The sequence below is a fragment of the Haliotis asinina genome, chromosome 4 (assembly GCF_037392515.1).
Source record: "Haliotis asinina isolate JCU_RB_2024 chromosome 4, JCU_Hal_asi_v2, whole genome shotgun sequence".
NCBI lineage: Eukaryota > Metazoa > Mollusca > Gastropoda > Lepetellida > Haliotidae > Haliotis > Haliotis asinina.
In genome coordinates, this window is record NC_090283.1 from 5,777,165 (window position 1) to 5,895,985 (window position 118,821).

Below are 118,821 nucleotides of genomic sequence, written 5' to 3' on the forward strand. Positions count from 1 at the left end.
TCATTTACATCAGGAGGGAGACACGATGAAAAGCTCTCCAGACTATTATTCTCACTTTTTTTAAATGATGTAGAATCGTTTCTTTGTAGTAAAGGTTGCTCAGGAATTAACTTAGAAAGAGTAGATATAAACCGTATAACAAGCATTAGTTCATACTTCTCTTACATGCAGACGATGCTGTCCTCGTAAGTGGCACCCCAAGCGATCTGCAACTGCCCCTAAATACTTCCTATGACTATTGTACTCAGTGAAAGTTGAAAGTTAATCTCTCTGAAATCAAAATAGTTGTCCTTGGGAGTTGTCCCTCTAAAACCTCAAAGAATAAATATTATGTTACATATAGGGGTAAGCTCAATGAAACCGCTGATAGGTATACTTATCTTGGTACCAAGCTCCACCGCATTGGAATCTTTGTAACAGCAAATAAGAGTTTAGTGGAAAATGCAACGAAATCAAAGTTTTCGCCCTTGTGAAAAGCTCGTAATCTGAATCTACCTGTAGAAATATAGCGAGGTTTTCAATATTTTCCATGTAAATGTGAAACTCTTCTCCAACAGCGGATGATGTACACCCAAAATTATTTCTCTGGATGGCCGAATCTGTTTACAACTAAACGGATATTTTCAATTAAGAAAACAAAACATTTGAAAACCTCGCTATATTTCTAAATGTCTTGTTAGATATAATGAAATTGTAACGAATAGTGATATTAATAATCTTATACCGGCCACATTGATTGTATATGTATGTAAAATTGTATATCATATTCTCATGTGCAACCGAACTCACCCACCCACGTACCCTCAGTCCACACTAGAAACAGTTCAAATCTTTTTCGTTGAGCAAAGGGTGGCAGTAAGTAAAGGGTGTTGTTTTGCGCCAGTCAGAGCATGTTACGTTCCTCAGACGACAGTAATACCCAGCACATAATAAGGCAGGTACCTACAGTACGACGTTCCTTCCCCTTATTTTCTTCATAACACATTGCCTATTTCTTTCAGATTCGGGATAATCATGTCATGATGCTTTAATACATAGGCAGCGCAAGCACCCACGCTCTGCTATCTATTAGTATACTGACAAAGTAATATTTTAACTAATCCTCCCTGTTACCTGTCCCTTTGGCAGTCCACGAGTCCTCTCTCTCCAGTCATGCCTGACTGCACCGAACACTAAATTATCCCTGAAATCCAACCCATGTCCTGAGCGCCGCCCACTAGGACATCTATAACTGGTAAGTGGGTAATGCTTCACTCGCTCTACCCGTCTAACCACATTCACAGCTGAAGGAGACCGTGTACAGTGTGTCGGGCGACAGGGACAAATTCTACTTCCTTGTCTATCTGAGAAACCGTTACAGTCGTGTATGGGGGACACACGTGGATACCGTCCAGGATGAAGCAAGGGTGGATCCAGATCTCCCTACTCCTGACGCTGTGTCACATCTGTTTGACTCAAGGTAACCATGTTTGAACCGGTTCAGTGCCCAGCTACATAAACTGCCGATCAGGGAAAGTATACCATGAAAACTGAATATGGCCCCTAATACATCAACACATTTCACGGCCCATCGTTGTTGTAACCACACATTGTTTAGTGGGTCGCGTATGGAAGTGTTTAGGAATGTCGCGTATGGAAGTGTTTAGGAATGTCGCGTATGGAAGTGTTTAGGAATGTCGCGTATGGAAGTGTTTAGGAATGTCACGTATGATTCATGACATCACCATCTTGTTGGTTGTTGAAATCTTAGTCACCTTTAAACACAAATATTTTGGTATTTTTGTGCTTTCTACCAATCTGAGATCGATATTCGATGACCTCCATCTTCTTTCTCTGCCAGTCTGACGCTGCTACTCTAGGGTTTCTCGTTTTCGTATTTTTCCTGCCTATATGACGTCACTATTCCAGGATTCCACGTTTTCTTATTTCTCCTACCAGTATGAGATCACTATTCCAGGAATTCTGGTTTGGTACCAATACAGAACGTACACATAGTCTTCTCACATGGAACCACGATATTCAGATTGCAATCTGTTATCTCAGAACGTTCTGGGGACAGGCCTTGATCTTGCACTGTTGTATGAATAGTTGACCGTTTTCCTGTCATCACATTGGTCATCACAGGTGTATCAGTGATACGATGTTAAGGATGTCGATGTTTAGGGATGTGATTTTAAGGATATACATATATCAGTAACGTGGTGTTCAGGATGAGCATCTATCAGTAACGCGATGTATAGGATGTGCATGTACCAATAACGTGATGTTTAAGATGTGCATGTATCAGCGATGTGATGGTTAGGATGTGCATGTATCAGTGATGTGATGGTTAGGATGTGCATGTATCAGTGATGTGATGGTTATGATGTGCATGTATCAGTGATGTGATGGTTAGGATGTGCATGTATCAGTGATGTGATGGTTAGGATGTGCATGTATCAGTGATGTGATGGTTAGGATGTGCATGTGTCAGTGATGTGATGTATAGGATGTGTATGTATCAGTGATGTGATGGCAATGATGTGCATGTATCAGTGATGTGATGGTTAGGATGTGCATGTATCAGTGATGTGATGGTTAGGATGTGTATATATCAGTGATGTGATGGTTAGGATGTGCATGTATCAGTGATGTGATGGTTAGGATGTGCATGTATCAGTGATGTGATGGTTAGGATGTGTATGTATCAGTGATGTGATGGCAATGATGTGCATGTATCAGTGATGTGATGGTTATGATGTGCATGTATCAGTGATGTGATGGTTATGATGTGCATGTATCAGTGATGTGATGTTTAGGATGTGTATGTATCAGTGATGTGATGGTTAGGATGTGTATATATCAGTGATGTGATGGTTAGGATGTGCATGTATCAGTGATGTGATGGTTAGGATGTGTATGTATCAGTGATGTGATGGTTAGGATGTGCATGTATCAGTGATGTGATGGTTAGGATGTGCATGTGTCAGTGATGTGATGTATAGGATGTGTATGTATCAGTGATGTGATGGCAATGATGTGCATGTATCAGTGATGTGATGGTTAGGATGTGCATGTATCAGTGATGTGATGGTTAGGATGTGTATATATCAGTGATGTGATGGTTAGGATGTGCATGTATCAGTGATGTGATGGTTAGGATGTGTATGTATCAGTGATGTGATGGTTAGGATGTGTATGTATCAGTGATGTGATGGTTAGGATGTGTATATATCAGTGATGTGATGGCTATGATGTGCATGTATCAGTGATGTGATGGTTAGGATGTGCATGTATCAGTAATGTGATGGTTAAGATGTGCATGTATCAGTGATGTGATGGTTATGATGTGTATGTATCAGTGATGTGATGGTTAGGATGTGTATGTATCAGTGATGTGATGGTTAGGATGTTCACGTATCAGTGATGTGATGGTTTGGATGTGCATGTATCAGTGATGTGATGGCTATGATGTGCACGTATCAGTGATGTGATGGTTAGGATGTGTATGTATCTGTGATGTGATGGTTAGGTTGTGCATGTATCAGTGATGTGATGTATAGGATGTGTATGTATCAGTGATGTGATGGCAATGATGTGCATGTATCAGTGATGTGATGGTTAGGATGTGCATGTATCAGTCATGTGATGGTTAGGATGTGCATGTATCAGTGATGTGATGGCAATGATGTGCATGTATCAGTGATGTGATGGTTAGGATGTGTATGTATCAGTGATGTGATGGTTATGATGTGCATGTATCAGTGATGTGATGGTTAGGATGTGTATGTATCAGTGATGTGATGGTTAGGATGTGTATGTATCAGTGATGTGATGGTTAGGATGTGTATATATCAGTGATGTGATGGTTAGGATCGCATGTATCAGTGATGTGATGGTTAGGATGTGCATGTATCAGTGATGTGATGGTTAGGATGTGCATGTATCAGTGATGTGATGGTTATGATGTGCATGTATCAGTGATGGCAATGATGTGCATGTATCAGTCATGTGATGGCAATGATGTGCATGTATCAGTGATGTGACGGTTAGGATGTGCATGTATCAGTGATGTGATGGTTAGGATGTGCATGTATCAGTGATGTGATGGTTAGGATGTGCATGTATCAGTGATGTGATGGTTATGATGTGCATGTATCAGTGATGTGATGGTTAGGATGTGCATGTATCAGTGATGTGATGGTTAGGATGTGTATGTATCAGTGATGTGATGGTTAGGATGTGCATGTATCAGCGATGTGATGTTTAGGATGTGCATGTATCAGTGATGTGACGGTTATGATGTGCATGTATCAGTGATGTGATGGTTAGGATGTGTATGTATCAGTGATGTGATGGTTAGGATGTGCATGTATCAGTGATGTGATGGTTATGATGTGCATGTATCAGTGATGTGATGGTTAGGATGTGCATGTATCAGTGATGTGATGGTTAGGATGTGCATGTATCAGTGATGTGATGGTTAGGATGTGCATGTATCAGTGATGTGATGGTTAGGATGTGCATGTATCAGTGATGTGATGGTTAGGATGTGCATGTATCAGTGATGTGATGGTTAGGATGTGTATGTATCAGTGATGTGATGGTTAGGATGTGTATGTATCAGTGATGTGATGGTTAGGATGTGCACGTATCAGTGATGTGATGGTTAGGATGTGCATGTATCAGTGATGTGATGGCTATGATGTGCACGTATCAGTGATGTGATGGTTAGGATGTGTATGTATCAGTGATGTGATGGTTATGATGTGCATGTATCAGTGATGTGATGGTTATGATGTGCATGTATCAGTGATGTGATGGTTAGGATGTGTATGTATCAGTGATGTGATGGTTAGGATGTGCATGTATCAGTGATGTGATGGTTAGGATGTACATGTATCAGTGATGTGATGGTTAGGATGTGTATGTATCAGTGATGTGATGGTTAGGATGTTCATGTATCAGTGATGTGATGGTTGGGATGTGTATGTATCAGTGATGTGATGGCAATGATGTGCATGTATCAGTGATGTGATGGCAATGATGTGCATATATCAGTGATGTGATGGTTAGGATGTGTATATATCAGTGATGTGATGGTTATGATGTGCATGTATCAGTGATGTGATGGTTAGGATGTGCATGTATCAGTGATGTGATGGTTAGGATGTGTATGTATCAGTGATGTGATGGTTAGGATGTGCATGTATCAGTGATGTGATGGTTAGGATGTGTATGTATCAGTGATGTGATGGTTGGGATGTGCATGTATCAGTGATGTGATGGTTAGGATATGCATGTATCAGTGATGTGATGGTTAGGATGTGTATGTATCAGTGATGTGATGGTTAGGATGTTCATGTATCAGTGATGTGATGGTTAGGATGTGTATGTATCAGTGATGTGATGGCAATGATGTGCATGTATCAGTGATGTGATGGCAATGATGTGCATGTATCAGTGATGTGATGGCAATGATGTGCATGTATCAGTGATGTGATGGCAATGATGTGCATGTATCAGTGATGTGATGGTTAGGATGTGTATATATCAGTGATGTGATGGTTATGATGTGCATGTATCAGTGATGTGATGGTTAGGATGTACATGTATCAGTGATGTGATGGTTAGGATGTGTATGTATCAGTGATGTGATGGTTAGGATGTTCATGTATCAGTGATGTGATGGTTAGGATGTGCATGTATCAGTGATGTGATGGTTAGGATGTGTATGTATCAGTGATGTGATGGCAATGATGTGCATGTATCAGTGATGTGATGGTTAGGATGTGTATATATCAGTGATATGATGGTTATGATGTGCATGTATCAGTGATGTGATGGTTAGGATGTGCATGTATCAGTGATGTGATGGTTAGGATGTGCATGTATCAGTGATGTGATGGTTAGGATGTGCATGTATCAGTGATGTGATGGTTAGGATGTGCATGTATCAGTGATGTGATGGTTATGATGTTCATGTATCAGTGATGTGATGGTTATGATGTGCATGTATCAGTGATGTGATGGTTAGGATGTGGATGTATCAGTGATGTGATGGTTATGATGTGCATGTATCAGTGATGTGATGGTAATGATGTGCATGTATCAGTGATGTGATGGTTAGGATGTGCATGTATCAGTGATGTGATGGTTAGGATGTGTATATATCAGTGATGTGATGGTTATGATGTGCATGTATCAGTGATGTGATGGTTAGGATGTGCATGTATCAGTGATGTGATGGTTAGGATGTGTATGTATCAGTGATGTGATGGTTAGGATGTGTATGTATCAGTGATGTGATGGTTAGGATGTGCACGTATCGGTGATGTGATGGTTAGGATGTGCATGTATCAGTGATGTGATGGCTATGATGTGCACGTATCAGTGATGTGATGGTTAGGATGTGTACGTATCAGTGATGTGATGGTTAGGATGTGCATGTATCAGTGATGTGATGGTTAGGATGTGTATGTATCAGTGATGTGATGGTTAGGATGTGCATGTATCAGTGATGTGATGGTTAGGATGTGCATGTATCAGTGATGTGATGGTTAGGATGTGTATGTATCAGTGATGTGATGGTTAGGATGTGCATGTATCAGTGATGTGATGGTTATGATGTGCATGTATCAGTGATGTGATGGTTAGGATGTGTATGTATCAGTGATGTGATGGTTAGGATGTTCATTTATCAGTGATGTGATGGTTAGGATGTGCATGTATCAGTGATGTGATGGTTAGGATGTGTATGTATCAGTGATGTGATGGTTAGGATGTGCATGTATCAGTGATGTGATGGCTATGATGTGCATGTATCAGTGATGTGATGGTTAGGATGTGTATGTATCAGTGATGTGATGGTTAGGATGTGCATGTATCAGTGACTTGATGTGTAGGATGTTCACGTATCAGTGATGTGATGTTTAGGATGTTTAGGTTTGACAAAACTGCAACAAATATAAATTCCTTGTAACTCCATACATGTGAATGCATCAAAGATGAGAATAAACACTGCAATATGTCATCGCATTCAGATGTAATATATTCAGTTTGTCTAAATTCCAAAATTTCCGAAATTGGGTAGTACGAGTACATGAACATGTCAACGTAATAGATATACATTTTCCTCGACCATACAGTCCACTACCAAACTCATCTGCATCCACTGCCCACAGCTCGTGTTGTTCCGTTCCAGACAACAAAGACCATGAATTACTATACTGTTATATCTTTGGTCTTTTCGAAGTTGATAACAATACATTTTCACAATCAGTGAACTATTTACAATTACGTGCAATTCATACTGGAAATTATTAACATATGTTCAGATATTTATATATAGAAACAAGTCCATAGCGGCGTCTAATTGGCGCTCCTGTACCAAAGCTACAAATAGGATCATGAATGAGGCTTGTCATGAGCTGTAGCAGGATACTCAGCGATTATTACAGAATAATGATTCCAGCTCGGGGTAAACAAGGGCACAGCGTTTAGTGTGTTGTGTTGGGAGGATGAACTGACTGATGAGCTCTGATCCAGGTCGTCATACACTGTAGCATACGTGATCGCTCTAGCGGCACGGTGGAACCACCCTCCATTGACAACAAAACATCTCTGTGTACGACAATACCCACTCTCAAGACTTTCAATACAGTCGATCCACCACGCCCTGACATGACTGGTGGGATGCTTACTGGCGTGAGTCGCCCCTGCCTGTTTATTGCGTGCCTCCACCCATTGTGTTGGACTGGTACTTGGGTTCGTGTGTAATGGTGGTCTCTTTCTGCAATAGTACAGCTGTGTGCCGACGGTCTGTAAAACAACACAGGTTGTTGGGGGCAGGTGTAGACCGGAAACACCACGAGGGGATCAACACAGGTTGTTGGGGGCGGTTGTACACTGGAAACACTACGAGGGGATCAACGCAGGTTGTTGGGAGGAATGTGTAGACTAGAATCACTGTGTGGGGATCAACACAGGTTGTTGGGGGCAATTGTAGACTGGAAACACCACGAGGGGATCAACACAGGTTGTTGTGGGCAGTTCCAGACTGGAATCACTACGAGGGGATCAACACAGGTTGTTGTGGGCAGTTCCAGGCTGGAATCACCACGAGGGGATCAACACAGGTTGTTGTGGGCAGTTCCAGGCTGCAATCACCACGTGGGGATCAACACAGGTTTTTGGGGGCGGTTGTAGACTGGAAACACTACGAGGGGATCAACACAGGTTGTTGGGAGGAATGTGTAGACTAGAATCACTGTGTGGGGATCAACACAGGTTGTTGGGGGCAACTGTAGACTGGAAACACCACGAGGGGATCAACACAGGCTGTTGTGGGCAGTTCCAGACTGGAATCACTACGAGGGGATCAACACAGGTTGATGGGAGCAATTGTAGATTGGAATAACTACTAGGGGATAAAGCCAGGTTTTGGGGGACCACTTTTAAATGTTGTTGGTGACTGGATGTAAACTGGCGTTTCCAGGGGGTCTCGGTAATGTTGCATTGTGTTTACACGAATGACTTAGTTTGTGACAGCTGGGATTACCTTCAGGTTTGTTTTTCTCGGGTTTACAAGACTGTCTCATGAAACGCGGTGAGCAACAATAGGCCTTCAGGTGACGCATGTTATCCTGATATGTATGTTTACCTGCAGTGGGACACGATCTCACCTGTTTTCACAATAGATCTGGTATATATTATGTTGTGAGTTAGCGTCTTCCTGCTTATACCGTTTTGTTGTCTTCAAATGTCTTTGCATGAATTGTGCTGTCTAAGTTCTGTCGGGATAATAGGCACAATTAATATCTACTGACACATATTCAACACAGCTTCAGGTATCTCATGCCTTCTCTTGTTACTTCGTCTGTCGTATATTGAACAGGTGCATTAATTCTGCCCTGTCTCTTCTCACTGTTGGGTCGTAAAATCCAGCCGCTGGTTTCTCGGTGTCTCGGATGGTAGTTGAGAAGAACCATTGCCATGTAGAGAGCACGAATTGTTGCAATGTCACACGATATAACGGTCGCCCGATGGAGCTAATAAGAACACAGTAAGGTGAGACAGCAATATAACAAGACAGGGCGACCACATGAGATGACATGACGGTAAGGACACAAGACAGGGCGACTACATGAGATGACATGACGGTAAGGACACAAGACAGGGCGACTACGTGAGATGACGTGACGGTAACGACACAAGACAGGGCGACTACATGAGATGACGTGACGGTAAGGACACAAGACAGGGAGACAACATGAGATGACATGACGGTAAGGACACAAGACAGGGAGACAACGTGAGATGACCAGACGGTAACGACACAAGACAGGGCGACTACATGAGATGACGTGACGGTAAGGACACTTGACAGGGCGACTAGGTGAGATGACGTGACGGTAACGACACAAGACAGGGCGACTACATGAGATGACGTGACGGTAAGGACACAAGAGAGTGCGACTACATGAGATGACGTGACGGTAAGGAGAAAAGACAGGACGACCACATGAGATGACATGACGGTAACGACACAAGACAGGGCGACCACATGAGATGACGTGACGGCAACGACACAAGACAGGGCGACTACGTGAGATGACGTGACGGTAACGACACAAGACAGGGCGACTACATGAGATGACATGAGGGTAAGGATACAAGACAGGGTGACCGCATGAGATGACGTGACGGTAAGGACACAAGACAGGGCGACTACATGAGATGACGTGACGGTAAGGACACAAGACAGGGCGACTACATGAGATGACGTGACGGTAACGACACAAGACAGGGCGACTACATGAGATGACATGACGGTATAGACACAAGACAGGTCGACTACTAGAGATGACGTGACGGTAACGACACAAGACAGGGCGACCACATGAGATGACGTGACAGTAAGGACAGAAGACAGGGAGACTACATGAGATGACGTGACGGTAACGACACAAGACAGGGCGACTACATGAGATGACGTGACGGTAAGGACACAAGACAGGGCGACTACATGAGATGACGTGACGGTTTCTCGGTGTCTCGGATGGTAGTTGAGAAGAACCATTGCCATGTAGAGAGCACGAATTGTTGCAATGTCACACGATATAACGGTCGCCCGATGGAGCTAATAAGAACACAATAAGGTGAGACAGCAATATAACAATAGCGCGACAGGTCGACAGCATGAGATGACGTGACGGTAACGACACAAGACAGGGAGACAACGTGAGATGACGTGACGGTAACGACACAAGACAGGGCGACTACATGAGATGACGTGACGGTAACGACACAAGACAGGGAGACTACATGAGATGACGTGACGGTAAGGACACAAGACAGGTCGACTACATGAGATGACGTGACGGTAACGACAGAGGATAGAGCGTCAACACGAGATGGCGTGGTGTTATCAACGCAAGAAAGGGCGACAACAATTCGATTTAATGACGATGTCGTAACAGCATGATATGGTTGTTACGCGACATAGCATTAATATATGGTGATACAATCACATGACATTTAGTAAATGGTGATAACATGACTTGGAAATATTAGTGTATAGCGTTAACATGACGTGGCGATTAGTGTATGGTGGTGACATTATATGACTGGAACGGGGCATGCACTATCAGTCTTGCTTCATCTTACTTAGTGCTAAAATACAATTATATAACATGCCTGTCTTTATCGTAATATATTTCAAAGCACATGTACTTGAATGTGAAAAAAGAAGCAGTCATTTTGTCATCCTGTGATAGTCAAGGCTGTTGTACAGGACACAATGAGTGTCTTAACAGATCAGGATTCCATCACGATTCCCCCGACTTCCTCTTCACGTAAGTCCCTGGCGTGTCGTGACATTATTTATCGAGCCAAATAGTTTTCAGTATTTTAATACATCTTTCAAGTTTTTAAATGGGAATATTTTTAGTTGAGTGTAGTATTAAACCGTTTAAAGGTGTACTCAGACACAACGATAGAGGGATCGGCACTTCTGACACTATCCTCTTACGGGAATTCGGCCTTGGGAGGAGTGAGTGAGTGAGTGAGTTTAGTTTTGTGTCGGTTTTAGCAATATCCAGCACTACGCCACAAATGGGCTTCACACATTGTGGGGAATCGAACCCAGGTATTCGGCATGACATCCGGGAAAACCAACCACTTTGCCGGCATCTACATTGTGTCTTACCTACGGTGGCTTAGCGTTCGATCGTAACACCGAAACTCGTGGTTCCATATGCATTCTCCACATGTATATGTTAATTTACATTTCCCGACCCACACAGGTTGTTGGAAAATTGCTAACGGCGGCATAAACCCATACTCACCACTGCATGACTCACAGTGATATCTTGAAGGGGATTATTCTACTTGTATCATCACAAACCGACCTTAGCAGATGGCCACAAAAATACTATATGCTTGGCTGAATATTTCTAATAAAGATTATGTTAACCATGAAACGATATATTAGCAAAAAGACGTCAGCAGACGTGCATCACTCAAAGCTTCCAATTACCGAAGAAAGTTGCCCTTCTGATATGTACATAAGAGAGAGGCGCAGTTGCACCAGTCCTCTTATTCTTTGTTTACTTCACGATGTGGGTTTCATGGAACGATACCTCTTCAAGGAGGGGTCCGTATATGGTTGCATTAAGTTGTCCTACAAAAGGTAAAGCTTTCCCCCCTCACCCCCACCTCACCCCCACCCCGTCACCACCACCCCTTCCCAGATCCACTGTCGCAGGTTCACTCACATAAATGGCACGTTCCCTGTACAGTGAGCATTATCCGTATGTATAGAGTTACAGGGGGTGTATAATACACATGCCACTTCAGTAAGTTTATCTATCAGAGTGTTTGTATAGTGTAAACACATCCATGTAGTTCAGTGATTATTAGCATCATGCAGATCACTACATGTACAAGGGAGCATTGGGGGTAGTCTTGCAGCTACCACGTTCGTTCGTGGCGCCACAGACCGGTGTTCTAGACATAGGAACAATGTGTGAAGATCATGTATGATGGCCCCCATAGTGTTGCTGAAAATGGAGTATACCACACTAACTCACTCACTCACTCACTCAGCATGCACACCCATGTAACCACAAACCCCATTCATATGTGTCGTAGAAAGGACTCACATGTTCGGGTTGTTCTGTGCGGCGGCTTTGACGATGCAGTCACCGTATCCCAACTGCGCATGTCGATACTCATGAAGTCATTCAGTGACGTCATTCACTATTGCAATCAGTCATCAAGTGGCACGAATCTGAGAACGACAGAACAAAACAATATAACACTAAATTTATAACTGTAGTGACTACAACAACAAAGGTTAAATCTGGTTCGCCCATCTGAAAGAATGCAACAGTCGTTTCCCATTGTTGTATTTTCCATCTCTAACCTATCGAAACTGAATGTAAAAATCGAAGGTTATATTCCAGCGCCGTGTTATCGGAAGGCAAAACTATGACCTTACTTGAATACAATCGAGTTATTTCATTGTACGTCCTCGCGTTTAATTTTTTTAACGACAGAGTGGGTAAGATGCTGTATAAACAATCCTGCATGGACAAGATGTTACGCGTGTGCAGAAGTAATACAGGCAACTATTCAAAGCATCTAGCTCTTAGCCTTTCACGGCGAGTTCACGTCCTGTTTGCGACGAGATATTGTTTTAGTGATTAGACCAAACGTTTCTCCGCGCGACCGTGACGCGAACACAGAGCGCGACTACATATCAGGGCCACCATCCATAGACCTGCCGTAACTCTCTACAGTTTATTATATGCTAACGTTGCAGTAGCGGTATGAACGTTTTGTGGATTGGGCGCTGGCTAGCTATTCTCGGAACGTTCGTAGACCTACAGACTTCTCAAACCCATTTTAAGACACTGGCTACGATGCAAGTTAAGAATTCTTATTGCTACGAACGTTTCGAGAATACGGGCCCTAGTCGTATAGTGCGCCACCATGTGTGCAGAGTAACGTCCAGACAAAATATTACATTGTGCATCTGTCCAAGGAGTATCGGCATTAACAATGATCGTCTCTAGATCGTGAGATCTACAGTAACACCATTCAGTATTGAATGAACCTTGCAACAACTTAACCCAAACAACGCATGAGTGCAGGTATATAATGATACACTTGAAAGCAACATGGCAGAGACCATCGTTGTAGGGATGTACTTTCAGGTGGGTGAGGAACCGTGACGCGAACTGTGGCTTAAGGCATGTATACCTGTTAATTTCAGCCTACTTGGGCAGTTGTGATCAACGGCTGAATATAGAGTTAAACTGACATTATCAGTGACTATTTTATATCATATCGACATGATCAATGTCTGTTTTATGTCATATGTGACATAATAAAACAATTTTATATCATATTTACATTATCAGTGTTTTGTGTCATATTGACATTATCAGTTACCGTTTTATGTCATATTGACATTATCAATGACTGTTATTTTTCATACTGACTTTAGCAATGACTGTTTTAGGTCATATTTAGATAAGTAATGACTGTTTTATGTCCTATCGACATTTTCAAATACTTTTTTTATTATTACGTCCCACTGACGTCATTAGTGTTTTATGAATGTTGTATGTGGGGTTGTACTTTCTTAGCTAAGTTCATGACAAGCACTTTTGTTTTGCTAAGAACATTTGGAATTCGAATATATACACTCAACCACCCAATCGTCTGCATACAAAATCAGCCTCCTAACCCACTCAGCCACCACGGCTTCCACAAAAGAGTCGGACAACTTGTAGTATAGGCTGTGTATCATTTTACGAATATGAGATTCAAAATCCTCGTATTCCTGCTTGTTTCCTCAGTTGTATGAGTTGTACCGGTCTTCGCGCACATGATATTTTTTTCTTAACACTACATCATTTTTCTTAACCTTCAGGTTTAGACAACAATACCCTCTTTTGGTGTGGCGGTAACAGATTTTGGTACTTAAGGAACACTCTCGGCTGGCTCTCTGGAGATACATCTGCCAGTTACCAAGAGGTGTCTTTCGGAAACACTGATCTGGCGTCCGTATCCTTCCTGCACAGAAACAACTATCTGCTGTTCGGCGAGAAGGGTGCCGGTACAATCTTCTTGTATACGGACAGGCCCAATGTCGTAGCTACGTACGCCCACGTCGGGACGTCAGAAGCAATCGGAGAACTTGCCGTTGACTGGGTGAACTTCAACGTATACTGGTGCGACAGTGTCTATTCGTGGATTGGCTTACAGGCTCTACCACGTGATCTGAGCAAGATATCCTTCAATGACAAGCAGAGGATTATTGTCGAGAAGTCCCTTGAGATGCCGTCTGGTATCGCGGTGTCCCCCCACCACAGGTAGGTTCGCTACTACATTCAGGAAAACTGTTCTTGTTCAGGAAAACCGTTCTTTTTCTTATTTGTTTGTTGCCCTCAACATTGTTCCAGCTGTATATAAACTGTAATTCACCGAGTCGATGTGAGTGATCTAGATACCTATATTATGAACACCGATCCACTCTACGTGGGCACAACATACTGCACTTATTTTAATCCCAGGCACTAAACGCGCGATCCATTAAACCGTATTTCACGACGCCTCGACAGTTCGGAATCTGTGGGGTGTACTGTATTCCCGATGAGGTAAACATTCTGACGTATTGAGTAAGATGATCTGTAGTAATGATTTACCTCTTCTTAATATATTGTCGGTATCTGTGTTGACAGAAAAGAAATTATACTTTACAAAAACGAAAAAAGACTTCTTAGATTAGAAACTAATTCAGTCAACCAGGTCCTATGTAAGTGTTGGGCGTGGTGCCCAGTAAGGAGGAAAAGGAAGCAATAACTTGGTGCGCCTAGTGACTGCAGGAGTGTATGTTCCCCAGGGAGTCGAGATTGATAATTAGATGTGCCGTTGAGATTGACATCCAAAAATCGAGGCTAAAATATCAACGCCTTTAGCGTGCACCGTGCCAGGTTATGTGTGCTGTATAAATATCTAATAATAAATATAAATAAAACATATTGACGATGGAATAGACTCATCCTGGACAATTTGCACATATATGTGTATCGTTTTGGGGAACTCGATACTCATACCCAGATTGTGAATATTAATACGATATAAGATGCAGATTTACTTCTTCCACTACGATATACAACACAAAAATGGACAGACCCATGTTCTCAATAGACCACACACATGTAAGGGCTTCAGGAAGATGTCACGCATAACAAGTGTGACCATTTTACATCGTGCTATCTTGGTAAAAGTACGAGTTCAAGAGTGGGATTCTAGCCCTCTCTCAGCATCAGGCACCTAATACCCAGCACTCTCGGTGAGCAATGATCGCAATGACATTTATATACAATTTGATCATGATTTGTTTTTGTTTTGTGCTGAAAAAACCACAGAAGCCAAACCAAACCAAACAAACAAAAGCAAAAACATATTTTACATCACCAATGCACATTAAAAATATTTTCCCATTCATTTAACTTCAACAGATATATTTTCTGGACTGACCATGGGAGCAAGCCCCGGATAGAACGAGCGAGCTTACAGGGCAGACAGAGACGGCCGCTCATCTGGACTGGGCTGCAGCGTCCGATGGCGATCACTGTCGACCCACAAACCAGTACGTTGTTCTGGATCGACCAGGCACGTGCCACCTTGGAGACCTGCAACTTTGAGGGTGAAGGTCGTCGAGTGATTTTACAAAATGTTGGCTACAGACTGACGAGTGTGGCTGTATTCCAGGTACGACATTGTCTGAGTAACATATCAACCCCGGACAAAAATGTCAATCGACTGTTTACCCAAACAAACTCCAACATTACACAGAATTACCAGCCAGTTCTAAAAAAAATGAGTGAATCCTCCCTAAGCCGGATTTATAAAGTCCAGAATTCCTTCCTATGTGATAGCTACAACTGGTGAAGTCTTTGTACTGACAACCACAAATAGTGGACTTTTATTCAACTAGTATTGCGATTAAATAGTTAGGGTTATATTCAACCAATACTGCGACTAAACAAGGTACTTACAGTCCGAATTGACGGGGATCCGCTAAAGAAACGAGTAAAATGTAAGTGTGTCATGGGTGCTAAGCAAAGGTGAATACAGTGGGGTAGTTCCGCTTTGTTTAATGCTAGATAATATTTGATCCTGGACCAGGCACACCAGTGATTGATGTCATGAGCAACTGCTCTTGCTTTCTGATACCGTGATAGCAGATCCTGCAATTCACTTTGCCGGATCCACATGGTCACCTCGGCAACTAAGACAGACGGTATCCATCCGTCAATATCCATCGCTTAGGCGACCTGTAGAGGTGTAAAGTGTTGTGAAATTATAGATGGAGGGAAAACAGAAGTACGAAAGATTTTGGATGTATCACTGTGAGTCGTTTGACTAGTTTGGATACATCACGGCCTGTTAGTTGATTATCTCCCATATAGCTCAGCCTGTGTGTTGCATATTTTCTGGATAATTTAGACGCTTAACAGTTGATTATATCGGATACATCACCGCGTGTTAGTTTTCTTTTTCGGATATATTACAGGCCTAACAGTTGCTTGTTTCGGATATATTACAAGTCTAATTGTTGATTATTTCGGATATATCACAACGTGTCAGTTTTCTTTTCCAGATACATTACAGGTATGATTATTGCTTATTTCAGATATATAACAAATATATAATAGTTGATTATTTCGTATGTATCATATGATGTAGGGTGTTTATAACGGATACATCACGGCCCGTGGGGTGCATATAAAATATATCACTGCCTGTCAATGGTTTTATTCGGGTATTTCACTACATGTCAGTTGCTTATTTTGGATAATATTGTCACCTGATTGTTTTGAAGACTTTACAGGTCAGTAACTTAATGGTTTCGCATATATCAGTAGCTATATCTTGCGGTGTTTTTATTTTGCTATATTAAGTCGTCGAAATCCACGAGCAAGCCAAAAGAAGCGTTGGAGTAGGGATTCGATAACATGATCAGGGGTTTGTTGTAACCTGTTTTAAAGGGACGTAACCCGAAGACAACAGATGTCTAACGCTAAAACTGTAGGATGGAATCGGGCGAATCTCGGCTCCATCTCTCTCCGATTGAGTTGTCTGATACACGAACACATATCACATCTGTTTCAGGACCATCTCGTGTTTACAGAGGCAAAGGGTAAATCCATCAATATGGTGAACAAAGACTCGGGAGTGACGTCAGCTCGCATGTTGAACTTCACCACAGAACCCGTTGGCGTCGCCGTGTTTTCGGCGTCCTTGCAGCCCTTTACACAAAGTAAGTCATAGCATTTTCGTACTCTACCATGCAGAGTTTATTCGAAAACTCGAACACTGCCACTGGAACCAGGTGATCCAGGTGGGCCAACATCCTCGTTTATTGTTTTCTTGTACATTGAGGCAGGAGTGACGTCACTATAACCTCTGCCCCCAATTCAAATGACGGATTGTTTCGATGTTAGATTTGACTCTTAAATGTTAAATTTAACATGGCCATATCAAATAGGTTACAGTCTAGTATTTGTCAGAAAAGAATCGAGACAAAATCTATTTCGGAGTCTTTGCAATGCTGGTGTGGACTTAAACGTTTTTTGGGGGTTTTTTTTCGTACTGAAAAAGATACTTAATGATGCCTTACTTGTTCCGACATTTATGTTGTTGAAAGTAACAGCACGTCCTGATCCAGGCCTTACTATTTATTGCCTTTTAAACAACGCTTAGGATTCATTTAATGGTATCATGAACGCCATTTAAATAGTTTTGAAATTAGTTTTAGATCTCACAAATTCTGTATGATTTTATTATTTACTATCTACAAATGGATTTTGTGATAAATACGTTTTTCAAACAAGCCACAAATGATAAGCAACCAGTAAACAATTTTGTCTCTTATCTCTCTCACACATTTTAGACAACTTTCCATATATTTTTATGAATTTCGTCTCAGAGTGTCTTATAATATATTCCATGTAATTGTACCTTTTTGTAAGCCAAATACGACATTTGGTTGACATAACACACACTAAGGATAAACAAAGTGATGAACATTTGCAAAGGAGTATTTGATTTCACATGGCTATTATTGCAAGTGACTTAAAGATATCAAGAAACGGGTTATAAAGATCAACTGTACCGTAAGATAATTATGAACGAATTTCTGATCTTAAATAGTCTAACTTTGCAATATGACAAACGCCATCTTTGAAATATGACTTTGCACAATGCAAAATAAAGGTAATATCCCATATTCATTTAATGATATCATAAAATATCTGATTGAAATAATTTTGATATCATAAAGTCGATTTTGTGATGGAAAATCAGTTTATGATATTAGTTACATGAGGGATTAGGCCTTATTTGCTTGAACTGCAACATCACTGCGGAAGGTGACTTGTGATGACATTGCCACATATGAAGACTGTAATTGTCGCTGGTGCTTAAACAGCTACCCCGCCTTAGTCACATACATGGGAAGTCATCCTTGGCTGTGTTGGTCGTGACATGACACAGCTAGTATTCAGTTCGGCGTAGCAAGTGTCATTCATCCAAATCAATGACTCTCTGTGTTACAGGCGCCTGTGACAGTCGAGGATGCAGCCACATCTGCGTTGATGAACCGAGTGGCGCCATCTGTCTCTGTGAAGGGGGCTTCACTCTAGCCGCAGATCAGAAGACGTGCACAGGTCAGGTTTATCTCTAAAACCTGAAGAGGTTTGAAAACTCTTTCAGCTGTGGGTGTGGCCGGGTGCCTGAGTGGAGTTGGGTGGGGTGATGGGAGGATGCAGTGCTGTGTAGGGTGCTGCATAGTGGCCTTGTGGATGTGTATGTTCTGGTGCTGCGGGGTTGCCGGACTGAGTTGGGTTCGGCGTAGAGGGATAAGGTGGGTTGGATTGGGATGGGTTGGGATGCTGCGAGGTGCGCAAAACTACGGGTAAGCAAATCACTGTGGGAATTGGTCGTGGTGCTGCCGGGCATGAGGTGGCGTGGTTGATTAGGGTGTGACTGAGCGTGGCGTGGCGGAATGGGGTGGGTTCTGAAGCTGGCGGGGTTGAGATGGGTCGTGAGAGGTTTACCGAACCACGAGTGAGCAATTCACAATAACCACCTCTAGTTCACTGGCGTGTAAACTGATATATATAGCAGATTGCATTCTTAGTGTCAGGTATTTCAACATATGGTACAAATGGTGCAATAACATTACAGTATCAAACTGCAGGTTTCTAGTTACTCCAACTCCCCAAAATATGCGTGACATAGGAGTTCTTGATAGCCTAGCAGCCAGCTGATTGACGTAATTAGGTTATAATGACATGCATCATGAGACGTTGCGAAGACGATCCGCCGATCCAGCAAGTCGCCACTTATGACTACGACAAGAACACGTTGTTGATGAGATTTTCACAGGGAAACTATTTGACTGAATATTTTGAAGGATCGTGTAGTAGACGGCTGACGGCATTCTGCAAAACATTTCATATTTATCCGGTATATATGTTCTTGCAGCAACTACATCCACGGAACTGTGGAAGGGCATCATCTACTCCAACCACAGCGACATCTGCTCCATCCCCGTCACCACCATCAACAGCCATCCGTACGTTGAGGCGGAGGTCACGTGTTTTGCTTCCGGCGCCAACATAACCTCCATTGCTCCAGATGTCCAATCGTCTGCAATTTACTATTCCTCGGGAAACTCTGTTATGAAAAAGATCATTGGTGGATCGGTTTCCATAGTCACAACAACTACCAATGAGGTCACAGGTAACGAATCGCCTAGATGTGTAAAATTTAATGTGTTCATCCTGCAAGATGATATGCTGGCCATGTCTTCTAGCCCTGGCACGCCGATGAAGCCATGAGTAAAGAGGTCAGGTTTTCCTGGAATCATGATGAGATTCATAATTCTTTGTTTACAAGAACAGTCAGATGTTCTCTGAATTAGGTATTTACTTGTTATTGTAAGGGGAAAGGGCAACTATCGAAGGAGGCTGTGTCTAATACGAATATAAAATGACATTTAGTCAGGAAAAATATATATTTTATTTTAGTGTTTTCATTAAGAGATGATATATTCTCTTAAAACAGCATTTTGTATTATGTTTCTTTTTGTCTTTACACACAGGTAATAATGAATGTTTGAGAGCACATCACAACTTGCACTTTCTTATGACTATAGTTGTTTGTACAGTAATCGCTCTTGAAAGGTGACTGGTATATCTTTCATATGTACGATTTTAAAACAAACAAAAACAAACAAACAAAAACCCCACTAGAAACAAATATAAACAACCCTGTGATGCAAGATGATTGCAAAAAATTAGTTGTTGTACAGTGGTGTATCAACCTTCTTGAAAGCTGTCAAAAATCAAGAATCAATACCCCATGCACGTATATCCCATGTTTTTTTTGTTTAGGAGTGGCGATAAAAACAAGTGGTGGTGCTGTCATAAGATGTATGTCTTAAAGACAGTGTTTATTTAGTTGTACTTCCTTTCCAAATTGAAAGTTCAGGCTCCTCTTCTTATCTGTAAGAGTATATGAAGAATTATATCACCATCAGGTTTAGTGCTGGACTACGCTACGAACACTGTCATTTGGTCGGAACGGAGCGAAGGCACCCTTATGGCCATTAGCACAACTGCCAACTTAAGGCCAAGGACGTTATTTCAAGGATTGGTCTCACCTGCAGATATCGCACTCAACTCTAAAGAACGGTAGGTAAAACTGCCTCTGAGGTTTCAGATTGACGCCCTTTCGTTGCAGCAAACTCTAGAGTCTGGCAGAGGCCATGTCAGAAGTCATAAAAAATGTCCTCCATGCATGTTCTGCCGTGTCTTGGCCACACAGATAATAGTTAACTCAGCTTGTTTGAGTCAGCATTTTATAGTGGATCAATGCTTGATGAAGGGTTCGTGTTCATCAGAATGATTTGTGCCAGCACAAGGTCCTAGTAGTTGATACCATCTACGACTGTTTGATGAAGTCTTGTCTCATGTCCATCAGAATGATTTAAGCCAGCACAAGGTCCTAGTAGTTGATACCATCTACGACTGTTTGATGAAGTCTTGTCTCATGTCCATCAGAATGATTTGTGCCAGCACAAGGTCCTAGTAGTTGATACCATCTACGACTGTTTGATGAAGTCTTGTCTCATGTCCATCAGAATGATTTGTGCCAGCACAAGGTCCTAGTAGTTGATACCATCTACGACTGTTTGATGAAGTCTTGTCTTATGTTCATCAGAATGATTTGAGCCAGCACAAGGTCCTAGTAGTTGATACCATCTACGACTGTTTGATGAAGTCTTGTCTCATGTCCATCAGAATGATTTGAGCCAGCACAAGGTCCTAGTAGTTGATACCATCTACGACTGTTTGATGAAGTCTTGTCTCATGTCCATCAGAATGATTTGTGCCAGCACAAGGTCCTAGTAGTTGATACCATCTACGACTGTTTGATGAAGTCTTGTCTCATGTCCATCGGAATGATTTGAGCCAGCACAAGGTCCTAGTAGTTGATACCATCTACGACTGTTTGATGAAGTCTTGTCTCATGTCCATCAGAATGATTTGAGCCAGCACAAGGTCCTAGTAGTTGATACCATCTACGACTGTTTGATGAAGTCTTGTCTCATGTCCATCAGAATGATTTGAGCCAGCACAAGGTCCTAGTAGTTGATACCATCTACGACTGTTTGATGAAGTCTTGTCTCATGTCCATCAGAATGATTTGTGCCAGCACAAGGTCCTAGTAGTTGATACCATCTACGACTGTTTGATGAAGTCTTGTCTTATGTTCATCAGAATGATTTGAGCCAGCACAAGGTCCTAGTAGTTGATACCATCTACGACTGTTTGATGAAGTCTTGTCTCATGTCCATCAGAATGATTTGAGCCAGCACAAGGTCCTAGTAGTTGATACCATCTACGACTGTTTGATGAAGTCTTGTCTCATGTCCATCAGAATGATTTGTGCCAGCACAAGGTCCTAGTAGTTGATACCATCTACGACTGTTTGATGAAGTCTTGTCTCATGTCCATCAGAATGATTTGAGCCAGCACAAGGTCCTAGTAGTTGATACCATCTACGACTGTTTGATGAAGTCTTGTCTCATGTTCATCAGAATGATTTGAGCCAGCACAAGGTCCTAGTAGTTGATACCATCTACGACTGTTTGATGAAGTCTTGTCTCATGTCCATCAGAATGATTTGTGCCAGCACAAGGTCCTAGTAGTTGATACCATCTACGACTGTTTGATGAAGTCTTGTCTCATGTCCATCAGAATGATTTGTGCCAGCACAAGGTCCTAGTAGTTGATACCATCTACGACTGTTTGATGAAGTCTTGTCTCATGTCCATCAGAATGATTTGAGCCAGCACAAGGTCCTAGTAGTTGATACCATCTACGACTGTTTGATGAAGTCTTGTCTCATGTCCATCAGAATGATTTGAGCCAGCACAAGGTCCTAGTAGTTGATACCATCTACGACTGTTTGATGAAGTCTTGTCTCATGTCCATCAGAATGATTTGAGCCAGCACAAGGTCCTAGTAGTTGATACCATCTACGACTGTTTGATGAAGTCTTGTCTCATGTCCATCAGAATGATTTGAGCCAGCACAAGGTCCTAGTAGTTGATACCATCTACGACTGTTTGATGAAGTCTTGTCTTATGTTCATCAGATTGATTTGAGCCAGCACAAGGTCCTAGTAGTTGATACCATCTACGACTGTTTGATGAAGTCTTGTCTCATGTCCATCAGAATGATTTGTGCCAGCACAAGGTCCTAGTAGTTGATACCATCTACGACTGTTTGATGAAGTCTTGTCTCATGTCCATCAGAATGATTTGAGCCAGCGCAAGGTCCTAGTAGTTGATACCATCTACGACTGTTTGATGAAGTCTTGTCTTATGTTCATCAGAATGATTTGAGCCAGCACAAGGTCCTAGTAGTTGATACCATCTACGACTGTTTGATGACGTCTTGTCTTATGTTCATCAGAATGATTTGAGCCAGCACAAGGTCCTAGTAGTTGATACCATCTACGACTGTTTGATGAAGTCTTGTCTCATGTCCATCAGAATGATTTGAGCCAGCACAAGGTCCTAATAGTTGATACCATCTACGACTGTTTGATGAAGTCTTGTCTCATGTCCATCAGAATGATTTGTGCCAGCACAAGGTCCTAGTAGTTGATACCATCTACGACTGTTTGATGAAGTCTTGTCTCATGTCCATCAGAATGATTTGAGCCAGCACAAGGTCCTAGTAGTTGATACCATCTACGACTGTTTGATGAAGTCTTGTCTCATGTCCATCAGAATGATTTGTGCCAGCACAAGGTCCTAGTAGTTGATACCATCTACGACTGTTTGATGAAGTCTTGTCTTATGTTCATCAGAATGATTTGAGCCAGCACAAGGTCCTAATAGTTGATACCATCTACGACTGTTTGATGAAGTCTTGTCTCATGTCCATCAGAATGATTTGTGCCAGCACAAGGTCCTAGTAGTTGATACCATCTACGACTGTTTGATGAAGTCTTGTCTCATGTCCATCAGAATGATTTGAGCCAGCACAAGGTCCTAGTAGTTGATACCATCTACGACTGTTTGATGAAGTCTTGTCTTATGTTCATCAGAATGATTTGAGCCAGCACAAGGTCCTAGTAGTTGATACCATCTACGACTGTTTGATGAAGTCTTGTCTTATGTTCATCAGAATGATTTGAGCCAGCACAAGGTCCTAGTAGTTGATACCATCTACGACTGTTTGATGAAGTCTTGTCTCATGTCCATCAGAATGATTTGAGCCAGCACAAGGTCCTAGTAGTTGATACCATCTACGACTGTTTGATGAAGTCTTGTCTCATGTCCATCAGAATGATTTGAGCCAGCATAAGGTCCTAGTAGTTGATACCATCTACGACTGTTTGATGAAGTCTTGTCTCATGTCCATCAGAATGATTTGAGCCAGCACAAGGTCCTAGTAGTTGATACCATCTACGACTGTTTGATGAAGTCTTGTCTCATGTCCATCAGAATGATTTGTGCCAGCACAAGGTCCTAGTAGTTGATACCATCTACGACTGTTTGATGAAGTCTTGTCTCATGTCCATCAGAATGATTTGAGCCAGCACAAGGTCCTAGTAGTTGATACCATCTACGACTGTTTGATGAAGTCTTGTCTCATGTCCATCAGAATGATTTGTGCCAGCACAAGGTCCTAGTAGTTGATACCATCTACGACTGTTTGATGAAGTCTTGTCTTATGTTCATCAGAATGATTTGAGCCAGCACAAGGTCCTAATAGTTGATACCATCTACGACTGTTTGATGAAGTCTTGTCTCATGTCCATCAGAATGATTTGTGCCAGCACAAGGTCCTAGTAGTTGATACCATCTACGACTGTTTGATGAAGTCTTGTCTCATGTCCATCAGAATGATTTGAGCCAGCACAAGGTCCTAGTAGTTGATACCATCTACGACTGTTTGATGAAGTCTTGTCTTATGTTCATCAGAATGATTTGAGCCAGCACAAGGTCCTAGTAGTTGATACCATCTACGACTGTTTGATGAAGTCTTGTCTTATGTTCATCAGAATGATTTGAGCCAGCACAAGGTCCTAGTAGTTGATACCATCTACGACTGTTTGATGAAGTCTTGTCTCATGTCCATCAGAATGATTTGAGCCAGCACAAGGTCCTAGTAGTTGATACCATCTACGACTGTTTGATGAAGTCTTGTCTCATGTCCATCAGAATGATTTGAGCCAGCATAAGGTCCTAGTAGTTGATACCATCTACGACTGTTTGATGAAGTCTTGTCTCATGTCCATCAGAATGATTTGAGCCAGCACAAGGTCCTAGTAGTTGATACCATCTACGACTGTTTGATGAAGTCTTGTCTCATGTCCATCAGAATGATTTGTGCCAGCACAAGGTCCTAGTAGTTGATACCATCTACGACTGTTTGATGAAGTCTTGTCTCATGTCCATCAGAATGATTTGAGCCAGCACAAGGTCCTAGTAGTTGATACCATCTACGACTGTTTGATGAAGTCTTGTCTTATGTTCATCAGATTGATTTGAGCCAGCACAAGGTCCTAGTAGTTGATACCATCTACGACTGTTTGATGAAGTCTTGTCTTATGTTCATCAGAATGATTTGAGCCAGCACAAGGTCCTAGTAGTTGATACCATCTACGACTGTTTGATGAAGTCTTGTCTCATGTCCATCAGAATGATTTGAGCCAGCACAAGGTCCTAGTAGTTGATACCATCTACGAATGTTTGATGAAGTCTTGTCTCATGTCCATCAGAATGATTTGAGCCAGCATAAGGTCCTAGTAGTTGATACCATCTACGACTGTTTGATGAAGTCTTGTCTCATGTCCATCAGAATGATTTGAGCCAGCACAAGGTCCTAGTAGTTGATACCATCTACGACTGTTTGATGAAGTCTTGTCTCATGTCCATCAGAATGATTTGTGCCAGCACAAGGTCCTAGTAGTTGATACCATCTACGACTGTTTGATGAAGTCTTGTCTCATGTCCATCAGAATGATTTGAGCCAGCACAAGGTCCTAGTAGTTGATACCATCTACGACTGTTTGATGAAGTCTTGTCTCATGTCCATCAGAATGATTTGAGCCAGCACAAGGTCCTAGTAGTTGATACCATCTACGACTGTTTGATGAAGTCTTGTCTTATGTTCATCAGAATGATTTGTGCCAGCACAAGGTCCTAGTAGTTGATACCATCTACGACTGTTTGATGAAGTCTTGTCTTATGTTCATCAGAATGATTTGAGCCAGCACAAGGTCCTAGTAGTTGATACCATCTACGACTGTTTGATGAAGTCTTGTCTCATGTCCATCAGAATGATTTGAGCCAGCACAAGGTCCTAGTAGTTGATACCATCTACGACTGTTTGATGAAGTCTTGTCTCATGTCCATCAGAATGATTTGTGCCAGCACAAGGTCCTAGTAGTTGATACCATCTACGACTGTTTGATGAAGTCTTGTCTCATGTCCATCAGAATGATTTGAGCCAGCACCAGCTCCTAGCAGTAAATAGCTGTCTCCGACTTTTTGATGAAGTCTTGTCCATAGGCATGTTTTGTTTCAGCATTCTCTACTGGATTTCCTCCTCTGTTCCCGGCCGGATAATGAAAGGAGACGTGAACGGAGGTGTGCCATCCGAGATGGTCGGGGACCTCCGCAAGCAGCCAGTCAGGATTACGTTTGACCGTCATATGAACAGGTTCGTTCATCGGGGTGGAGAGCAGATCTTAAAACGTTCTCTTTTGTGTATTACACTTTAGTTTATCGGTGGGGATTAGGCAGTCTGCTGTTTAAACGTTTGCTCTTCACGCCGGCAACACGAGTTTGAACTGGCAAATGGTGAACATATTTGTGGTATCCTCTGAAGTAGTGTTGGAATAAAACTAAACGCAGCGTAACCCACACATGCGCACACGGCCGAAAATACTATCGCAAAACTATTGTCAAACCTGTCAAAAGTCGCCTTCTAACAACTTAGCAGGCAGGCCTTCACACGTGTTACTATGACACTATCTGTTTCTCTCCGCTGTTCTGATGGTCAACTCTGTGTTCCTCTAGACTGTACTGGACAGAGTCCGGCCAGGTGGGGACAATCAGTGCAGACGGGAGCGGGAAGCGGACATATCCGTCAAACACTATACAACAGTACACCGGGGTGGCGGTGTTCAAGGTAAGTCTCTGACAGTACTACCTGAATATCCCACCATTGAAGGTACAAGTTAAGTTACTATCTTCATGCAACCTCTTCATATGAACGAAGGGCAACTCAGAAAGCGTTGTTGCTTAGGAATTGTGCTTCTAAACTGTATCATTTGATAATAACAGAATACTACTTCGTTCGATTCGCTAATTGTTTGCAACTTCAAAGTGAAGAAACCAACATACTTTTTACACAAACTTTTCACATTTGTTTTTAATGAAAACTTGACTTGATTATTTTCCTTTATTCCTCACATGTAATTTAAAACAGGGTAATTAGAACCAAACAGTTGCTTTACTAATGAAAGATAATGACAACTGATCATACATTGTCATATAAATTGATGTGAAATGAAATTCAACACATTTGAATGCAATTTGTGTGAAGACCTTGTTAATAAACAAATTACCCCCTATCGAGTACGAGATCTCTGTGATGCTGTATTGCATGACCTTGTTAGTTATATGACCTTGTGGGTTTGCATGACAATGTGTGTTACGTGACCTTGTGTGTTACATGTCCTTGTGAGTTACATGACCTTGTGTTACATGACCTCGTGCGTTACATGACCCTGTGTGTTCCTTGAACTTGTGTGTTACGTGTCCTTGTGTTACATGGCCCGGCATGTTATATGTCCTTGTGTGTTTCTTGACCTTGTGTGTTATGTGACAATGTGAGTTACATCATGTCGTGTCTTACTTTACTTTGTGAGTTACATTAGCTAGAGTTTCATGACCTTCTGTGCTACGTGTGTGTTACTGTGTGTTCCTGTGTGTTACTTGACTTTGTGTTACATGACTTTGTATCTTACACGACCTTGTGCGTTACATGTCCTAGTGTTACATGATATTGTGTGTTACTTGACGTTGTGTATTATGTGACTTTGCGTGTTACATGGCCTTGTGTGTTACATGACCTTGTGTGTTACTTGTCCTTGTGTTAAATGATATTGTGCTACCTGATCGTGTATGTTACATGACTTGTGTGTTACATGTTCTTGTGTTATATGACCTTGCGTGTTCCTTGAACTAGTGTGTTACTTGACTTTGTGTTACACGACCCTGTGTATTACGTGTCCATCAGTTTCGTGAACTTGTCTGTTACGTGACCTGGTGTGTATCTTGTGTGTTCCTTCTCTTTTGTGTTACATGCCCTTGTGTTACGTGACATTGTTTGTTACGTGAACGTGTGTTACAGGACCGTTTGTGTTACATGTCCTTATGTTACATGGCCCCGTGTGTTACTTGACATTGTGTGTTATGTGACCTTGTGTGTTACTTGACCGTGTGTGTTACAACACCTCGAGTGTGACTTGACATTGTGAGTTATGTGACCTTGAGTTGCATGACCCTCTGTGTTACATGAGACTGCGTGTTACCTGTTATGTGACCTATATATAACCTTGTGTGTCCCTTGTGTGTTACATGACCATGTGAGTTAGATGACCTTGTGTTTTGCGTGACCTTGTTTTTTACCTGACCTTGTGTGTGTAACGTGACCTTGTGTGACACGTGACCTTGTGTGTTACGTGATCTAATATGTAACGTTTGCGTTGTATGCAGGACTACCTCCTGTGGGCGGCCATCCATCCCAAGGAAGTGAAGATAATTGTGTCGGTTATCAATGGGGATGATCTGGAGGCCCGAGCGCCTTTCAGCGTGCCCGATATGAAATACGTGACGGATATTGTGGCCTACGACACCGACGACAATCCTGCCGTAATAAGTAAGCCTGCTGTCCTTCCATATCTCTACATTCGCTGTCTTCACGTGTAACGTTGACGTGAACGTCATGGAGATATTATCCAGATATCATCTTGAATGTGACCTTGCATTGAATGTGTTAGCCGAGGTCGCTGAACGTCCATGGTCCTACGACTGTCAGGGTTCTGTTACCATAGACTTACTAGATTCGTAACTCCAAGACTTGTGGATGTGGTAAAGCTACGAACTCTGTGTTTATCGGGCCACCAGAAGTAGGTTTCACGCATTGTCACCATATAAGGAATCGAGACTGGATCTCTTAGGAGAATCAGAAGTACTTATAGGCGAAACTGTGACCAGCATCCATAGGACAGAACATAGCATCACGATATAAACTGTTTCCTTACAAATTGTTCAACATAACATACAGTGCAATCAGCAACGGATTCTTTCTGTTCGACAAGCCTTACATTACGTAATGTTGAATTAACCGTCTCTAAATATCTGTAACTATTTTCATGCTAACGACAGCTTTTATCAACTGCTTAACGAATTGCTATTTCGTCGTTGTAATCAGGATCCGAGTCATCCGTTGTATTGTTGTAATGTAACCGCCGTATGTAATGTTGCAGATCCCTGCGACGCAGACAACGGCGGCTGTGATCAGCTCTGCCTCCCTGTGGAGGACACCTTCAAATGTTACTGTAACTTCGGCTACAGGTTACAGTCGGATCAGAAGACGTGCCGCTCATGTATGTGACTAGACATGCCATCGTAGACTATGTCACATTGTACCTACGTGTTACACAAACCAGATCATTTTGGTACAATTTGAATATTTTTGATGCTAGATGGGGCGGGATCAGTCACAGATTGTTTAGAATATATATCAATAAATAAGGGGAGTTCCAAAATACTGGACTATAACACTAGTAACTGTGTATCTCATTCTTGAGGATTAAATGATTATCTTTTTAACAATCGGACAAGATCCTACCGAATTATTGTTCAAGCAGGATTAACGAGAATTTTCAGTACAGTATAAACAAGAAGGATATTTATGAAGAAGTAAGTCAAAGGTAGTTTTCACCTGTTATGAGGCATGAACAGGTCCAGTTAGGTTTTGTCCTTTTGTTTGCAGATGTTGTCCAGAAGGACTTCTTTTTGGTTTTGGACGAAACCACCATGAGGATTCATCAGGTGGCCGAGGCTGGTGGCACCGTGCATGCCGTCCCCATTCTGAACGACAACAACCCCAGTGTGGTGACGTTCGACATTAAGCTGGGGAAAGTGGTGTGGTACGACGCCGTTAGACACATCATCAAGAAGGCGAATCTGGACGGGACAGAGGAAGACACTGTCATCAGTACCGGTACGTTCATAGCAACGTATATCTTGTGTGGAATCAGAGCAGCTGTACACTATTGTCTGGAGGCCAGTGAAGGGGTCGCCCAGCAGGGACTGCCTGTGAAACTCATTGAAAGATTGAATACGTATTATGCCTTTCGCAGTTAGATCACTAGGAACAGATATATGAGCAGAAAACATCTGCCGTCCAGAACAGAATTTGATCCACCTGAGGCGGAAATATGTGTCAGTAACACACCCTAGCTGAAATACAGTTGTGAATAATTTAAATCATCGCTAACTCTTAGTAATGGTATGAGGGGCATGTGTGACAAAGTACTAAGCAGAAGAGGATAGTTTTAGCTATCAAGTTGCTATTAACAAAGAATGTTAAGATTTAGGTTACTTGTCTTCAAACGTTTGGAATATTCCTATTCAGAAACGCTGACTGTTGAGGACATGGAGATTGACCCTTCTACAAACAACATCTTCTACACCGTGTCGTCACCCCAAGGCGGCGGGGCAGTACGTGTGGTTACACATGATGGCGTCACGACCAGGACTTTGAGAAGTACCACAGAGAATACAGGGGCGATAACTCTGTACCCCAGATCAGGGTGAGTGAGTGAGTCAGTCAGTCAGTCAGTGAGTGCTGATAAAAATACAGAGTTGATATTTAACCTCTTGGTGAATTTGAACTCCGAGATACTACGGCTATATGAGAACAGAACTGGCGTATGACTGTAAATAATCGCGTCTATCCCTGAAATGTTCTTTGTTGAGTTGGTGTATGGTTTTGAAGATACAAATCCGTCTGGTAATTTGTAATATGCTTAGGGCAACTGAATGATTGTCGTTCATGTTCGTAGACTGCTTGTATGGGCCGAGGGTTCTGAAATCAAAATGGCAGATATGAGCGGAAGTGGCATATCAACGCTGAGTCTATCAGGCCTCACAAAAATCAGTGACCTAAAGATCGACCCGGACGGTAGGTGTTCTGTATTAGCCCAATACATCCAATAAATCATGTCTGGGGTCTTGGTCTCACATGGAAGGAGATGCAATTGTGAGCTATTACTTGGGGCATATCACATGATGCCATGCCTGTACATCAGCAATCAGCAGATCTTTCTCCTCTGTGTAACAAAAGCAAATCTTGGATGGTTTGGGAAAAGAAACCCTTTCCTTCAAAGCAGTAACACTGTCCAACGAAATTCCTGTTGACATGAACAATCTGAAAACGTCTACAGTTTCAAATGGACTTTAAAGATCCACCTGCTTAACCAAATTTACAACACAGCCTAATCTTGCGCCAATCACTAACTTTCAAAAAAGCAGGGGACTTTTGTTAGCGCTATGGCCATTCACCTAGAGAATGGAATTTAGTGCATTATAACTGCATTATTTTTATGAACAAAGATTGAAATAAGTAAACTGTTCAGTTTAACCGTCAAGTTTGAAGGGTAACTATAGTGTTTGTAACCTATTCATATCCATGCAACTAATCACGAAGACGTGAATGAAATCCCGGTGTTTCAGGAACAACGTTGTACGTCGCCGACTCCGACGGAGACAAGATATACAGCATCAACCTGCAGACTCGATCACAGAAGGAAGTGCGTAAGAACAACCAAGAGTTCCCGGTGGCCTTAGCGATAAAAGGAGATAACCTGTACTACATCGCCAGGTCCGGAAGGTATGGTGTTATCATTAGACAGTTACAGGACAGGTTTCTTCTGTACGTGTGTGTTCACAAATTGGGAAACATGTTAATTGCTATATCTGTGATTCTAATTAAAATTTCGATGTGTAAGGATTTAACAACAGTCCTACAATGAAACATATGTGAATAGTTATAGATAGAGTAATCGCCTTGTCTTACATTGAAAGGAGTATAAAGGCTATCCACAAGTCTACAGGAATTGAAAAGTCTCCCGCATCTGATGCTGCAGAGTTTGGGTATCTCATCTCTCTGTACGACTACAACAACGACGACCGCTTGGGTATGTATTGAGCCTCTCGTCTCTTGTGTCTGATATGCAAGGGTTTGCGGTAGTCTCACCACCCCATGTTTGCGTAAGAGGCGATTAACACATTAGCGGATCCAGAGAAGGGGGACAGGGGTGCGGCGGCCCCCCCCCCCCAGTCAGCTGGTTCCCTGCTGATCCTCATGCCCCATGTACTTGTACAGAGATCGACGTTCGTGATATCAGATGGTGCCATATCCTAGCCACAAGTTCCAAACATTCAACCACTTACCATTAATCAGCAGTTAGTTGACAACAGTAGAATTTCTTCCACCACACAGGTTTTTACCATCGTAGCTCTTTGTCAGCTAATATTTTGAAGCGTGTCATGCAATATTTCTTTGGAATGTTTCACGTAGTCCTACATGAAGGGACAGACACGTGTTATACTTCACGCAGTTGTCATGGTGTGATTCATACAGTTTGTATAGTACAACCTCTTTTGAAGCTCCCCAGACACACATGGAAAATAGTAAAAAGTCAGCCAATGTGAAGAGGCCATCAAGGGAGCGATGGTGTGAGCCAAATCTTGTGTCCATTTCAGAAAACAACAGATGTCTAGGCAGTAACAACGACTGCAGTACGCTATGTCTGCCCACCACTTCCGACAGAGTGTGCGCATGTGCAGACGGAACTGACTTGAAAGACGACAGGAAGACATGTGTTGGAGGTGGGTTGTAAACTTGATATCAGTTTGTTTGTCTCAGGATAGGTGAAACAATCCATCCACCACACGCATTCGTTACCACAAGCTGTGTTACCACACAGGCTCCAAATAGGTTCATGTGGGAGATAATGGTCCTTGAGAGGCGTTTTAGAAGTTGTAAAGCTGAAGGAATATCAAGCTGAAGGAATATCAAGGTTAGGTACTAACACTGTTCTCAAGCAAGTGATACACCAGTTAATAACAGGGAAAAATATATACCTTACTTATCCTGAGTAAACACCCAACTGATAGGGGAAACAAGTTCTGAAGAAAAGAAGCCGGTTACGTCTGCCTATCTCTTAGGTACCAATATGGAAATATATAACGGTAAAACATAACCAATAAACCAATATTATGCTGAGTCATTTTATTATAACAGCCACCGTGTGCCCTACATCTATGACGAATGGAGCGCTGACACAAGGCTGTAATCCATACCCCGGCAGGGTGTGCGGATATTCATGTAGTGACGGATACAGGTCTAAATTCCCCTCTCGGATCTCCTGCACGGCGAGTGGACAGTGGAACATTTCTCGGGAGCTGCTCTGTACAGGTAAAAACGGTGTCTAGATGTTACTAAGTGATGTTTTGTGCCGTTGTTAACAATATTCTAACAATATCACGGCAAGTGACACCAGAAATGAGCTTATCATTATGTACCAATGGGTATGAGGAGAGGACGCTGTAACCATTGAGCTACCCCCCACCGCAGCACATGTTAAGGGGAGTTCCCGCCACCACTGACTGTGCGGAGGCGCGTTATGTCACAGTTGTGTAGAGACAACTACAGTGGAAGGTGTAAAAACCGGCCTCTGTCCAATCCGGCAAGTTGTCAGCACGGGCATAAAATCTCAGGCACAACCGTGACTTGTACATTTATCACTAGCTCTACAATACAGCACGTTGTCTAAACCGGATTATTTCTTCAGTCCCAATGAGTTTAGAAAGAATTTACGGTATCGCTCTTCCTTACTGTCGCTCAGCTTGACATGTTCAGCTTGATTTCCATATATGTATGATATACAATATATCAGGCATTCCTGCACTAGCAAGAATGTATGTGTAAGGTGACATCACTGCAAATCATATCAGTTGCAGGCCTATTGTGAAACACTGAAATAAAACAATGTTCGATCACCAATTATTGGTGATTGGTGATTAGTAATTACAGATTGGCTTGTTAGGCAGGAACGTTTGTGTGCTTTACTGTCAAAACAATGCGAAGATTTAGGATCGCTGTACCTAATCGTACCCATTTGAAAATGGAATAGAATTTGCTTAACGACCCGAATTCGAAGAAGTGAATCTGCTTGTGGAACTGAGCAAGTTGAATGTCTTTGTAGAGTTAGTGGTGCAGCCTACGTCTACAAACATAGGTGCTGTCATCGGCGGGTGTGTTGCAACAGTGACTGCTGTCATCATCATCATTGCCGTTATCATATACCTCAGAAGGTAGGACATTCGTCTGAAAATCACACCCCGATCAACCTTGATTTCTTCAACATCTATCAGTCTGGGTCTCCTTTCAGGAATCAATCTTTACTAAGGTTAACCTTAACTCCCATCTTTACCATTGCACTAAGGTTACCTTAGTGACTTACGATCACTTTAGTGTTTGTGGCAGGAGGCTCGGGGTATTAAACGGTGTACATGTTTTGACGAAACAGATTATCATATGTATGTGAGTATTGTGAGTATGGCTGAACCCCATCTTGAGGAAGTTTTGTTGTTAAAACCGTCCTTGTTCTTCTGTTCCAAGGCGAGGAGCTGGCAAACGACATCCGGGTCTCTCAGCCACGTGGTCCACCGAGCCAATCATAACAGTGACAAAGCCAGAGGAGGTGTATGAAGAGATTGGTTCTTCCGACGATACAGTGGACAGATACATTTCCTTTCGCAAAATCAGCCCTAATGCTCAAAGGAGAAACTTTGCTGGAGGCTCTGAGACCGCGAACCCTATATACGAATTGAATTCTCAAAAGAAAAACTTTGCTGGAGGCTCTGTGACCGCGAACCCTATATACGGATCCAGTTCTCAAAAGAAAAACTTTGCTGAAGGCTCTGAGATCGCGAACCCTATGTATGGTACGAGCAACCGTCTACCTGTCCCTGTCCCACGTCCCGCGTCCAGTTTCACTCCAAACACAAGAAGACGAATGATGAACAACGAGTCCCCTATCCCCGACTACGACACACCCCGATCCGAGGCAGGCTCGTACCTTGACCTAACCAATTACCAGGAAACGGGACCAAAGGCTTAGACCGCTCCCGTTGTCATGGAGATAACCTATAAACCTAATTAACAGATCTGACAATTGCAAATGCGCACCTGTATAATATGTGTGGCGATATTTGGTGTATGGCTCAGCGAACGCGGAGCAAAGATAGACTCAGGTCGCACACTATCTCCAGTGTTCAGAATCTGACTTTACCGTCATTTTGTCGACCGCGTCGTTTCCAACACATAGTGTTCAGCGTTAGGTCACCCAGTGTAAACACTGTTTGGTGGTTAGTTAACCCGATCGTCTTGAAGCCGGTAATTTGGTACTTGGACTGGTAATTTTGTGTTTATCACTACGTTCATGTACCACGAATCTTTTCACAAAGTTGCTAAGTTTTTGTGAACACTCTGTGAACACTGTGAACACAAAACAAAATGTGATAATATCGAACGAATATTTAATGTAAGCAAACATCAAACCGAATATTGTGTTCTTAAATGACAGTGTGTGTTTCGTCAGCGACAAGCAAATGTGTATATGTTTTAAACGGCAGTGTTAATGTTACTAATACAATGTCACGTAATATGTTACGTAATCCATAACAAACATTAATCACAAGGACGTATCTACCACAGATGGTCTGCACGTGGAGATCGGGTACTAGCTTCTGCTGACGATGTCCACATCAGTGGAATGAAGAATGGGAATATATGAGAGTTTTCTGAGGAACTTTAGAGATGAAAACGCATCATATTTTCTCATTTTTCGGTAACGTGCAACTTGTATTAAGCTGACAGTTATCATGATAAATATAATACCTCCCCAAGGGAATATCCTGCGTCCATTACCGAATCAGATGGCGGTACACTCTACTCTGGTCACACTGTAACATAATATTTTCCTGTGGACACAGCATCCTGCTTGCACGGCTGGACAAGATGAGAGGGGAGCGTCTTCCATGTATTGATACATGTACACGTCATCATTATTTTACAACTGCGGAACACGTGCTTTTGTGGTTTTGTATCGCTACTAATACTACATTAACGGGTCCGTTACAACATGACATGGCAGTGACAATACCTAAGTCACATCCGGAGTGAGTTGTATTTTACGCCGCTTCTAACCAAATTCCGGCAGTATCACGGTCGTGGATACAAGACATGGGCTTCCTTGCTTCTCAGACCTTTCCCTGACCTTTCACACTTTGATAACTAAACCATCATTCAGAGCCTCTATCATCCATATAGTGTCGGTATGTACGAATCTCATCTAATGTAGTGTACGAAGTCCCACGACTGATAACTACTACGATTAAACCGTGTAGTGTACATATGTTTGTAAATAGACTCTGATCTGTGATATGTAATCAGCTGCTTGATGCGGATTACTTGTTCATGTGAATGGAAGAAGCTATTGCCACTTACGCCAATCAACCTTTCAACCAAACCTTTCAACCAAACCTTTTAGCTGAATGTTGAAGCTGTACCATTCAAATGCAGAGTGTATAATAAAACACTTTTCAAGAAAGATTCTGTTCCAATATATTTCAGAAACATCCATTACTCTATTTCATGTACACATTCTATTGTGCAGCTACATGCCTTGATAGCTCACGGAACTGCGAACGCCAAGAGCACATAACATACAATGGGTAAAAACAGAAGGTGACTTGTTTCTGTCGAATTTCTTTCACTGATGAACATTGTGGATACTGGAACAGTGATGTACACAAACTGGAAACACAGCTCTAGTAGGTAACTCTGTCCTTGTCAGTGTGACTGTCTAACATGTTTGTATCGGACCCACAGACCTCGAGATGGCTTCCATTATGTGTATGCATGGACTGAGTCAGTAAATTGCCTTGAATCATATCACATCAAATAAGGCTGGTATGCATTGATACATTGAACATTTGACTTGATTCGAAAACCTGACATGTCCATGAATAATATTTTAGTCAAGTGCCTTGCCTCCATCTCGGTATGTCGAGCGTATCTGATTAATTGGGGGATGCTAGTATGAATAGTGTTGTCCAGGTTAGCGGGGTGTCACTGTGTTGAAAATCGTTGTGTGGTTAGCAATTCTTTAAAGCCATAGAAGAAGAATGGAAGCAATAGATGTTTAATATTCATTCAGTTCTAGACAGGGCACAATATTCATATTTACCATGGTGACGTAGATGTAGACACACATGAATAATACAAGACAAGCACAGCAATTGTAAGGCAAGGCGAGGTACACACAAAGAGGTGCTGTGTTCTGAATACATACGGCGCGTCCTGCACTTAACTGAATGATTTGTTAGAGTCCTGTTAGCACGTTGACGTAGCACATGTATATATTCAAGGCATTGTTACCATGACATTGTTACCATGACATTGTTACCATTGGTGGATGAAGGAACTGTGAGCAGACAACGTCAGCCTTCTAAACGCTATGGAAGTGAGGATGGTTAGGACAAGTGGTATTCTTTTCAATGTATATATTTTTGGGATTTGTGATCACGTGACGTCAGGTACGCAGTAGCTTGTTACGAGCATCCGTCTGTTCGTGGGGCGTCACGTGATGATGGTGTAACGGCGTCTCATAGCTTGAAGCTGCTCGTTCTCGGGGACCCCGTGCAGTGCTACCTCGGAGATGATGTGAAATGTTCACTGATAAATAATACTGTGGTTGAAACAAGTCAATATTTACGTGTGTATTTCCTGTTTGCGTTACTAAGTCTTGACAGAACTTGCAACATAAGTCATATTTGGGATTTCACTTTCTCAGTAAAGTACAAATTCTAGTACGTTTTGGGTCGGTCCCATCCGGGATTCGAACCCGCACCCCCAGAGTCAGGCACCTAATCGCCAGCACACAAACTCAGCCGCCCAGCCCGCTCAGCCACCGCGACTTCGAATCCCGGATGGGACTCAACCAAAAAGTACTAGAATTTGTACTTTACTGAGAAAGTGAAATTCCAAATATGACATGTTGCATTTGACCACTTTCTAAATGGCATCGTGTAATCATTGACAGAACTTGTGTTTTTTTTTGTTTTTGTTTTTTTTTTGTCGTTTGTTTTTGCGTTCAAGTTCATGCTCAGTTGTTCATTTGTTTCTGTCTTGGACACAGTTTGCCGCCAGACTCTACTGTCAATTAGGACACGTTTTGTTAAGATTGCAACTGCTACACACAGTAAACATTATACGTGCTCATACCTGCTTATAACTTCCCGCAGTCAGCAGTATTCGCGGTCGTGAACTGGCATAACTGGCAACGCACTTGACAGTAAACATTAATTCTGCTCAAGCTGCAGGCATAGCTAGACTAAACCGGTTTTGAACACTGTTGGCGTTATATATTATCTATGCACTGAAATGACGCGTATAGTAGGTTAGGGAAATTCCATGTTCATAACATTCCAGTAAATACTCTACCCTGGTGAAGGAAAGATGTTCACTTGAATGAAGGCCGTTCACACAGTTTCACATAGCCCGAAAGCTTCCTGTAGACGGACTCACTTTCTATTAAGTAAACATTCCCTGTTTTTTATACTCTGCACAATATATTCAAATAGATGTAAAACGTGTGTGAAGGAAAATACAACTGGTAATTCTCATGATTAAAAAAAATCCCATCCTGTTATGACCAAGATATCTGGGTTTTTTTCAGTTTAACATTCATTTGATTAGTTTAAAGCTGCCTCTTAGTCTTGATTTAATCCCCCCATCCACCTCTAACCCCCTCCCCCACCCCACTCCTTCTCTCGACCTCGCTTGTACAATCTTACCTACAGACACGTATACACCCTCCTTCCCCTCCCCTCTTATCCGCCACCCCAAATCCCCTCACATACCTTATGCCGCCAGATGCTTGTACGTATTTTTGGGATGGTCACAATGGCCTGCTACTACCCATGTACCCCCGGTGCCACGCCTGGGCGCATGCTGCCTGATTACCATCAGAATTACACTAGACTCCCACCATGTCTATTGTCATGTACATGTACCCTGATACTCTACTTACAAAAACGCACACAGATCCAGCTTTTACACATCGTAATGCAAACGTATTCACACAATTGCATCAAGCGTAACTCATATTGAATTCTTTGTTAGAAAATGACCTCAAAATGTTGTATCTTCTAATGAAGTGAGTTCAGCTATGTGTAATGTGTGGTGACGAATGTTGTTTCACCCAGAAGGATCTGTGGCTTTACTTTTCGTTAGTAAGTTCGCTTGCTAGGTTTTACGTTTTCGTTAGTAAGACCGCTTCCCAGGTTTTACTTTTCCTAACTTTGTATGAACATTCAAATGATACATAAATCAATTGAAAATATCGTTTGAGATTACGCTCACAATACAAATATTTATCCCAAGCTGGATTAGAACCACAAAACTCAGGCTTGCAGGCAGAGGCTCTTCCGCAATGCCACCGCTCCGACGAAACCAGTTGTTTTAAATTATCTACTTATAGTTACTGTCTTTAAACTGATTTTCAGTTATTGTTATGTAGCTTCATTAATTGATCATATACATTGTAATTACCCATCATTTCCTTGGGGTCGGTTACCTCCCCCTCCGGTTTTACGTTGTCTACCAAAACCTCGGAGGCGTGTTTTCTCCTATACATACCCACTGCTTTGAACGCTCCACATGTGATCTTAACAGTAATAGGTGAAACATTGATTGTGGATCTGTTAAGATAGGAGAGGTGTGTCAAAATGGTGATTTACAAATGAGTTTTACAGCTCTTCCATACTTCAAGCTGGCTGAGACAGGTGCCTGGATTTTGCACTAAGACACGGTATACCGATGAGGAACCAAGTAACCCGCATGTATTTCCCCTATTCCGGGTAAGGTCAAGTAACATATTCCTGCTTATTACAAACGTTTGGTGACCGCTCCTATGAACGTGCAGGACTGTGGAATAGTTTCAAACTTGACAAATTATTCAAGGAAAACATCGTCCTCGTTCAAATCTAAACTCAAAACGTTCTTCTTCAATATGGTATTTCAGTGACCCTTTCACTTATTTCAGACACAAGCGCTTTTGAGCAGCTAATGTTGGATGGTAGCGCTTTACAAGGGGGGGGGGGGGGGAGGGGGGGGGGGGGGTTGGGGGTGGAATATGCGTGAGTGCGTATTACCTTGCTACGCCGGGCAGGGGTCGTGGATCAAACCATCGACATCCCCAACTCCAGACGTTTGCGGAAAATCTCCAGTGTAAGTAGTGACAGCTTGATTTCAGGATGTTTTGATGACGGACCGGGAGGTTTTAGTTGTAGACTGGTAACATTTCCCTGTGCACCTTCAACACATACATGTTGAAGTATGGAGCCTGACCATATGTACCGGTATAGATGTATTCTTTTTAGGACAGGCGTCAAACTCGCAAAGAGAACAAGAGATGAATGTATCCAAACACTTAACTTAATCTGAAAGAAGCCGGGCGGTAGGGTCTTTCTTCAGTTGTTTGTAGGTGCGGGGGTCGTTGAGGATGTTGTCAGTGAAAGTGGTGAAATCTGTGGTGTCCATTATGACGGTAGCTCTGCCTTTGTCAGGTGGGGGAATGGTGGTTGCCGGATCTGGTTGTTGGTTTTTAAATGTTTTCTTTTCTGCATTGTTAAGGTTGTGTTTAATTGTTTTGCGAGAGGTATTCTTTTCTAATATATTATCTATCTGATGCCTTAGATAACCATTTTTTCCATTTGTAGCCCTTTCCCAACATTTGTAATATATCAATGTTGGGACGGACAGAAGGGGAGAAATTCAAACCTTTGGATAAGACTGCAATATCGTCATTGTTGAGGTTCTTGCTACTGTGACTGACAACTGTTTTCTTTAGATAGTTTTCGCGGGTTGGGCGTAAAGTTGTATTTCTGGTGGGGTTGTTGTATTTGTGAGATTGTTGTACTTGATGATGTGGGTCTTCTGTGAGGTCGCGCCTTAGTTCTGGTTGGTCTTGGTCAAGTGTCAGAGTTCAGTAGACATTGGAGTTTCCGTTGATCTTGTCCCGCAGCGTTTGAAATAACCACCGGTCCGGGGCTCCTGTGCCTGTTGTTACAGTATCGGACCGTCGGTTTCAAATATGTGCAGGCACAAGTGGCCTTCAGTAATTGTCTGTCGACTATTTTTCAGCTGGAATGTTTCCCCATTTCTCCTTTATTAACGCTTGGGAATCATCGATGTTCGATCATGTTACGTCAACTAACAGTTTCATTTTCCTGTATTTCAGCACCTTAGAATGTCAACACCAATCTAACAAATCCTTCATTCCGTGTGCCATAGGCTTCGCTTGATCTTGTACAAACAGTGTAGCATATTTTCTTTCTGACTTTAATCAAAATGGCCTGCCGATTTCATTCAGGGCCTATAGATTTTAAAGCCTACATGTAGCAGCAGGTCCTGATTACAGGACAGTACAGTCTTACACCATTGTTGTCATGTATATATTTCTCCTTGTGCATATGATTTTCTTGGTGGTGGTAGTACGCCGACACGTTGCATCCACAGCTAGAAAGAAGTTGCCTGTCCATGGAAATCTTCATCCTCATCATACCAACTTCTAAAGTGACACTTAAAGAAATGATATAGTGAGAGAATTAGACAGATGTGGCCCACAGACAAAGAGTGCAATACGTATCTATAGTAAGTGGAAACGTGCAGACATGTGCTTTCAATGTACGAATGACGACATTGTGAGATATATGGTATTGAATCAATGTTGATACAATAATAATGCATGTTTTGAAAATGCATCACCGTACGGATTTCATTCAAGGCAAAGCTGTTCGTTTACTTATCTCCCTTGTTAGGTGACTTGAGTATGACATGGAAATTTCAGGTTTACAATTTTCAGTCAGTAGTGTGTGATTCGGTCCTGAAAACCCTGACCATGCACAGATGCATGAAAATATCGGAAAAGAATGGTCTACAGTGATTTATCTACCTGCCTGAGAAACGTCAAGATTCAAAATGATACTCACTTGTAGGAGACGAAAAAAGTGGTAGTGATGGTGTATAGGGGGGTGGGGTGGTGGGGGTTGGATGCATGGGTGGGGAGGGGCAGTGAGGTTCTACACAATCGATGCATGATCTGGATCCTTATGTTGCGAGTGTTATTTTACACACCAGCAATATACTGCATGTTTACCTTTGTACATTAATTTAACATATACTCGACATCACTGTTTTCATCACATTGGAACATCCATATTCGTGCATTCAAATTCTGATTCCGGGATCTTATAATACTGTAACAGAACCAATAAGGTCATAGGTCATGTCAAGACATTTATTGCGCTAATCTAACGAACAACCTGTCCATACACTGCATTCATACATTCAACAACAGACTCGTAAACGCCCTCAAGGAATGTCCCTCCTTGCCAGATATTCGTCTATAGAATGTAAAAACCGCGTTGTGAGCTCGGTCACAGTAGCCATATATAGGTATGGCATAAGCATCCGTGGCCGAATGTTGTTCACTGCAACACTCACTTGTGTAGCTGTTTCATATATTTTATGAAAAATGCGGATATGTTATATACAAATACACTCGGTTGCAGTTTTGTCTTGGCACAAGTCACTCTATCACAGTGTTGTCCGGGGCGATGTCCTAAGACAATCAGTCATAAATTAAATACATATCATTAACTACTATATACTATACTACAGAGTTCATCAGTTTCTTATTAAGCCTTGGCCATTTCCTCGTCATCCTGTTTCCCTTTGACCTTGGCAGTGAAAGCCACGTAGTTGAACATGCCTTTGGAAATAGGGGCCTCCTTCCATGTCTGTTTGATCTCCTCCTTCGTGAAGTTGTCTCCCATGTTCTCCAGGAGATCCTTGATGTATTCCTCGGGTAGCACGCCCTTTCCTTCCTCGTCAAACATGGCGAAGGCACTTCGGATGGTCTCTTCGCCGTCCGTCCCTCCCATCTTTTCCCCGAACAGGTTGAGGAAGGTGGTGAAGTTGAGGGGACCCGGGGCCTCCTTCAACATCTCCTTGAGTTCGGAGTCGGCAGGCACTTTGCCCAGGTTACCATAGATGCTCTTCAGATCGTCTATTTCGATGACGCCGTCCCTGTTGACGTCGATGAGGGCGAAGGCTTCCTTGAACTCCTGCACCTGAGACTGACGGAACATGGACAACACGTTCTGGGGAGCCATTGCTGGATGAAAGAACTGTGAGAAGACAACGTCAGACTTCTAAACGTGATGGAAGTGGGAATGATTTGGAATGAGGATCCCTTGTCTATTTATGTGGAAAGTCAACATCATGTGACGTCTGTTATGGAACAGTCAATCTGGACCTCCTTGGACGTCACTTGGTCAGTTGTCTGTAACGAGATATCAGATGGCGGGAATTGCACGAGTTCTTGCGCAATCAGATTCTAATGGCCGGCGTCCTGCTGTCACAGTTTCGTGCACTCTACAGATCTCGACAGGACGAGTAATATAAGACCTCAAGCTGTGCATCTGTGAGCAATGAACATAATTCTGTTTGTTTTGTATCTGTAGTTTCGCTGTCTGTAGATTCGTCATGTTGTATTTCAAATGTAATCGCATCATTCTAAGGTGATGGGACCCACAGATGTGATGTTTTGGCTATTGCAATGAAACTTTATTGAGTTTTTCGTATGTTAGATCATTGTTTGATGGATAGCCCTCACTTTTATTTGTTAGTATTTCTGAAACAAATCGGGAAATACTTGTCAAGGTTCTGAAACATATGTATATGCCACATGTTAACATTAATAGCATGAACTTCTACATTTAAAGTCATTTCAGAACAATAGCAATTTGAAACGTGACCATCCCAAATGAAACGACGATACATAACGCCATCATGGTATTTTCAAAACCCGGCAATGCAGGTTCCGGAAAAGGATTTCGATTTTGTAAAAGGGACAATTTTTGATAAGCATGTGGTTTTCTTTGGATAATGACGTTTATGCAATCCACTTCTGAACAGCACTAATACATAGTCGACTTGCCAGACTTTAGATTTGTCAACTCACGATCATTTAGACAACAAGTTGTATTCATTTATCATGTGTTTAGGAGTGAGGAGCTTCGACGTAACAGAACCCACTCTCCTGACGTTTTCATTATGTTTTCATGTATGCTATTTATGTAATGTGTATGTAGTATCATGTGCAGTCACAATGAGCTCCCTTCTTTGACCAGCTAGTTAAAGATGGTGTTCTTCAGTAACCGAACTGAGAGTTTTTCAGACCATAAACTGTTATTACGTTAAACGACCACACTGGATACAAATCTAACGGTAAATTGTAATGGACATTCAATATTTGACATATATTCACCAGTTTAACACTAAAATGCAGAGAAAAGGCTTTCCAGAAAGATTAAATGTACACATAATTCGTTACATATATTAATTACACTGACAAATGCATAAACATCGCTTACTCTGTACGACCGAGAACGCGATTTTCACGCATGTATCATTGTAATGACCAAAAACTAAGATGACATGAATACGTGAAAGTGGTCAATACAGTGTTTGTGAATGAGGGTTTCACGACGCAAGAGCAATTCTCCTGGATGCCCACATAAATATTGTAGTTTCGCTAAATTATAATGATATCGCAGAATGCATAAATAAATGTTCAGTGAAGAGAACACAAGAACGGCATAACAGTTGAACTTCTAACTTTGAGTATCAATGACTGTTGTCCTAACTCTTTCAACACGTGTACCCGGACACTGACAATACTGTCGTCAGCATGAATAACAACAAAACTAAATAAGAATGTACATTTTCTAAACTAAGATAACTCTGACCTTCGAATTTATCCCACAGCTGTTTAATTATAAATCGTAAGGAAATGACGACTATATATTTTGTCGCTTGCTTTTCCCGGAGAGACAGATATCAGGCAGATTGACCGAAACAAAGGATGTAAATTATACACCACTTAGATGGCAAATCGCTTCCTTCTAATGCTCATAAGGTTGTCCTTTTCACGTAACAAACACGAATGTCATTACAAAATATTAATTAAAAAAATATTAGTAATAAATATTGTCTTAAAAAACTAAAGTACTTCACATGGATGCAAAGTATGTTAAACACTCATACATTTTCACAGTTGTACCCAACTAATCTTCACCTAATTATTGCCAAGTAGTCGAGTACCTGCCATGGGGTCACTTGCTGTTAGGACATTCAACATTACAACATCTTCGTCGTTTCAATACTGATCTCATGGAAGAAGCAGCACTCCACGGGAGGGGAGGGGTATGAGCCTGAGGGAGGGGTGGGATGTCTACCAGTCAGCTTAAGACATAACGCTATTATTCTCTCCAAGGGGTCTCTGACTAACTACCGCCATGACTTTAATACGACCCATAGGCTGCTGGGGATAGGGATGTGGGTGGGGGTCGGGGTGGTGGGTTGAGTGGGGATAAGGAGGTTACTGGAATATCCAATAATATAACGGATGTACGTCACGTGATGAAAACATTCTGGATATAAAGGATTTTGGAAATGATATCGATATCATTCATTTCCTCAACCATCTCTTAGTTTCACGTCGTACACACAATTGTCCGAGATGGCTCCCCAGAACGTGTTGTCCATGTTCCGTCAGTCTCAGGTGCAGGAGTTCAAGGAAGCCTTCGCCCTCATCGACGTCAACAGGGACGGCGTCATCGAAATAGACGATCTGAAGAGCATCTATGGTAACCTGGGCAAAGTGCCTGCCGACTCCGAACTGAAGGAGATGCTGAAGGAGGCTCCGGGTCCCCTCAACTTCACCACCTTCCTCAACCTGTTCGGGGAAAAGATGGGAGGGACGGACGGCGAAGAGACCATCCGAAGTGCCTTCGCTATGTTTGACGAGGAAGGAAAGGGCGTACTACCCGAGGAATACATCAAGGATCTCTTGGAGAACATGGGAGACAACTTCACGAAGGAGGAGATCAAACAGACGTGGAAGGAGGCCCCTATTTCCAAAGGCATGTTCAACTACGTGGCCTTCACTGCCAAGGTCAAAGGGAAACAGGATGACGAGGAAATGGCCAAGGCTTAATAAGAAACTGATGAACTCTGTAGTGTATAGTAGTTAATGATATGTATTTAATTTATGACTGATTGTCTTAGGACATCGCCCCGGACAACACTGTGATAGAGTGACTTGTGGCAGCTGAGTGTAGTGCAGATATCTATTATTTGTATTTATTCTGTATGAAAATACGCTGCTATACAATGTAGTGCATTGATGCCAACATTCTGCCGCAATAGCTAAACCTTTGATGTCACTTTTGTGTTACTTAATCTAATGTCAAATTCTACGTTTTAACAATTCTGTAACTGGGGAATAGCAATTCTTGCTGTATGTTATATTTATGAGTGATTATGTTCGTCCATCACCCAGTCATCACTGTGATAGTGAGACATGAGACACGTTCACAGATGTGTTCTTGGTTGTGTTCTCTGAATGTGTTGTGAATATATAATATTATTGTGCGTGTAAATTGCATTGGTAGTAAATCATAGCAGCTTATTCCAATAAATGTAGTAAAATATGAAATTGTGAATGATTCTGTTGTGTTGTTGGGCCTTTGTGCCACAAAGGCTCTCAAGGAACGTTGATCTTTTCGTCCAAGGTGACTGCAAGTACCCGCTATGTACTGATTGCATGTTCTCATAAGCAGGGTATTTTTGTCTATTCACAGTCTCTATTCAGCGTTCTAAAGGCAGATCTGTAGTATTAAAGACATAAACTGTAAACAGAAACTTGTGTGTGTGGATGTCACAAATCTGCTATAACTTTACGCTTCAGTGACGACATCTGTTGTAACCTCAATGTTTAATCTTAATCTTAATCTTTAATTCGTACCTGAAAAATGAATTAGTCCAAATACAAAGCTTCATATTAACTGGCCGACTCAGTTAGGTAAATGAATTGAAACAAGGCTTCACAAATATGTATTTTTCAGTGTAAAATTTTATATTCCTTGATATGTCCTTACCATACCCCGCGTTTTGAGTTATTGGGCGATGTTTATTAAGTGGTTAACCTGTATCCAGTCCATGTACATATCTCGCAAAAATTATGTATGTTTTAAATAAATTACACGATGTCTCTCAACATTCAAAGGAAACATTTTAGGAAATGCCACGAAGATATGATCCTTTATTATGGTGTCTACTTCGCTTAAAATGGAACATGTAGATCGTGTTATGTACTCGTACATAATGTAATGAATGAGTGAATGTATTTAATATTTACCGTCACGTCGGCTGTATATCAACCACACCGTGACGGGAACAATCAAGTATCGATCAATTTATAAAAATGCTGGAGTATCTCAGAGAAGGTACAACTAGCAGATAATCATAAAACGATATCATTATAGAGAATAAGACGAAATACAAATGGGCTATACATCACAGCAACCAAAGGTAGATCACTACGTACATTACTTTTATTACCTGCATGGACTTGAGCTGGGTTTACACTATCCCTTCAGCCCTTTGCCGTTGTACCAACAATTTAGCAGAAATTTTGAAAGAACACAAATACTACGTTTTAAACTCTGGTAAGATTAATTTTAAGCGTAAAAGTTTTGGATGTACATACCTTCACTGGAGGACAATAATTTTACTGTTCTTTCATCCACTTTGAGGATACAGCCACTGACAATCAAGTTGATAATCTGAACTACCAATTATAAAACTGTATCAATTTACGAAGCATATATGAAAAATTATTAACAAATTTCTCAAAGATTAAATGATAATCAATATTAATAAAAGGTCATTAAGCGTTTTGATATTGAAATATGCATCCCTAATGATGACATATAATTAATGTATAACTCATAACCCACAGTTGACCGATATCAGTCACGTGGTCACTTCCCGTCAGCCCTGGGAAGCTCCTCGTTGAATTATCGTTATTTATGTCTAAGTAAGATCTTTGTAAGCGGAAAATGTTTCCCCCAGTCCCATACCCCTGGCCTCAGAGTTCTGCTGCTCAACACTCTGTGGTTGTGAACGCTCTACTGTCGCATAAACTACTGGGCAGATTAATGACAGATTAATCCTCACCAGGCACTAATAGCTCGATTAATCTGCAACAAGATGGCGTTGAGCTCATCTATGTAATGTGTAGTTGTTTTCTGTAGCGAAATGACATCATCTTTATTTGTTTTATTTTTGAGAACAGAATATATACTGTGTTCAATGCATCTACTTTCAGAATATTTTACATATTACTAATTTTATTCGGTTGTAATTAGTGCCTCACATTTATCTTGGTGTGTTACGAAGTAACTTCCTTCTCGGTGTAGCACCATACTTAGACCGCAAACTGCAGTATTTCACTGCTTACAGAATAGTTCTAATTGGCTTTGGTTACAGATAAACTAAAGTAAATACTTAAATATACAAGAAAAACAACAAACAGAAAACAGCAACACAAAACATTACAACCATAATGATATATGGATGTGATTTAATGCTCAGTGATTTAAATTCGCATTGCACAAATGTTTAGATGTTGATAATAGTTCAGTAATGTCTCTTTCAATGCGACATGAAACACAGGAAGCTGTCTCTAATAGTATGGTTTGGTATTCTTCTTCTTGGAAAAAAGAGAAACGAGAATGGGTTTGACATTTGCACGCTAAGAACACAGACGTTGAGATTTCTATAGAACAAAACAGACTGAAAGAGCCAGAACACAGTACAATATGTGAGGCCCATTTCTGGTGTCCCCATCCGCTATAATGTTGGTACATTGATAACGGAGGCCAAAAACTAAATTCACTCGCTGGCTCACTCAGTTCATCTTAGTCTTGCTTCTTAGTCATGACTATGACTTTGATTAAATTCACTGTGTACGTTTACTCTTTGTTTGGTGAAGTATGTGGACATGGTGTACATAAATAATGACATTTAGACACACCGAGGAGATCACGAATCAAAACACTGCATCAAGGTGGTTTCTTGATCGTCCATTACTAAATTTATTAAAAAAGCAAACAAATAAAAAATATTGTGTTTTTATCAGTTGTAACTATTTATCTGATGTACAATTCAGAAAATTCAAGATGAAATGAATGTTTAAAACTTTCATTGCTCTTCTACCCTATCGCTGACTTCGGGAAACGTAACCCGGAAGAAATGTTACGCAAGTAGGCCATTTAACTCAGATCACAGAGGGATGGCGATCAGCAATCATATACAATGACTGTGTTCGTTACGCACACACTTCAACCGCCACCTGGCGGTGTACTAGAAGAGGTGAGGTCCCGGTAGGGCACCTTGACGAGGGGTTGGGATTGGGTGGATCGTGGTGTGGTAGAAGAATGTACGGTTGAGCAGAGAAGCGGAATGGCATGTGTACTGTTATTGATGAGTTGTGGATGGTGAACTGTCACACCAGGCCTTGCAGTCTGTACACGAAATCTCATAAAAGTTAGCGTTCATGTTTATGTATATATAATTCACTCAATTTTCAATTAAATTTGAAATTTTCTGAAAAAATGAGATCAATCTGGGATTCTGCAACGGTCAGAAATTTATGGATAAATAAGCGTAACTCACGTTTATGTGGATGATTTTAAGTGGTTCTTATGATTATTTATTCAATTCCTAACATGATCAGTATTTGTGATTTAACTCATGCGTGACGATTATGCTCCGACACATCTAAACACCCGCTGTCAATCGCTTGGGGCAGTGCATGCCTTTGTCTGGTCGTCGTGATGCAGAGAATTTTTAACGGTTACCCGATCAGTGTGGAATATTCCATATGTCTATGGATTGTTTATACAGAGATACTTTGATAGCTTTGATCAACAGAATTGTATCCTGAACATGACATTAACACAGGTTTGCCTTTCACTGAAACGTGTGTCTCGGTCTACATCACTTATGTATTTCAAAGAAACTGACACATTACAGGCATAAGGAAACTTTTATTGGCTATTGTAGCACCAAACGCTGTACTCAATCAATCTTAAGTTTTCAAACAATCATTCTAGTAAACATATGGCACTAAAGTCAGATAATGGAAAGCGCGATGACACCAGGTGTATACGTACCATTAAGTCTTGTAAGGACAACCTTAAAGAAAAACATTTAGCTCTTAAATTGTAAGGAATATAAGATTTTGTTTCAGAAATTCGGTAATATGAACTGCACATTTCATTCAACTCTACCAGCCAACACGACGCAAGACTGTTTCAGAGTGTTCGATCCCAGGCTTTGGGAATTCCTGGATCAGGCTATGCTCAGTGTACGATTCCCACCACAAACAGTGTCGCCGCTTTACTACGTATTAGGAGTTGAAAAAAGTTAAACTGTATAAACATTGCCACTTTTATAACACTGCCGTTGTTCAGCGTTCAGTTAACATCAGACGTTATCACAAAGGTTCAACCCAAATATACACTACTGCATTACATGTATACGAAAGACGAGTCCATATGTACATTTTTAGGTTATACACCTGAGGATATGGCCCATTTTTATTTACACTGATATATGTACTTAACGTGCCTCTGCGCGTGCTTTTTGACGGATGTGCCCTTCCTGTGAGCACGTGGCATCATCACTATTTCGCTGTGATTCAGAAACTAGAAATGTGCTTATATATATCTAACCAAAAGGTCTATCAGTGCCCTTCTTGACCATATCGTGTCACTGGGTTTATCATGAGTCGCCCACGATGATGCAAGTCAGCAAGCACAAAGGAATGTTAAATGTAGAATATGTCAGTAAATTTGAAATCCGATGCTTGTGACATGGAGTAGAAAACGTAAGAAATTTGAAGTTAGCAGTCTGTTATGCAACATCATTGATGCTGACCACTTAATGTGCACAGTCGTCGCAGCAGGAGCCCAGTCATTGCAGCTTGCTGCTTACATATGCACGTGGCAGGGGGTACGCAGGACTGGACGATGTAGTCACGTGATCTGTCTGGCTAGTGCTCCATTGCTGGTAATGCGAAACTGTGTAAAGAAAGTCACGTGACATCCAATTCCGACATATATTGACAGGACTTCCACTTGCAAAATCATTCCCACTTCCACTGCGTTTAGAAGTCTGACGTTGACTGCTCACAGTTCTTTCATCCAGCAATGGCTCCCCAGAACGTGTTGTCCATGTTCCGTCAGTCTCAGGTGCAGGAGTTCAAGGAAGCCTTCGCCCTCATCGACGTCAACAGGGACGGCGTCATCGAAATAGACGATCTGAAGAGCATCTATGGCAACCTGGGCAAAGTGCCTGCCGACTCCGAACTGAAGGAGATGTTGAAGGAGGCTCCCGGTCCCCTCAACTTCACCACCTTCCTCAACCTGTTCGGGGAAAAGATGGGAGGGACGGACGGCGAAGAGACCATCCGAAGTGCCTTCGCTATGTTTGATGAGGAAGGAAAGGGCGTGCTACCCGAGGAATACATCAAGGATCTCCTGGAGAACATGGGAGACAACTTCACGAAGGAGGAGATCAAACAGACGTGGAAGGAGGCCCCTATTTCCAAAGGCATGTTCAACTACGTGGCCTTCACTGCCAAGGTCAAAGGGAAACAGGATGACGAGGAAATGACCAAGGCCTAACTTAACAAGCTACATATCTACATTGTGAAGTAGACGTGACAAGATATGACCAAGGTTATTCCATTGTTTCGTCACCGGTGAGCTAGTCCTGCAGAGGAAAAACATGTCCTGTATTATACATGTGCTTCCCTCAATTCATTAACTTTCAGAAGAATTTCAAAGCAAGGAAAGCTAAAAAACAATGCCTAAATTGTATGTTACATGTGACCTTGACTTGCTTTTTGTCTTGCAAAAGGTGACTGTCATGCAAAAACTGTTGTAATTACCTATTCACATTAGATTAGATTAGATCTGCGTTCATTATTGTGGAGCCATCCTGTTCATGAAAGTCACTATCTGAGACCTTGTCTTCAAACAACTGAATAAATCGACATGCGATCATGTATATACATAATTCCAGTGTCTGTTGCGTGTAGGAATGCTATATCAATACTATTCATTCGCAAAACCGAGGAGCAACGTTGATCCAGAGCAGCTAGTACAATTGTCTGGATTAACTCGGAACGAACATAGGTGATGCGCGTTGTGTAGGGATAAGGGGTCTGTCTGTACAGGATATATAGTTGACATCATAAACGGGTAGATCGTAACTATCCTTACATCCTAAAAAGACAACAAAATGTTCGAATGAGAAGGGATGCTTGGTGCATGATATTGTTTATGATAAATTCACATATGAGTATTTCAAGATAATAGGAGAGGGTATTGCCACTGAGGGCTGTTATTTTATGCCGCATTCAGCGATGTTCAGGCCATGGCGGCCAGGGAACAAAGCGACACACCATGCCAATCTTCTGCTTGAAAAGTAAACAAGTTGTCCAGTTTAGAATATTGTACGTGGAAGTACCTCTGTTTTAGCATTCTGACAGTTGCATCACCATGGTAACCGTTGTCAAAGAACCAGCATTCTTCTTCAGGCACTGGGTAAGGTAGAACACACTCATTACCTTCCAGTGAGCGTTTTGTACATACTCCATTAGATATTGATCTGATGCTTCACGTTCCTCTCCAAGTTGAGATAACGTAATGTAACGTGTGGTGACGTATGTTGTGATGCGTATGTTGACCTCTTGTCCGAATGATGACCACAGCACGCAATAACTTGATGGATAGGGCAATGTCCAGGTAGCTCTCCATTCCTTAAAGGTAATGGAGCCGAGGCCCCTGAGTAACTCTGCATTCCTTAAATATAATCATGAGAGTTTCGAGGATATTACCCTACTTAAATTTCATTCAAAGTATTGGGAATATTTCTGTTATCAAATGTAAATGTCAAAATGAATTCATTAATGTAAACTGGTAGACATCGCTCCACTTGTGAAACGTAATGGAGCGAGCAGACAATTTAATACTTCCGAGTGATTATGTTGTGCAGGCCTTGTTCAATAATCTGATAACATCATATCACCACTTTCTGACAGCTGTATGAACACTACAAAAGTTATCTCCCTTGCAATACAGCTCGCTGTACCTGGAATATTGTGACATGAGCCCTACTGAAAATATTTGGTCTTCAACACGGTTCACACAATCATAGTTTTACTTCACATTTATCATCTAAACAATAAAACAGGCATATTTAGCCGTGGCCATTTTGTCTAAGCTGCCATGACTGGCATAAGCTGCCTTCGCTTTGAAACAATGTTGTTGCTTCATGTCATTGAAAAGTGGGAAACTGCCAGGGAACCAAGTGATTAACAGAATGAACACCGATTGTTGGATTCTTTCATAAGTATGATTGATCGGTCATCTGGTTCGTGGAATCTCCTTTCTCTAAAACTGACAAACCACACATGTACAACGTGTCATAAAATATTTTATTCATGGTTCATTCGTTGCATACACATAATTTTACATGTGACCCTTCAGGTCAGTAGTCACATGGAACAACATCCACACACAGTACGTCATCTCACATTTGTAGAAAAAAGATATGCAGTGCTGAGATATTCACATCAAACATATACCTTTGGACAATGATGGTTGACACCAGTGAGCCAACACCAGGTATGTGGTTGGTCGTGGATACAGAGTAGACGGGAGAAGAAATCGTTGTCAAGCCTGCAGTCAATGTGGCGGGTCATAAATCAGGTCAGGTATTTCAATAACGGTCTCAGTTATTGAAGGCCAGCAACATGGTCTACCATATCGATTTGTAGCTGGCATTGCAGCTGGTGGTGCTACGGACGATGGTGTTACCAAAGCTCAATGACACGCCAGGGTAATCAGTACTGAGAGTACCTTGATTACGGTTTCCAACGTGTTAGACTGCACATCCCGGACTGTAGCCTTCAATAGCATATTGAACAGGAAAGGAAACGCAGCTCTTGAATTTATGTCAAGTGTTTACACAGTAGACATAAACATCAACGCTTAATCTAAAGACATTTGATATTTTCAAAAATTGCGCTTCTTTTGCTTTTCAATATATGCTCTGTACATTCATCCTTACAAAGGTTAACATCTGTATGAAGATCACAGTCTTATAGAGATGAGAACCCAATGTTAGCGCATGTAAACTCGAAAACGCTTACAACCATCCCATTCTTTGGTTTAACTGGGGAATCATGTTCACATACACAATATATCACATACAGCATCAATTGTAAATTATATAGACATGGTTCTACTAACATACATGTGTAACAGACCTGCCAGAAGGTCCAAGATCTACCCTTTCGAATGCCTGTGTGTGCTAGACAGTGTCACGCAAAATGGCATGGACAGAGAGCGAAATATGAACCTATTTCATAGCAAACATGAAACACTTCCTTCTACGAATATTGCTAACGCGGATAAGGAAAATATTTGAACTGAAAAGGTAAACCGTCTTCACACAAGAATAACAGTGACATAAACCAGACCTGAGGGACTCGGTAAAATAAGAGCACCTTCCATTGTATAACGAATTATCGAATCAGCCCCCTTCTAAATGCTTATGTAATGAGGATCGTTTACTTTGATACACACGTGTTGAACCTATAGTAATTAACACAGTTTAGACATGTGTTGTATCTAGTCCAGATAACATTGAGAGGTACATGCTGTAATGTGTTATCATGGCCTCTCCAGCAGGACAGTGCGCACATCAGACTGGTAGGTTAGTGTATGAGTATACGAGGTAACACGAGTATATGAGTGTCTGCAGGTGGCATGACACATCAAACGGGCACAGATATTCTACACGGAAGGGCACAAAATCGATGCAGTTACTTTGAGTCTCTTCAGACTGATTGGTTCTATCATGACGATTGTTACAATGGTTTCCGACATGGGCTGCTGCAGTATGAGGTCATATTAACAGCTGAAGATTCCGTTAGATAATGCACTGACGGTATTGTTCTAGTAATATATAACAGTACACATTGTGATTTCAAAATCAATGTCTTACTGCGCATTCTGAAAATAATGACAGCGTTAGATTATAGAAAAAATACCAATCCTCATCTGAGACAACACAACATCACAGATTATCTGCCCAGCATAATACACATTTTAAAGAATCCCCCTCCTGCTCCCCCCCACCCTCTTCGAACCAGGACAAGATATTTCAACAAATGGATCCAAACAGAGCAGATAATACAGCGAAGAAGGTTACATCAAAAGGTTACAACGGTTACCGAAACCTGTCGATGAAAACAAATGTTTCATGTCTATACCTACAATCGCGTACATGTGTACTGTAGAATAGTTTATTGGAATGGCAGTGACGTTGGACACTTGATGAGATACACAATAACCATGGTGAATTTGGTTGAGATCACGATTTGTGCTGATGTCATTTTTTCACATTCGGAACTGTCCAATCACACTGTTAAGACACTCATATAATTTCCGAAATTAACAACGTGCATATACATTCGCTTAACATAACAATAACAATATATATAATTTATGTAAAGCTTGGAATAAATACTTAGGAGACCGTAGAGGATTGGCACAATGTACGCCCTTGGCCAGTGACAATGCTTACCTCAGGATATGTCATCAATCAAAATCGTTACAGAAACAGTATACTCAAAATACATAAATCATCTTATAAAAATAACAACAATGTGTTGTTGTTTTTTTCTATCGTGAAGAAAGCCACACGCACAACACAGAAGATGTATTGGTCTACATTCACGTGGTCTCCATTCACGTGATCTACATTCATTTGCATTTCATTTAATTATTTAATGATTAAATTAAATCATTTAAATTTAATGCATTAAATCCATCAACACTACTATAATAAACGGTAACCTGTTTAGAGTTAATATGTTGATCATCAGAGTCAGTATTCTGGTCGGGTTGTGCATAACAAATACAGGGCATATGTATTGCACTCCTCTTCATACTGCATCTACACACTTAATTATATTCCTCAGTATATTCAGATTTGTCGATGATGAAATTGTCCATATTGATGAAGCAGAAGAACAAAATGGGGATCAGGTATAAACTATGAATACTAAAATGCATATGAATAACATACGTATATCACTGTGTTAATAAGAAACCATAATATTCACAATGCCGACTATCCTATAGCTACAAAACACACTATCCAGGGTCGAGACACTATCCAATCTCAATCACAGTCAGACCACCTGGATCGTCATCGAAACAGGTGTAGTTTGCTGTCACCGTCGGCATAGTTCTATGACAACCGATCTCTCTTAATGGCTGATAATAATGTCAGTTTAGGGCAGGACTCTGGGTGCAGGTGAGACAATGTCCAAAGTTACTTAGCGTGATAATTTGATGCTAGATTGACGGATACAAAACATAAAATACGACACTTCCTGGTTCGAAAGCATTGGGACGGGTAATTGTCCGACAGTCCTTGAACCAGGGCCGACCACTCCGGTCTTTCTGTATAGTGACTCTCACTTTCAGTGATAACCTGTATTATGAGTTTGGGCGGTGTTTATTGAACAGAGGTAACTTGGCTCATATCAGCGTCGTTATTTAAAGTTGATTGGATCCACCCTCAGCAGCAAGTCAGGAACCTCGTCTGATGACGCACTGAACAGTTCTTTGTTTGATGCCTTCGTGGTTTCGTCCTCAAATGCCGAACTTCCAAACACTTCGTCATAGTAGTAACCGTCTTCAGCCTGTTCACGGTCGTTGTCGCGGTCGTGGTAGGGGTCGTGGTCGTCAGAGATGGCGAACATGTCGCTCTCTGGAGCGCGAGGCATGGCGTCCACGGATTCCGTGTCGTCTGGTTCGAGCGGGCGACGGCTGCTGGAAGTTGATGATCTTCGAGGGCGACCCCTGGCGGTGAACCATTTCAACCTCCTAAAAGAGACCGACTCTCTGGTGAGATAAATATTCTAATTACCCTTAAAACGCATGTACATCACAAAGCTCAACTCTTGCTCGTGTGAGAGACAGCGAAGCGACCCTTAAGGCCCCTATCACATCATAAACCTCAGTTTATTTAATCACTCTAAGGAATAATTACTGACAACAGGCAAAAGGGTGAGCGCGTCGTTCCAGATCCATCAGACCTGATAGACGTGCACATGTCCACCATACAAAACATGACCGAGTTGTAGTTTGGAATACAAATAGATCTACAAGACAGAGTGAGTATGGTTTTACGCCGCTTTTAGCAAATATTTCTGCAATATCACGGCTTGGGGACTACAGAAATGGGCTTCACACACTCTACCCATGTGAGGATTCGAAACTAGGTCTTCGGCATGATCAGCGAACGCTTTAGCCACTAGGCTACCCGCCGGTACCCCTCCGTCTACTGACCATTTTCATCGTGTCAGCATGTATATAGCAGACCACGTGCATGGGCCTGTCACGATGCGATGATAGTGTTTCGATTCTGAGTATATACGCTAATACCTACATCAAACTAAAAACTTACCCTGTTTTGTGTAGATAATATAAGACAAGCACACAGCCAAGAAACAACAACCCGACACCGATGGCCACGCCGACGCCAGTCCCAGCGTTCATACCTGCAACACACAAGTACATTTTCATAAACTGTGACGCAGCGAGTGATGTCAGCAAAATTTACACTTCGGGTTAGGCCAGGACTGGTAAAACGTAACAACATGTTTTACTGACAGTGATGAACCTCTAAGTGTGCTGTGTGAGTGAGTATGTTTTTCATGCCGCTTTTATTAACACTGCAGCAGTATCACAGTGGGGGATACCAGGTATGGGTTTCACACACTGTACCCATGTGGAGACTGAAAAAGCTAGCATACCCCCAAATCGGTCGAATCTACAAAATTGTACAATACGTTTATAGATAATATTGTAGTATGAGATTAGTCTTAAATATGCAGTTCATGTATATGTAATTTACAAAGGTGGGTGAGTTTAATTTTACGTCGCAATATTCCAGCTATATGGCGGCGGTCTGTAAATAGTCGAGTCCGAACCAGACAATCCAGTGATCAACAGCATAAGCATCTATCCGCACGAATTTGAACCCATGTGACAATCACGTCAGCGACCATGACCTCCCGATCCCGTAAGCATAGCATACTGAAGATATATTCTAACCCGGACCTTTACGGGTCGGTAAGCAAAGGTATTTTTATTTAATAATGCATATCATTATTCCAGATTTATCCATCGCATTGACTCAACCACTGTCTCTGTAACATATTAAACGGGATAGATATACACGCATCTTCCTCTGTTTTCACCCATGCTCATGTACCTCATTAGTTCCGAAGTCAAAAACCTGTAGGAGTAAAAGAATTACTGTTTTCAAATGTCGAATTATTATTTCTTTTTTTATAAATTGAAGCGATATGGGTACATCCACTGTACATACAGTTGATGTTGTCCATCAAGTGAGATCCTTACAGTTTCTATGGCAACCTAACAATGCGTCAAAGTAGACCTGCATCCGGGTCTGTCAAGATGTCGTAAATAATGGCATGTAAATGAGATATCTACACATGTAGCCGACTTTGTTTGCATAACACTAGCACGCAGTATGCAGGGCTGAAGAGACATGTTGAACAGGATACTTGATCATAAAAGGGGATGTAAAATCAGCGGAATGTTGTCTGTTTGACAAGTCAACTGCACTTGAGGTGTTAGAGATGTGTTTCTTTCAACACCGAAAGGTTTGTTTTCGCATCGTATCAAACAGATGTGTGAGTCAGTTTGTTAACATGTGTTTACACTATCTCTCCAGTAAGAAAATTGAGGCATGTGAAAAAATTTCGTCACTACTCAAAGCAAGATGTATGTATAAAGATTCATAGTGACAGGTCAGTATCCAGATAAGAGGATAACAACATTCAACATTCCCTTTACGTCGAATAACAACGCATTTACTGTCAACATTTCACAACTTATAGGTACAATCCAGCAATGAATTTCTGCGAAAACTTAAAAAAGAGTCTAAAATTAGACATTTTCTCAGGGACCTCCACTTTCAGGTGGGTTGTATAGGGGATATAGAGTTGTAACTATATGTAATGCATATGGTGGGTTGTATCAGGGATAGAGGGTGGCCATGGTAACTACATATACAGGTGGGTTGTATCAGGGATAGAGATTGGTAACTACATGTAATGGTGGGTTGTATCAGGGATAGAGGACGGTAACTACATGTACAGGTGAGTTGTATCAGGGATAGAGGGTGGTAACTACATGTAATAATAGGTTGTGTCAGAGATAGAGGGTGGTAACTACATGTAATAATGGGTTGTGTCAGAGATAGAGGGTGGTAACTACATGTAATGGTGGGGTGTATCAGGGATAGAGGGTGGTAACTACATATACAGGTGGGTTGTATCAGGGATAGAGGGTGGTAACTACATATACAGGTGAGTTGTATCAGGGATAGAGGGTGGTAACTACATGTAATAATAGGTTGTGTCAGAGATAGAGGGTGGTAACTACATGTAATAATGGGTTGTGTCAGAGATAGAGGGTGGTAACTACATGTAATGGTGGGGTGTATCAGGGATAGAGGGTGGTAACTACATATACAGGTGGGTTGTGTCAGAGATAGAGGGTGGTAACTACATGTAATGGTGGGGTGTATCAGGGATAGAGGGTGGTAACTACATATACAGGTGGGTTGTATCAGGGATAGAGGGTTGTAACTACATCTACAAGTGGGTTGTATCAGTAAAAGATGGAGTTATCTACATGTACATGACGCTCATACCGGATGGTGAATTCGATGTTGTACTGACTGACGACTTCAGTGTTACTGCTGACGCCGTTGGTGACGTGGTGCTCCCGAAACCGCTCTCACCCGAGCTTGTGCTGCCATCTGTAGTAGGGTCAGAGGTCACAGACATTTACGTACACAGGCAATGGTGTACTGAAAATACAAAACATGGTGACTTGAAACACTGTTATATACCGTTCAACCCAGAGAATCGCATATGTAGGAAGTGTGTGAGTTAAGTGGAAGGGAACTGAGGGTCTGGGACTGGCTGGAGTAGACGGAGACGAAAGGCTGCTTGGTAATGGAATATAGAATGCAGGTGCCTACTATACATGTGTCACCCAGTTCATACATTCGGCACCTCCACTACACCTACGTTACACCCACTACACCTGTGTCAACTATACCACCCGTGTGACAACCGATCTACGCCTGTTTCATCTGCACTATACTTGTGTACAACCTCTGTGTCGCCTTCCCTACTCATGTGTCCCCTGTACTACGCCTTTGTGACCCGTGTTACACCGATGTCACCTGCACTACACGTTTCACCAGAACTACACCTCTACCACGTGTATTACCGTATGTTACATGTACTACACATGTACTACCTGTCCTACTCATTTGTCACATTTGTCAGCCCTAGTACCTCTGAACCCTTTTTACCACACGTGTCACCTGTTATAAACATATGTCATACAAGTCATGCTTTTGGTCCCCTTACTAAATCTGTGTTACCACATATTCAACACCTGTGTCACTTATAAAACTCTCTAGTCACCTACAATATACGTTTAGCACCTGCAATACAATACAGCTGTGTTATCACACGAACACCTTTATCACCTGTAGTATGTCTACAATACACATGTGCCATTACTACAAGTGTGGCACCTGTGTTAAACTTACAATTCACAATGCACTCATGTCACTAGCATTAAGCCTGTGGCACCTGTACAATACATGTGTCACCTATACTATATCATGTCACCTACAGAACATCTGTGTCACCTGTAGTACACCTGTATCGCCATTAGTACACCTTTGTCGCCTGTGCTACAGTTGTGTTAACCATGATGCACCTGTGTAACCTGCATTACATTTGTGCTACCTATAGTACACCTGTGTCGCCTACAGTACACCATTGTCGCCTATAGTACAGCTGTGTTACCTATAGTACACATGTGGCACCTACAGTACACCTTTGTCGCCTATAGTGCACCTGTAGCACCTACATTACATCTTTGTCGCCTACAGTACACCTGTGTCACCTACAGTACACCTTTGTCGCCTATAGTGCACCCGTGGCACCTACATTACATCTTTGTCGCCTATAGTACACCTGCGTGACCTACAGTACACCTTTGTCGCCTATAGTGCACCCGTGGCACCTACATTACATCTTTGTCGCCTACAGTACACCTGCGTGACCTACAGTACACCTTTGTCGCCTATATTACACCTGTGTTACCTATAGTACACCTGTGTTACTTACAGTACACACCCGTGTCACCTATAATGCTCTATGTCACCTTTTGCACATTCGTGTCATTTGAGGATATCAACCATCTGGACCGTTTGGTTCAGACCAAGCGACGAGGGTAACCCATGTGGTGTTTTGCCAAGTGTTCTCATCCCCACCCCAGCAGCCGACACACACAGGCGCGCACGCACTCTTCCAAATAAGTGCACATACATATTGCGCATCAATGGCGAATATATTTCAAACTGTCACCTCTCCCTGTATACAACCCACCCTTATCGTCAAATCACAATAAGAAAGCAGTAACAACACCTGCTCATGCCCAACACTACTACCACCTCTGCGTCACACGGAACAAGAGAGCTATCTACGAGCTGAGCGACGTTCTATCAACGGGTATCGCGATGTAATCAAACCACATCCTGTTTCAAAATTTTTGACGGGCTCAACCGCAGAGCTCCGGAGCTCATTGTGTAAGTGTTCATTACCCGGAACAACAGGATGTGGACATGGATTGGGCATTTAGTGAACATCATGCATATGGCAGTATATGGACCCTGTGCATGTTTATTTACACCTCGTTGTTTCAGAAGAGAAATCACACGTGTCCTAGATACTTTCCCTTTAATGTGTCCCAGATACTTTCTCTTTAATGTGTCCTAGATACTTTCCCTTTAATGTGTCCTAGATACTTTCTCCTTAATGTGTTCGAGAAAAGGCCACCGCTCACGAGAAAACGGCCACCACTGTTAGAGAAAAGGGCCTCTGGGTTTAAAGAAGACGGCCAGTCTATAAACTTGCATGCATTTTATTTTGCTTTCATTCATCTCTAAATCAATGTCATAATATTAAGGCAGCAACAATAATAACATGGTCATGGCAAAGTTGTATATCGTACATCTGCAAGTTGTATTTTCACATTATTTATTTACCACTCTAAATTTGTTTCTGAAAAATACAAAATGTGTTATAATGCCGTTTTTTTCACATTGTTTCTCCACAGATGTTGGGAAACGTATAGTAAAGAGATATCTAGAATAGATGAGAACCCTATCTATAAAAAACCCCAATATTTCAATTCTTTCATAAAGCGATATAAATGCCGCTTGCTAATCAGGGTCAATCGTGTCTGTGATCACCTCCTCGACAATAGTGGCAGGTAACCGGAGAGGGTTATTTCGGACTTTCACCTTTATCCGTCAACAATGAATTATTGAATAAACACACCGAAAAACATGGTATAGTTACACGACGGTTGACTGTGAAAGTATGTTTCTCTCTCTCACGTCCGCCAGTACACAGGAAGTAGCGGGTTGATTGGATATGTTGACCTGAATTCACACCGGCAATTTCTAGACATATTCGGATTAAAAACAAGTTATAATTTCACGACTGTAAACACCTGTCACCGTCGGACAGAAACAACTGTTTTATGGCAGATATAAATTTAAAACTTACGATTAAATTCACATCCTCGTCAATAAAAACACTACCGTATTATCCTTCTTCTCTATCATGATGTAATATAATCATGTAATCTCCTTTGATGCAACTATGTTGGCTGTTTTCGCTACGGACAGAGGCCGTTTTCTTTGGATTCGGAGGCTGTTTTGTGTTGGACGTTTTGCAACGGTTGCGGTAGATCAATCCTAATCAGGGGTGGGTAATGATTGAGGGTAGATTCGGGAATGATTGCGATTTCATCCTTTGATGTACATTTAACAGAGTGAGTATTTGGCTGGGTTAGTGAGTTAGTGGGTTATGTGTTGTGCACAGTGTAGCTGAGTTAGGTTAGGGTGTATGGACGCCAGATAGACACAACGTTGGCATGGAGGCCAGACCCCAGCAGACACAACGTTGGTATGGACGCCAGATAGACACAACGTTGGCATGGAGGCCAGACCCCAGCAGACACAACGTTGGTATGGACGCCAGATAGACACAACGTTGGCATGGAGGCCAGACCCCAGCAGACACAACGTTGGTATGGACGCCAGATAGATACAACGTTGGTACGGAGGCCAGGCGCCAGGAGACACAATTGCGGTATGGAGGCTAGGCTCCAGCAGACACAACGTTAGTATTGCTGCCAATCCCCAGCAGACACAGCGCTGTGTGGAGTCCAGACTCTAGCAGACACATAGATGGTATGGAGGCCAGGCCCCAGCAGCAACAACGTTGGTATAGAGGCCAGGCTCTAGTAGACACAACGCTCGCATGGAGGCCAGACTCTAGCAGACACAACTTTGGTATGGAGGCCAGGGTCTAGCAGACACAAAGTTGGTATGGAGGCCAGGCTCTAGCAGGCACAACGTTGGTATGGAGGCCAGGCTCTAGCAGACACAACGTTGGTATGGAGGTCAGGCTCTAGCAGACACATAGCTGGTATGGAGGCCAGGCCCCAGCAGACACAACGTTGGTATGGAGGCTAGGCTCTAGTAGACACAACGCTAGCATGGAGGTCAGGCTCTAGTAGACGCAACGTTGGTATGGAGGCCAGGGTCTAGCAGACACAACGCTAAAATAGAGGCCAGGCCCCAGCAGACACAACGTTGGTATGGAGGCCAGTGTCTAGCAGACACAACGCTAAAATAGAGGCGAGGCCCCAGCAGACACAACGTTGGTATGGAGGCAAGGGTCTAGCAGACACAACGCTAAAATAGAGGCCAGGCCCCAGCAGACACAACGTTGGTATGGAGGCCAGGCCCAAGGAGACACAATTGCGGTATGGAGGCGAGGATCCAGCAGACACAGCGCTGGTGTGGAGGCTAGACCCCAGCAGACACAAGATTGGTATGGAGGCCAGGCTCCAGCAGACACAACTTTCTAATGGAGGCCATGCCCCAGCAGACACAACTTTCTAATGGAGGCCAAGCCCCAGCAGACACAACTTTGGTATGGAGGCCAGGCTCCAGCAGACACAGCTTTCTAATGGAGGCCAGGCTCCAGCAGACATAACGTTGTTGTATGGAGGCCAGGCTTCAGCATACACAACTTTCTAATGGAGGCCAGGCCCCAACAGACATAACGTTGGTATGGAGGCCAGGCCCAAGCAGACATAACGCTGGTATGGAGGCCAGGCTCCAGCAGACACAACTTTCTAATGGAGGCCATGCCCCAGCAGACACAACTTTCTAATGGAGGCCAAGCCCCAGCAGACACAACTTTGGTATGGAGGCCAGGCTCCAGCAGACACAGCTTTCTAATGGAGGCCAGGCTCCAGCAGACATAACGTTGTTGTATGGAGGCCAGGCTTCAGCATACACAACTTTCTAATGGAGGCCAGGCCCCAACAGACATAACGTTGGTATGGAGGCCAGGCCCAAGCAGACATAACGCTGGTATGGAGGCCAGGCTCCAGCAGACACAACTTTCTAATGGAGGCCATGCCCCAGCAGACACAACTTTCTAATGGAGGCCAAGCCCCAGCAGACACAACTTTGGTATGGAGGCCAGGCTCCAGCAGACACAGTTTTCTAATGGATGCCAGGCCCCAGCAGACATAACGTTGGTATGGAGGCGAGGCTCAAGTAGACACAACATTGGTATGGAGGCCAGGGTCTAGCAGACACAACGTTGGCATGGAGCCAGGTTATAGCAGACACAACGCTGGTATGGAGGCCAGACTCTAGCAGACACAACTCTTTCATAGGGGCCAGGCTTTAGGATATACAAAGCCAACACGAACCCACATTCCAAACCAAACCAAACCTTACTGAAGAGGCCACGGGCCTATAATATATAAAACATTCATACTTATATGTTCTCCGGAGTAATAGTTTTTAGCGAGTCGAGCATATCCGACGGTAGCATGGAGACCAGGCTCTAGCAGATACAACGGTAGCATGGAGGCCCGGCTCTGGGATAAACAACGTCAACATGGAGGCCCGGCTCTGACATATACAACGCCAGCGTGAACGTTAGGCTCTAGCGTATAGAACGTTAGCATAGTGGCCAGGCTCTAGGATATACAGATATAGCATGGAGGGCAGACTCTAAGATAAATAACGTTAACGTGGAGGTCAGTCTCTAGCTTATACAACGTTAGCATGGAGGCCAGGATCTAGCATAAATAACGTCAACACGGAGACCAAGTACTAGCATATACAACGGTAGCATGGAGGCCCGGACTGTAGGATAAACAACATCAGCATGGAGGCCGGGCTCTAGCAGATACAACGTCAGTATGGAGGCCAGGCTCTAGCAGATACAACCGTCCATATCTTGCAGTGTATTCGGTACAGGCAGATGTCATACGTTCAAGAAAATATAACCCTAGTATGAATTCCGAACAAAATAGGTCATTGATACCCTGTGATTACGTGTCACCGTCCCGAAGACATCATGCGACACAACGTCCGGAAACAACCTGGTTGTCTAGAGAGAGACATCACCGACCCAACCGCTGCTTAGGCAGCATTAGTGTCACAGATGCAACAACCGCTGGTGATAAGCAAATACAATACTCCATTACAAACTGACAAGATTCATTATGGCGTTGATAAGACACTGGATTGCGTTACCGAGGAGCAAATCAGATATGTGTGTAAACGGCTTGATTTTGTATCAGCTGTTTTAAATGTTCATATATCAACTCTTGCTAATCAATCTATCTGTTTACCATGTCCAAGATTATTAGTTAGTGTAAACATGATCATTATCAGATGACACTTTCAATACGGATGCACTGTGTAGTATCTATTTCCTGAATGACACAACGTTGGGTTGTATTTTCCTATGACGGTCAGAGATGTACAACTGTGTCGAGAACAGCATGTAAAACCAACCACTTGTTGAAGCATGTCCTGGCCGTCAACAATCCTAAATAAGCGAGCGCGACACGAACATAACGACCTTCAGTCTTGAATAACGAAATACGAGCTTGTCAATGGCTATTTATTTGAAATGAGGTATAGTCACCTGATTTCTTATCTACTGTACTGAGGGTGGCAGTCAAACCGGGTCACTCTCGACCTGCCTAGCGTTGTGTATATTTTAGTAATGCATTACACACCGACATGAATGCTCAAACATATGCGTTCCGATATGCGCCATCTGTTGAGCCTGTCAGTTTCGCCACCAAACTACATCATATTATTCAGTTCATAATAAGAGCACCTGTTGCTGTTCAACAGTAACTGGTGTTAAGCATGATCAGAAGGACAGTTTGCTGTAAATGACCAGTAAGGGAGCTTGTTTAGATTCGTTCCTTGAGTGTTTTCAGGGAATAAACACGTGTATATTTCACGAGATTAGTTGAATGACACGTCTACCCGTTTGTACATACACACTTTTACGTGTAACTATCAAACTGAAAAGTATGTCACGAACCACACACCTGTATATTATAGCGAATACAAAAGTGAATGGAAGACGCCGCAACAAGTGAAGTCAGTGGTCACGTCCTCAACACCTCACTCATATTTACACTGTCTAACCAACATTTGACAACCAGGGAACCGCCATTAAGTTGTCAACATACTAATATCTTCAGCACTGTAAGGAATGAGGTCATTATGAGAACATGTGCAACTTACCAGTTACAGGCTACCTTCCTTGTTGCTGATAATGCCTTGTCGCAGCGCCACGCCCCCCTTCTTGCTATTCCAATCACGCGTGTAATACCACTAGGTATTCACATCAGTTCTGTCCTATACGTTACACGTTCTCTAATACAGACTGGAGTCAGAGGTCAGTGAAACATTTACAGCTCGTAACGTAACGGGGTGGAGTGACCCTTATTACAAAGGGAGGTAAATCCGGGCATATTGCGAAATCGCACACTGAAGGCTTTGAGATACGCTCGTGGATGATAGTGTTGAGTTTTGGTGAGCGGATTGTTTGCATGCCTGGGTTTTTGTCTTTTGTTTTGTGTCTGTGTCACTGCAGAGGAGGTGAAGGGGTAGGCGCTGGGGGAGGGCAGTGTTTGGATGCTATACCAGGAAATCTCTGCGTATACACATCGGGCCGTGGTGAACTGATACTGCAGACTTGTCTCAAATCAAACACCGTTAGGAGGCAGATTATCGCCTTGTCCTGTCCCACAACAGGGTGCCTGCACCGATGTGATCATATGTTGGAATAGAACCGGTACATATCCAGACTGAGTGACACTGCATCTACTACTGGTGATATCGTCAAGCGAGGACTGCTAGGATATTGTTTTCTTAAATAGAGACCTGAATGATCTAAAAAAGGCGCGTTATAAAAATAAATATCAGTGATTTTTAGCTTATGCTTTGTCAAAGGAAGCTTGAGCGTGTCCATGATGGAGGACAACCTTTACTGACCTAGTTTCATGACACGTTGTCATGGATACAATCCTGACCAAAGGAAGGTATCAAAGATGGTTTCGAAAAATTGCAATCGTTTTCCAAATGAAACACATAAAGCTCGACAAAGGTAGGTGTGAATTCAACACTTTCAAAGTTTTATCAGGTCAAGGTCAGGGTGCAAGGTGCAAGGTCAGTTTGTCTCTGCAGCCTAATGACATGCTGCATACTGTGGGTGCATTAGAAGATGACGTTAAAACTGCAGATAAAACACCCCCGTGTTGTTATAATTAAGTAATACCCAGTGTTTTGTATGATATGGGAAATTACTCGTTTGAATAAATAAAAAAATCAAGGCTGGAGGAAACTTCCTATCGGTATTTGTTGCTTCCGCTCTCTGGTTACGTGTCATGCGTACATTGACTCATTTCCCATGTGCACATGACAAGTACTTAAAGCACCATACAGTGATTAGGGCGGTATAAAATAGCTACAACGTTCAGTTATGTTGGTATGGTTACTTGTCTAATCTGCCCTCTCCCTTTGCACATGGTGTTTTCACTTGAACCGGAGAGACACGTGCGGTCCAAACAGGAAGTGAATGTTGTGGTTGTATCATCGCACGGTGACTCACAGTGTCACGTCGTGTACCGTTTATTTCTGTTTTCAACAGTCCTGTTTATATGTCCTTGATTTTGTTTCACAAAATGTCACAATATCATCGTGAATATAAATTAACCCCTTTTCTACAATCTATATATAATTTGCTGTGTTTCCGATTTACCCAATCTGCCCTGAATTGTCATCCCGAGGTGAAAACGCACTCTCACCATTCCCTGTATAAACTTGGGTTGGAGTAATAAATAAGTAGATAGTTATCAAGATATGTAAAATTGCAGAGGACGTACATAATTCGTAAAAGAACATTTCTTTAAAAATATACAAATTATTTTTCTTGGCGTCTGAGGCTTGAGATAAACCCACGTAATTAATAAGATGGCGGATGGCCGTCCTGAGGCCATTTGCAACTGTATATTACCCGTGCGATGAGGTTAGAGTGATGACCATCACGGATTCATGTAGCATATTGTCACTGTTCTTGTGGATTGATGGGGTAGCCGTGTGGTTGTAGCGTTCGCTCGTCATGAAACCCGGGTTCGATTCTGTGTGAAGCCCATTTCTGGTGTCTCCCGTCGTGATGTTACGATAATATTCTAAAGCGGCCTAAAAGTAAATTCACTTATACTCACTAACTTTTATTGCATTGGCATTGAATGTGTTGCTCACACTCACACTCGAATGGCCACTGAAATTTCCTCATCGTATGTTTGTACTGAGTTGCAAACCGAGTTTCACTGCAGCTGTTATTTACATAACATTTCGTTGCTATTTGTTTCGACCAGAATTGTTTTACATTGCGTCTTGTGATTAACCTGTCTTGACATGAACACTACAAATGTAGACAAAATATACAATGTGATCATGGCGTGTTGAGTGATGACGTGGAGATGATAGTGTTGTGTTTCTATTGCAAAATGGGTTTTTGACTCAAAATGTATGTATATTACATATTTGACACTTGAGTACGGTAATAAACACGTCAGACTGATACCTTGTGGTGTTCCATGTGTTTATTAAGAAGTGCTTCTCATGAAAATATGACTAGGTGCTTGGGGTAGTCTAGTTGGGTATGTAAGCACTCATCACATCGATGTCTTGGTTTAAATCCTTACTTGTGTGACGTCAGTTCAGATTTTCTCTGCCGTAGTTCTGACATGATGGTGAGGCGGTGGTAACAACACTCAACCGTTCTCCTGAGTACAGTAGTCGACAGTCTTTCAATACCGTATGAAAAAGAATAGGTAAACCTAAGAACCAGCAGGATGACCAGGGATCATAGCCTGGGGATCTGGGATCATAAACCAGGGATCATAGTCTGGGATCATGGATCACAGGCCAAGGGTTATAGCCAAAGGATTTGGGATCATACATCAAGGATCACAGACCAGGGACCATAGACCACGGATCATAGAGATCTGGTATCATAGACCGGGGATCGTGACTCGGCATCATGGATCAAAGACCAAGGGTAATAGACAAAGGGTCAGGAATGACAGACCAAGGACCACACGCATTAGGGATCACAGATCTGGGATCATAGACTAAGGGTCATAGATCTGGGTTCATCGATCAGGGATCATAGACTCAGGGTCATAGATCTGGGTTCATTGGTCAGGGAACAGGAACAGATCAAGTCACAGAGATGTGACAGATTAATCACTGTCTCTCCCAAGTAGTCGCTATAGCAAGGAAGAGCCAGCACCTGACAATGAAGCTTGTTTAAACGAAAAATAGACTTGACCGCGCCCCGATCATCCAACTCATTAATTAACACGTGCTAAACGTCTCAATCCGTAGTTCTGGGAGAGAAATAAAAATAATTTTGTGTTCCTCCCTCGTCACCTTTTTTTTCTATCGAAAGTTTAAAAAAAGTCCTACTTCGTCACTTTTGAAAAGATTGTGCACGAAAAACATCTATTTTGTTTTAAGCAGTCATACATAGACGAGGTTATGCAGGGTAATTATATTAATAATAACACACAACTGATACCCAGGTCTGGATTACACAAAATTACTAACCCGTGAATAGGCCTTCAGCAACCCTTGCTTGCCATGAAAGGCGACTTTGCTTGTCGTAAGAGGCGACTAAAGGGATTGGGTGGTCAGACTCGCTTGGTTGATTGACACATGTCATCGGCTCCCAATTGCGTAGATCGATGCTCATGTTGTTGATCACTGGATTGTCTGGTCCAGACTCGATTATTTACAGACCGCCACCATATAGCTGGAATATCGCTGAGGGCGGCGTAAAACTAAACTCACTCACAAAATTACACGTGTAGCTGTTGCATTATAACGGGGCAATCCACAATTACCTCATCGTTCTGATCGCCACAAAATCCCGATAGTGTTACCTCCCTTTATGGAGACGCATGCCTTGGGATTTGGAGAGGTGATAAAGCACGCTTTAAGAGAGGCAGGCTTACATTTGAGAGATAACAGCGTCTGGTCTAAAGTGATATTTCAATCACCAATGACAGTCAGCTTCTCTTGTTATAGAAATAAAATGAAGCATATAAAATAACTTCTGTAGTTCTAAAAATGGAATGTTGAGATTGTCTTTCTCATAACTGTCGTGAAGGTGTGCTCGTATTCAGTTGATACCTACAGTAATAAGAATACTGTACCGGGATATATGAGAGAGAGAGAGAGAGAGAGAGAGAGAGAGAGAGAGAGAGAGAGAGAGAGAGAGAGAGAGAGAGAGAGAGAGAGAGAGAGAGAGAGAGAGAGAGAGTGAAAAAGAGAGAAGAGAGAGAGAGAGTTGAGGATATCCACTTAAGTCAGTGTTCGCTCGTTGATGCCAGATATGCGGAGGTATCCCAGCGTAGATATATACCTCTCATGCATGCTATAATTTGTCTGTAGACCAATAGTTATAACTAGTTATTACTAAAGCAACCGCTCTACAAGTGTAAGTGGCGAGTAAGTGAGAAATGTCCAACTGGAGACCGCTGGTCGATTCTCCGCATGAATACATGCCTGAACCCCATTTTTGGTGTCATTCACCATGATATTGCTGGAATATTGCTGGAATATTACTGAAAGCGACGTAAAACACAACTCACTCACGCAAGTCATCCAAGGGTGTGTCAGCGGTACACTGCAGATAAACTGAAGCGGGTTTAAAATCACCACAACCTCTGCTGTAACATCTCTAGCTAAACAACGCAATGCATGCTTGATCACTTATCGGCCTGCATGGGGATAGTGAACCTGACAGACAGGAGCTGACATGACGGCTACTGAGACGCAGAAGAAACAACTACATCATTAGTTACATCTGGATTGCAAAGACACCAAGTCGATTACGGGTTTGACACGATGTCTAACTCAAAATCGAGGCGCTGTGATGATTTTGAAGTAGGAATATGCTTGTGAAATCCACCTGCACTTCTGACATACTTCATATTACGTGAATTAAACCTTTCCATACTCAAATCAATACATATGATAACAACACAATGTAAGGAAACAACGGAATTTAACATCCGGATTTGACCCAGCTTTAAGAAATTGAGCCACCCGCTTACCGCCCACCCGTATTGAGCCCCACTAGTCGATCGACACTCAGACCCGAATAGACCTCAACCGATAACTGACACAGTTGTGTTAAACTGTCGGGTCTGTCGGTTGAAGCGAGAATATATATTTGAAGTGTAGGAAGACGTTTAACATCACGGCTGCCGAGGACAGAATTACCTTGCAGTCTGAAATACAAGTATACCAGTGTCAGCCTTCCTCCTTCTTTGTCCCCCTGGGTGAACTCGCCCATACAGTAACGTCACGGTTCAGCTGAGTCTACTATTTATGACCCCTCTATATCGTCAAACCAGTAGTGTAATAGCGGGGTGGTTGGGACGACATGCTCAACGTATACCGTCTTGCAAAGCGTTAACTATTGCAGGCTATCGACACACAGTACCCTAGACGCTTTTGTCGTAGTCCACCCGTCCTTTGGAAGACGATGAAAGACGTGGCTTGGATTACAAATGTCATGCTTCATTCCACCATGCCTATTTGTCCGAGAAACGTGTTTAGCAGAATTTTCTAATCAGGTCTTTCTCTCAGTACCTACCTACTCCTTGTCTTGCTTATGACACGACATATATGATGTGTGTATTATTAACAACGTAATAACTTAATAACACACAGGACGTGACAAATCACTGTGGGATACCCAGACCATAAAGGTAAACAACGAGACATATTTCATCGCATGCTATTCGGATGCGCTCTTGCATAAATGAGAGTGAAAAACAAATACACGAGGCCAGCATGTAGAGAACGAGACCAGTCAAGCGGATTATTCTGAACCAGAGATAATCTGTGTAGATCGAGGCAAGCAGTAATAAGAGGGTGCTGGGACCGAGCTGGCGAGTCGCACTGAAGTCGGACCACCTCTCGGTATTCGTAGTCAGTGGGACATTTACCTGGCCACAAACATCCCACGGCATACCTGGCAGTTGACAAATGTTGTGGCACCTGTAATCAGCTGTCATATTTATGGAATAGTCTGTGTACACCAACATCATGGCTAAAACATCGGCCGGCAAAGTAAGTACTCACCCTGTATACTGCTTGTATATTTCACCGCGTATCATCTATATATCAGTGTGTGTCGTGTATATTTCAGTGTATATGACATGTATATATCAGTGTGTGTCGTGTATATTTCAGTGTATATGACATGTATATTTCAGTGTGTGTTATGTATATTTCACAGGACATTTAACTCAGAAGGTTGCAACAGGGTCTATATATCACTACCACTGTTTTTGTGCGATACAAAGTCAGCAGTAAGCACAGTCTGGGTTGCTCGCAACAAGTTTGTTCCCTGTGATATATTTCATGTATGTCACTATGTATATTTCATGTATACCGCATGTATATTTCATACATATGTGATGTTGGCATCGGGTATATGATTTATATTTCGACATCATGCAAAAAATATGGTGACTTTGAGTTGATTTTCTGAACTCAGCTATCATGATGTACAAAGAGCTTTGTTCTTGACGATGAATTCAGTCACGTGGTTCATGGTGGTGATGAAGTTTAAAGGTTGTTCGATAATGAATATGATGAATATGATGATGATGATGATGATGATGATGATGATGATGATGATGACAACTCATTCTCCACCTGTAAACTGATGTCCATATATAGGATCCTCTGTTCTCCGAACACTGACAGAACCGAGAATTTATTCCAGGCGCGACCGTGATTGTAGTCTCAAGTGGTAAAGACTCAAATCAAGACTATTCGAGTATCATTTACACAAAATACCCCTAGCACATCAGTGTCTACTGCCTCTCTGTGTCAGCTGTTCGGGTGCTACCGGAATACAGGTACTCTCTTACTGACCCAGGCTGCGTGGCTTTCTGAGGCGTCACACGTCACATGTGGTTCATGCTATCGATGAACAAACAAACACACACACACACACACACACAGAGAGAGAGAGAGAGAGAGAGAGAGAGAGAGAGGTGAGTGTGTGATCAACACTGAGACATAGGTCATACCACACACGTGACAGCAAGCAAAGACACGGGTGGGTACCCGTTGTATGTGACAGCGAGCACACATACCTGTGACCAATAGAGTCTCTATGTGATACTGGTGTAGGGCAATTCCCCACCAGGGAATATGGTAAGTTGGGAATTGACTAGATTCCATGTGTCACTAACTATATCTTTTGAATCTTAACACCATCATGAATAAGAGAGGTTTTGAGGTTTTGCTGATTAACTGTCTACAATATCGATTTGTATTCAATGTGATCAACTTTTCGTTTATCAGTCTATACCTTGTTATGTACGTGCCAGGTATGACAGATCTAAGAGTTCAGTCTGCCAGGTCCATAATCCACGCTACAGTAACGTGACGAAATGCAGTAAATATTTCACTTGACGAGAATTGGGCATGTGCTGTACCACAAACACAATCTAAATTAATCTCTGCCTGAATCGGTACAGGTTGTGTTCTATTCAGAGCAAATCGGCCGTGCACACTGAACACAGTCTGGTGTTCTCTTGATGACCTGATAAAGTAGAACACGGTCCGATCTGACGAGATTTGGGTTTAAGACGATTATGAAATTCGTGTTTTCTATCGATTTTATACTTATAAGCTTTGTTTCCATTTACAAGTAATTATTTTAAACCATCATGAAACTGCTCTTGAATAATACACTTAAGAACAGAAACGTTTTTATCCCCTAATCTTTATCCATGACACTTTCGTTCGGGGGAGACACTGGAGGCCTGTGGGATAATCCGTTTTGTCCACTCAGAAGCCAGTAACCCCGGCCCGCTTTAGCTCCCCACGCAGATGGTCTGCGGGGAGGGGACCCGCCAACGTTAGCCTTCCATCTGGAATCAGGTTCATGATGCCAAGTGAAGAGGTTCAACTTCGGGACAATAATTCAGCTGCCGAGTGTTTGCTATTTCCCATGGTTTCACAGATCTGAAATATTACTGAAAAGCAGATTCACTATATCCTGCAGTATCTGTTCAATGTAATCACCCATTTTTCTGGACTCCCCGTTGAAGTATGAAAGCTGGTGTTGTGATGGAGCTGTACTACGTAACTGAGTATTCAAGTATTCAAAGCAAAGATTCAATCATGTATAACTTGTCGTGATGACATTCTATTAAGTTGGCCAGAATAGAAGCTTGAATATTTTTATTATTTTCTAAAGTTTACTGAAAAGAGCAGTAAGTGAGATTATGGACCTGTTCACGCAAAAATCTAAATGTGTATTTTGTGCCGATGTTGCTATGCAGCACCTTTATGCACATTTGCAGGTAATTCTTCTCGGACTGGCACAATCATTACACGTTTATTTGAACTACCGTAGTTTGAAATAATAGAAGTTAATGTATATCAGTGATCAGTCATGGTTCAATGACTATCGAATGGCATCTCAGCCTCCACTGATTAACACGCCTGGGCCAGAAGAAGACGGGACACTTGGATCCCCTGTGTTACGTGAGCCAGAAGAAGACGAGACACGTGGATCCCCTGTGTTACCTGGGCCAGAAGAAGACGAGACACTTGGATCCCCTGTGTTACGTGAGCCAGAAGAAGACGAGACACGTGGATCCCCTGTGTTACCTGGGCCAGAAGAAGACGAGACACTTGGATCCCCTGTGTTACGTGAGCCAGAAGAAGACGTGACACTTGGATCCCCTGTGTTACCTGGGCCAGAAGAAGACGAGACACTTGGATCCCCTGTGTTACGTGATCAAATTACATTGACGGTAATGCAAGTCTTCCACAATTTTGCCAGATCCAGTTCCCTATTTAATGTGTGCAGTATGAGGCTCAATAGGAAAACACTTGACTTGGCTTTGCACGTGTTTGTGATGGGTGACCCGTGAGGCCGGATACGTTCACAATTTCAGTAAAAAAAACCCAACAAAACAACAATAATAATAATAATAAAAGGAAAAAAATCGTTGCATCGATGCTATTACGCCACTGCTTCATACCCTGTTTTCTATGACACACTCTGAACCATACGGACTACTGGTTTTACCTCTTTTGTTTACATGCTTCAGAAGTCAACGAGGTAGAGTACTCTCCCTTTCGTACTCTTAATGCACCATGGATTAATATGACTGTTTAATACCCAGCACTTGACATCGCTGTAATCCAACATAACGCCATTCGTGCTCGCCACTTTTACTCATTGTGTGCCGAGTTGTATCAGGAATCATGGCAACACACAATGAATGGGATTAACATACTCTATTGGCAGAGGCACCTTGTAACACTGGCAACACACAGTGCTGCATAAACACGAATAGATTTGTCAGTGAAATTGCTTTAGATGGACACTCAAAGCCGTATTTTGTTATAAAAAAGATCAGATCTACTATTGTTCTTGCGGAACAGAAAAGAAAATAGAGGTGTGAGGCCATGAGTCGGAAGGTCTTACCACTTATTGAAAACTACAAAAATGGGTATAAGCCCACTGTATTGAGGGAATCTGTGTTGAACTGGCATAAGTTGCTGACTTGAAAGACCTCATTTCAGAGGGTTTGATCACTGGCATCAGTTGCTGGGTTGAAAGATCTCATTTCAGAGAGTTTAACCACTGGCATCAGTTGCTGACTTGAAAGACCTCATTTCAGAGCGTTTAATCACTGGCATCAGATGCTGGGTTGAAAGACCTCATTTCAGAGGGTTTAACCACTGGCATCAGTTACTAGGTAGTAAGACCTCATTTCGGAGGATTTGATCACAGGTATGGCATTCGTTGCTGGGACCTAAGATATCTGACCATTGTCACTCGTCCGATGTGTTTCTTAATTACTGAAATCAGATGCGAAGATGTAAGACCTCACTGACAAGGGTTTGATCTCTTAGATATGTGTCTGTAGGTGTAGTAGCAGTTGAACGGGTTTCAGGTGAATCGCAGTAGCTATTTTACATGTACACAAAACTGATTGAGAAAATATTTTATTAATCGTCTAATTACGTAATCAAGCCCGAGAACATTTACCCGGGGCGATGGCAAGTGGGTAAATTAAAGTAAACCCAGGACATCAACTTTCCACAGCTGTCCCCGTTCTGGGCAATGTCCGACCAATCATCACCCTGATCCATGTGTACGGAAGTTCTAGTTACCGGGCTACTGGAATAGTGCTCTAGTTATTGGGCTGCTACTGGCACAGTGCACGGAAGGGTCGTATATCACCGCATTGTGATTTGTTTCACAACACTATAGCCAATGAGGCTTACTGTCAAGCTCACAATCCCATTCATACATTCAATATATATCTTACACATATTCGATTCACGCTAGGGCAACGAACGACATAAACACGACATAACCGAGGAAATTGTGACATAGTTACTACTCTCAGTTTTGTGTGGTAGGTTATTGACAGTAGTTATATTTACATCACAAGAAGTTCCAGTCCGATTACCCATTGGACATATTACCCATTCTAAGGTGTCGATCTGTGCCCCAAATGGCTTCAAGGTCATGTGTAAATCTACCACCCTGCGCTACTCGGAGTGTATCCTACAACCAACAGAGCCACTAGCAACACCTGAACAGGATTAACATCAATATGGTATTTGTAAATTTACGTTTAAGCTATCAAAAGTATGTTTTTTTCAATGACTTGGCGGGCAATGGATTTAATGGAGATGATATGAGTACATCATAGTTGTGCAGACTGCTTAATGCTGCTGATACTATTCATACATAGCAATAATATTATTAAGTATTCATCCATTGGAGATATGCAGAAATGTACTTTAAACAAGAGAGATATTTAGAAAGAAGTACAAGTCAGAGTTATGTATCCACAATGTCAGTTAGAAAGTGGTCACACATGTGCACCAGGTGTTGCAGGTTGATGTGAGCGGACACAAGACAGTGAAGTGACATGGAGGTCCAAGAGTAGTGCACCCTTGCCAGAAACTGACAACTGACACAGCAGTTCACCGATGTAGACAAGATATAGTTTGGCTGATAAAACACTGCCTTGTCTTACACCTCTCGAAACATTAAACCAGTTTGAGCTGACGTTGTTGACAATCACACAACTCTCAATGTTGGAATAAATGCTGTCAAAGACGTATCATACCGCACTACCGATCGTCAGGAGATGCTGCTTGTAGAGGAGGCTAGCATGCCAGGCAGTGTGAAATGCTTCAGCACTTGCACTGTCCGGAAACACAAACATGTCGATGCTTATACATCACCTACAGGCATAAACAATCGATACCGACCAGTGTAGGTTATAGTCACTGGGCGCTTGCTGCTGTAGTTACAGGGCGGCGTTGTGTCCTACTGGTTCGATCCCCGGTCGGGTCATACCAAAAGACGTAAAAATATGGTACTTGTTGATACCTGCCTGGCGCTCGGCAGTAATGAGTACAAGGGCAGGCCGGAGTCGGTATTCTGTGTCTGGGTGGGGTATTGATGCTTAACTGCGGTATGATATCTCGGCGAGCTAGCACTATGAAACCAGGTTAGGTCTGGGCTAGTACAAACAACCACACATACACAAGCACACACGTCCTCATATGAGCGAAATCTTCTCGAGTAGGACGTTAAACTCCATTTCACCTCACCTCATCTCACCTACTGTTGTACACTAGAGCGTAATGTTATACGTCCCAGACACCATCATTGCTACTTTACGGGTGACTGTTTCAAACAAAGGTGTATTTAAGTATTATGCGTGATGTCTTGCATGCCACAATAAAACCGATGGAATCAATTCGTAGCTAAATTAAACATATCAGTTTCAGTCTGAGTGTCATTAGGATACAGAGTCTGGCATCCATTGCGTGGTGTGGAGTAATGAGTGTTGGCTTTGAGCGGGGTTTACAGTGTGACATGTATTGTGTGTGGGATATAATATAACCGGGCTAAAATCCTCCGATAGAGAATGTTTCCCTTGAGAGGTGGGGAGTGACAAGGTGTAAGGGTGTATGGCTGTTACAAAGGGAGATGGCTTCGGCCGTGTTTGTAGAAAATAACCTTCACGTGTAAATACGACCAGGTAGTAGCTATCACATTGGTGGCAGGTTTAGTTAAGTATCCTCGGAGATTACACGTGTTCATCGCACCCAGTTTTGCTCAATGGTCAGTATCAGTACTCATGGTCGTGCAGTCGATACATACGAGTTATAGTACGAAGAACCACATGATACGAACTCAAGGGTATATAGGACCCAAAGTCCTGGGTTCTGTATGCATACAATTTGACAAAGGACGCAACGAAATAAATTAGCGAGTCCACAGATACGCTGAAAAACGAAAGTCCAAATATTCTTTTTTTAAAACGTTGATCAAATAACAATTAGTTATCACTGAATCTGAATCACTGATACTAGAATGGTTATGACAACACTTGCAGTTTATTTACTGTGATGACCATCACAAACAATTCAAAATCGGCAACTGAATCGCAACAATATTATGACGTAGTATTAATAATAATATTTAAGTGACTGGGAAAACCATCTTATAGTCCACGACTCTTGAAAACTAAGAAGATGAATTCCGGGGACCCTCAAATACAGAACTCAAGGTAAATCCCTGTCAGGGAGAGACGTGATCGCAGTTTGGGCGAGAACGAAGGGATCTGATCACAGGATAGATAACTGACTGAAGGATTACACTGTGGGGAGGGGCGGGGACCCGTGGGAACATTTTGTCTGCCTTGCTAGATATACTGTTCCAAGAATGTAGGGGATAGTGGGAATCACGAAGTTGTATCATCTGACCAGTACATAGACGATGCCACCATATTTACAGGGGAACAGTCGATCAGACTATACTGGTTCAGGAGAACAGGCGATCAGAATCTACTGGTTCAGGGGAGCAGGCAATCAGACTCTATTGGTTAAGAGGAACCGGCGATCAGACTCTACTGGTTCAGGGGAGCAGGCGATCAGACTCTACTGGTTCAGGAGAACAGGCGATCAGAATCTACTGGTTCAGGGGAGCAGGCAATCAGACTCTATTGGTTAAGAGGAACCGGCGATCAGACTCTACTGGTTCAGGGGAGCAGGCAATCAGACTCTATTGGTTAAGAGGAACAGGCGATCAAGCTGTGTTGGCTCAAGGGAGCAGGCGATCAGACTCTATTGGGTGTATAATTATGTTTGTGCGATAATATCGTGGTGCAAAGGGTTTTAAGACGGTCGAGGTCAAATTACAAATTCATTTAACATATTTTGCCTCAAGGTTATTCATTTCTGTACGTGGACGGGGTACGATTACACACAACCCCAGCCAGTTCGGCGTGGGTGACAGAAGGCTGAAGCCTGGTCTGACAAATTGACTTTCATGTTTAACAACATTAAGTAACCATTATAAATTCATATTTCCATTTGCGCAATCCGATGTGTACACATGTCAGATTTGTGAATATATATTAGAAATACTCAGTACTCGTTCGTATATTTACAGCCATAAGGTATGAGGACCAGTTAACTGAACAAGACAACAAACTATATGGTATTTAGAGCAGATTTTTGCTATCATCAACACAGATGTTAGAAATGTTAGTTTCTGAATATTCGCCAACTCTTCATCGGACTCACAGGTGTCAAATATTTTAGCGGATGTGAGGGTTTGCTCGCCTGACTTAAATGAATACTACCATTTTCAAATGAAAACATTATATTAACACCTGATCACCCGGTTATACACGAAGGCAGGTTATCGTACCGCACCGCACCCCACCCAGTATTGCACCTAGTGTACCCGGGGATAATGGACGTCCACACGCCCAAGCCCCTCGTGTCGACATCATTATGTAACAGAACAGAGAAATCTACATGCCACGGTATGGACACACGCCCATTATTGTAAACTGCTTACACGCCAGGATGAGACTGATCAAGCAACAAGTGCAGGGGAAGTGACATCTATGTTCCACCTCCAATGTGGGACATGTACGATTAGCCCCGCATAGTAATTGCAGATGGAGATATTTGCTATTGAGTGAGTGAGTGAGTGAGTGAGTGGGTGAGTGAGTGAGTGAGTGAGTGAGTGAGTGAGTGAGTGAGTGAGTGAGTGAGTGAGTGAGTGAGTGAGTGAGTGAGTGAGTGAGTGAGTGAGTGAGTGAGTGAGTGAGTGAGTGAGTGAGTGAGTGAGTGAGTTTGCGATACCTCTAGTATATCACTTTCCTCTTTGGGACATTAAAATAGGCTTGGACAGACAAACACGGATTAAGCAGGAAAGACTTCCGCCTGTATCCCCCCTTGTGGATTAGGGGCTGAAGTCTCACCGATTTAGCATGGTAGCGGGGGTTTTCCGTCAATGTATGTTGTACGAAAGTTCCCGAATGGATAGTCATACGCTATTCAAATTAGTAATATCACCAGATAGTAACCTCTATGTTCCTTGAATCTGACATCGTTGTTGGACGCGGAGCATGGATACCCAAGTCAGTACACATTCGGTTAACTTCAACATGCTGCATGTCACACAATACATTATTCAGCTGAGGTGACGTGGAGGTCACGCGTTATATCACAATCCGCCTCACCAGTGCACGGCGTTCTACCTGTAGAAACGGGTATAACTTGATACAACACCCGCCAGATAATGTACACTGTTCTGGGTCAGGGGTGCTGTGACCGGGGGAAGGAGGGTTGGGGGGTGGAGTGTATACAATGGAGGGTGGGGTGGGTGTTGTCTCAAATACAGACAAGAGAATGTGATCTTTTATTGTTCTTTAAATGTCGTTGGTTTTCCGGTACTGTGAATATCATATGTCTTGTTCCCGGGAAATATCGCGCTCAAGATAAGTTATATTACCCGCGCAGGATAACGTCTCATTTGTTGGCGCAATCTTAGATAGACTTATTCTGTTGAAAGGATGTATTCCAAACCTGTTGCGCAAAGCTATCAGGAGGCACTGCCCTATGTAGAATACACGCAGACACATGGTACATGGTGTCGACTCTGACATGGACGCAGACACACGGTACATTGTGTTGACTCTGACATGGACGCAGACACACGGTACATGGTGTCGACTCTGACATGGACGCAGACACACGGTACATGACGTTGACTCTGACATGGACGCAGACACACGGTACATGGCGTTGACTCTGACATGGACGCAGATACATGGTACATGGTGTCGACTCTGACATGGACGCAGACACATGGTACATGGTGTCGACTCTGACATGGACGCAGACACATGGTACATGGTGTCGACTCTGACATGGACGCAGACACATGGTACATGGTGTCGACTCTGACATGGACGCAGACACACGGTACATGGCGTTGACTCTGACATGGACGCAGACACACGGTACATGGCGTTGACTCTGACATGGACGCAGATACATGGTACATGGTGTCGACTCTGACATGGACGCAGACACATGGTACATGGTGTCGACTCTGACATGGACGTGTGACAGAGATGTGGACATATGGGTAGGGCACTGGGCACCTTTAATGAGCTGACACTTCAAATCTTTGGTAGTTGATAAATAGTGGAGAGGACGCCATGTCACTGCTGCGTCGTGGATGATTCACCTAAAAAGCTGATGGTGGGGCAGATGTACAAATGTACCCGGGAGCGATTCTTGAGGCTCAAGCCATTTTCTTGTTGATCTCTCGTGTATAATTCTATTAGTATAAACTAGTCCATGCAACACCAGTCCACTTGTGCATATCCGATTTTGTGCATATTCCAACGCCGGGTCCCAATAGAGACAGTCCACCTGGCTGGCCTGGTGTGCAATCATGCCCGACACCCTCCCTAAAACACCGCTCTCAAGTCAAGAGGACACCGAACAGGTTGAACACAGGTAGATCTAACAGGTGCTGACTACTGCAAAGCTGCAACCCTCCCCTTGCCAGGTTTCAGTTTTAAGAAGACGGAATTGTTTGCATACCTTCCACCCAATATCCTGAAAATACGTGCATATTCTCTGACCGATGTCAATACTCAACATGCCACGAAAACCACACACATATCCCCGTGTGTCTACCGGTGCCCATGCCCTAACTACCACCCCCATATTCCTGTGTGTCTATCGATGTTCATGCCCTGAAAACCACACCCATATTCACGTGTGTCAGTCGATGCTTTGATGTTTATGCTGTACCTGCCACGCCCATATCCCCGAGTGTGTACCAGCAAGGGTCGGAAGGGTCGACCACTGAACACACACCATGTATTATTCATTCATATAAGGCCTTGTGGCAACTCCCCGTTCTGTCCTTCCAGGCAATATATGAATACAGACTATGTGCCCAGCTACCGACTCCGTGCAGCATAAAGATAATCGAGTACGCCAAACAGACCAATATTTGGCATTCATAAACTTATATTCATCAAGCCATGTTTATCGCAGTATCAATGAAATCGTTTGTGCCGACATGGTTGATTTATAAGTGACGCTGTGCTGTAGACGGTTAATGAGTTTTCATATCAAATGTCAGAAAGTTGGTTTAGGATGCATTGTAGATATTTATTCTAATCTGAAAAAAATATTTTACTGTCGTATCATTTCAAGCCATAACATATATAAATGAGTGAATGAATCACTACATTAGAAACGCGAGACTGAATGTCAAGAGCTACAAAATCCGGACACCTTGGCATATTAAAGCAGGCATTCATTTGATAAAAGCCCAGAACATTTCAAAAGATCATGTTAATCAGTTTATGTCACGTCATTCGTCGTCTCACACTGTCCGCACAATCAGAGTTTAACACACTACTTGTACAGACACTGTGTGAAATCATGAAACCCGGGTGATGGTTTAACTGTAAACCTGACACGTACTGTCAGTGTCACTACCCCAAGAACGACCTGACCCTCGTCACAGGCAATGCTGCAGGGCTCAGCAATGGCGACGGCAACTTCCACAGACGTGCCCGACAAAGGTACCCACAAAGCGAGATCTCTGTTGTCATGATTGATTGGACACATCTCACAAGCAGGGTGGCATAAGCTATTTATCACCTGTACCCGAATTAGGAATGGACGTGTGCAGTGGGGTTGTAGAGGTCATCTCGGGCTATTTAGTGTACGACACTGGTATGTGTCTGGTTGCAGATCTGCCGTCTCACAAATTCATACACTAGGAAATATTTGAAAGTTTTGTGGCACTGGTGGAGAGATGATGATTGTCCAACCAGTCCATGACAATGTCCAGTTGACTATATTCTACTCTATTGTCCTGTTGTACTGGCCTGTTTGTTATCCCGGACCTTGCTTGAGTGGACAGACCTATAGTTCCATAGCCCGTGTTCCCAGTCCCAACAGTCGGTGTCTTGGTGATGCTGTACCAATACAAGGTATTTATCAGTTGTCAGGGGTATCTTCCTGTCTACAACTACTTGATGCCACCTGCAGCTCTGTCCACTTATGTCCACATTGAACACAGTTCAAGCACATGAAGATCGGTTAGAATTGATCTTCAATAACACATGCTTGTCGTAAGAGGTGGGTTTCAGGCTCGTCGACGTGGTTGACACATGTGATTGCATTCAAACAGCGTAGGACGATACTAATGATGTTGCTCACTTGATTGTCTGGTCCACTCTCGATTCCACTGATGATGATGATGCACTCTGACACGCTGCCGCACCGCCACCGCAGCTGTTGAGAGGTCAAGCTTGGCCGTAACATTAAGCCTCTGCGATTCACACTTGCTGTCTTTAGGCACAAACATTAGTCATTTGACTGTTTGCCTGATTCAGTTTCATGAGAGTACCAAGGTTTATCGGCATCGGGCATATTCCTGTCCCTGTTTTTCAACTAAACGCAAGAACTGCCTCCTGTCATATGCCAGTTTCCGAGGGGAGCTGACGCTGCGCCACGAATACTATTCAGTGTTCATTGTTCACTTTTACTGACAAACTGAGTCTTAATGTAATGTAATCACACATCTAGTGGTACACTCTATGATTTGTTGATTGTTTTAATGCCGCATTTAACAAAGTCTCTAGTGTTTGACGTCGGTCTGTAAAACCTCGTGTCTATATAAAACAATCCAGTGATCAACAGTATGAGCATCGATCTAGGCAATTCGGATACCAGGCCATGTGTCAATCAAAACAGCGAGCCTGACTATCCATTCACGTTAGTCGACTCTTACAGCAAGCATGGGTTGCTGAAGATCAGTTCTAACCCGGATCTTCATGAGTACTGAGGACTATGAAAATACCCTGACATCTGATGACCAGAAAATGTGTGGGTCCCGTTGAAACCGAGAGTTTCGGCATAGTAGGAAATCATTCACGGAACAAATTGACCTATGTGTGAGGCAGCTCTGGACGACCAGCAGGATTTTGTATGGTCACGTTCTATTGATTATCTGGCTTGACCGGTGATCAAACTGTGACAAATCACACTCCGGTGTCACGTCCTCTTGATGCAAACAAAGGCAGCCTTCGGCACTGACCGAGTACATTCCACATATACAATGAACAGACAACTACGTTCTCATAGCAGTTTGAATGAGTCCGTAAGCTTTTGACAATAAGAGGGGACGGTGGGGTAGTCTAGTGGTTAAGTCGTTCGCTCGTTACTCTAAAGACCCAGTTTCAATTCAACACATGGCACCAAAGTGTGAAGTCCATTTCTGGTGTCCGTCTCGGTGTCCTGGGTAAAAGAGACGTAAACATCAACTCACTCATGATAAAACATCCGCTATGAAAATAAAACAATGAACAGCGAAAAGAGTTATTTTGACCAACATTGCCCAGTACTGGAGTAGAGTTCACGGAGCTAGTTCAGTACTGTACAGTGTTGGTTAAGGTGAACTCTACTCCAGTAATGAACTAGCTCCGTCATAACCACCCCGCCATACAATACTGAGATAAAAGTTTCCACTTTGACCTACAGACAGTACTGAGAAGGGATAGTTCACCATAGCCAAGGTCACAGTGACCAGTGTACGGATTTGCGTTATGTCATAAACCAGATCAGTTTTCCGGTGGGCTGGGTATGATTTATGCTGCTATATTTCACGTCAGTCCATGTACCTGGCGGTTTCCATGCTAACATTATAGAAAACTACAATGATACAATGACGCATTGATAACCCATAAATTAGTTTATGAAGGCATTATACTTATACACTCAGAAGTACTGCTATGTTCATTAAATCCGGGAAGGATAAAGTCCTAATCGTTTTGTATCCATGTGCTATAAATGTCAGTTGTTGAAACATGCGACATATAGACCGCTGAAGGCATGCTGTGGTGCCCTGTTGGCATTATGTCAGGTCACTGAGGTCGTTGGATCTGTGGTAGGTCGTTAATGTCAATTAGAGATCTTCATGCTCTAGTCAACCAAACAACTGACAGGTCTGTGATGTTACAATACACCTTCAGTGTACATTGAATTTTACGGAAGCGTCCTAGTTCCACAGCCTGATTTTTTTATCTCCTAATTAAGACTTAACATCTCCTAATTAGGACTTAATGTCTCCTAATTCGGACTTAATATCTCCTAATTAGGAGCGACTATGTCCTAATTGGGAGATATTAAGTCCTAATTGGGAGACATTAAGTCCTAAGTAGGAGATATCAAGTCTTAATTAGGAGACATTAAGTCCTAATTAGGAGATATCAAGTCTTAATTAGGAGATATTAAGTCTTAATTAGGCGATAAAAATTAGACTGTGGCACTGGGACGTTTCCGTAGAATGTAGGGACGTAGCTGATGAAAATGTTGCTGGATCGTAGGAGCCACGTCGGCCTAGATTATCTGACGAAATATGTTTGGACATGAAAGACAAAAACAAAGACAAAACGAAAAACAAACAAACAAACAAAAAAACACACACACTAAAACTGATATTCATTGATTGCAGAAATTTCAAGACACAAGGTGTTCACGAAAAGACTCATCACGTCCAGCCCTACAAGAAATACTTGCAAAAGAAATCCCACGATGACGTGATCATGGTGGCACAAAACATTATTTATTCAAAGCATCATAGGGTTTTTTGTGGAGAATCATTGAACCACATTTTTTTATTGCAAGATAAACCGTCGCGAAAACAGTTTGATAAGGGTTCCTGATTAGACAAATAAATAAATGCAGTACATGTTGGTATTGCCCAGTTTTGACAGAGACATAGATTAGGTAGTGTCCAGTGTAGACAATTCTCAGACTGCAGTCAAAGAAGCTTAGTTCTGTGGTAGCTCGTTGAATTCGTTGCCTCCAAGTATCTATTTATAAAGCTTATGAAACTAAACATATACGACTTACCTCAGGGCTCCAAGTGTGAGTCAGCGGTCCTGTACATGTGAGGGGCAGCGTAGGACCCGCTTGGCCAGAGCCCATTGTCCGGCATAATGGTCACTTTTCAACATATCACCCATGCTCTTTAAACATAATAATCTTTTCTGATAAATTCATGAACCTCGTGCTTAGTATGCGTGAATGTAATCGCTCAAATATTTCGCGTTTGATTTCTCATTGGGCAATGACTAGAACACTTTGTCCGTCAACTCATAGGCCCGTCCAAGTACACGTTCACCGACAATAGCCTGTGCTTCCAGTTCTTGCTGGACAATAAAATATATGGAAAATAACATTCCTGCATCATTGTTTATTATTTTGTACGTTGCATGTGTATACATAGCTACTAGTGAGGGAGTTAGGTTTTACACTTTTCTGGCAATATTCCAGAAATATCACGAAAATTTACTCATTAGTAGGCGACCCTCTGATGTAATCTGCACAACGTTTTTGGCTGACTGGGACGTTTGACACACAAGCAGTATATTATCTTCAAATGAATCAATCATAGCAAATATGCAGCTAATGATCTTATATATAGTGAGTCGGTTTTTAGATACATTTCATGGTTACATTTCAATACCCCTCAACCCCTCCCAGTCTTCCTCCATTCTAGTTCACCTTTCCTTCTGTATGTCCCTTTCAGGATACAATGTTTCTTCACACGGCCACTACCACGCCCTACATGCAACCACACCCAGTATTTGCACTGCATTGTGTTCAAAACAAACCAAAATATCTTTCAACATTTGTGCCAACATTGATGTGTTCCATCTTCTCCGTCACAAGGGTGTATCTATCTGAACTTCCATGCTGATAATACTTCTTCTTTTGTGCTTCGTTCGACAGAATAGCTGCTGAGTCCCTCATTAACATGTTCTGCTATGGTGATTCTGGGTCAGACTGAGCCCCTTTGTCTGCCAGCGGGTATTGGGGGACAGAATGAATCCATAGTACCCCAAATCTACCACTAAAGATACTCATCGACTGGCTTGTACCGATGCTATAAGCACCCAGTAGCAGATCTGACTACCATCTCTGAGGTTTAAGCGTCACTCCACATAAACCACAGTAGGGACGTCAGACCTTCCTGCAAAGGACGCACGTCCACACCCCCTCAAGAAGCCTTTACTTTACTTCCTTACTTGACCCCTAAGCCCATGTCCCGTCACGCAACTTTTCTAACCGTAACAACATTAACATACCTCTGACCACCCTCTCCCCCTCCCCCTCCCCCTCCCCTTCACACACACGCCTATTCGACATCTGGACGCCCTGTTCTGTTCTACTGACGTGTAGCTCTACTTGGCATCCTTCACATCACATCGCATTATCATAAATTTTCAATGGTTCAATCAAAGTGATTTACTGAATTACATGCATTTTATTTTGAAGTATACCCGTAGCAGTATTAGATGTAGCTGCCTCGTATATGTTACGCTACAGTCGTGCTGGAGGTCTTCCTTGTCCCAAATAGTGGAGGTTGTTCTACACAGCTGACCACAAACATAGGCTGACACACAGGGTCCACGTCACTATGTAACAAGAATGCAAGATATAAGATAGAATGTAATGTATATTGTATTGGTCTTACAAGGTCAGCAAAAACCACTTCGTGACTTGTGGATCTAAATTTAGGTTGTTCATCTGTTGATGATATTCTCTGAATCAGTCCCATCAAGAGAGGACGTCAAGCATGACGGTGAACCTGAGCTTCAGCCCATCACTTACAGTGTGTCACATAGCTCAGTCTGCCGTCTTGGCTGGGGAGTTTGTTTGTACATCAGTCACCATGAAATAGTTATTATATATGCATATTCACAAATTCCATACCGCGAAGTACATAATTAAGTAGTTTTCACCGATTGCGATAGAGTGAAGGTAGCGTGAACAGACTAGGTATTCTAATCACCTGCAGCCTAGATATCGTACACAATGTATATTTGTTGTAATGTCTAAATATCGTATAGTCTTGATGTGGCGTACGTACCGTCTAGATATAGTATACAGTGTACATACTATGTACAGTCCTATTATGGTGTACAATCTACACATTATGTACTGTCCGGTTATGGTGTACAGTCTAGATGTTGTAACGAATAACAATATACATTAGTCTGTATACATCAGTGTGTATGAAGTACATGGAAGTGCCTATGTATACATGTAGTATACGCCATGAAAGGGGCTGTGTATACACTACCGAGTGTCTGGAGGTGTGAATCAGCATGGACGGGCGTGAGGTACTTGTTGGAAGCTCACTCATTGCTAGGAGCCTCTCCTTACATGCTCACGCTATAACCGTTATACTTGCACTGGCATGTGTATACTTCAAGTTACAAGCATATGTATATAATGTAGTGTTTATACTTGTACTTCAGCTTAGGTATTTATACTCCAACTTTTATACTTAGACTTGAAATTGTCATGTTTTATTACAGCTTAGATAGTTACACTTCAAATTATGTACTTATACCGTATAGGTTATATACGCAATAGGTATGTGCCATTTGCTTCAATTTTGAAGAATCACCCAGGTGCAAACACAGCCCTACGGTCCCAAGCACATGCACTGTGCCACGTTCCGATGGCGTGACGACCATTCCGTTAAATAATACCTTTCAGGGTCATCACTGCATCTCGCCGTCACGCAATGATGACCCTGAAATGTAGCATTCAACTGAATTCTCAAACGTCACCTATGATACTCACTATATTCGCTCCGAAACTATGGAATATCCTGCCAACCAACATAAAGTCTGCTGACTCCATCTCATCATTCAAACGACTCCTCAAGACCTACCTTTTCAGTTACTAACTCTTATATCTTCCTCCAACAACTTTATGATGCAGTTATTTCTAAGCGCCGTTGAGCAGGCTATGTCTGGAAACTAGGCGCTTTATAAACTAATTATTATTATTATTATTATATGGTATGTATGGGTGTGTGTTGCGCCGAAAGGAGGAAGAAGAGTGTGTGAGTGCAGGCCAGTTTTACCTGTTTCCGTGAATACAACGTTACATATATATATCTTGAACTAGACCTTCAAGCAGTGTATGATCTGTGTGTGTGTGTGTGAGAGAGAGAGAGAGGGAGAGAGAGTAGTGCATGCATGAGTGAAAGTAGTGCATAGAGCTTATATATGAAGGTAGGTTTTGGTGTGTATGTGTATGTGTGTGAAAGTAGTGTATAGTAAGTGTGTGAAAATTGTGTAGTGTGTGTGAACGTTGTGTAGTGTGTGTGTGTGAAAGTTGTGAAGTGTGTGTGTTAAAGTTGTGTAGTGTGTGTGTGAAAGTTGTGTAGTGCGTGTGTGAACGTAGTGTAGTGTGTGTGTTGCGCAGAAGGAGAAATAAGAGTGTGTGAGTGAAGGTGAAGGCCATTTTAATAGTTTCCATGAATACAACTGTACATGTACATACCTTCAAAATAGATCTTTGAGTGTATGGTCTCTGTGTGTGTGAGTGTGTGTGTGTTAGAGAGGGAGAGAGAGAGAGTGAAAGAGAGAGAGACAGAGGCATAGAAAGTAGTGTGTGTTGTGTGTGAAAGTAGTGTATGGCTTGTGCGTGTGTGAAAGTATTGTATGGGGTATGCATGTGTGAAAGGCACATATTGCGCGTGTGTGTGAAGGTAATGTGTGTGTGTGTGTAGTGTGTGTGTTGCGCAGAAAGAGGAATAAAAGTGCGTGAGTGAAGGTGAAAGTGGAGGTCAGTATTAACAGTTTCCATGAATACAATGGTACATGCATATATAAGCAGAGAGAGGGAGAGAGAGAGAGGGGGGGTGGAGAGACAGAGAGAGACAGAGAGAGAGAGAAAGCAGTTTATGGTGTGTGTGTGAAAGTAATGGATGGTGGGTGTATATGTGTTTATATGTGTGAGTAGTGTTTATCTAGTATTTGTGGTAAGTAGTGTGTTCACGTGATCTATGTGTGTGTATTGTGCGTGATTCATGTGTGTGAGATGTGTGTAGATGTAGGGCAGATGAGAGTTGTGTCCGCCTGTCAGAGGCATCCACAGTCGTCAAACCAGTATGAGTGTGCGTGGATCCATACGCTAGCGTCTACATGTAGTCCTGCCTCTCTAGTGCATGTTCGCTGTTCCCACATACAGGCAGTATTCGCGGAATTCACCAGTATGTCACAGGAATGCTTCACTGAGTTCCAATACTATTTTAAAACACCCTGGCAGCCGAGATCTGCTCACCCTTAGCTCCAGTCGCTCGTCACAGTGACTGGGGATGAATACAAGGCGTGATGAAGTAGCTCCGTGTCTCTCCCCTCTCTCTACACACACTGCACCTGAAGGCTTTGTTCTGGAGTTAAGACCTCGGATTGAAAACTGCACTCGACACCATGTTTGGAATTTCCCTCACAAAGCAAGCTTTACCTTGAACGTCTCACCTCTAATATATAAGTAATCAAACCGTTTTTATTGCCTTAATTGCAGGGCTTTGCAAACGTTTGCAACTTTTCAAATTCGACATGAATTCAGATCATGACAGGTGAAATTCGCTGTGCTTCTTAATGTCGTCGATTTTGTTGCCACTATGCACGTACATATATGTAAATGAAGCCTGGATCCCCTACTGGCAGAGCCTTAGAGAGCATTGGGCAGATTGTTGGGAATGTATGACAATGTTGGGTTCAGACTCGAGGGTCGGGAACTTCAGTGACTTGTGTCATTAACAAAGATTCCTAGCGAACCCTAAAGAACTACTGTGTTCATATTTGGTACCATTTTGAGGTTGCAACATATGTCATATTTGGGATTTCCCTTTCTCAGTAAAGTACAAATTCTAGTACTATTTTGGTTGGGTCCCATCCGGGATTCGAACCCGCACCTTCAGAGTCAGGCACCTAATCGCCAATACACAAAGTCCGACTCCTAGCCCGCTCAGCCACCGCGACTTCCAAGTGAAAGTCGGACAACTGGTAGTCTAGACTGCGTACTTTGTGTACCCTTTTGATAAGTGTGAATTGGCACGGCTCCCACGGCCGAAAGCTATGAATACACGATGCCATTTAGAAAGTGGTTAAATGCAACTTAGGTCATATTTGGGATTTCACTTTCTCAGTAAAGTACAAATTCTAGTACTAGGCACCTAATCGCCAGTACACAAAGTCCACAAAGGAAGTCGCGGTGGCTGAGCGGGCTAGGCGGCGGACTTTGTGTACTGGCGATTAGGTGCCTGACTCTGAGGGTGCGGGTTCGAATCCTGAATGGGACCCAACCAAAAAAGTACTAGAATTTGTACTTTACTGAGAAAGGGAAATCCCAAATATGACGGTGTGGACAGAGATTTGAACCAATATACAACGCTGCTCCGTGTGTCCAAGTCTTTACGCTACGCATGTCTCCTTAGGCGACAAAAGCACCCGTGATCGATAAAAGGGACACACAAAAGTACTGGAGTTTTAGCAGCAACAATGTTTAAATACGACAAAAACACTAGAACGTAGTACATAGGTTTTTTTGTGACAAACAGAGGATGGAGCAGTTGTTTTATACTCGAAAACTTTTCGACATTTGAACGCATTGTTAAAGAAATATAACCATGCAACGTAGTTTATTTCGAATTTTTTAAAGGGAACAAGACAAGCTGACCATTCGATAAGTCAATGTAATGTCGTCGCGGTTGGCAGGGTATTTGTATTTGTATTTGTGCTGAGTAGGGGTTAAATGGTGAAAGGTTCTACTCAGAAAGGCTGAAAATTTCTTCTAGTACACTTTACACATGGCAGCTCAGGCCAAGACTGTAGATAATAGCTTGTCGACAGCACTCGTTATGCGTGGCTCAGATACGACAGGTGTGATTCATCCCTTCTAATGATATGTTTGTAAGCCCAATTTACAGGATCCTGAAATCACTCAAACATGACACTGACGACTTGAAGGATCACTGCATCTGGGATACAATGGACGGGGCGTGAGGAAAGTGGGTTACACGGGGGGTAATGAAAAACTAGCACTTCCCGCCCTAGATGTACATATTCCAGGCAGACATTTCTAGGAGTCAGGCAACTGTAAATGTACATTCTTGAACCGCTGCTGATCAACGATGATGCAGAGTTTAAGTCCTACGTTGTTTTATGACGACCACAAACTGACCACTGCTCTGTAAGGCTCTACCAAAAGGGACCCGTTGTTCATTTACATATCCTTATTTATTAGCAACAGATGTACATCATCATATGACATAAAGAAACATACATGCCTCCGTGTGAACCCAACAGAGGTGTTGCTGAGCATGTCCTCTCTCAACTTGAACCTAATTTATAGTAGCTCATTTTATAAACGTCTGAGCATTCGGGGATTATGAACGAAAGAAATATCAACCCTGAGTGCGTTGATAACACATTCATACACCCTCCCACTTATCTAATCAATGTACATATGCCCTCTACTAAACTACCCAATTGGATCATGAGCATCTTTTGTTTCGCTATATAATAACATATTGCTTTGTCCATTTTAGGATCTAAACATCCACATGCCACGTTCCATATTTTGTTGGAATGCAGCTACCTTCTGCAGTGTAAACTGTCCATAAATTTGTGAAAAATGAATGCGAAAATGAGTATCGAGTATGGTCTGACGTCGCTTTTAGCAGTGTTCCAGTAATATCAAGACGTGGGAAGTCAACACTATGCTTTACATAATGTACCCATGTAGGAATCAAATCAGATATCAGGCATGAAGAACGAACGATTCAAGTGCTAGGCTACTCGACCAACCCGATATGAAAATGAGCCAACTTGCGTTCATGTTATTAAAATGTAAAACGTTGTACTTTGAGTATCAGACATACTCTTGGCTGAGATATTCAGGGAATGTCCTGCTAGTCATTCAAACGCTTTTGTGGACAAATCTATGATTTAGAAATTAGCGACATGATACATTCTTGTCCACGTCGACTGGTTAAAGTCTTGAGACATGCGGTCAACTTTAAGCCAACACTGTGCAAGACTGTAACATGTTGTTGATCATGCTATCCAGACAGTGACGTCTGTGGCGAAGTAGTCACAAGCCGTATGATAGTGGGGACAAGACTGTAATCACCAGTCAGGTCCGGACTGAAGACGGGAACAGACAATTTGGATTGGCACCGACTTTGATAAGTGTTTTAGTTATGTCACGTGTCTGAGGATTTAGGCAGACTGGAGTTTTGGGCTGCTTGGTGACACCCATGAACAGATGTGCAGCACTGTCTGAAATACACGTGCAATAACTGGTTGCCGAGCACATGAGCAAAGTTTGGTCTTGGCAAAGGGACGTATCTCCAGACAGCAAGACGAATCATTTGAGGGGCTTATATTTGTCTCTTATTGGCCCACCTCGCCCCAAAAGCTATAAAGCCAACCAACCAACCAACGGCTGGGTTATTTGCGCCTTTGTTTTTTCTTTAAGTGTTTATATGTTGAATTTAGCAGCACGTGGAACACAACCTTTGATTATATCAATAACTCATGGTTCTGCACTTTCTGTCATGCATCGCTGTATCAAAACTTGCGATAACTCTTCATTCTGTTGTTTTATTTATGGTATGAAGTGAGTCAGGAACAGTAAGTGCAAAAAACCGTGTTTGACATTTATGTTGCTGATTTATGTATCATGTTTGTCTCACTGCACCATGACCCTCCTTCATCGACACAGGGTCAAGGTCACGGTGACGAGCATTCGTCTGAGGTTCATAAAATGTTATTTGTTATTCTTGCAGTTAATGTCTGAATGGTACGACGTTACACTGAAGAAGGTAGCAACGTTTTGTTTTACAGTAAATGCATTTGCTTTGAATCACTCACTGCTTTTCGTTTTAGGTAACATATTACAGACAAATGGATGTTGTAGTTATATGCAAGACTAATTTGAAACCAAATCGCGATGTATACCAAATTAATGTTATCTCAAACATAGCTATAAGCAGAACATGTCCAGTGATATTTGACGTTGAATAATCATTTTATTTTTAATTTCAAACTTGAATTAAATAGTATAATGCACAGTTAGGCGTAGAAAATGTACATGTAAGTAAAACCTTTAAAATTCATCCACACAGGACGATGGTACTGAGGTGAATATGAGAAAATAGATCTCTCTATTTCATAGTTGTATGTCTTTAACTTGGATTTTACCTGCTAGTTAGATAGTCGGGTTATTTCTTTACTGCAAATGTTTCAGCTACATGTTCGTAGTGTTGTCAAGATGTGGTAGTGATAGCGTCTAGTTGAGTGTTGTAGTTTTATTGTAGCGTTTCCATGGTGACACACAAAACGAGAGAAATGCCACATATTGGTGTCATTTCATTTATCAACGAGGTAGTCTATAACAGTTCGTGTACGCTATCTGTATCCCCCTGTGTTGTCATAGAGTTTGATGAAATGATAACATCTAAGCTGCATAATACACTGTCCTCTATTGCTGTCGACAAGTTCTTTTGTAAAACAACGTGCATGGACCCTATTGTTGTCAGGAAGTAACAGTTATCAGAAACACGCCGTAATGGCTGCTTTCTAAACATAAATACTTACATGCTTTGTGTAATGTTGCACTTAAAAACCAACAATGTACTACGTTTACATTCGCATGTCACGCCGTCTCGAGTGAATCCATATTTACTAAATGTAACCTTATAACCTCCAACGGTAACTGAAATAATTGGAACTGGTTGATGTTACTCATTGATGTTTATTTTGTTTGATCATGGATTTACAGAGTCTATACAGTAGCTGTCAATAAGTGAGTCATTAGAGAAAATTTCATATACTTTCATATTAATTAGCTAGTTGCAAGAATAATTTTCATAAATTGAGCTGAGGTCATTTTACTTTGCTATTTTCCAAACACCCCCTGCTACCTGTACAGAATTTTCTTTCATCTTTCCGTTCATTAGTTATCGAATAACACCTGATTAAAAACCACTTAATGTCAATCCATCCCGTAGACGTCTCGTTACCTCTGATTGTAATGTATATATATATATATATATATATATATATATAATATGTCGTTTAAATAGTTTTCGTAATGATCATCGGCAAAATGAATTAAAATAATTTGTATGTAGTTGAAATTCATAAAAATTATTCTTGCAAGAGTTAATTACCATGCAAGTCTATGCAATGTCGCTTCTATTATGTCAGCTGTTGTATATACGAGTTGAAGTGAGAGGAGCGAAAGATTAGATGTTCTGTAATACCACAGTCCACAGATGCAGCGTCTTATGTTGTTTCTGACCTTGACCTAAAGTACGTTGTTTTGCCACATCATGAGTTATACAGTGCTACTGCGTATCTCACCATGACATTCTTCTTACGTTGACCTTGACCTTGCAGGAAGCGTTACCTCATCGTAACAGTGTCGTGATCACCGTCACTCAGGGCGCTGCAGCTGCGTTTGGGATAGACGATGACGATGACAAGTACTCGGTGTCGGAGATGTCGGTGGGGGCGACGAAGAACGAGAAGCAGAGCAGGAACTCCCGAGAAATGTTCGGGAAACCTGGCGTGAGGAATAACCATCTGGGACTGGAACGCATGGTAAGAGGCGTCTTTAGTATGCTGTAGCTAACGCCTTCAGCTGTAACGGAGACATTTACTATTGACTCCCCGTGTCACACAACAAAACAACCACCCCTCTCCACTATCCGCCTCCACTAAACCCTCATGTCACCCGTGAAGAGCCGGTGTATAACTTTCGTAGGTAGCCTATGCTTGTAAGAGGCGACAAACGGTATAGGTGGTCAGGCACATGTCACATAGCCCAATTGTGTTGGACGATGCTCATGATATTGATCACTGGATTGTCCGATTATTTCGATTTCCAACAGATTATTAACAGATCGCTGCCATATGCCTGGGATATTGCGGCGTCAAAGAACAAACCAACCAACTAGCTATCCCTCTCCAATCGCTTGCCTTCCTAATCCCTACACATCACAAATCTCTCTCTCATTGCACTTGTGAGTTTCTCTGCTTTCGCCACCTAACATCTCGCGGGTTTTTAATCTCCTCTCTTCATCTCCAGAAATCCGTGGTGGCGGAAACTCACATCACTGACACGGAGTCGTCCAGCACGGAAAACTGCAAGCCCGACCCTGAGGACTCCACTCCAGCACATGCCGTCAACTCGGGTCGTGAGGAAGAGGGCTCCCACGGGGAGGGGGCCTCAAGTAAGACACGTAGAGGTAGACATAGCGTAGAGGCCTTCTAGATGCACAACACTGTGAGAGGTATTGTGTGAGAGAGACGAAGGGGCAGAATTATGGGCGAGAGAGAGATAGGGAGATTGGGATGGACAGAGAGCGATTGAGATAAAGAAAGTGTGGGTGGCATGTGCGGGGGGAGAGGGGGCGTGGGTAGAGAGAGGAGAAGAGACAAACAGAATGATAACAGAGAGGTAGATTGATGAAGACAGACCGGGGGCGGGGCGAGGTGCAAAATGTTTTGAAAAGTATAACCAGGAAGTTAGCGAAGTTAAGAGAGGGGAAAAGACAGAGGACCAATATGAGGTAGGTGACAACAGAAGTTGACGATACGCCTACTGGGAAGCTTAGTGAGAGTGAGAGAAAAGAAAAACGTGAGGTGCAAAGGAATGAGGCGGATGATAATGGTAAAGAGAAATGGGGATTGGGGAGGGGGATTGGGGAGGGGGATTGGTGAGGGGGATTTAGACCAAGACGGCCAAAGTTGCTTGAGAGATAGAGAAGAGGGGATAACATACAAACATGGAGGACTGAGATGGATTGAGAGTGAGTACGTACAGGAAGAGAGAGAAAGAAATGGTACAGGTCGAATACACTTGGTCGCACAAAAGTAGACGCAGGTCATGTTCATAAACATTCGTAACTACTCGCGTCATTCCGGCAAGTCGGAAGGCGATGTTTTGGACTGGATCCTGTCTAAGCACAAATGGGCATGGGGATGAAAATAGTCTAGTACTACTATCAAGGAAAGATAACTCTGAATTTCCGAACATGGCTCTAAGAATATCGTACATCCCCTGGGTAAAACAGCGATACGATCATTCCCTTTGCAAATATGTTTCAGTAATGAAAGGTGTTCAACCTTTAGCTCAAAGTTTATGTTTAAATTGTGCTTGGTATAGCTTAGCGAAGTTTCAAAGTTCAGTTGTTCTGCCATTTTCATGGTTTGAAATGCGTTTTAGTAAGCGCGATGTGATTGGTTTGCCACGATTCCTGGCTGGCAATGATGGCATACGAGAGAGGTAGGAGTCTTCTTGGAAAGAGACGAGTAGTTACGAATAGCTCATATAGTGCATGCAACAGATTAACGTCAACTGTTGTCCCGGATGTAAATCACGCGGCCGCCGTCACACCTTACGACGTAGTGCTAATATCAGTAATTTGTGCACTTCCTCAACTTGTCCAACGCAATCTTTTGTGATTTGCACGATATACAAGTACATATTTTTGTCTTCATGGTTAAGTAAAGCCCTACTGTCTTTAATGTACACATTTCAAAAGACCCAGTTCCTATTCTGAAAGCATTAGAAAAATCACAGCCTCAATCCCATTGCTCTTGTAGCGTGTTAGCTCTATTCCTGCAGGCAGGTAGAATATTGTTAACATTTGTCATTGTTCAGAATAGATAAATGTCAATATCGTTGAATGTATTACGTCTGTATGTTCATAACACGCATGATAGCAGTGTCACTACAGTCAACTATTCTTAACCATGTCAAGAAGCAGTGTAGGTACATGTATGAGCTCCACTATACGATAGTTAGACGAGTATATGGTTGACGACTTCTTTTCCATTGTCTAACACGACGTTAAGTGATCACCTGAAGAAGGGGCAAGAAGTAGCCCAGAAACGTCGTGTTAGACAGTACAAAAGTCATCCATATACTTGTCTTACCATATTCACCAACTTCTAAATGCCTCTCAAGAATCTACGTTATACGATGTTTCACGAAATCTGCAGTTACACTATGCCACTCTTCGCTAACCCTGCATATATTGATGTACAGGCAAAGATGACGAGTCTACCGTCACCGAAGTTGATGAAATCGACAATCTGACAGGACCGTCAAGCTTCGCGCTGTTCGCTCAAACCAAGTTTCAGCTCCGTACGACGCACGTCTACAGTTGTGCCGCTCTACAGGGCTCCCTACTCCCCAAACACGACAGGGCTGACACACTGGTATGTAACCAAGCACGACAGGGCTGTCACACTGGTGTGTCTCCAAACATTACAGGGCTGACACAAAGGTATGTCACCAAACACGGCAGCGCTGACACACTGGTATGTCACCAAACACGGCAGGGCTGACACACTGGTATGTGGTCAATCACGGCAGAGCTGAAGCACCTGTATATCCCCAAACACGACAGGGCTGACACACTGGTATGTCACCAAAAAGACAGGGCTGACACATGGTGTGTCGCCAAACACAGGGTTAACACACTGGTATGGCCTCAAACACGGCAGATCTGGCTCACTGGTATGTCCAAACCACGATAGAGCAAAACTCACAGGTATGTCCCAAAACACAATAGAACTAGCACACATGGTATATCCTCGCCAGGACACCCTTCTGTCCACTGGTATATCTACACACACCACCCAAATATTACTGTTACTACTGAAACACATGCTATGTGTGACCTTTACAATCTCATTTCAGGCGTCTCTCGCATCGTGGGTGACCATCCTCCGGGTGATGGGGGATCTTCCTGAAAGCTCAGGACAATTCCTCTCCGTCATTGGGGTAAGTCAGCAGCCATGAGATGGTTTGTGGTACTCGTAAATACCTTATCAGGAATACCTTCAGAATGTTAGTTCAGGTGCACTGTCATGAAACCTTCGTTGTGGGTACGTGAACGCCCTGTGAATATTGAGTACATGTCTCTTCATTATTATAATCTTATGCTACCCGTGTTGCGAATACGCTGCTTGTGTAGTTGTGTTGACACAAATCCAGAGCCAGAGCATAACACTGAATGCCAATGTACAATCTGCAAGAATTTTGGATGTAGATCCTTTGAATACATGACTGCCACTTCATGGGACACGTTCCATTAAAGGAGGAATGATCCTTGCCATTTTTAGAGCGACCTCAAAACATATCTCTTTAGGACTTTCTATAACGAATTACTATCAATGTGTACTGCCCTTTTGATGTTATCTTTCATTTGTCTATGATATGCACTGTCCTCAGATTTGCCATGCTATCGTTCTACAGGAGGAGCCATCAATCATAGCCAAGGTCAAGGCCGGGTTCAAGCAGAAATACTCGAAGAAAGACCTTGATGAAGCTCAGAAGAAATATTCGGAATATGTGAGTCTTCCAAATAGCTTTCCTCAAGCTTCCTTCCTGGACAGTCAACCTGAGGATAAAGTCACTTATCATTTCATGAAACGCTTGACTTGAATACACCCTAATAACGACATGTGTTTAGTTCGCAATGCCCTAAGAATTAGGCCAAAGTATATTCTAACACGTACAGCTTCGTATGTGACATCAGCTTACATTTAATCAAACTGGAGAAGGATGAAATGCGTAATTCTGGTTGCATGGACGTACAACACTGGGTTACAGTAGGCAAAGGTGTATTTTGCAGTTCAAAGACCCGGTGAGTGCCGAGGTGTCAGACATCCCGTTCTTACCCAGCGGAAAGGAGACGATGCTAGAAAAGATACAATACCTGTGTGCCCTAGGCATATACAGAACAGACCTAAGGTAACGTCCCTGGATACCTACTATATCACTGGTATAACTGTGCCAGTTATAACGGATAATTTGATTTTATAACCATTTGCAATGTGATTCATGAGCATTCGTGTAAAGGTTCGATGTTGTTTCAGGGACGAATTATACTGTCAGTTATGCAAGCAGCTGACCAACAACCCGTCCAGGAACAGCACAGTGCGGGGCTGGGTGCTCATGATGCTCTTTGCCGGATGCTTCACACCCTCTGAAAAGGTTCCACCACGTCCTTATATACATGCTCTTGCCTACCAGACCGACCATGTGATTTCCCCATGAAAATTGTTTTAATGAATGTCCTCCAGAATGCGCTTAAGACAATCCTACCCCATCAGCTTTACCAGAACATACCAGACGTCATAAGAAACGGATGTTACGATGAGACTAGATGTTTTGTGTCTGTACATCGGAAGATCTGGGTTATAACTGATATTCATTCATATTCATCAACGTAAGGCGTGGTAAACCGTCGTCATTTAGCTGGAATTCAACCAAACTACAAACAAACGATAGGACATAACAGAGTTATAAGTTACACCAACCATTAAATCCGGCCCTGATTCCTATGGTAACCTAATGCAGATTTTGCACTGAATCAGGAATGACATTAAAACGAATAGATTCAAGCTGACCAAAAACGAGTTACTGGTACAACAAGATATTTTCAACAATGCCTTGGCATCTGACCCGAAGACCTTGTCCTGGGAAATGTCTTTGAATCCTGACACCGAGGAACTATTAACATCACCGTTTGTGCTATTGTCTGTTGTAGTTTGCTCCGTGTTTCCGATGTTTCCTGAAGGAAGGTCCGACTGAGTTCACCCAGAAGGTGGAGAAGCTCACCCGCAGAACCAGCATCGCCGGAACACGTGGGTTTCCGCCAAGCTGGCTTGAGTTCCAGGTACGTCAGGGTGTGTGTCAACGTGGTGTTCCATACCACCGGCGTACTGTACACTTACCAGGAAATCTTAGGAAATTCTATAATTTGAACACAGAACATGTTCATTTTTACTCGCAGTGTACATGTATATGTGGAGGATACATCATGATCTCACGCCTCCAAGATGTCTATGGTCGGAGCACTTACAAATGTCTTTCAAAATCGAAATGTTTGTACCAGGCCGCCAAGAACTCCAAACCTATCCTCCTTCCCATCACCTTCATGAACGGCCAACGTCTCCTCATTGAGGCCGATGCAGCAACAACAGTGCGAGAGCTCGGCAACAACCTCGCGGAGACTCTTGACTTCAAAGACAATGAAGGATTCTCAATCTACGTGTGTCTCCACCAGAAGGTACGTCTATCAGAAAACTCCACAAACACACGTGTAATGTATTTATGGTGTATCAAGGGTAGACAAGCAAATCGAGATGTGGTCATCTCGGGTTTAAATGTGTCGTACAACGTGTTGCCCTTACGGATAGAGTATCGGGTGGTCAGGTTGGATGAATTGGCTGTCTATGCCGTCATACCCTGATGTCTTGGAGTTTTCTTCATAATATTGATCATTCGATTGTCTATAGTAGACCCGATTATTAACAGACCGCCATCATGTAGCTGAAATATTTATGAACAAGGTGTGAGACCAACAAAAAATCCAACATCTTGTTAATCGATTATTTTGCTTACAAGATCACTGCCTCATTCTGTAATGAAGTATTCTTTGTCTCTAGTTGAACTCAATTCAGTCTCTATTGTATTTCAAATCTGTGAACAATCACCTTGTATGACCTAAATTATTTTCTTTATGGAATAACTAACATATCTGTCACGTCAGATTTCTTGTCTTGGCCACGGCCTTCATCGGATCATGGATGCTGTGTCGGAATGTGAACAGCACACCAAGACACTGGGCATGCGCGAGAGTAGCTCCCTCTGGCGGCTGTACTACCGGAAGGAGTACTTCACTCCTTGGCATGACGCTAAGGACGACCCAGCCGCCACCGACATCATCCATCAGCAAGTGATGAGGGGGATCTCACTCGGCGAGTACCAGTGTCAGAAGGTACAAGCATGTTCATGTGTTAATGACGGTGTTCCAGGACATATATAGCTTCTGCAAACATCTGGTTTCATAATTATTTGATAGTGATTAACAAACGGATACTTTTGATGAAATGCGACATGGTCAGTGGTCTACATATTATATTTAGATATTTAATTTAAACATAAAATATCTTTTGTCATTTTTCTCTGTGGTTCTTCTTGCCAGCATTCCTACGATACAAAGCACTACTATTTATATCATAAGATGATTATTATTTATGTCTCTGTAGATGAAACACATTATTATTGCTTTATCATTGATATTATTGATTATTACAATCATGTTGAGCATGTCCCTTTATACAAAATCATTTTATTCATGAACAACCTTAACATATGAATAGTCAATGACTGGTCTGACCTTGATTTCTGAATTTCTGTGAAGGAAACTGTTTACGCTTTCGTAAACCGTATTTCAGATCGTTGGTGTTAATCGGGGAAATATATGTTTCAGGCCTGGAACAAGTGTTGACTGCTAGAGAGTTTGATAATGTTAATTTTTTACACATTAGCGCATACAGTGAATTTGATAATTTATTATGGACATATAGAGAATCTCACCCAGTTGTCTTTTGGTGTCTTTTGGTTTGATATAAAAAGACATTCGGGAAAGAGTGACACCACTGCGCCATAAAGAAGACAAAAAGAGTGCTGCCATTTACTGTTTTAAATTATGCAATGCATACGTTTCCCCCTTTCTTAATGGCATTTACGCAAGCTTTTATGTCGTTAGAACACACCTTGAATAAAAATAACTCGACCTCAAAGAACAAACTTCGAATTGAGGAAAATGAAAGTAGTCCGGAAATATTAACTTATCAGCAAATATCTCAATATTTATCAAAAATGATATCTACTGGAAACCAAAATCAGACAAGCCTCATTTTAATATATCATTAGTCATCTATCGAGGCATTCTCCACCTTAAACCTTCACCCTCTGCAGGAAGAAGTGTTCGTCTTGCTGGGAGCACAGAAATACTATCTTGAACACTCAGAAGTGACGAATCCTAAAGATTTGGATCACCTCTGTCGGAACTGGTTCCCCGAGTCTTGGAAGGCGGACAAAGGGGTTCCTTACTTTGTCCAGAAGGTGGAAGAAGCTATCAAGAACAACTTCGGAAGCAAGAAGCCGCCTCACGCCCAAATCAAGGCGGACATTGTTACGTTCGCCATTGACAAGTGGTCTCTAATGTTCTCTCGCTACTACGACGCCAGCAAGGTGACCGGCCCCGGAGTGAACTCCGTCAACATAGTGGTTGGCCTGAGCGGAAAGGGGATGTATGTGCTGGACAATGGGGACTCGATACGTGTACAGCTGGCGTACAATGAGATGGCCAAGGTGGTCAAACACAGGTGTGTGTGTATAATGGTGGGTGAGTGAGTGAGTGAGTGTGGCTTTAAGTCGCTCTTATGAATGTTCCAGCAATATCACGATGGGGGACATCAGGCACAGGTTTCACAGGTCGTACCCATGTAACTGGGGACAATACTGTAATTGAGTTTTTCGTTAAAAAAATGATTTTTACCGATGAGTTTGAAAATGTCCAGGTTCCTGTCCTTTTGGGAACGACGAAACGCCTTCAGTGTGGGTGGTTGATGTTATGTATTCTTCACGACCCTGTTTCGACGCCTTCCTGTTTCCAGACATTCAGTGAACATCACGACTGTGAGAGATGAGGAATACACGGTAATGTCCAATCACTCTGACGACTTCTGTCTCCTCCTGACGACATTCATAGAAGGACTGCAACTGCGCTCCAAATACGCAATAGTCATCGACAACCAGAAAGGTACATTCTTAGCTCAAAAAGTCATCGACAACTTTTAAGATACATTCTTAGCTCAAATAGAAATCGACAACCACCAACGTACTTTCCTAGCTCAAATTGTCATCATCAATCAGCAAGGTGCAAACCTAGTTCAATTAAATACCCCCATTTTTTGCATGTACTGCTTGACTTGGTATGTGCGCTATGTAAACATCCTGTTTTAAAGTAATCTTTGACAACCATAGAAGGGCAGTTCTAGTTCAAATAACCCTAAACAACCTTTAAGGTATGCTCCCGGCTCAAATCGTCATCGACGACCAGCAAGGTGTATGTCCAGCTCAAAAAGTCATGGAAAACCACGCCCAGCAAGCAATGTGCCCTAGCAGCTCCAACTAACATCATTAAGTGCCCTAACCAACAAGAAGCAGGGTACGAAGCGTATCCCACAGACAGCATCCACACCGCGCTCCTAGTTCAAGGCATGAAGTATTAGCCAACAATAGCTTGTTCCTGAAATTCATCATATCAGCTATGGGATAATAACGTTATGTCTCTTTCGTCTTGTAGAACTGAGAAAGGGAGACCTGATCACGTTGGACAAGGCAGTGCGGGAATATAATAAGTTAGACCCCTTCCGGGGCCTTTGTCGGAGAACGGGCAAGAAGTGTGAGATACCACGTGATCTAGTCTTCGTTCTCAACACTGTGGATGAACCTTCCTCCGAGTTTTTGGTAAGTGTAAATTTTACCGCACATACATACCTAGACATACAGACATATTCACAGTCATGTGATTTTCACGACAATATATCTGTTTGTTTCAGGCAATGCTTTCAGTGCAATTAGAGAAGGATACTCAGGTATTCAAGAACCACGAAGACGGTCGGCCTCATACACTTCAGAAATACTCACGATATCATTTTAGGTGAGAACACAGAACTGTCTGAAAACATCTCATACTCACCTAGCTCCATCTTGCTGAGAGTTTCTGGTAGGAGTCCCCCAGCGTTGTCTGTGGTGGAATGTGGAGGAGTACCATGTATGCCTGAAGGCAATGCTAAACGACATAAGACGGGACAAGCGGTGTATCTATAGAAACGCAATGCACAATATACCTTATGTTCCAAATTGGTGTACAGCTGTATACAAATGCTATTTATGTATCAATGGGAAATGCACTTTTAAATCATTTGTAAACATTTTGTATCAGACGCTATGCCACCTGTCCTACTCCCAATGGCAAGACATGACCTAGTTCCACTTCGTCACTGTTTGTTTCAGACAACCAAACGAGAACGCCGTGACGAAGATGTTCAACAAGACATCTTTAAAACGAGGAAAGGGCAAGAGTGAACTCATGTGGCAGTTCAGTAAGGACCCGATCAAGAAGCCACTTCTGAGAAAGTCCTTGAACCGAGATGACACCCGTCTGATGGCTTGTCGGACCTTCACTGATATCCTTCTACATCCCCCTGCAGAATCATGACTTACTAACTTTCGACGTGCCTCTGGTAGTCTGGTTGACTGTTTGTTATTGACTTTAGCTGAAATCCCATGGATTCGTTGTACACGAATGATGTGCAGTAACATTACTAGTGATGCTAGCGTTAGCTACGCATGTGTGTTCCCTGACCAAATTAAAAATTACATGGGTACACACCATTCATATACGGTAGCTCTTACAGTATTACTACTGTACGTTCCACAACAGACAATGTCCACCTTTGTCTGTGATGTACACTGAAACATTGACACACATATTGTCAATAGAGGCTGACATTATAGACGTACAGGGGACGGCAAGCAGCACTTTCATACAAGGGTCAGCGGGTGAATATGACCTGTGGGCAGCAAGCATCTGACTCGGGTTTATTGTTGTGAAACATAACTCATTGTGACATGAGATTTATCATTAACGTACATCGTCAACTGTCAGTGTCCTTTCTCCACTCATCAAATCAGAATTAACCTATATATATATGTATATATATCCTCATACGTCAGGACCATGAATATACCTAAACAATCTGATAATCCTTTTGGATGATATTCAAAGCTTCATGGATTATCTTATACTTTATCTAGATAAAAGCATATTTGAAAACATAATATTATTTGTACATAAACATTTGAGAAACAACATAATTGTTCTTTTTAATAATGATATATCTATCCCCATGTCTAGTTAACTGAGATATTATGGTTTGATTTCATTACATTCATTCCACGAAACAACTTGGTATTTGTGTTGACCTTAACTTGCCCACCAATCCAGCAGTTCATGGGTGACGCACATCTGAAGGACAGCGTAACGGACATAGAGCTGGCCAATCGCTGGATCGTGGAGCCAGCCAGTAGAAGTGTGAGTAGAACACAGTAACGATGTTATCACTGGTCACTATGTTACCACTTGTCGCTATGTACCACTGGTCACTATGTTACCTCTTGTCGTTATGTTACCACTTGCCATTATGTTATCACTGGTCACATTGTTATCACTATATTATCACTGGTCACTATGTTACCATTTGTCACTATGTTACCGCTGGTCACTATGTTACCTCTTGTCGTTATGTTACGACTGCTGTTGTGTTATCACTGGTCACTATGCTGCAACTAGTCACTATGTTACCACTTGTCGCTATGGTACTACTGGTCACTATGTTACCACTTGTCGCTATGGTACTACTGGTCACTATGTTACCACTTGTCGCTATGGTACTACTGGTCACTATGTTACCACTTGTCGCTATGGTACTACTGGTCACTATGTTACCACTTGTCGCTATGGTACTACTGGTCACTATGTTACCACTTGTCGCTATGGTACTACTGGTCACTATGTTACCACTTGTCGCTATGGTACTACTGGTCACTATGTTACCACTTGTCGCTATGGTACTACTGGTCACTATGTTACCACTTGTCGCTATGGTACTACTGGTCACTATGTTACCACTAGTCGCTATGGTACTACTGGTCACTATGTTACCACTTGTTGCTATGGTACTACTGCTCACTATGTTACCACTTGTCGCTATGGTACTACTGGTCACTATGTTACCACTAGTCGCTATGGTACTACTGGTCACTATGTTACCACTTGTCGCTATGGTACTACTGGTCACTATGTTACCACTTGTCGCTATGGTACTACTGGTCACTATGTTACCACTTGTCGCTATGGTACTACTGGTCACTATGTTGCCACTTGTCGCTATGGTACTACTGGTCACTATGTTACCACTTGTCGCTATGGTACTACTGGTCACTATGTTACCACTAGTCGCTATGGTACTACTGGTCACTATGTTACCACTTGTCGCTATGGTACTACTGGTCACTATGTTACCACTTGTCGCTATGGTACTACTGGTCACTATGTTACCACTAGTCGCTATGGTACTACTGGTCACTATGTTACCACTAGTCGCTATGCTATTATGACAAGATTTCCAGCTGTGCCCGATGACAAATGTCAACAGGAGGTAACCTTAACAGTTGTACGCCGAATTTCAAAATGTACATATGTTAACATTTGTCACAAATTCTGTCCAAATTACCAACTGGAACCAAATATGACCAAACAGTAGTGACATATCGCTTCATTGTGATAATATTACCAAATACTACCAAGTTACCAGAGCTTTCAGTTTTACCTATTATTACCATGGTAAAGTTTGTGACCATATTATCCTTTCTCACCATGTTTTAGTTTATCACAAAGAACTTACAATGACGGAATTATGTTTGCCACTTCTGACAGATTACACCGAACACACTTGCATAATACATTCCAAAATGGAGCCATAGGTCACAAAGAGATTCAGTCCAATGTCTAGGCCCTTTGACCGGTGAATCAAATTCCACAAACGGAATATTTGAGATTACTGTCAACCGCGTACTTGTGGAATGTATTATATATTTCTATTGGTATTTTTGCAGAGGTATTTACGCGATGAAGTCTTCTGTCAAGTTATCAAACAACTGACCAACAACTCAAACAAGTGAGAACAATAATCTGCAACGTAGCAATAGAGAACTGTAACACACGTGTTTAGATAACTTAGATAACTTCCATCCATCGGTCCATCCATCAATCCATCCATCCATCTTGTTTGTTATCAGCATTCTCTGCACCAATCACTCATTGTAAAAGTAACCGGAGATGGAACACCCTTAAAAGATTCGGTATGTATTGTAGATGTTCAGTCGTCAAATAGACTTACCTACATCAATATTCCATGTTGGTCACGTGATGGCCTTGAGACGCCATGTTGCTGTATGTGCAGGTCAAGCGAGGAACGCGGATGGCTGTTGATGCTGATGCTGGCTACGACGGCCATCCCAGGGGACGGGTTGTATGACGAGGCACAGAAGTTTGTACGGTCAAGCCCTCTTCCTATCGCCAAGCTGTGTAGTGAGAGATTGGAGAGAGCGAAGAAGTAAGTGTCGTTAATGTGTTCCCTACCCTATGCAATTATATTCCACGCCCAGTCTGCAGAAACAGTGTACTTTAGTCCTTGTGCGTATTTTCATTCTTTTGGAAAAAGTTTCCAGCTCTCCCAAATAAAGGGTTTCAACACAAAAGTGCGGTTTGTTTGTTCGATTTATTCTATGATCGCACTCAGCAGCGACCTGTGAATAATCGAGTCTGCTCCAGACTGATGATCGATATTGTGAGCATCGGTCCATGATGCCTGTGAGTCTTACACCATAGCTCAATGATATTTCACGATACAGACTTGCACGTCAACGTGAACAGGTACCAATAAGCAAAATATACAAAACTGTGTAAATCATATGTTACTGAGCATACTAGGAAGTAAGTAATATACAATAATAGATATGAAAGGGCTTTACAACTTATCGTACGTACTCACCCACCAACAACTTTGTAGCCACGGATGTCGACTGTGGCCGCCCCATCCGGCTGAGCATGACATGTTGTCAAGAAAGCTGTCCACTGTCCGAGTGAAGGTGTACATCCCAGACAACACCTGTCAGGTAAGTTTGACCACTGGTCAGTTTAGCATTTAAATGTCAGATAGACCGGAGGCGTTTCTGAACCGCATTCCAGGGAAGAAATCACGACGTTTCACACGTTTCACACGTTTCACATGTTTCACTGTGGTCAAATCCTCGTCCAAAGGGATGGTAATAACACACCTGCACGATCAGGACGAATACGGGAATCATTTGACTGAAAATGGGTACCCGGTGGGATATGTCATGTAACTACTAACCTTCGTGCGCCTCACAGACATCTTGGGTTATGCGGGATAATAGCAATCAGATTGTTTGAGCGCTTCCAGCACGTATTGTGCATGAAGAAATGCGCATGATCAGTGGACTATTATTACCAGTGTTAACGTTATCATCTTCTCGGCGAAGAGAATCGTTTGAGGATACTTGGCATCTCAGTAATTAACGTTTAGCTTGATCCCATCATATCACATAAATGACGCCACCTTTGTAACAGTTACGTAAACCTCATCCATTGTTGTGTCTGTCTGAAGAATCTGCTACTGTGACATTAGTGTCTTCGGCAAAACACTAAGCTGTAGGGTAGGCTTATGGTTAAAGCGTTCGCTCGTCCCACAGAAGGCCAAGGTTCGATTCCCCACATGGGTACAAAACGTGAAGCCCATTTTGGGTGTCCTCTGTTGTGATATTGCTGGAATATTGCTAAAAGTGGCGTAAAGCCAACTGACTATCCCACTCACTCACTCACTCAAGCATTCGCTGTGGCAAGTGTCAGACGTGAATAAAGCACTCAGAACCCGTATGAAGGCATCATAATTTATAACCCCACCAGACTATGTTTCGTCTTGCCTTAGGTATCGATCATTTACGATGTAAATCTCTATTCTCTCGTTACGTCATAACTCCAGAGCTCTTACTTTCCTTCCAGAGAGAGTCAAATATAGGTTTTAACCGAATATGACGTTTCTTTAAGACTATCGATGTGACGTCAGTAACGAGAATCATCGACATAAAGCGAGAGGTGTGTACGAGACTTGGTCTGAAGACTTGGGAGGAATACAGCCTGTTCATGAGCTTCCAGGACAGCGGTTAGTAAAGGGACTCTTCAGTGGATATAACCAATACATAGCTGATAAGAGTCTATATGTTGAGAGGAGAGAGCAATGGTCTCATGATTTTGCACCACCGACCCAACATTCGTTCCTGCAGCAGCAAGAACTCTCCTGCTACTGAATAATGATAATCTTCATTCTGATGTTAATAAAATTATTATCTAGATTTATGTTGAAATTATTCTTTGAAAGAAACATTTTAATTAAATCCATGTTTGTTGTTCTGGTTTCAGTGCATTCTTTACAAGCGAACGAGTATTACTTTGACGCCCTGTCGCACGCCGAAATGTACTGGGTGTCCCAGAAAGCCGCTATAAGGGCAAGACGTAAGTAAGAGGTGTAAGGAGTCAAGGATACGGCTGGGGTATATCTTCTACGGCTGCCATGATTTTAATTGATTCCTTGATACGTTTAATCTTTTTCATTGCTTTGTGAGCTATTAGTGTATGGGGTGCTTTGTTTACTGTGTCAATGGCATTTTACACCATAAAGTGGACAGTTTTATGTCGTTAATGCACATGGTTCATTTGTGATTGTAATGGCAGTCCACGTGTTGTAGTGTCGGGGCCGTTGACCCCGGTCCTGGTGATGTTGAAGAAGGTGTGGGTCAACATAAATCCTGGACACGACACAGTGGCAGATGTATCCTTTCATTTCCCGCAGGTATGTGCCTTTTCACTTCCCACAGGTATGTGTCCTTTCACTTCCCACAGGTATGTGTCCTTTCACTTCCCACAGGTATGCGTCCTTTCACTTTGCGTTTGCAACTCCCGGAAACGTGTCATTTGTAAGAAATATCATATGCATTAATACCATTTAGATCCACTCCATGACTAAATGTAGTGAACCAAACCACTTCCTGTTGCAGGAGCTTCCAAACTTCATCCGTGGGTACCACCAGACAAGCGATGACGTCACGGCCCGACTGGCCTCCCTCGTGTACAGGGCCAAGTACGGCAATGAAGCCAAACCGCTCAAAGAAAACTTCAGGTACCAGCCACCGGGCCCATCTCCAAAACATTTACTGTAATATACTTTCTGAGGTTCACCTTGTTCAGATGTCGATGCAAATGTTTTTTGTCAATTGGTGACTTAGCTAGCTTGCTATTAAATGTGTTCTTAAGAACACTTTCATTTTTATGATGACGTCACTATTTCAGTGACGTCAGCAAGACTATTGCACCTAAGAAGTTGTTGCAGACGCAGTCCCCGGAATTCTGGTCTAAGGTAGGCTATGGTCATATATAGGTAAAATATAAAGACAGATCACACCGCTACATTCTGATTCCTATGAACCTGGTGTCACGTCACTCCGAAGGCCTGGGTTCGATTCTCAACATATTCTGGCGCTCAATTATGGCGTTCCCAGGCGTGATGTAGCTTGGGAATTGGTGAAAGCGGAAAAACTCCCAACTCATTAACGAGCATATCAACATAATGCGTGACTGTCAGAATGTCATTTTTGCACTGCCGCTGTAACAGGTCATGCAAGAGATCTGCGCTCATCTTACCTTACATCATGCAAACGTAACCTCCGTTAGGAGGATTATACGTAATATCAATTTTCGTGTTGGCTGTATGCATTATAACAGGAGCGAGTTAGTAAGTTATCATTTAAATTCACATCGGCAGTACTTCAGCCACATCGTGACTACCCTCCTGCGTGAAGCTGGCACACTGTGGCATAACGCAGACACTGACAGTGATTATATCAGGTCTTAAACTCACTCACTCATTCACTTGCCGCCTCTTCGCAGACAATTACCACTTACTACGAGGAGGGCAAGGATCTCAGCCAGGATCAAGCCAAGGTTTCATTCCTCAAGGTCATTAGTCAGCACACGACGTACGGATCCATATTCTTTGAAGTCAAGGTAAAGATGAAGCAGCGATGAAAGAAACTGGATGTAGATATTATTGCGTGAACGTACCGCCTCTTTACGAAATTAGACTTGTAATATTAAGTCTATTGTGAGGATACTAGTTTTACAACCGACACAAGAGTCATGGACCTTGATACATTATCAATGCTGAACGCTGTATAAACATTGCAGTTTGATGACCAGGGACAATGGTAATCGTTAACGAAACAGGCTAGCTATTCTTGAAAAGTTCGTAGCACTACGAACGACTTTAGCCCATTCCCAACACACTGGATACGACCAAAGTTAAGAATTCTTAATGTTACAAACGTAATATCCGAAACTGTCCTGCCTCTAACAAAACACCAGACCAGCTATTCTTTGATCGTAGCCAATGTGTTGAGAAGGGGCTTAAGAGGTCCCTAGGGCTACGGACGTTTCGAGAATAACTAGCCTCAGGTTTTGTTGAAAGCAAGATAATTCATGAGACCGTTGAAGTATTGTCAATATTAGTAGAGTCTATTTCCTGGATAGAACATAACCGTGTGGCACACTTGGTTCCTGTTGCAGCAACGAACTCAGAAAGACCTTCCCAAGAACCTGCTGGTGGCCATTAACATGACAGGCCTTCATCTCATTGACTCTAGTTCCAGGGTGAGTCTTTAACAACTTCGTGTTCCTGTCAGGGTACAGGGTAGGATGTGATTGCATGTTGTTTTAGAGTGTCTCGCTTCTGCTTTTTACTAAGTGAATCATGGCCAGACACACCAGTGTTCGGAACCACACTCCGCCGCAGACCTTCGGGTCTAGTTTATACTGAGACTATTGGCCTATTGTACCCATTTGAGGAATCGAGGACGGATCTTCAGCGTCACGAGCAGATGCTTAAACCATCAGCCTTCCCCGTCGTCCTTGTAGAGCTTAGGTGAGATAAGGCGGTAAAAGTTTAAGGGACATTTCTGAGAAAATGTGTTGAATGGACTGTTCGTATGGATCCCTTAATGATTGGTATCCCAGGGAGGGTAACAACAACTGACATCTTAACGGATTTCTGGAACTGTGGACTGAACCACTCCCGTTCCGTTCTGTAGACAGACGCTCTGCCTGCTCTGCCTGCTCTGCCTGCTCTGCCTGCTCTGCCTGCTCTGCCTGCTAGACACCTATGTGCTGAAGAACTCGTTTGTTACTGACGGTCATTGAAAGTCAGATCGCAGAATTCCAACTGGAATATTATCATCATTATTGCTCTGTTTCTACTGGGGTCCTTTCTATTTCAGAAACTATTGAGGACACTGGAGTTTTCACAGATTCCCAACTGGGCGTTCGATGAAGACTCAATCACATTGATGCTGATTGATGGGACGAACACAACAAAGATGTTGCTGGAAACAAGCGTGGTATATATTTGACGTTTTACGTACGGACTCTCCCCGTTGAGCTGCAAATTAATTATTTCTTTTTGCAAATCGGGTAAACGTGACGCTGATTTTTCACGTTTGATTTATATACAGACTTGATATGCTACACATTGAAAGGCCGTTTTTCGAACTTGAAAACAGACCTCCGCTTTCATTTATGTAATAGGACATGTTCCTAATCGATAACGAGGACATTATTTGATTTGATTTACGAGAGGGTCACTGCCATGGTTACGAATGAGTATAGTTTTACACCGCATTCAACGATATCTCTATAATGTATTGTGGCACTTAGGATCTCAAAAGCATGCGGTTTCCCTCGTTAGTTCGTATTGCACACTAAAATATTCAGAAAGTTTACAAGACGGAAAGCCAGCTCGCTGTATCCTTCATTTCGGTATAAACGTGGTTTACCCTATAGCTTTATTGATTGACAAACTGTTGACTTCGAGTCAGACGTGGTCATTGTGGACGTGCGTGTTTCAGGGTCACAATATGGACGACATTCTCATGGCTTACATCAGCTGGGTGATGAACACACAGATGAGGAGGAAGCACGGCTTTGCTGGATCCCCAACTGGCGAAAGTAGTTGTTAAAGTCGTCCACAGCTCCTTGTAGCTGTTAGAGTCGTCCAGCCGGTTGATCTGACTTTAAAGTGCTTCCTGACAACCACGTGTATATGGCCCTCTTAGTGGCTTGCAAGTACGTTAGAAGGGCGATGTCCACCCACGTGAGCAGGATTCCCAGTGGTGGATACAATACATACATCGTCCGATTGAACGTTTTGTTACATCGTGAAGCAAATACTCATTTATCCACAGACTCAAGGTTCATATGTTAACTGCTGCGTCACATGCATTAGTGTAAAACACACATGCATGTCTGACTTGAACCCTATAGCCAGCTGGATCAACGCATTCGTCTCCACACGCCGCTTCCCGTAATCCCCCAAAAGAGAACACGAGTTAATCACGAATGGGACCAACCCTATTAGTTCCAGTACAGATACGCGCAATAGACAATGCACGCTTGTTATGCACATACCAATTCACAATAACATGTTATTCTCATTGTGTAAGTACAATTATCAGTTTATTGTCGTAGCTGTGCATCCGTTTAAAAGGGTACCATTTAAAGCTAACTCCGGTATACCTTGTATCCTGTATATATCTATTCTAATTATATTACGAAAAAGTGTATTCGACACCTGCCGGTAACATAAAGTCGGTGTCGACGATTACTCGGTTATGCCGACTCACTGTTTAACCTGTAACTGTGGTAGACTAAGTTATGTTTTAGTGATAACTTCATCTGTACGGTACATAATATGAAGATCATTCACAATGTTTATTTATGTGGCCAGTATGCTAAGCTATATAATCTACTATTTAATGATAAAAAACAGCAACAGGTTGCTAAACTAGTTTTATACACTATCCACATATGCTTGTATCTGATATGCTCAAACCATTCTGTTGTTCAGCTTGTTAATGCCCTATCTACCAACAGTACATCATGACAGGGGCCGGTCAGTCATTTTGATGGGGACATTCGAAGGAGCATAATGGAAGTTAAACCGAACACGTTTCCGGAAGTTTCATGAAATAATGGCATTTAATGATGAAATAGTGCTTATATTTTTACTTTTCATGGATCATTAAGAGTATTGGAAAATATTACAAGAACATGATCTGAACACTTGAAAAGCGTTTGTAGATAGTCTCTATTTCAGTGCGTTATGCAAGCCAACTCTGTTCCATCCCCACCCCATCGCATCCCCATTACATCCCTTCCCACTTCAATCTATCCCATCCTAACGCACCGTATGATCTGCAGAGTACGCGATGTTATCTGACTCACGCTTCTGTTACTGTCTGACTTGAACACTGCATTTATTTATCATATGTATGGTTATCATAGGAGGCCGACCTATGCCCTTGGTACATTGGGACTGAAGACATAGTTAGCATCTGAGACGTAGGATCCAGTGTAGAGTGTAGACCAATGATATACCGTGGATCTGAGGCAAAAGACCTCGGATAATAGCGGAACCTAATAAGGGCTAGAGGTATTGCCCCTTGGTCATATTTGCGGTCCTAAGGCCTTGGATATTGGTAGGACGTGAGACAGAGGACCTAGGTATTGATAGACCGTTTTTGTGTATTTGGGCCTAAGATTGTAGAATATAGGCAGACTCTCCGATATAGCAGCGAAGACTGAGAACCTTCGACATAACTAGGACCTAGTATGTAGACAGGATCAGGGGCGCCTTTCACAAGGCAACCTTTACTGCGGTTAACCTTAACTCCCATTCTTTAACATTGCACTGAGTTTACCTTAGTCTAAGGCAACCTTTGTGCGGTGTTCAAGAACAGGAGTTAAGTGTAATCTTAGTAAAGGTTGTTTTGTGAAAGGAGCCCCAGGTAAGACATGGCACAGACGTAAGAAAGTCATGACATCAATATTCAGCCATAAATATACAGTATCCCTTGTTTAGTCCCATATGAATAGAATCCGTATGTACATGTAACACAGCTGACCAGGTATACCAACCATCTCAGCTTTACTGTCACGTACGTGACATTTGTACAGCTTATTTGTACATTCGTGTATTGTTCTCACTTGTCTAAGACGCTTTGCTCTCCGCCAACATTGGACGCAGCCATCTGTTACGTCATGTTTGATAACACTGAACTACTACAGTATTTACTCAGAAATATTATAGTAAAATTAATTAGAATTTAGTTGTACTGCCCAGTGTCATGGTTTCACCTTGACTATAAAGCCTCACACCGTTGTGTCGAAGTTAAAGTAGTTAAAGGGCCAAGCTTGTACGACAATGCAGTCGTAATTTATATGTTACAGACGCAGATATTTAACGTATTTCCTACGTGCTTTTGTCGTTTTTTTGTATTGTATACACGTGTAATCAACCAATGTTACACTGTTACAGAGTACAGCTCTCAAGATTCCTAAATTCGGTGTATAGTAGATAAAGGAGTTAAATTTCTCGAAGCTGTTTTACTTTAGGAAGGCCTTAATAGGTCATATATAAGCAGTGAATGCTGAACATAATTTGTCTGGGGAAGATTCGTCTTGCAGAAGTGTATAAGGAAGTTAAAGATGATACTCGTCGTTTACAAACTTTGTATCACCCATTTTGTTTTTGTACATGGATACATCTATCTGTCTCATTACTTAACTCATGTAAGCTACAGCGGAAGTGTGCAATAGTGTACCTGAATTTTGGTCGTGAATCGTCACAAAATGAATTCATTCCTGAGAAATGAAGCATTGTAGAACTAATGCAGCTATCCACGGCGATTCGGAAATCGTCTGATCGTGAGAACGTGTGTCTTGCCATGTTGATCTTCGAGCAAACGTGAATAATGCTTCAGTTGAACCTTAAATAATTGCAGTCAACCGATTGTGAAAATGTAATTGGTTTACTAATACATTTTGTTCAAACGTCAATGGAGTATTAACTAAAACACATTGAAATTATGATAACTGATGTATAAAAATATCAGTTTATTCGTTTTTGAAATGCATTTAATCCCATTCATAAGACACATTATTTACAGTTTTACCATCCACATGAATTCAGTCTATACAAATCTAAATAAATTGGTCGTGAATCGTAATTGAAGCAATTGAACACCATTCGTTGCATGTGTCACTATTCGGAACTAGTAGCGTTGACTTTGTAATGTATACAAATAATGTTCACACAAACAGGAGTTTGTAAACAAAACTTAAACCACCAGGGACAGTTAACTTCACGGTGTAGGTACAATCATATATCAAATATTGATATGGCAGTCAAGTTGTCTTATGCATGAAACAATGTGTACAATGTCCCCCAATACGATAGAATGTTTACTGTTTTTCGCCCGACCTTCACCTTCAAGCAAATACGTACAGCAATGCATCACTACCAGTGACCCACTTTCTCTTGTAGTGTGTTCACTGATAGGAGAAGTCAAGAGATTTGAATAGACTTTTGTTGATCCTAGGGTCGTATCTCTACGTGAGTGTCTTGTTAGCAATCTGATATAGTGTGACAACTTGTGTATTCCTATTTGTGTTTGTTTTAGATTGTACACAAGGGAAACATTCAGAAATACATCCGAATGTTGTCCATTTTGTGTGTTAAGGAATCACACGGAACTGAATTTACCAACCTCTGGACCGTATGGTGTCCATAGTTTCGTGCGATAATCATCCTTTTATAGTTTCTAAATTAAATCGAAGAACTCTAGAAATTATAACAAAATGGTACATAGCGCGATATGTAATTTGTACACCCGGTGTATATTGCCATCATTTCTTTTGGAACATATTGGCGACATACCATTTCGGGTAATGGTGAAACATCATTTCTCAACCATTACGCAAGGAGAGTCGGTGTCTTTCTAATCATCAGGGTGGTGAATAGTTGCTTAGAAAACAGTACGTCAATAGCATCCCCGATGTTGAGTGAGACAAGGCTCAACACTTGGTTCAAGAGACTGCGGCTCATCAGGAAGGACCACTTCCTGGACAGTTGAAAACTTTGAGGCTGTATGTGTCACAGATGTATTGTCTTTTTATGCAATGTTATGGCTGAAGAAGGGGTTACAGAAAGCTATGGCGAAGCATCTATAGAGTGATTATTTCATAAATATCATGGATGTAATTCGGAGCATACCTTAACAATATAATATGAACTGCAATCACTAAACTGGGCTTTTAGCTAGATCGATTTGAAACGGAATCTGTGTTGTTATCGATGTAAAATAAACACCATGGATGTAAGTTGGAGCATACCTTTACAATATGATATGAACTGCAATCACTATACTGGGATTTTAGCTAGATTGATCTGAAACGGAATCTGTGTTGTTATCGATGTAAAATAAACACCATGGATGTAAGTTGGAGCATACCTTTACAATATGATATGAACTGCAATCACTATACTGGGATTTTAGCTAGATTGATTTGAAACGGAATCTGTGTTGCTGTCGATGTAAAATAAACACCATGGATGTACGTTGGAGCATACCTTTACAATATGATATGAACTGCAATCACTATACTGGGATTTTAGCTAGATTGATTTGAAACGGAATCTGTGTTGCTGTCGATGTAAAATAAACACCATGGATGTAAGTTGGAGCATACCTTTACAATATGATATGAACT

At 42.3% G+C, this 118,821-nt stretch overlaps 6 protein-coding genes across 9 annotated transcripts; 4 read left to right on the forward strand and 2 right to left on the reverse strand.

Annotated features, from left to right (window-relative positions):
• The first annotated feature begins 1,252 nt into the window (after nucleotides 1–1,252).
• On the forward strand, nucleotides 1,253–36,348 carry LOC137281219 (low-density lipoprotein receptor-related protein 4-like). The gene is made up of 20 exons (XM_067812343.1): nucleotides 1,253–1,459; nucleotides 13,922–14,363; nucleotides 15,516–15,768; nucleotides 17,173–17,320; nucleotides 18,618–18,728; nucleotides 19,549–19,806; nucleotides 20,606–20,759; nucleotides 26,178–26,312; nucleotides 26,672–26,783; nucleotides 28,376–28,538; nucleotides 29,149–29,268; nucleotides 29,658–29,888; nucleotides 30,303–30,480; nucleotides 30,733–30,851; nucleotides 31,403–31,559; nucleotides 31,754–31,866; nucleotides 32,435–32,560; nucleotides 32,976–33,149; nucleotides 33,940–34,048; nucleotides 34,356–36,348. Exons 1-20 carry the CDS (start codon nucleotides 1,396–1,398, stop codon nucleotides 34,855–34,857), a joined length of 3,669 nt encoding a protein of 1,222 aa, XP_067668444.1. The 5' UTR covers nucleotides 1,253–1,395; the 3' UTR covers nucleotides 34,858–36,348.
• Nucleotides 36,349–42,502: 6,154 nt separating this feature from the next.
• On the reverse strand, nucleotides 42,503–43,022 carry LOC137282113 (myosin regulatory light chain, smooth muscle-like). The gene has a single exon (XM_067813841.1). The coding sequence runs from the start codon at nucleotides 42,977–42,979 to the stop codon at nucleotides 42,503–42,505; it is 477 nt and encodes a 158-aa protein (XP_067669942.1). The 5' UTR covers nucleotides 42,980–43,022.
• A 2,365-nt stretch (nucleotides 43,023–45,387) lies between these two features.
• On the forward strand, nucleotides 45,388–45,867 carry LOC137282114 (myosin regulatory light chain, smooth muscle-like). Its single transcript, XM_067813842.1, has one exon. It carries the CDS (start codon nucleotides 45,391–45,393, stop codon nucleotides 45,865–45,867), a length of 477 nt encoding a protein of 158 aa, XP_067669943.1. The 5' UTR covers nucleotides 45,388–45,390.
• A 5,006-nt stretch (nucleotides 45,868–50,873) lies between these two features.
• On the forward strand, nucleotides 50,874–51,800 carry LOC137282115 (myosin regulatory light chain, smooth muscle-like). Its single transcript, XM_067813843.1, has one exon. It carries the CDS (start codon nucleotides 50,930–50,932, stop codon nucleotides 51,404–51,406), a length of 477 nt encoding a protein of 158 aa, XP_067669944.1. The 5' UTR covers nucleotides 50,874–50,929; the 3' UTR covers nucleotides 51,407–51,800.
• A 1,400-nt stretch (nucleotides 51,801–53,200) lies between these two features.
• On the reverse strand, nucleotides 53,201–66,789 carry LOC137281220 (uncharacterized). The gene is made up of 4 exons (XM_067812344.1): nucleotides 66,579–66,789; nucleotides 59,553–59,711; nucleotides 57,273–57,366; nucleotides 53,201–56,689 (listed from the first exon to the last, which is right to left on the reverse strand). Exons 2-4 carry the CDS (start codon nucleotides 59,686–59,688, stop codon nucleotides 56,356–56,358), a joined length of 564 nt encoding a protein of 187 aa, XP_067668445.1. The 5' UTR covers nucleotides 59,689–59,711; nucleotides 66,579–66,789; the 3' UTR covers nucleotides 53,201–56,355.
• Nucleotides 66,790–72,106: 5,317 nt separating this feature from the next.
• On the forward strand, nucleotides 72,107–117,442 carry LOC137281221 (myosin-VIIa-like). Of its 4 annotated transcripts, none has more exons than XM_067812346.1 (30): nucleotides 72,107–72,488; nucleotides 94,429–94,464; nucleotides 96,044–96,247; nucleotides 96,735–96,894; nucleotides 98,700–98,872; nucleotides 99,357–99,440; nucleotides 99,915–100,010; nucleotides 100,294–100,412; nucleotides 100,538–100,655; nucleotides 101,212–101,340; nucleotides 101,560–101,733; nucleotides 102,217–102,444; nucleotides 103,431–103,840; nucleotides 104,132–104,277; nucleotides 104,824–104,987; nucleotides 105,080–105,180; nucleotides 105,537–105,709; nucleotides 106,523–106,617; nucleotides 108,201–108,262; nucleotides 108,548–108,700; nucleotides 109,157–109,262; nucleotides 110,215–110,329; nucleotides 110,587–110,679; nucleotides 110,913–111,016; nucleotides 111,222–111,343; nucleotides 111,514–111,580; nucleotides 112,111–112,227; nucleotides 112,786–112,869; nucleotides 113,493–113,612; nucleotides 114,120–117,442. In XM_067812346.1, the coding sequence occupies exons 1-30, from the start codon at nucleotides 72,465–72,467 to the stop codon at nucleotides 114,228–114,230; spliced, it is 3,888 nt and encodes a 1,295-aa protein (XP_067668447.1). In that variant the 5' UTR covers nucleotides 72,107–72,464; the 3' UTR covers nucleotides 114,231–117,442. The 4 variants fall into 4 exon arrangements, with proteins under 4 accessions (XP_067668447.1, XP_067668448.1, XP_067668449.1 ...); XM_067812347.1 differs by having other exon boundaries at nucleotides 96,735–96,879; XM_067812348.1 differs by lacking the exon at nucleotides 94,429–94,464.
• The last annotated feature ends 1,379 nt before the right edge of the window (nucleotides 117,443–118,821 follow it).

Bases quoted from the DNA above. Each gene is read 5' to 3' on its own strand.
- LOC137281219 (XM_067812343.1), top strand. From the start codon at position 1,396: ATGAAGCAAGGGTGGATCCAGATCTCCCTACTCCTGACGCTGTGTCAC. The intron at 28,539-29,148 runs GTAAGCCTGCTG...GTAATGTTGCAG, and splicing joins CGACAATCCTGCCGTAATAA to ATCCCTGCGACGCAGACAAC. The intron at 31,560-31,753 runs GTATGGTGTTAT...TTACATTGAAAG, and splicing joins TACATCGCCAGGTCCGGAAG to GAGTATAAAGGCTATCCACA.
- LOC137282113 (XM_067813841.1), bottom strand. From the start codon at position 42,979: ATGGCTCCCCAGAACGTGTTGTCCATGTTCCGTCAGTCTCAGGTGCAG.
- LOC137282114 (XM_067813842.1), top strand. From the start codon at position 45,391: ATGGCTCCCCAGAACGTGTTGTCCATGTTCCGTCAGTCTCAGGTGCAG.
- LOC137282115 (XM_067813843.1), top strand. From the start codon at position 50,930: ATGGCTCCCCAGAACGTGTTGTCCATGTTCCGTCAGTCTCAGGTGCAG.
- LOC137281220 (XM_067812344.1), bottom strand. From the start codon at position 59,688: ATGTCTGTGACCTCTGACCCTACTACAGATGGCAGCACAAGCTCGGGT. The intron at 57,367-59,552 runs GTATGAGCGTCA...TGTGTGTTGCAG, and splicing joins AACATCGAATTCACCATCCG to GTATGAACGCTGGGACTGGC. The intron at 56,690-57,272 runs GTAAGTTTTTAG...GGTCTCTTTTAG, and splicing joins TATTATCTACACAAAACAGG to GAGGTTGAAATGGTTCACCG.
- LOC137281221 (XM_067812346.1), top strand. From the start codon at position 72,465: ATGGCTAAAACATCGGCCGGCAAA. The intron at 100,656-101,211 runs GTTCCACCACGT...TGTCTGTTGTAG, and splicing joins GCTTCACACCCTCTGAAAAG to TTTGCTCCGTGTTTCCGATG. The intron at 101,341-101,559 runs GTACGTCAGGGT...TGTTTGTACCAG, and splicing joins CAAGCTGGCTTGAGTTCCAG to GCCGCCAAGAACTCCAAACC.